Here is a 121896-nt window from a genome sequence, read left to right as displayed (position 1 = left end):
TGCATCAAATAATTCTTTAATCTGCAATCACAATATAGAAAATAATTGAACTGAACTTTTTGGCCACAAGTGAAATAAAACACCAGCGCCTCTGGAGATAAAATGTATGTTTCACTTTTATTGCAGTAGGATCATTACTTACCTTGTTAAATAAATGTGTATTAGCCATAGTAATGTAGTTAAAATTTGATATTATTTATTGAGGTCTAACATTAAAACATTTTCTTTTTACATTTATTTATTGGGTTATAAACTTATGTCTTGATTGAAGATGACTGAACAAACCAAAACTCTCCAGATTTAAACACTTGTTATTATTATTATTATTATTTATTATTATTAATGTATTTATAAACAGGCTGGAAATAAATGAACAGGAATTCGGTGGAAACGTTGGGCATTTAAAATATTTATTATGGCTTACAACTGACAGAGGACATCCTGTGTTTATACACTTCTATTACTTATTGCCACATCCCATTCACTTTGAAACAAGTGGAGGGTTTAAAACCAAACTTATTCTACAAACACTTATGTACAAGGTTTAGTGTTCTTTTTTTATTTTTAAAGTTTCCTCAGTTTTTCTTTAAGGTTTCATCACTGTACAAGAGTAATACCACGTACACCAACCTATAGAGCATACTCTTATTTACAAATATATTTGGTAAAACCCTGATTAATTTCAACAGTATTTAAACCAACCTTGCAACTATCTGGAGATAAAACACTTGAATATCTCAAAATACTTAATAGCAAAAAACAAGAAAGAACAAAAAGCCTGATAGTGTGTGTGTGCGTGTGTGTGTGTGTTTTATTTATCTGCTTTGACCTTATTCCTACAGGAGAAGAAGACGATTTCACTGTAAGTACACCGGAGGGCTTAGCTGTCCCAGAAGGTTCAACACTGGATCTGAACGCCGTCCCATGATGCAATGGGAATTAAGGCAACAGAACAAAAACAACCTGCTGCTTTACTGTCTTTTTAAAAAAAAAATGTTACAGTGTTTTCACTCCTACGTGAGCGCGTCGTTCAAATACTGTAGTAGAATCCACTATGGTCCCCAAGTACACAACTGCAGTACAGTGTAGCAAGTACAGAGAAGTACAAATCCAAGGTCGTCAGGTACCTAGTCTTTACATTGAGAATGGTTGAAGGTGGTGGGGGTGTGGGTCTACTGGTTGCTATGGTGCAGGTCTCTGTGGAGGATCCAGATGTCATCTTGTGAGCGGCTGCGCTCGTTCATGCTGTTGCGGTAGAAGTTGTTGGGGGGGTTCTGCTTGGTTCTGCTGCTGCTCGCTGGAGCTTTCCTGAGGTTGGGGGGGGTCTGGGTCTGGTTGTTATTGCTGCTGCTGCTGCAGGCGCTGGACGCCCTCGTCTGTTGCCCCCTGCTGTTCGAGATGGGAAGCTGCGACTTGACACGGGGACCGGAGCGGCGGCTGCTGCTGCTGCTCTGATAGGCCGGCTGGACGGAGCTGCGGCCTGGCCCACCGGGACAAATGGCCTGCTGGGACAGATGGATCGATATCGTCACACAGGAAACGGAACCTGGGGTTTAGTCAAAGCAACAGCAAAACTATACAGGGGGTCTAATAGTTGACTACTCAGAAGGGATTTCATTCTGATGGTTTGCTCATGTGTGAAGGCTTTAGTTCAACATTATGACATGCAGCAACTGCGTTTCCATTAACCATAAAGTTGCGCAAATTGAAATTAGGTAAATAAATTCACTTAATAGAAAAATGCCAATTTCAATGTTTTAATAAGTTTTTGAGAGGATAAGTTGGTTTTTGAGCTGCATGTTACTACTGGCGAAATGCAGAAGAAGTTGTTGTGGGACGACGATGGATTGTTTTTGTTTTTTCTCACAGCATCACATGTCATAAAAAGTTGTTTCATTGAAACATGTCGAATCCATAACTCTTCTGTAAAATCACAGACTACAATTTCCCTGTAGCCACTTCCAGGTAGGCGGGGCATGTTGCTCAACGCCTGAAGAAGATACTCCTCTGATTGGCTGATTCATGATGAGTGCTAGCACAATGACTGAATTATGAATATATATCATGTCCATCACTGCCATGATTTTTTATTTACTTTTTCAGGTGTAATTTTAATTTCAGTTCTTATTTAATGGAGACACTGCAGTTGTGAAATTGTGTTTTTTCGCCATCAGCAGAATACAGAGTAAGATTTGTGGACATTTGTAATGGGGGCACAGCTGGTGCCTGGCTGGAGAATTAAAATTCTCTGAACTTTACATTTTATCAAGTCACAACCATAAACATTATATATTTTACAGAGATTTAAAGTGACAGCCCAACACAAAGTTATACATGATTCTTAAGCTTCTTTACAAATATAGATGAAACTGCCTTTTATCCTGCCATTAGCATAACTGGAGCATTTACATAAAGATGATTGACAGCGTTAAGACCCTCCTCCTGGCTCTGATTGGATGTTTCTGTTAAGCAGTGCATTTCATTACTGCAGACGGCAGTAGAACCACAGGGGGGAGCCAGAGAGGTTTGGTTATCTGTCAGGACATGATGACAGTTTGAACAAACATATTGTTTATTAAACTTATATACTGTAGATTTAAATTAGTTTTATATTCTAAAACAATTTCCTAAGCTTTGAACATATTTTCTATAAAATAGAAAAGCACAACTGACAAGCCAGGAAAGAGTTTCAGAAAACTGTCAAAAGCTCCATGGTGACTCTGGAGGAACTGCAGAGAGATGCGGCTCAGGTTGGACAATCTGACGACGATAACTCTGGCCTTTATGACATTTGCTGCAATGTGTGTCTCCAGATGCCAGCAGCATGTAGAGACACTAAATGGCTTACATCTGTAAACGCAGCAAAAAGATTCAAATGATCTGAATACCAACTGCACAGATCATTTCTGCACAGCACTCCTCAGATTTTTCTTCTTTCTGCTTAGTAATTATCTAATAGTTTGAGTTGGGATATCACCCAAAATTCCAACATTTGTGATTATCATTTTAGAGAGGATAATGAAATTTAAAAAAGTGTAAATATTTGTATATGTGAAACTTCTCATTACCTCTGACTGCTGCTGGATAGCAGCTTCCTGGTTGGACTTGTGTCCAGGCTGTTCCTTACTGGGAGTGCTGGGAAACAGGATCAAGCTGTCTTTGACCTGGGAGATCTGTGGGAAACCAAGAGGAAACGTCTGAAACAGCTGGGTAAGAATACCTGAGGCTCAGCAACTAAACCTCTGACAAACACAACAGGTCCAGAACATGACATGGACTTAATGTGGTCTGTGCAGAATTAACGTGCTCAGCTTTGATTATTTATTTTTGAATATGAAATGTAGTGTCCTCTCCCACATCATGGACCAGTTACCAGAACAGGAGCTCATTAAACATTAATGCCAGCACCAGACACACTGAATGCCTCTATATTTAGAACGACTGTCAGCTGTGAGGCAAACTATTAGCATAATGTTGAAAAGCTTCCTGTCTTAATATTAATTATTGTATATATATATAAATAAATAAATAAATAAATAAATAACATGATGATTAGCCAACCTTAAAATGTGGATCTGTACATAACTCTGTACTGTCTGTGGCAAAATCAATTCATTTTCTAACATTTTATCTAGGTACTATATAATTATATAATGCTAAAAAACACACATTATAGCTGCAGTAAAGGGTGAATGTTTCTTGTTCTAAATAGTTTATTTAAAAATTAGCAACAGGAAGAAAAATAAGTTATTTTAATTAAGAAAATTTAATTCTGGGAACTACAATCTTTGGAGTCGACTAATTATCCACTACTCTGGTTTTAAAGAGTCATGGAGTCATGCTGGCTAGCTACCTCGCTTTAAAAACATAAAAAAATGTTTTTAGCAATTTTAATTCAATAATATAATTTTCGGTTTAAAAAGAAGTTGGGTTTTTAAAATCTAGAGCAGTATCTGTGTTTAGCACATTACATGCTAATCATGCTAGCTTTAGTAAAATGCCTTGAGACAACATTTGTTGTGAATTAGCGCTGTCTGAATAAACCAAATTAAATTGAATTGAATATTCTGGCAACTAAATAGCTTGAAAATATTAGTTTTCAGAGTTAGTCAAATAAAGACCAAAGCTACAAGAATTAATAATATGACATGCAAAATATAAAACAACCTACTGCTTAAGATTAGCTTGCATTTTATCTCAATCATACTGTGTAACAAGTATGATAAACTTGTATCTCATACTGGCCTACAGACAGTATAGCGGGTCTGACTGGAAACACTGAGATAATAAAGGTTGTGTTTCCTGCACTTCAAACTAAATTTAAGTGCCTTTAAGACCTTGGAAACATCATACAAGAATTCCAACATTTTTAAGGATTTCCACCTGTATCAGTCATGCTTATTATAAATGTAGCAACACCAAAACAAACAGTGTTTGCAATGGTAGACGGTCATCGCCAAGTAACATTTGTTAAAACAAAACAAAACAAAACAAAACAAAACAAAACAAAACAAAACAAAACAAAACAAAACAAAACAAAACAAAACAAAACAAAACAAAACAAAACAAAACAAAACAAAACAAAACAAAACAAAACAAAACAAAACAAGTCACCCAAACTCAAATTTTCTTACTTTTTGAGCATATTTTTAAATTGCTGAAGAATTTTGTGGAAACTGATAACTTTAAATTGAGAACATATATAATCAGGGTTAGGAAATGCCAGACTTGATTTTTTTTTCATTTATGTTAAAACTAGTCTGACATGAGGTAACGACTAAGACCCTAAAGACAGACTGACTTCCTCAATTCCTCTGCTGGCTCAGAGTGAAGCTAAAGACTGAACAGTTTACCAGAGACATGCTGGCGTGTGACTACCTGACTGATGTCCGGCTCCGACCTGCTGGAGCACAAGGTCTGCAGCTCTCTGATCAGATCCGTCTCATCATCGAAGAACACCGGCAGGCCAGCCGGCTGCCTGCAAACCCAGACAATAATGTCACTATAAACTGAATTATGAAACACACACGCACGCACGCACTTTCTGACTCCACAGCCCTGCAGCAGTGGTTACAGTCCATGTACTGAGTGTCAGTAACAGCCACCAACCTGTGGCCATTGGACATAAACCGGACATCAGAGCTGGACACTGAGCCTGAAATCACACACATTCAGGAGAAGTTCTATTAAACAACAACATTAAGCTCCTGCTGAACTCAAGATTCTTTGTCATTTTGATTTCCTTTCTGAGATTTTGCATCATTATCATTACAACTGAAGGTAGATAGAATGTACCGAATCATTAAAATACATTTCTGTTAAATAAATAAGGGGTTCTCTGTCCACACAGGGAACCTCTGGGTCCTTTGATTGAATTACTTTGGAATCTACCTATTAAGCCTATCAAACAGCGCCCCCTTGTGGACACTCTCAATTCAAATTCCAAAAATACTTTATTAAATCCCAAAGGGAAAATAAATGTTGTAACTCATATTATTTGAAAATTCTTCAGAGTTTTTGTAGACAGTGATGGCTGTGGGCAGGAAGAATCTCCTGCAACAGTCTGTGTTACAGCATATTTTAAGAAGCCTCTGAGACACTAGTTTTCTATGAATGGGACGGTACTAACATCACATGCAACTATGAACACAAAACCTTTCCATCAACGTCTGAGCTTCAAAGATGATTAATGATCAAATGTAGCTGTGATTCCATTACAAATGTGCTTTGTCAATATATATATTGTCAAAAAAAAAATACAATTTTGCAATTGTGGTATTGCAATTAAACAAGAAATGCAATTAAAATCACATGTGAATAAGCTTGTTCACACAGGAAGTAATGAAACATGCCACGGCATCATCCTTCTACACTTCCTGTTGTCTTCTGTGTGGTTTCATCCTGTAGTAACACCTGGCTTCACACAATGTGAAAAAAGTATTTCTATCAACGTTTTCTGAAATACTTTGATACAGTTGAAAAACCACGTCATCCTAGCACAAAAACTTTATCAAAAAATGCGAGATGTTTCAAAATTCCCATTAAGCAAATTCATTTTCATAATTACAATTTGCATAACTATATGGTCAGTGGACACCTAGCTAGTGTTTGATGTGAGTGCTGGGTCCAGATGCTGCTTCCTGTACTGACCCTCTCTGAAGGAGCCTCCAGAGCTCCAGGTTACCGATGGGCTCCCCTTCTTCCTGGGGCTGGTGTTGGATCGCCTCAGCTTGGTGCCGTCTCGGCCCCATCTCCCCGCCCCGGACCTCTCCCTGCACGAGCTGAGGGCTGGAAGAGGAGACGAGCCTCCCTGAAACTCCAGCAGGTACCGGTCCATTTCTGAAGGATTGAGCAAAAATTCTTTCTTTTCCTCAAACCTGATGTTTTGTGATCTGCATTGTTGGGGACGACGCCCACTCACCGTGGCGAGACAGGGGGCAACCCGGCATCACGGCTTTGTTGACCAGGATGCTGAGGGCGGCTTTCACCACAGCCTGCTGTCCGGCGCTCAGCCCGCAGTTGCTAGGAGACGGTCGTTGTGAGGGAAAGGTGGTGGAGCGCTTGGTTGTCACGCGGGAGATGACGGCCCCCTCCACCCGCGGCACCACCACGGCATTCCAGAGGCGGGCCAGCCACCTGTTGGAACACAATCCCGTCACATCCGCTCCACAGTCTGACTCCGCCTTCTTAGGGGATTGATGGGTCATTTATGGGTAAGATGCTGTTATCCAGCAGACGGCCACCTGACGATGGGCTGAGCATTGTTGGGGACGACAGGGCAGGACAGGAAGAGCTGAGGGCCCAGCAGCGCCTCATGGGTCCCCAGACGGGACAGACAGGCATTGAGCTGCTGCCACACCTGACTCATCCACTGCACAGAGCGCTCCATGAGGCCGTCTGCTGACCAGGCCGCACTCCCCACCTGCAACAGGAGCAGCTGCTTTTATTCTACACAGACCTAAACACTGTAGAGTTTCAACAGGTTACAGGTGAATTACCGGCAGAAGAAAAAGGGAACATGTTTTCCAGGCCACTTTATAGAACAATCAAGTATCTATCTATGTTACCTTTAGTTGTTAAAAAATGCTATATACATTTCAAATATGACTTTAAAAAAAAATTTGATTTTGTAATTGTGAAAGTGGGCCTCTGTCTCTTTCTGAAAGAAAGAAGTGATTTCACTGTCTACTATCAGGAGGAAGTAAAGCAGGAAAGTAAATCTAAGTGAGCGGCTGCAGCCAGACCTTTGACCTACCTTGTGGAGCAGCTTCCTGCGCAGGTGCCTTCCCAGCAGGCCGTACAGCGGCTCCTGGTCCCAGCGCAGCATCACCCAACGGAAATGCTGCTGAAGGCGGAGCTCTGATCCCTGGAGGTGGGACTTGGACAATGTGCCAATCAGGAAGCTGTTCTCCCTGACGTGGTGTAAACCTGCGTGGGGACAGTGAGTGACGTGTGACCAGTCCTGGAGGTCAGTGGTTTTCAAGCCTGGTTCTCCAGGTACACTGTACGATGTGTTTTAGATGTCTTCCTCCTGCAGCACACCTGGTTACAGCTGACACTTGATTAATGAGATTTTGCTGAAGTGCAATGATCCAAACAGGTGTGTTAACCAGGGCGACATCTAGAAAATGCAAGGTGGTGCCTTAACCAGTTGATAGACCATGACGGCTCCTGAGACTGAGATTCGTCATGAGTGCCACAACACTAGAACCTTAACTTTTACATTCATCCATTTACTATCTATTCCTGCTTGTCCTTGCAGAGGTCACTGGGTCTGGGGAACACCAATACATCACAGGGTACACCTAGCTGCATTTCCATTACTAATGTGCACAAATCTTTCTCTACATACTGTTAATGTAAAAAAATCGATTTTGCAATTGCAGTGTTCCAATTAAATAAGAAAGCAGAATTCACCAAGCGTTGGATTGTTCAGCCACTAGTAGGGAACCTGAGCTTGGTTTAGACCGTCGTGAGACAGGTTAGTTTTCCCTGCTGATGATGTGTTGCTGCAATAGTAAAATCCCATGTGAATAAGCAGAAAATGAGAATATCCTATTATTTTATTATTATTTTCCAAAAGTTCTGTGAGTTTTGCAGAGACTTCATAGTACATTTTATTTATTGCTTCTCTTGTTTTGTGTATTTTGGAAATTTAAAATGTTTTTGGAAATTAAAGTTTATTGATCTTTTAGAGACTGCAGTCACATGATTATGCCTACATTGTTCTATTATGGTAAATGGACTGAACTTTTATAGCACTTTTTCCAATCATTTTGACCACTCAAAGCGCTTTACACTAGAGTCACATTCACCCATTTGCACTCACAAATTCATACACCAATACACAGATCGGTAGGTAAGTTGGGGTTAAGTGCCTTGCCCAAGGACACATTGACATGAAGCAGGAGGATGCTGGAATTTAACCTACAACCTTCCGATCACAGAACAATTACTTTTCCCACACAGCCACAGTTCTTAGTTGAAAAAGATCTCAAAATGACAATATTGCCATTTATTGCAATCATTTCTGGGACAATTTATGATCCAGGAAAACTTGCTATCCTGACAGGCCTTGAGCTGAACATGGATCTAAGTCGCTGCTCAGAGTCTGGTGTTGGTTGTACCTGTGCTCAGAATCAGAGGGGAGGCGGAGCCTCTGTTGTCCAGACTGAGGCAGAGGTCTCCAAGCAGGCCTGTTAGTGACGAAGCCTTCTCCACTCCCTCCAGCAGAACCACCACACACTGATCAGAGTATCCAGACACCTCTCCGAACCCCGAGCCCGCTGCTGGCACCAGGAAGCCTGGAAGAAAACCAGGACCGGGGAAAAGTGTGCCATATTAATGGACACAGCTAATGTTCTACACATCCCACAGATCCTCAGTCAGGCTAACAATAAAGAGTACAATAAAGAGCACTTGATTTATTAATCAATCAATCAATCAATCAATATTGATTGTGCTATTGATTGTGGAAGTTTGGAAACTGCAGCTCAGAGGAGGAGCTGTGCCTCGAAGGCAGAGCTAGTTTCCACCCGGTGTTTCACAAAGCTGAATGGTTACCATAGAGATTAAAGGATTTATCAATCATGCATGAAAGAATCCAGGCAACACTCCAGGTATGTTTTTAATGAAGGAATAACATTATAACATGATATAAAGCTAAAAAAAACAACGTGATTTTGCATGATTACCGCCTCTTTAACAATGGGTTTATTTGTTATAGGTGTGGACATGTACTATATAAGATTATGTAAGTGTATGAGGAGTTTGAATATTCAATCAAGCTAATTTGTACAAAGAATAAATAGAACGTAGATATAAAATTTAGATTTTATTTTTTGGTGAGGTAAAAATAGGTTCTGTAAATAATTAACCCCTCAGACAGAACAGAGAGGTCTGAGGAGTCCCGTCTGGTTTCAGCACATGCCTGTTAACGCAGCAGACACCGTCCCTCCCTCCAGGTGTGTCAGTGTGAGCATTTCTCACCACAGGTGATGAAGGTCTCCAGCAGCTGCTCCTTGGTCAGGCTCTCCTCCACCTCCACCCTCACCACATCACAGCCCGTCCCCTCCGCCTCCTGTTTCGACTACAAACACACACAGTGGAGGCGGGGCTGAGCGAGGAGCCACAATGAGACAAGAGGTGCGTTGCCATGGAAACATAAGAAATGTACTACTACGTGCAGCGAGAAACGGAGCAGCGGGGCAGGAGAGAAGGATGTGAATGAACACAAAGGGATTTTCTTGGCACATCACTACCATCAGAGAGAGAATGTTTGTTTCACAATGATACGCACCACTACAGAACATCCGCTACTGCAGCTTGGTGGCTAAGGAGGGTGAGCACTTCAGATAAGATATGCCTACAAAGTCTTTCAGGTGATTACATTTACAGATTAGTGTCTTTAAAGATGTTTTTAGTCTTTTAATGATTCCGACAGCCGCCACAGGTACTGACAGACTAGCTAAATCTTTTCATTGTTCTCTCACCGCCCCATCGACTGACTGTGGTAGTTCTCGACTCCAGCAGTGTCATCACATCGCATTGCTGTTTGCACACAATTTCTGTTTCATTGCATCATCCCAAAGCAACAAAGAAAGATTTCCTTTCCTTTGTGAAACCAGCGGCCGGCTGGCCCGTACCTTGACGCAGTGAGCCACCAGGTTCGCGATGTACTCCTGGCAGCTGCCCTCCAGGCCGTGAAAGAACAGGTTCCCATACTGCTCCACCTGGACACCAAACAGGAAAACAGATCGCATTTGAACCCAGAGTAGCCATTCTGAAGAGGTTTATTTGATGGATTAAAAGTAACTTTTTAAGACTGGCAACCTTAAAGCAGGGATTAAACATACTTTTTCTGCTTCTGATAGCACTTTTTTTTAGATGCAGTGATTTATCACTGGTGGAACAAAATATAATTTTGGAGTTTAAATGAATAAAATCATGCAAATCTCTAAGAATTTGCAGTAAAACCAACATTATCAGAGATCGACTCACATACATCAGTGGTGTTCCTGGATTTCTGACCTTTTGGTGGCACTGTGATTTGAGATTTAATTTCCAGTTACCGGCCTGTTGTCAGTGTTTTATTCTATCTATTCATTCTTAAGCTATCAAACCATGATAAAGACAGAAAATTAATAGGTACTTATATAAATATTTTTCTGTTGGTCTGATGTAATATTTTCATTTTAAATGTCATGTTTTCATTAAGTGTAAACAGAAAATCATCATAATTAACAGAAATAAAGGCTTTGAAACATCCATCTGTGTGTAATGCATCCATCTGTATAATGTGCTTCACTCTGTGATAAAGTTCCTGAAATAAATAAACTTTTCAGTAATATTCTAATTTCTTGAACAGGTCTGTCTGTACAGCTTGGTTTCACTTCAGGAATTACACAATAAACCAGATCAACAGGATTTAAACTGTCTAACATAAATTATTAATTTGACACTAATTTTGATTTCTGACTGATAAAATATGAACATATTTGGTCTTTAATAACATCTTTGTGGTTTATCAGTTTTGGAGGTTGCATTATTTTCCCTTCAGCAGAGCCAGCAGAGGGCGCTGCAGTGACTAGGAAAGGTTCAGCACACTTCAAACCCTTCTCCTCTTTCTCTTTTTTGACTTCTTCCCATCCGTCTCTTCATAACAACAATTTCCAATCTCATTTTCTGAGCATTTCCACCCCTCGTCTCCTTGTGTTTTATCTAAAGAGTGTGTGTGTCGCAGTGTGTTTCCTCACCAGGCGAACGCAGTTGTGCAGCAGCGGCAGAGGGAAGAGGGATTCCAGGGCTAACTCATCCAGACCCGACTCAGACAGACCTGTCAGAACCAAGCAAAGAGATGCATCCTTACATCTGCTCTGGCTCCTGGACTCAACCAATCAAACAACACAGAAAAACATGGAAAACTGTCTGTAGTGTGTATTTATGTACAGCCGAGGGAAATGACAACCATTGTATATTCAGATAACCACATTTCAGTCATGGTTATGTGCATGAAAATTAAAAAAACTATATTGCTGATAATTGTATGCATAATATTGAACAATGTTAGGCAATCTGAATGTGACTTTGATGTCAAGACATTAAAATCAGAATTTTGAGATGAAAGTCAAAAGTGAGAAAAAAAGTTTTAATTTTGAGCTTAAAGTCAAAATTCTCACAAAAAAGTGAGAATTCTGAGATTAAAGCTAAAATTCTGAGAAATAAGCCAGAAATTTGAACCTTAAAGTCAGAACATCAACATTTATTTCATTTTTTTCCCAGGGGCCCTAATCCTCTTCTGTGGAGAATTAGAGAAAATGAATTTACTACTTAAACTTGTGGAGCCAGTTCTGGTTTTTAATCATATTATGTTGTACGAACTGGGTACCCTCAAAAAGAACAGTTCAAAGAAATCCTTCATACAACCAATATAAACATCCGACCACTAAATTTCATAAATCAATTTTCCATTTGTCTAACTGTACACCAATCGCAAAATGTTTACTAACATGTTGGCTCTGTGCTGACGACCTGTAATGCAATAACAGTAATATAAAGAGGGAATGTTAATTAAATAGCTCTTCATTAGCTGCAATGAGTGAAACATGGGAGGTTTTGACACATCTATCACATTGATAGTTTATGGACATGTGCATGGGTTTAAAAAGATCTGCCGTCCTATAATGTCCTGGTGGATTGTTGATTTTATGTTAAAAAAATAAGAAGCAGCATTTTCAACTTTCTCACATGACTGATTTAATTTGAACTTTGATTCAATAAAAACTGGGCATCAACCAGTCAGTGTTTCTTTGGCCAACATGTCCCAGGCTCAGTTGTCTTTTATGTGCTGTTGCTTAGGGAGACGAGTCTGCTACATCAGTTCAAATGCATCCAAGAAACAAAAAACAAAAAGAAAAACAAAAAAGCACCCAGATCCTTTAATCCACCAAATGGTTTCAGTGTGCAGTGATCACAGCTCTGATGTCATGCTGTTGTTGGCTGAGTGATGCTGGATGGGGCAGGCTGAGGCTGCCAGGTTTGTACCTTTGAGGCGGATGGTGATGCATTGGCTGAGAGGTTTTCTGACCAGATCCCAGGGAGACTGAGGCAGTTCCTGATCGGGTAACCACTCAGTGTCTCCTGGAAGACACAAAGAGGACATGGGGATGGAAGGAAGGATGCAGGAAGTACATGACTTCAAGGATTGCTCACAAACACTGTCATAAAAGATAGTAGTGGTTGGGTAAAGCAACCGATGGGGAAAAATAATGGCAAACATGCAGCCAAATAAGCCCCGGTATATTCAGTAAATTACATTATGCATTTTGGTGCTGAATAAAAGCATCTTTTGAGAATAACAACCTCTAAAGCTGCAGAAGGTCATTTTTATTATTATTATTTATTAAAGCTATCCACTCAGGGTGGTAGCACATTGAAGGAGCTCTGTTCTTTCATTATTTCATTTCCCTTTGGGATCAATAAAGCATTTTTTAAATTAGATTTTTATTTTAAAAAATTAGCTTTTGTTTTTACATATTTGGTAAAACTGCCACCATGTCCCAGTGAGAGTAAAATGTGAGTCAGACAATCTCTGAAAAAATCAAGCTACTCTACTGAACATCTGCAGAACTGCAACCAGTTCCGGTCAGAAACAACCAATCAGAGCCAGGACGAGGGTTTTAGTGCTGCCAATCAAGCTTGTGTATGAACTGCTCACAACCTCCCCCTCGAAGACAGCGCTAGGTCCAACCAGGCTGAATGGTTGTCGTGGAGACTAAAGGATTTATCGAACATTCATGAAAGAGTCAAGGCAGCACTCATTGATTAGGGAATGACATTATAAAAAGACCTAAAGCTCCAAAAAGTATTTTTTACGTAATAATGCTCCTTTAATACATTTACTCCAATGATAATGATTTAAATCCATCTGTCTCTAGCTACAGTATTTCATATGGAGCCACATCTCAGCAGCATGTTGTGTTAAGGATGTGTTGCATTCAGGTGTAAAGAGCAGTTCATTAACATTTGGTCTCTGAGGACGCTGCTATGGGGAAATAAAAAGGCCAGTAATGTACAGACGTGTTGGCAGGTCTGCCAGAGACCAATTACTCTGACCAGCTCTTCGCTTTGTCCTGAGGTTGTAAATCCTGCTCAGGGTGTTGGAAGGCTGATGTTCAGGCTCTGGATTAGTCTCATTTTCAGCTGAAAGCTTATTAAACTAACGCTGCACTTTTCTAACACCCACAGCAGAAACAGCCTTTACTTTTCTTCTTTTTTTTTGGAAAGTGCAGCTTGAGTGGGCTGCCACAAGAACTGCTGCCAGATCGGTCTGGTAGCAAACTGGGCGGCTGCTTCTTCATCTTCCATTCAACCTAACCTGGTGATCAAGTGTGACTTTATTCAGGACAAAATGATCACAAACTGGAATAAACCAGCAAATCACAGCAGCTTTCTGGAGTCTATAACGAGATGTTTCTTTTTTCCAAAACCTAAAATCAGCAATGATTTTAATTTTACATGTATATTAAAGGATGAAGAACAAAGTTGTGAGAAAGAAAAGAAATGTTTGTAAAGCGGGTACCGATCAGGATGGAGGAGATGCTGGCAGGAGTGAGGCCCAGCAGGGAGCGCTGTGCGTCCTCTCCACAGAGGATCTGGAGGTGAGAAATGAACATGCTGCTGAGGGCGGCACTCAGCTGGGCCCAACGCGTGCCTCGGTTCACCGTCACTCTGCCCAGCGCCGTCTGGCTGGAGGAGTGAACCTTGGCCTCCTCCTCGTCCTCCACGGACCCCATAGGACATATGGGGCCGGTTCCTCCGGCCGAACACTGCAGCAGCACCAGGACCCGGTATGAATCTTTGGAGGGGTGGAAGAGAGAGCAGTGAGCTGTAGCATAAAGGGATCATAAGCTGAATATCTGCTAAACTTTTTCACATGTTGTCAAGTTAAATACAATGCAACAATTGCACCTCTGCGTGCAATTGTTGCACGCAGAGGTGCAACAATTGCAGTTTCCCAGCTGATCACTGAACTTAATAACCGCCAGTTCCAATTTTTTTTCCAACCTCACAGTAGCCACGTTTCCATTACAAACCTGTGCAAAACTTAATCTATATTCCGCTAATGTGGGGGGGAAGAAACACATTTTCGTAATTGTGGTGTTTCCATTAAATAAGAAATGCAATAAAAATCACATGTAAATAAATTTGTTCATGCGATAAGTCATTAAAAAGCATCCTGTGCCATCATCCTCTTCCCACTTCCAAGTTGATGTGGTTTCTGGCAGTAGCAACATCTGGTTGTTGGTCACGCGACTCATGTCATGTGAAAAAGGTGTTCCCATTGCATTTTGGCAAAATAAACTAATTTCAAAAAGACGAGAAAAACGGCCTCATCCTAGAGCCAAAACTTTTTACCAAAAAACCAGAACTTTTTCAAAATAGTGGTGTTGGAAACGCAGCTCATGTCAGATGTTATCAGGTTACAATGCACCTTCAATGTTCCAATTTTAGGTCAGTGGATAAATTCAGTTTCTCACTTAAGCATCGGCTGATCACCCAAAATGAAGGAAATCAGGGCTGATTGATCGGCCGGCAGACTGATCGGTGCACTCCTAGTTCAATGCATTTTATTGGGATTGTATGTGATACACCAACACATGGTAAAGGACAATAGTGAAGTGGAAGGCAAGGAAATAGTCTTGACAAATGTGCAGTGAAGTTTCTTGATCCATTTGTCACGCAAAAAAAAAAAAAGAAGTCAACAGCAAGACACATCCACCAAAGAACCTGAGCGGCCATGACAACGCTTTGCCGAAAATATGGAGATTCACAGCTCAGGCGGGACAATCTGTTGACAAGATAATTACTTGTTTTCTTGTCAACACATATCCCTGATTTGTGGGGTATTATTTGTGAATACCCTACAAACTGGGTATTTATTGAATAGTGGTCCACAGGGGGCAACCTGAACAACAACCTGAACATTCAGCCAGACCTCCAACTCAATAGTAAGATCAGACAAGTGACCCAGTCTAACACCACACTGCTCACTGGGAGGACTCTCATTTAAAGGTCTGAAAAATCTCAAAGACTTAGCAGTTGATGTTCAACTAAATCGACAAGCATAGATTATTTTTCTTAACATTAGTATCAGGTTTTTAGAATTGTGACAACCCCAGGAGGAAGATCAAGCATTGCATCTGGAAGTGCTTCATGGTTTCCCTTGTTACAAGCCATTAAATGGAGTATTTTTTTTTTATTCAGAAAGTTTAGAAACACCTCAAAGACAAATCACCAACACAACAACCCCACAGTCCACTCTACCTTTTTCCACTGCAGCCAATAACGTCGTGGTGTGTATGTTTCCTGTACAGGGAGAGACTTTTGTAGACGTTACAGCACGATTGGCTATGCAAATGATAAACCTCTCATGGATGAGCTGCTGATCACAGCATGTCTGATAGTTTACTTATTTTTGTTGCCTTATTGTAATCAAATATCCATACTGCAATATGACCGTTTCCCTCTGGTTGGTAAAAAAGCCTCATGGTTGTACTGATAGTCGATCGAGTGAAAATAAGAGAAAATCTCAGCAGTGAAGAAATTAAATGCATAAAAAAGTTGTGTGCATGTATGCAGACTGAGGCTATGTTCACAGAGCAGCTCTCAACTAGGCCTATCACGATAACAAATTTTTCTGGACGATTAATTGTCTAAAAAATTATTGCGATAAACGATAATATTGTTTCAAGACCTTTTGATACTGATTTAATGGAAATGACTAATAATGCATGCGATTTCCTGCCATGGATGGATACACTTTATTTTCAGAGGAACACATAACACTGGAACTGATAAACTAAATCAGTTCCAGTGTTAATGGATTCTCAGTCTCCATTAACAAAAAACGTACTTGAATAAAAACTAAACAACATAAAGCCAAAGTGGAAATAAATACTGCATTCAACCAAAACAGTGCAGATTATAAAGTCTGTTTACTATATTGCCCTTCAGTAATCACTAGATTTAAATAGCAAAGATGGGCACATCCGACTATCTAATACAATAGTTAATACTACACGATTTTTTGCCCCTATTTTCTGCCCCTATTTTCCCCTTATGACAATCTTAGATTGTTGACCGATCTAAGATTGTCGCTGGTGATTTCGTAACCGATCATTCTGTAGTGTGATTTAGATCGTTGTGGCCGCTCCAATCTAAATCAGGGGTTTTCAGTTAACGCTGAATGTGACAGGTAGCCAATCAGAAAGTGTGGATTCTCCTCCGTGCTTTCTGAACGGAAATTACGGAGAGTAATCCCAAACAGCTGACACGGCGCAACCCGAAGTCCAGCTGACATTGGAGATGATATGTGGAAACAACATTAATATTTATTTAACATTTTGTGCAAAGAATATAGAAATGACAAGGGGAGGAACTGGAGCCAAATTGCTACCGCAGTTGTAAGTTTTCAGCTGTTCTTCGTTAACGTGACATAAATAGGTTATAATGATTTTCATTCAGTCAGGACTTTATGCTGACTCTAGCCACATGCATCACAGGTAGATTCTAGTGAAGCATTGATTAATGCCTGGTTTTAAAATTAGTTAACTGGACTTGTAGCCATTATTTTGTGCTCATGTGGCTGGACACCACACGGCACGACGAACCCGATCAAACCATTATTCCTAGGATTTCTGTTGACTAATGTGTCTCTCAGGTTTTGAAAATGGGCCGACTGTCGGCCGACAACTCGTAGACATTACACATTACTGTAATGTCCAGACATTACACTGGACATTACACTAAGAAAATGAGGAAGGGATTTGTCAGTGGAGAGTACCGGAGTTGAGGCTTTTTTCGTTCAGTGTCATCAACAGAAAGAAAAAAGGCAGGAAGAGACGATAAAGCCGATAATTAAAATGAGGTCGATAGGTTTAATTTATCGTGCGATTAATTGATTTATTGTTTATTGCGACAGGCCTATTCTCAACTCCCATGTTTTGTTGATATCCATCTATTTTTGCGCAGTCATTTATACTACTAAATAAATCCGACCGCAATGAGATTTCTGTGTGAACGGATTAGCACCCCAAAGCAATCCGCAAGAGCAGAGGAAAAACATAGATGTCACACAGCAGCGTCCGTGTATGGAGGTTATCCACATCAACACATACTCCTGATTTTTATTCTGTCTGAATTCTGTCACATTCACCAGCTGTGTGACAACTTAGGTTTGTCAGAAAATTAGGAGTTTATTCTTTTTTACTAAGAAACGTATTGAGTGCAGCGATATCAGAAGCCTTCACATCATGGTCATGAACTCATTCTGCTTTTTACTATGCATATTTTAATTTGCTTACTTACATTTTTCAGTTTAATTCTGAATAATCCTAAACTATGGATGGGGGGCTCAATAAGCTTGTAAGTGCTCATTAAGCTGTGCAGCCTCCTCACCTCCCTCCCTGATATAAAGGCCCAATTCATTTAAAATTTAACAGTTTTCAAAGATTTCAAATGACAAAAGTAAGTTATAGTAGCTTTAGTTCTAAATAGCTGATATAGATTCATGCTCTGCACACCCTGTGGAAGAAAGAACATTTTAACTTCCTACAGTGTTCCTGCTCTCAGCAGCAGGTTTAAAATAATACACACAATAACACAACTTTAAAACATGTCCCCAAGTTTGACTATGGCATGAAGGAAAATAAGCATAAACACAATGGCTCTATTAAAGCACAAGTAAAAAAAGACGAACACTCACCAAGGTTTTCCAACAGATCTTTGCAGTCGTCTGTTGCCACATCATGAATTGTGCGATTACACTTATCCCTCCGCTCGATGTCCTGCTCACTGTGGCTGCACAACACCTCCAGACACTCCTGCATGTATATACACGCACGCGCACACACACACACACACACGCACACACACACACACACACACCCACGCGCACACATACGCGCACACACACACACACACACACACACACACACACACACGCACACACACGCACACGCACACACACACACACACACACACACACACACCAATAAATCAGATGAGCGCAAGACAAAAGCTGTCTCTCTTTCAAGTAACTGTAATTTGAATAAGATTAAGCGTGAAGACAGATTCTTAATTCGTATTGCATGCAGTCTGATGAATGTTGTCCTCTAAGGACAGAAACTCCATTAGCTGTTGGTGTGGAGATGGAGCAGGTGGATGATTCACAGAGGATTTACTCAGGTGAAGAAGAAAAGGTTTATCGATCAGATTAAAATGAAACAAGTATGGACAGATTTATCACATATAATATGAACTAAGCACACTGAACATAGTGGTATAAGCAGCATGTGAACATGTATGACCGAACATGTATGACACTGTTCCTAATCGTTCCACATGTTCTGAAGAATCTAAAAACAAGTTAACGAGAGGCTCTAAATGCACAAGAATGAAGTGAATTTTGTGAAATATTATGTCTGTTTTATCTAGAGATAATGTGTTAGGATGAAAGGTATGAAGTTTGAACTAGAGCTGCACTTTTTTCACCTCCAATACGATATCAGAGGACAGAAAAACAGCTGAATTGACTTAAAATGTGTCTTTTTTTTTTTTTTAAACACAAACTTAAATGTAATGAATCACAAATTTATTTGATAACTCTGCACTAGTACAGACACTTACATACACCAATAGTCTCACAAACTTGGTCAAACGGAAACAACACAACTTTAAGTTTTTCTATCAGCCTCTTATGAAGTAGAACAGCCAATGGAGGACGAAGACGCCTTCACAGCCACTGAAGATTAAGGGGGAGGTGGTGGAGGAGGTGGAGGACTACAAATATCTGGGAGTGGTGATCGGCAACAGACTAGACTGGACATCCAACACTGACGCTGTGTACAAGAAGGGGATGAGCGGACTCTATTTCCTGAGGAAGCTGAGATCATTTAATGTGTGCAGCAAGATGTTGGAGATATTCTACCACAGCGTTGTTGCCGGTGCCATTTTCTTTGCTGTTGTGTGTTGGGGAAGCAGCATCAGAGCCAGTGACTCTAACAGACTGAACAGGGTCATCAGGAAAGCTGGCTCTGTACTTGGACTGAAACTGGAGACCCTGGAAAATGTGGTGGAGAGGAGGACAATGAAGAAGCTGTTGTCTATCCTGGTTAACAAGCTGCACCCTCTCCACCACACAGTGGACAGACAGCGGAGCACTTTCTCGCACAGACTGCTTCAGCTCCGTTGTCGTAGGGACAGATACAGGAAATCTTTCCTGCCACAGGCTATCACTTTGTATAATAAACGTTAAGTCACCATTGTACAGATTTGTCTTGTACAGATTGTTCACAAAGCACTATTGTACGGATTATTAATATTCACTGTTCATATTGTACAGAATTTTACATTCTACATTTCAAAGCATTTTTATATTTTATTTTATTTTGTTTTTTATTTTTATTGGTAACTTGATCTGTGTGTATATGTATGCTGCAACTGCACAGTAATTTCCTGTCTGGGATGAATAAAGTATTTCTATTCTATTCTACGAAAAGTATAAATAATAAAGAAAGTGAAAGTGACAAAAACAAAAGGTTGACTACTTTGGTCAAACATGCAAAAATAAACTGCAACAAACCTCTAAATGGTTCAGAAAGTGCGATTAGTAATTATAAATATAATAGAAAATAAATAATAAAGCATGACGTCGCTTGGAGCAGAAAGCTCCCACATTTGTCCCAAATTTTGGAATAAATCTAGTAAAATATCAAACGTATGATATGTTTCTGTGTTGAACGATGACACAAGTCTAAAGTGCTGCTGTAACGCAAGCAGACACACAGCAGCAGTGGTGGGAAAGTGTGTTTCCTTCACAGGAATCTGACTGCATTTTAACACACAGTAAAGGCAGAGCCGTCCAAACCTCTTCTCTCTGTGGGTTTAGCCACAGTTTTTAACTGCAGCTCTGCTCTACTGAAATTAACAGGAGAAAATGTTTTAGCTCACTCTAATCATCTGCTCTCTTTCTCCATCCACAGACATTCGGTTTAACAAAAACCTGCTCTTTTGTAGAGGGAAACTTTCCCTAAATACAGTTAAAAGGTGTTAAATTAAGTTCATTGTAGGTTCTTTTAAACCTATGATGAGTCAATTACTGCCACAACTGATAAAAAATACTAAATCCTCCAGTAGATTAGAAAGCAGCATGTTCATTCAGCCCCGATTTCCTTAATTTTGGGAGACACTTGAATGTGAGCAAAGTTCTAAAAATCAACCAACTCAGTGACTTTCTTGTTATATTAAGCAACATTTCAGACAAAAAAAATTAGTATTGGACAAATTAGGAATCGAATTTGTCGGCAGGCTTTTTAAGGACCGGTGATCAGCCAGAAAACTGAACTTTTTCTGAAATCGGTGCAGCCGATGCTCGGTGTGGGTCCGTTCGTTTTACCTTGAGGCCCAAGGCAGCGGCCATGTGTGCTGGGGTCCAGCCGTCACTGTTGGCCTGGTTCAGGAGGGCGGCGGACAGGGCTGGTCCGTCCAGTGCGTCGGAGGGATCGACGTGGTGCAGCAGGAGACGGAGTATGTCTACGTGTCCCGAGCAGACAGCAGCATGCAGCGTTGTGCAGCCGTCCTGTACAGAGGTTATGTTTGAATTAAATGAAATGTAGCATATTCACATAATGACCATTATGTCATTATGTGAATGACATAATGACATAATGTCCAATCTACCATTGTCTCCAATGGTAGATTGGAGACAAATCTACCATGTTGATTTGTCTCTTCTGTCATCACTTTTGATCAAATAATCTATGTGCTCATTAACGTGGAGTGAATTCTTTCCTTATGTACTAATCTATTTTTCAGCTCTGAAGTTATTTTCAAATACAGATAAGAATCCTTTATCAGATACAACAGACAAAATCCCAATGAGTTACCAATTGTTCTACATTTATTATCAATAAGACGAATATGTGAAATGTGAAGAATATATAAAACTGATTAAATAAAATACTTCTATTGAGAATCCTCAGCATTGATTAAACTCACATGGTCAAAAAACTGGGGGGAAAAATCTCTTTTGAAACTATCTCTACTTTACTCTCATATCTAAACTGGTTCCTATCCAAAAATTAAAAAAGCAGAGTACGGTAGAATTATCTTCATGGAAACATTATATATTTTAATGAAATGTGGTGTGGACTGGATATTCTGAGAATGTTCAGAGTGTAATATTTACAATTCACCACATCTGTCCCGCTTTGCCCTGACTTGGCTTCATTCTAACTTCTCACTTGCGCTGAAGTAGTTAAGTTTCTGCAGGTTTTTTTTAGAGCTTTGGATCAGCTTGTTTTTAGCGCCCCCTTTGTCTGTTTTCTTGGCACTGGCGTTCCAGCTCCCTAACCTGCTAACTGGTTTACATTTCCTCTAAAACATTTACATGTGGAGTAATAAACACACTGAGTCCACAGCGCCTTGCAAAAGTCTTTACAACCCATTATCCAATTAAATGTGAGTAGATTCATTATTTTCCATGTTTTTGCATAATTGTGCTTTTGTACAACAAAAACAAAGCATTCTGATCCTGATTCTGCAAGAAGTGTCAGTCTATCATTTAAAAATCCCAATAAATACATTGACGTTTGTGGATGAACAGCTTTAAAATACGGAAGCAGTCAACAGGGTAGAAATAATTTAGCCAGTAGAATTTGGATGACGTGTTGATTAAAACAGTGAGGTGGAGTCATGGTTTCCATTTGGAACTTTGTTTAGGACACATAATCTTGATGTTTCAGGAAAAAAACAAGGGGATAAACATTAAAACACACACAGCTTTCCACACTTAGCCTCTTGTCTCAGCATCTGCAGCACGCTGTCAGAACAACTGCCTTAAAACCATTCTGAGAATCACCGACTATGCAGTTTCCAGCATTTTAAAACATTCCAGGCTAATTTCAGACTGTACTGATTACTATTTGAATGTTAAATTATTGTTTTTAACAAAAAAATTAAATAAAAATTTGGCCAACATATTTGTTTAGGCCTAAAATATGTTAGTGCTTCGGAGGTCGGATATGTTACAGAGCACAGCAGAAACAGCGGGTTAAATATAGAACAAAGAAAGTAACTAAATATAGGGGCTCATCGCATGCTGCCACAGCAACTCACTGAGCTCTTATGGTTACCATGGAGACACAGAAAGCCAGTACATCAATGGGCTCGCACGATTCAGACGACCAAACCTCGGAGACTACTTAAAATCCTTTGTGTGGAGCGAGTGAGTGTGAAACAAAGAGTGTTACTATGTAGTAACGAGCAGTCAGGAGACAGGATGGGTAATCCCAACCCAAAAAAATAGAGAAACCAAACAAAAAAACAAACAAACAAAAAAAAACAATAAAATATACTAATAATATCAAATTTTGTTATTCAGAGGAAAGTTTTTTCATTTGTACCAGAAACCACATAATAAACCACGTGAGTCACAACAGAATGGCAGGATGGCAGAGGAAGCCTTACTGTGTTGGTGAGTGAGCGATTGGCTCCTGCGGTCAGTAGAGCCTGAGCGCAGTCCAGGCTTCCTGCCTCGCAGGCCAGGAACAGGGGAGTCTGGCCCTGGGCTGCTACCGGGTCCACAGCGGCTCTGGACGCCAGCAGAACCTCCACGCAGCTGCAGGGACAACCGCCACGTTAGCAACTCTCCTCACGTCACATTTTAAGATATTATAATTAATAACATGCATCAAGTTTCTGGAGAATATCGTTGACCGGCTCAGTCACAGTTCTATAGATTTAAACCTGATCTTTAGTGCTCATTTATTTCAACAGGTTTCCACTTTTTAAGAAGATTTAAGTCAACATGCAAAAAATAATCAACTGCTGTGAATTATTTTTGAAAATGCATGAGCTATCATTAAGATATAACTGTGTATTTATGTTTTTTAAAAACTTGGCTATTACCTCTGGCAACATAGCATGGTTTTGTGATGTAAAAAAAATAAAAACATGGTGAATCTTTTCTGAGATTTTCCCAACTTTGATGTTACCTATCACCTGTACGACTTCATTCAAAAACTAGCTGAAATTATTTTGGGGGAAAATAAAAAAAAATACACACCTCTGGAAAAAATGAGAAGACCACTTAAAATGTTCAGTTTCTCTGATTTTACTTTTTATAGGTATATGTTTGAGTAAAATGAACGTTGCTCTAGTCTCGCCAGAAAAAAACCTTCACAGAATTTACGAGATTAAGTAGACCCACCGTGACAAAATGTAAAACTGGTGATTGACGTTTTTAAAGTCAACCTACATTTTTTTTTAAATTAATTTAAGACTTTTTAAGACATGGAAACCCTGTTAAAATACATTCAGGTCACTATGATGCTTCAACAACCATAACCATGATGCTTTGAATCATTAATAATCATAATGTTGATTTGTCAAACCCGCTCTTTGACAGGAGAATAAACTAATCTCAGGCATGTGGTGTGACTTTTGCTTGGTAGTGGCACTAAATAAAAAGAACGGAACATGGACAGTTCTTTCACCGACAATAAACACTGTTACCATGAGAACCAGACATTTGTACAGAGGGTGCAACATTAATAATTTACTTCTACGTTCTCCTCATACAGGCTTACTGTCATCCCTCATTGCATGACATAAAAACTGTTCATGAGACTCCTGGACTATGAGTTTAAATCAAATGTCGAGTCTTTGTATTTCTGGCTAACGTGTGACCTAAATCCAAGTTGCAGACTTGAGTCCCTCACTCCACTGACACACAAGTCCTTGCCGAAAGAAAATTTAGATGACGACACCATTTCTGGTAATCATTTGCGTTATCTGTTTTAGTTTATTTTCAGTATTTAAACTTAATCAAACAGAGAAGAGTTCAGCCTTTTAGTGGTAGTAGAGGAAAATGCCTGGGAAAAACGAGCCGCTCCGTTCACAGTACCACTGAGTCATGACTACAGAATAACTAGTGAACATTACTGAGTAAGCTGTTTGAAAGTGTGTGTGTGTGCATGTGTGTGTGACTAGGACTTGAGAAGGGGAGGTGGAGTTGAACATCCCCCTCTATATATACCATGGTGATCGGATATTACAGCGCTGAACACACCCGAGCCGCGCCGACCTCGTGTCTTTCGGCTGACAGAGCTTGGTTGAAACTTGAAAGACGTTTTTAACAAACCTTTAAACACCACTGCATCAGTCACACAATGTGTGTGTTATGTGGACAACCAGAAGCAACAATCTTTGAACCGTAATTACATTCATTTCACCAGAAACACAAACGTTTAGGTTGGCACCGAGCATCGGACACTATTTCCACGTCTAATAACAACTGATGACATCAGGTCTTTATTTACCTAAATAAACGACTGAGGCACCATTGAAATATGGGTCAAATTAAAAATGGAAAACCTCCTCCTGCATGTAGAGCTTTCCATTTCTATAAACAGGGTTCCTAAACTCAGACTATGAATGAACCTTTTATAGAAGAGATCCATGTCATAAGAGATTTCTGGGTGCATTGAAAAGGAGGGTTGGTCATAATTCAAAGGGCAGAACAGAACAAAAGAAAGCAGAAGCAGGAAAAGAACAAATAAAGAAGCAAACAGAGAAAGACATTGGAAAGCAAGACGGGGAGAAACCTTTGAAAGAGTTTTGAGGGAGTCACAACCAGATAAAGGGGCACAAGACAGGAGAAGAAACCTTACGTTTGTGTAACATTATTTTCACCATTTTTGTTGCTGTTGGCAACACCTTAATTTTTTCAAGAGCCATACTTAGTGAACAGTAACTGATTGATAATCTTGATATTTGAGAGACTTTTCGTCCTTTTTAAGCAATAGACTTTTTGGTTTTGACCTTTATGAGACATGATAAATTCACATCAACTTTGTCAGATTCCATGTGGCAGATCCATCTAATGCCAGGTGGTGATAGCACTTTATATCAAGACTCTAAGCCATCTAATTTCTTCAACCTATCCAGTCTTCAACATCATAGTTAGGGATGAACTGATCCATTTTTCCATTTCCGAGACCAATTATTATATCGATATCAGAGGTTTAGTATCGATCGATACTGATCGCAAGCTGAATTGACTTAAAATGTTTGGTTTTTTAAACAGACATAAATATACTGAATTGAAAATTCATTTGATAACTCTGCACAAATACATCACAATTAGATATGAAAATAGCTTCACAAGCTTGGTCAAACATGTAAAAACTAATTGAATTTGTTCAGTCTCTGCAGTTAGTTGTAGAACAGCCAATGTAAAAGAACCTTGGTCAAAAACGCAAAAATACACCCTTCAAATAGTTCAGAAAGCTAAAATACCAATTCTGAATATAATGTAATAAAGCATGATGTTGCGCAGAGCACAAAGCATAGAGTTAGACAGAATAGATCTGCCCTTATGGATCGGGCACATTGTTATACCAGATCTAGAATTTATTTTAATATTGGGACAGATACAGATATCAGCATCTCATCATAGACAACTATTTTAAAGATATCAGCTACTAATTAAATCAGTCATTTTGATTTGGATTAACTAATTGTTGTCAAAAGATTCATAATAAGTACAAAGAATGACAGATACAGGTCTGTCCTTTGCAGAAGCGTTTAAATGAGTCCCACCTGGCGTCGCCGTGGGCGGCAGCAAAGTGTAAGGGTGTGAATCCATTTTCATCCAAAATGTCAGCAGGCAGCCCTGCAGACAGCAGCAGCTTCACACACTCTGAACGGGAGAAGAGCAGAGGAGGAGGGGTGATGTAGCAACCGGCTCGAAATCAGTAGAGGCACCCACACTTACATTAAAAAAAACCACAAGCCAGAAGACACAAAGTACAGTCATTACATGTATAAATACTTCATGCAATTCATTCTGCACATAAAAGTCAAAATGTGAAATGAACTTTGCTTAGTAAACAGACTTACACACTGTTGTCACAAAAGTTAATATGAAATATCAAAGATGTATCGATGGATTTCAGTTTGATGGGTTTGTTAAAAATTTGGTTGTGAATTCCAAAGAGAGAATTGGCAGAACAGCCTGGGAGTCTCAGAGGAAACTCCTCTGGGGGCCACAATGCCTGGTGGCCATGGCTCAGATCAGGACAAACCAGAGCTAAGAGCTGCTGGGACCTGGAGCCAAAGCTGTGCTGGTTCCATGAAAGTAAGGAAGATCTGACCCAACAGGGGGTGTCCATCGTCCTGTCCCATGATTAGGATGTTTCCTGGCATCAGAACAGGCTTGACCACAGAAAAGGTTCCTTTTTGAATACTTGTTCTGAATTCTTCTCGAGTTTTAAAATACATTACAAATTTATTTGATAACTCTGCATCAGCACAGCATACTTAAATACACCAATAGCTTCACAAGTTTGGTCAAAAATGGAAAAACAACTTTAATTTGTTCAGTCAGAGCAGGTAGGTGTAGAACAGTCAATGTAAAATAAATAATAAAGAAATTGAAACTGATAAAAAACAATGGGTTGACTATCTTGGTCAAATATAAAAAAATAAACTGCAACAAACCTTTCTTCAAATGGTTCAGAAAGTGCAGTTAGGAATTCTAAATATAATGTAAAATAAATATTAAAGCATGATATTGCTCAGAGCACATAGCATAGAATTACACTGAATAGATCTGGTCTTATAGAAGGGGCATATTGTCTCTGATACCCAATCTAGAATAGTTTTCCATATTGGGGTGCGATATCAGTATCGGATTGAGGCATCTATAAGCACAAACATCTAAGAATATTAATGCAAGACAGAATGAGGTTTGTTTGATTTTTTTGTCCCTCAGGCTCTAGTCTGAGGGACAACATCCATCATGGATTGATGATGACCAAACATGTCAGCCTAGAAACCAGCAGCAGAGAGAGAGGCACGCAAAGATCTTCAAAGGAGTTCATCGCTCAGTTCTTGTAGTTTGTGTTTGTCAGATGAATGAGCGTGTAATGTTTGCTGACGTTACATCTCCCCACAAGACAGCTCCGCATTCTCCTTCACAATCTAACAGCAGCAGACATAATGGGATCAGCCACAGCTCACGCAGTTACCACTTCAGTCCACCTCTGTCTGATCTCTGCATGTAAACGTAGTGGCTGTGCAGCTCAACCTGCGGCCACACCGTTCTTCTCTTCAACTGGTAAGTTCTATAATATCAGCCCATCAATTTGAATCACCAATACGTAAATAAAAATGCTACATTTTATATGCCCAAAAGGGGCATATAAACTGTATATGTATGTCTATTTTACGCAGACATACAGTTGTCACAGTTTTTGCTTAATGTAGAGCAAGTATTGACTATGTTCTTGCTTTGTTTTCCAATCAAGATGAAGAAATCTATGGTGTAATTATTATGTGTATATTAGGTGTATTATTATTTTTCCTTCTCCTCTTTTTGGTGTGCTCTACATTAACTCTAAGCTGCTCTTCAGACTTAAACCACATTAAAGGCAAAAATAGAAGCAAAAATAAACCCCTGATTTCTATGATAGTTTCACTTGAAGCAGACAATCAATGACGTGTTTTATTCCCTATAAGCAGACCAGGTCATTAGACATCTACCTGCTGCCAGTCAACAGGTTTATACACAAGTGAGAAGTTATAAATGAGCAAACTGCCAAAATCATCAGCTTTCAACAAAAGATTACGACTAGTGAAGTTTTACTTACCAGTTTGTCCATTCTGAGCAGCAGCAAACAAGGCAGAAGTTTGGTTGTGACCGAGGTGGAAGTTTGGGTCAAGAAGATGGGGCGAAGTTTCCAAAGTAGTGGTAGAGGCGATGTCAGTGGGTGAGGTGGTAGGAGTGATACATGTTATGGTGGTTCCGTTCGAGTCTGGTTGGTTAAGCAGCATTGACAATAAAGTGACATTTCCCTGGGAAGCAGCTTGGAGGAGCAGGAGGTGCCTACTGTCCAGGGCAGCAGGCCCACCGCTACTTAGAGAGGAGACTATGGAGGGACACCAGCCTGCAGGGTGGAGGGAGGAGGAGGGGGAGTACAGGTTAAACTAGGACGAGGAAGACCAGGAGTGAGACTAGAAGTGCTGAGCAAGGGAGAGCAAGGGCACGAGAAGGTGGAAGGGAAGGAGAAAACGTTCAGTTTTCACACACATTTTACAGAGCAAGCTCCTATGTAAACATTTCAGGCCAAAAACTGAAGCATCAAATTCATCAGTCTAACATGTGGGCAGAAAAACATTGTTCAAACCAACCACTGAACAGTCAAACAAGTTCAAGAACAAGAAGGCAACTTGGAAAAATGCAAAGCATAATGACGAAAACATAAAATTAACAATATTTCATGCGCATGCAACTGCATGTCCTAGTGACGAAGGATCAGACAAAACTTCATAATCCTAAACTTGATCCTAGATATGATTGGAATTTTATCAAGCTAATCACTTTTAATGTTAGAAACAGATATGCTTCAACCTTTGCAGGTAAAGTTCAAGGTTCCCCTGGTCATACAAAACTCTAAATATAAATAAAATACACTGTGGAGATTTTGTCTTTGTCTTTTGGGGACAGTAAAAGTATAAAAAGTGTTCTTTATGGTACTTTCTGTAGAAATATTAAGTTTTGTGTGAGGTCACCAGGAGGGCTAATAACTCTGACCAATAGAGGAACTTTAAAGACTTAGAATCTCCTATTTTTGTTGTTCAGTCAAAAGGAAGAAGCAGCAAGTGCTTGAAAATCTATATTTAAACGCAAAAGATTTATTCATTAAAAATCTTTGCATTGTAAAAAATTATATAACTTCTTTCTGATTACACATATAGTCAAATATATGCAAACCATTTTTTAGAGCTAGCAGATGACAATGGTCTGTACATGGCTGTAGTACATCTAATAAAAGACAGCAAAATACAAAGACAAAGACAAAATACAAACAGCTACATATTCCAGGAATATGTTAATCACTTAGCAACATTGATAAAAATCACAAAATTCCTGAAAAACATAATCGGAACTTGTTAGGGGAAAATGACACATTTTATGTAAAATTATTTCAGCAAGACAGACAGAAAAATGTTAGAAAATACTTTTGCTGTTTAGCGAATAGCCACTTTTACAATAGTGTTAAAAACAACAACTAATACTGCTACTTTTTTCAAAACTGAATCAGAAACATATCAACTAGATCTATTATGATTAAGTCCGCTAACTGCAAAGATTTTGAAACTGTTTGATTAAACCAATTAATGTATATATTATCAGTGAGCTCGTCGGGTTGGCCAGCTTAAGAAGAAGCTACCTGTTTTATTGTCACACAACTTCAGATCTGTTGCGCAAATCCAATTAATGCTTAGGCCTGTCACGATAACAAATTTTGCCAAGCGATTAATTGTCTAAAAAATTATTGCAATAAACGATAATATTGTTTTGAGACCTTTTGACACTGATTTAATGGAAATGACTGATAATGCATGCGGTTTTCTGCCATAGATACACTTTATTTTCAAAAGAACACATAACACTGGAACTATAACTAAATAAACAAAACAACCAAAAACAAAAATAAAATGGATTCTCAGTCCCCATTAACAAAAAACCTACTTGAATAAAAGCTAAACAACAAAAAGCCAAAATGGAAATAAATACTGCATTCAACCAAAAGAGTGCAGATATGAAATCTGTATACTATATTGCCCTTCAGTAATCACAAGATTTAAATAGAGAAGATGGGCACATCCGACTACCTGATGCAGTAGTTCATACTACACGATTTCTTTTGCCCCTATTTTCCCCTTATGACAATCTTAGATTGTTGGCCGATCTAAGATTGTCGCTGGTGATTTCGTAACCGATCATCCTGTAGTGTGTAGCGGGTTACGGTGGATCGTTTTGGCCGCTCCGATCTAAATCAGGGATTTCACCCGACTGGAAGCGTCAATGCAGCCCGTTGAATGTGACAGGTAGCCAATCAGAAAGCGCGGATTCTCCTCCGTGCTTTCTGAGGGGAAATTACGGAGGGGAATCCCAAACAGCTGACACGGCGCAACCCAAAGTCCAGCTGACATTGGAGGTGATATGTGGAAACAACATTAATATTTATTCAACATTTCGTGCAAAGAATATAGAAATGACAAGGGGAGGAACTGGAGCCAAATTGCTACCGCAGTTGATAAACCCGGTAGGTTTTCAGCTATTCTTCGTTAACGTGACATAAATAGATTATTTGATTTTCATTCAGTCAGGACTTTATGCTGACTCTAGCCACATGCATCACAGGTAGATTCTAATAAAGCATTGATTGATGCCTGGTTTTAAAATTAGTTAACTGGACTTGTAGCCATTATTTTGTGCCCATGTGGCTGGACACCACACGGCACGACAACCAGATCGAACCATTATACCTAGGATTTTTGTCAGGTTTTGAAAATGGGCTGCCAGTCCGCCAACCACTCTTGTAGTGTGCTCTGGACATTACACTAAGGAAGATCACCGGAGTTGAGCCTTTTTTCATTCAGTGTCATCAACAGACAGAAAAAAAGACAGGAAGAGACGATAAAGTCGATAATTAAAATGAGGTCGATAGGTTTAATTTATCGTGCGATTAATTGATTTATCATTTATCGTGACAGGCCTATAATGCTGATTCAGAACTTATTTGAAGATTTAATTTTACATTTTGCTCAAAGCATGTGGTCTAGGTGCTGGCTCTTCTAGAAACAACCAAATCTGGCAAAGTCAAAGTAAATAAAGTGTCTCGCAAAAGCAATCATACATCTTGAACTTTTTCACATTTCTTTCTGCTACAAACTCATTTTTGTGAATATATTTACAAATTTATGTCACAAATCAACAAAAAGTAGCAGATAGATGCCAAGTGGAAGGAACATTTCACGTGTTTTTCACAAGTTTTTGTTACAAATAAAAACCTGAAAATATTTTAGATTTTGCTCCTAAGTGAATTCTTGGACTGGATGGAGAGCATTTACAAAAAGTTACATTCAAGTCTAGAAAAAACTGAACTGGATTAAGGTCTGAACTTTGATTGGATCATTCAAACACTTTTATATTCTCTAAGTTGTATTTAGTTCCACCCACTTCCTCATCAACCCTGACGAGCTTCGTTATCCCTGCTGGAGAAAGGTATCCACCAGCATAATGCTACCATTATCATGCTTCAACATGGACATGGTGTATTCAAGATAATGTGCAAAGCATTTGAATAGTTTCTTGTTGTTAGTGTGGGCTCGCTAACATAAAAACTGCTCCTTAAAATGCTCAAAACCTGGGATACTCCTTTACAACACAACCCTGCTTTAAACAGAGTTTAAACCACAACTTTATGCCTAGCCTGGTTTGGGATAAAGCCAGGACAAATATTACTAATATTTGCTTGGGACAAATTGATTGACTTTATTCAGAGGCATCAGTGTAAAAAGGGCTGGATGGTACACCCTTCAACAGATTTGTATTTGTAAAAAAAATTGAAAACTGTATATTATTCTTGTTTCCGTTCACAATTAAAAATTACTTGTTTCTATTCTATTAAAATCTTAATAAAACACATTAACGCTTGTCTTTGTATTGTGAGGAATTTTGTGAAAGTTCAAGGTCTATAATTAATTTAGCAAGGCACTGTAGATAAGTTATATTATTATACAACAGTCCGTCACCCACAGTAATACATACATCATCTAATTGAATATTGACAAAATTATGAATTGTTTTAACCAAATGAAAAAGACAATGATAATAGTGTCTTGCAAACACGATTAAAGAGATTATATAAGAGTAATAAAGTCGGAGTGGGGGAGCATGCTGCGTGTGATGTTGAAAAGCAACAAGGGGATAAATAAGAATGAAAATTGTGATTAATATTAATTTTGAATCAACAATACTATTAATAATGTATATATGTGTGTGTGTGTGTGTGTGTGTGTGTGTGTGTGTGTGTGTGTGTGTGTGTGTGTGTGTGTGTGTGTGTGTGTGTGTGTGTGTGCATGTGTACTTTAAAACAGGGCATGAATGTACATTAATTAATTCAAAATACACACTTTGTAACATTCCACAGGAAAGTTTTAGAATATATTTAGTAACGACTGCTGTTAGAGCTTTTATTATCATTTCTTTCAGATTTAAAGCAAAGCGAAAAAGTTAACAAGACAATATGAATACCACTTGATTAGGGTTTGTAGTAAAATGAGTAAAACCTTTGAACAAATGAACAAAAAATTATTATTTTTAATCATAGCAAGTGAAAACATACAACAGCAAAAATGAAATTGCTGAAATGTTTAACAACAATTTGTTAGTAGCTCACATTCATGAAAGATGAGACAGAAAAAACAGTGTTCAAAGTTAACTGATGATGGCATGCCATAAGAACTGGAGGAAGGGAAGGGAAGGGAAGGAGAAAGCAGCCTCTGGCATCAGCTTCAGAGAGGACAGGGGTTACTTATAGAAAGGCCAAACCAATCAGAATACACAGGAGAACCAAGGACCTCTGGCTGCCTCGGCTCAACATTATATTCAGTTTGCCCCAAAGTTGTCAGCGTGCGATGCTGACATGGCTGAGGTGACATGTGATAAGAGAGCTGCCCAGACACCAGGACTTATTAGAGGAAGAGAGATGAGTGAAGGGAAAGTGCAGTGAGCAACATCAGACTTGGCCTATGAGGTATTCAAGTGTGACTTGATCACTATGCTTTGCTATCCTGGACAAGTACAAAGGTCAGTTTGAAAGACTGTTAAGGAAAATAAAAAGGCAGCAGTAGGAGCTGGAGGGAGACAGAGCTTGTAGGAGCCCCCGTTACCTGATGCTGTTGCCAGGGGGCTGCCTGCTGAGGCACGGGAACTACAGGAAGATGGAGCACTAATGGAGGAGGATGTGGAGGGAGGGTGTATGGAGGAGGGACTACTGACAGTAGTGGCAGAACTGATGTCTTGGGGGGACTCTGCGCATGCTGTTGCTGCCTGCCGCTGAGGCCCCCGACCGGGCACTGGCGAGCGGGGGCAGGCACCCACCTGAGAGGCAGTCAGGGCTGGGACCAGGTCCAGGGTAGGTTTTGGTGGCAGCTGGGGTGTGGCAGGCTTCAGGCCGGCCCCTGGGGAGCGACTGCTGTCCCCCACTACCTTGATGGACGGATGAGGAGGTGAGGGGGTCTGGGAAAGCCCTGGTTTTTTAGGAGGTATGGGAGGAGGGTTCCCCCGGTCGATCCTGGTCACTGTGGGCGACTTGAGGCCGATGGGATGGCTCAGGCGGCCGGGGAAGGGTCCGCCCTCTGAGGCGGAGTGGGGCAGTCCCGGACGGAGGGGTCCGGCTCCTCCTGTGGGGGGGCTGGTGAAGCGCGACAAGACCTGCGTCACAGTATGACGCGCTTGCTGTTTGGCTGCAAAGTTGTCGCGGTTGGTTGGGGAAAGGTCACGGGCCGGCGGGCTCTGAGATGCCGTTCCATTTTGGTCCTGTTCCTGAAACTTGTAGCGGGCTGCCTGGACGCGGGGGCTCACCCCAGTGGGTAGGCCGTGGGGAGTTTGGCCCTCTGAGCCATTTTCTGTTTGTGCCAATCCTCCTGAGCTGCTGTGGACAATCCCCCTTCCAGTCGTCTTTGGCAAACTAAGACCCACATAGTTGGCAGGGGCTGGTTTGGCAGGTATAGAGAGGGGAGTCTTCTTAGGACCCTCAGCCTCAGTAAGGGGCACGTCTGTTTGACAAGATGCTGTTTGACAGCTTATGGACTCCGTGGCTATAGATACAGATATCATAGCTTTGGGTTTGGGTGGTGTACTGGTGGCAGCAGCAGGTTCCCCTCCGGCCGCAGCAGCAGGTGAAGCAACAGCAGCGTCATCTTTCTCATCACCCCGTTCAGTTCTGAGCTGCTCCACCTGCTGCTGCAAGCCCTGACTCTCTGCCTCCGCTCGTCCCAGCCTGGCTCGCAGCTGCTCGCATTCTGTGTCAAATTCTGACAGCTGCTTCTCCATCTTGGCCTCCATCTGCTGGCTACGTTGGCGCTCGCCGCCCAGCTCCTCCTGCAGCCGGCCAGAGGTGCGACTCTCTTCATCCAGGCGAGCTTGAATCTCGTCGAAGCGCTGCGACTCCTCCACCACCCGAGTGGCAAGCTGCTTGCACTCGCGCACCAGCATCATGACAATGTGCTTATTCTTCTCACGTTCGTCCTTTAGCTGTGCTGTTAGCTTGCGGTGCTCTTGCTCCAGACTCTGGAGCTGAAGCTTCTCCATCTCCAGCTAGAAAAAGAACAGCGCAACTTTAGTGAACAATACTATCCATTGTCACATTTGATATTCAAGCATCTGGTGGTGAGGTTTGGCTAATCTAGAGGATACCTAAATCAAGCTTTTAATGAAGACTAAGATAAAAAAAAAAAAGTCAAATCTTTGATTTCTATTGGTAATTCCACAATCTACATAATATAATGTAATGTAAAAAAAAAAAAATCCAATTAATCAAATGAGCCTTGAAATTAAATCCACCGTAGAAAGTATATTTTGTCAGTCCTCAAGTTGTCTTAAATTCAGCTTGTGCACCAAGACAGATTTAGTGAAGTCGGTGTGTAACTCCGGGTGTCCTGCATGTTTTAGATGTTCCCGGGTTCAAAAAGCCCAGATCCAACAGATTGGTTCAGTTCCCGGCCTCAACACAGCCATTATTTCAGCTGTGTTGTAGGAGGTACATCTAAAACGAACAGGGCTCTGCCTGGAAATGTGTATGGTTGACTCTTGATGCCTTGTCTTTGCCCTGCCTTCTATATCTGGACCATCTGCTATTCTTAGCCCAGCGCTGGCTTCACAGAGTTTGTCACGGTTTAACAGGAGGATCTCCACCTGATTCTAACTCCTCCAGTGCTTTAACAAGTCCCTAACAATACAGCTGATGTCCAGCATTCTCTGTCACAATGTTGACCTGTCCCACTCTTGATCAGCCCATCCATTCACCTACTATGTCCAAAACGATCACAGATTACGTCTTGCTGCTGTCTTAACAGGACAGCGAGGGGTGGGGGTGAGGGTTGGGGTGAGGGCGGGTCACTGGTGGGTGCTGAAGGAAGTTGGAGGTGCTACAACAAGCTGCTAATTGGTTGAGGATTAATACTTGTGAATGTCACCTACTGGGTGGGATAGTTGAAACTTTATAACTGATGTTTGTGCAGATTTAAAAATGATTTAGATTATCCATCTTATGTATCTCAAAACACATCACTGTACATGTTTCCTGGTTGGCAGAGGGTTCCACCCCTCCATCTGGTCTTGTTAAAGTTTCAGTCATTTGGAGGTACTTCTTAGATATGCTTTAGATTACCAGAACAGTTTTCTGAGCACCCGCCTCTTACTATTGAAAAACACATATTGCTGAATTATTTTTCTTGTTTTGTAGGAGGTAACATGTATAGTATGTAATATTAAATACTGCACGTTTTGCCTGGACTTGTGTGGAGACACAAAACAGTCTCTTATTCCATGCCATCCTACACTCTTAAAACACAGAAGACTGCTTTTATTAACTAAAACTTTTCATGACATTAAACCACTGTTTGAATGCCTGTTAAAAGCAGGGGTGCACCAATGATGGGGGGTCAGTCAGTCAGCTCTTTGCTGAGGTAGATAAGACTGGGTGACTGCTGATCTCCTAAAATTAAGAAAACTGGGGGCAATTTATTGGCCGGCCAATTTATTGGTGCACCCCTAGTTCAAAGTCTAATTAGAAAAGATTAGGTTAAAGAAAAGATTAATCAAAATGATCTTGCTTATTAATTATAAAAAATTTTTTTGAAAACTTCTTAAACAATCAATAATAAATTCCTGATTTGTCCCAACTGTAAATATTTGGATGATGAATTAAACTATTTTTTTTCTAAGTTTAATAAGTTACACGTTTCAAAATACACATGTATTCACCTAGACCAGTGTTTTTCAACCTTTTTTGAGCGAATGTACATTATTTTAATTGAAAAAATCTCGAGGCACACCACCAACCAAACATGTAAACAAAGATACTCTGTAGCCACCTATACATATATAGTCATTCTTATCAAAGTCTCAATCAAATAAACACAAAAATTTATTTTTATCACATTTTACATTTCTTATTTCAAATTGCACTTCACATGTCCACTTCAAAAATACCCCTGAACAGCCACAACACTGTGGTGTTAAATTTAAAGAAGTTGTAGAAAACGTCAAAATGTTTTACAGACTAATCCACAAGCATTCTTATAGCTGGAATACAGAAAATAATTCTTATTCTGAAAGAAGCAATAATATTTGGGAAACATTTCACTTCATATTCAGTTACAATATGAAGAGTTGCATGTATAAAATGTCAATATCTGTATATTTTACCCACCTAGTGTGAAACCTGTGCATGTTTGGATGAAAACAGCTGATTTCCTGGCAGAAATAGAAGATTTCAGTTTCTCTCTGGTTTTAGTTTTTATAGTAGCCAGGCTTAAGAAGCTCCCTTCACACAGATAAGTTGTGGGAAATGGACTCATGTTCTTTCCAACTACTGCTGAGCTTCACTGCCTTTTCCATCACTGTCGTCAGTCTTGCTAGATACAATGCTCTCACTGTTACCTGTAACATTCATGCATCACTAATTCTCGTTTTAACCCTCCCGACCCCACTGAGGGAAAAAGGGTGCAAGAAAATGGATGGATGGATGGATGGATAATTCTCGTTTTAATGTAAAATGCTCTGCACCTACTGCCATCTAGTGGTAAGAAAATTACATGATTACGCCGCTAGTCACTGCTACCGCAGACACTCGAAGATGGCATTATTTGCAGATAATTCATTTTCAAAAAATATTTTAAAACCAATTACCATATTTTTTGGACTATAGAGCATACCATACTAGCACCTTCAATTTTTTTTTAAAAATAAGACAAAAAAAACTGGAAGCTGCTCTCGGTTTTCCATAAGGACCCAGCAGAGGGCTGCGTCCTAATAAATCTGCTGGATATATTAAGGACGCAGCACTCCGTCTCCAAAGCCGAACCACGGTTTCGTTCACACCGAGCTTAAATGCAGCGGCTCTATTTCCCTCCTGTAGTGCCAGATCGACAGCCCTCAACTTAAAAGCTGCATTATATGAGTTTGAAAACATTTATCCGTCGTGCCTGCTGCTAGCATGTGGTTGTTCTAAATTAGCAGTTCTCAACGTGGGCGGTACCGCTGCCCATGGGGCGTTCAGAGGACGGCATGGGGCGCTGGTGAACATTTTTAAAAAAGGGAGTGCGCTGGGATGCCTTGGGGGGTGTTTGGTCGAAGGTAAACTTTACACCTTAAATGCACAATAATGCCAGTTTAGACTTTAAGCAACTTGGTAAAACTGTATTGTGTAACATTAACACATGCTTGGCTGCAACTGTATCGATGGCAGCTCTTCTTCTATTCAGTGTTTGTTAGCTTCTTGGCGCAGCTCCGTTCTCCTGCTACTGGTAGCTAAAATCACAATACCCTCGCTGTGTATCCCTCTGAAAAATGAACCCATTTAAATAAAGAAATAAAGAAATCCCTCCATGGGTGATACCTCGATAGAGGGCATTCATTTTATAGCATTAACACGGTGCTGTAAGTGGTCCGGTATGAAACGGGGGTGATAGAACAACATAGCACTTTTAAATTTCAATAATCAGAATGAAGAAATTGTTTCCGTTGTTTTAAAAGGTTTATGTCAGTCTGCCTTTTCCCCGGTCGGTTCCCGACCGCCCTGCATCTTAGGGGCTTAAAAAAAAGACAAGCACATTGCGCAAAACTCTGAAACAGGAGAAGTGGGACATAAAACGGAGCGAAGAACTAGATGTGAATTATGGCATAAAAACAGAATCCGACGTTGAACAGTGAAAAAATCAACACATGATGTGAAACATATGACGATTAGGCGGCGCAGCAGGTGATGAGATTACTGATGATGAGCGTCAATAAATGATAAAATAAATCTAGCAACAGGAAACTGACAAACACTGAAGAGAAGAAGAGTTATGATTAATGTAGTTACAGTTCTATCCATGTTTTAATGTTGCAGAACTCAGTCGTTATAGATCAAATAGATAAAAGTTTAAACTGGCATGTTGTTCATCTTTTATCTGGTCATTTTGTGGCATATTTAACAGCTAGAAAATGGAAAAGAATAAGAATATTTTTTCCACTCTGATTGGCTGCTGTTAGGCCTACCAATTTTAACTTGAATGTTCATTAAATTTTCTTAGACACCTGTGAAAATAATTTCTATTCCCATGACTTTTTTGTTCTCTGGGAAATGATTTTTGATGATAAATACAGAAACAAGCATAAAAATCAAAACATTTACAATAGTGATAGTAATATTAATGATAAAATAATAGTCAGTGCAAAGTAGCCTGCAAATTCTTTGATGGGGGCGGCGAGGGACCTGGATAAAGGCCAGGGGGGCGCTGGCCCAAAAAAGGTTGAGAAACACTGTTCTAAATGAAAATTGGTGCGTTCTTCTTTTGATTTACAATTTTGACTTCTAATGATTCACTTCCTGCTAGAGAGCCCTCTGGTGGTTGAAGAAAAATCCACAGAAAAGCCACATCGGGCTACAATCCGCATGGTTCAAAGCTTAGGAAAAAAGTAGCAACTTATAGTCGGAATATACGGTACCGTAGGTGAAATTGAATAATTTCCACGGCACACCTGACAACCACTCACGGCACACTAGTGTGCTGCGGAACAGTGGTTGAAAAACACTGACCTAGACAGCATTTTTCCACAGTAATGGATTGTTTATATTATGACTGTCCCTTTGTGAATTTAAAGAAAAACTAAGAATACATTTTTCTTAGTTTAACTAGAATATGACCAAATGGTCTGATTTCTGTTGTCTTTTCCTGAGTCAGAAAAGGACAGAGAAAAACAGACCCAAAAAGTTGCCCAATTTATTTAAATATGTTTCTTTTTTACTTTTACTTCAATAAATCATCCTTGACTATGTGTTATTTCAGAGAGCAATACATCTTAGTAGATGAAATTGCTCAGCGATAAATCATAGTGGAAGTGCAGGAGGGTCTCTGAAGGTGGCAGAGAGCTCTGAAGGTGTTGGAGTAGCTCTGCTGTGCTTCTTCTAAAATGGGTTTTCCTCCTGATTGATTTTTCAAGTTTTCTTCTGGATTTGAAAACTATGAAGTTGGAAGAATTTTTAGTTTCTTTTTATTACTGGACCTGTTTGTAGCCGTTATAAGACAGATTTTTTGTTTCTACATCTCAGAAGTTAAAACAAATCCCTGAACTTTGATCTGCTCAATGGAGATGAGGAATATTTTATTGTTAAAAACAAGTGTGGGAAAGGATTTGAGGAAAATATCCCATCTAAATTCTGACGTGGAACATGTTAACCAAGAAAAAAATCAATAAGAAGCTCACAGTTTGGCAAAATTGTAGCTGTGATTTTTTTGTTTAAGAGGCTCTTCCTCTGACTTCATTCATGGAAAACGTGCTGCACATGACGGCCTACTTTCTGCTGCCTGTGACCTTTTGGATAATTCAACAGCGTTCTCACAGGCAGACAGCAAGAATAAAAAGGGATGGGGGATTTAAAGATAGAATGGGCAATGCTGCAGAAATTTGTTCTACCCAGCAACCAGAGAATCCCTCTGAGAAAGACAATACTGGCTCTTTTCGCAGCTTTGGCTGGGTGCTGGTATGACTGGTCAGTTCAAAAGTCTCAGGAAGGAATATACATCCCAGTTTAGTGACACTCAGATCGGCTTGAAGATTTTTTTTTTTCTGATTGTTTCTACATTTACACACTTTGACAAAAAAAAATAAAATCTGCCTTATTGCTATGTAGACATTATTTCTAGTGTTTTTATAAGGGTGTAAGGACATTTTGTGGTTTTTAATTATAAAAAGCTTCAATGTTTCTTGTCCAAAGGGAAGTCCATGTCATGTTGCAGTCAGTAAGTTTTACTTCACTGTGTGAAGAACATCAGCTATGATGACCCCCAGATACAAAGGTCAGTGCTAAAATTTGAATTATTTACAAACTGAATTGTTTAATTCTTGCCTTAAATCCTAGACATGACAGGTTATCAAATTGCTGAACTGTCCAGGCACATTTCTTCAGCTCCCTGCACATAAGCTACCTAGAATCATGCAAGTCATCAACTGTTTTATTGCAGTGCTGTTTTATGGGTTTTATGGGACTTTTCAAGGCTTTGGAACCTTGAAAAGTCCCACATTAGGATATTTATTCTCTATTACCTCTCACATTATTACGCTAAGATGCATAAGCAACAGCATAGAGTAAATTGCTTAAGTGAGTTCACAGAAAAGGAGCTTTGATGAATGTTAGCGTTACTTATGTTCAAATAATAATGTAGTTCAAGTTCGTCTGGGTTTGTCAGAAGCATCAGCAGACCAGTTGGTTGATCACATGACAGCTTTTACTTTTAATACATACTGTAGTTTGTGTTTTGAAAAAATATTGACTTGTTCTTGTGAAGCAAATATCATGTATTGACTAGACGCAGGATTCATTACACCTCTGATTTTTGCTGGACAGTTTCTAGTATTTTACTATGTTGAAGTTTAAAAAGGTTATCATTCCAAAATTGATACATTTTCCATCACATTTTTCTGAAAGCTTAAAAAGAATCCATCTGAGTGACCCAGAGAACAGCAAGAGTGAGAGACAAAACAACAGAGGGAGCTGAGGGAAATATGGCAGAGCCTCTCCTGACATCTGGCTGCTCAGTTAATCAGGACTGCATTCTGTAATCCAGCACAGGCCCATGACAAACACACTCTGGCTTATGTGGACACGGCCGGCAAAATCAGAACTGAAATGAAGCTTGTAGGAAAATCTACAACAATATTCCAGCATTTGCCAAATATATACAAGCAGACAGGTATTTATACAGTTGTCCTCTTCTGGAAGACACATTTAAATCATGAAAATAGAAATGTAAGTTGTTGCCAAAGATAACTCAACTGTCTTCCACTTGTGTCAGTGTTAAATCTTACATTTATTTACCTTTATTTAAAATGGCAGCAGATTCACTCCGGTTAAATGAAAGGCATACAAACAGCTCATAAATAATACACTTTGTGAAATGCGTTCACTCTTTTTTTCCTACGGTTGCAGCAGAGAAATGGTTTGTTGTGGTGGTCAAACACAAAGAGAAGAAATTAAGGTTATCACTTACAATCAAATGACTGCCAGCCAGTTGAGGCGGCTGGATTTGTTTTCTGGCACTATCGCTCAGACTAAAGGCTACTTGGAGTGAGGAAGTATCCATTTGTTCCAGCCTCAGCACCATTAAGGATCAAAAACTGAAAAGCATGAATAGTGGTGCACCTGGTAGCTAAAATCACGATACCCTCACTGTGTATCCCTCTGAAAACTGAACCCATTTAAATAAAGAAATCCCTACATGGGTGATACCACAATAGAGGATGTTCATTTTATAGCGTTAACTGTTAACTGTTACTGCTGTAACTGGTCCGGTATGAAACGGTGGTGATAGAACAATACTTTTAAATTTCAATAATCAGAATACCGGAATTGTTTCCATTGTTTTAAAAGGTTTATGTCAGTCTGCCTTTTCCCCATCGATACGCTTCCCGACCGCCCTGCACCTTAGGGGGTTAAAAAAAGAAAAAGACGCGTACATTGCGCAAAACTCTGAAACAGCAGAAGCGGGACATAAAACGGAGCGACGAACTAGATGTGAATTATGGCATAAAAACAGAGAATCCGACGCTGAACAGTGAAAAAATCAACACATGATGTGAAACACATCATGGCAATTATGTGATGATGAGTGAAAATTACTGACAGTGAGCGTCAATAAATGATCAAATAAATCTACCAACAGGAAAGAAACTAAAGTGGACATAGCAATAAACCAAGAGAGGATAAAACTAATCGAATGAAACTAAATGGAAATGAATGAAGAACAAAATGCAAGAATAAACCAAGAAAGTAAAGTAAATACAGAGGAATAAACTGGTATGGCAAGATCTTTCTAGACTTTAAAAAACCAAATATTTTAAGTCAATTCAGCTTGGGATCAGTATCGATCGATACTAAACCTCTGATATCGATATAATAATTGGTCTCGGAAATGGAAAAATGGATCAGTTCATCTCTAACTATGATGTTGAAGACTGGATAGGTTGAAGAAATTAGATGGCTTAGAAGGGTTTACAGATGAGATGATAACAGTTCCTTTCATCTTGCTTTGCTGTTTTCTAGACATTAGATCAGAGTTAGCTGGACTGATCAAGTGAGGGAGGGCCAACAATGAATGAGAGATGATTACAGCATGCAGGTTGGGCACCAACTCAGTTTGGAACCGATGCTGAATGAACTGAAATGTTACCCACTGATCAACAGATTTCTTACCCTCTTCTGGCGGCTCTCAGCAGCAGCCAGCTGGGCTGACATGCGCTCCTGCATTTTCCTGCAGTGGGCCATGACAGCCTCCAGGACGGAGATGGGGCTGGACCCCAGTGGCCGCCGTTCTTTGTCCCCCCCAGGGACTCTGCAGTCAAAGTCTCTCTGAAGCGCCAGAAAGGGGTCAGTCAGGGTATAGTGGCCGTATCGGTCTTGGAGGAACACCTCCTTCCTCTGAGCCTGAGAAAGACAAAAAGCAAAAGGGCTGTTTTATATTCTCATGTTGTGAATGATAAAGTCACATGGATTCTGTTCTCACCCTAGTTATAGAATTACATTTCACACCTTTTTAACTTTGAAAACAAAAGAGGAAAAACAGCACTGCATTGAATTAAAACATTTCTTAAAAAAAAAAAACAGGCATAAATGTACTGAATTACATGCATATTTGATAACACTTGTTGTAAAAACAACTATTTTAATTTGTTCAGTCAGTGCAATTAGGAGTAGAACAGCCAATGTAAAATATAAATAATAAAAAAACTGAAAGTGACAAAAACAATGGATTAGCCATCTTGATCAAACATGAAAAAATAAACAAACCTTCTTTCAAATGGTTCAGAAAGTGGTTAGGAATTTTAAATATATTATAAAAATAAATAATAAAACATGATGTCTTGATCTCAAAGCATAGAAATAAACTGAATAGATTCGCCTTATGGATCAGGCAAAATTTTCACCGATGCCCAATGTGTAAAATTTTTTCAATATCAGAACTGATACTGATTTTAATATCGGATTGGTGCATCTCTACTAGCGATTGACTGCTTTGGGAACTTCAAAATTAAAGATTGACCAGTAAAAATGTCCAACCTTGTTCTGGCATCATTCATGGACTAGATGTAGAACTCTACTCACCAACCATTTCATATGTATACAAATTTTACGGTGGATATTTAAGGTTACACTCCAAATTGTTTTTGCACTTACAGTAAAATATTCCACATTGTATACAGAGTTAGACAATATGTCAATCAGGAATTAAATATAGTGTGTTTTTCCACATGCAATGACTAAAATGACCCTTTTGTTACCACTGAGCATAATTTCCATCCCCACTTGCATGTAATTACCCAGAAGCTCAGTTTCTCTTAGTGCTCCTGAACTCATCACCCACATCTTGCCCCAGCACTGTGGAAAATTTGAGTAACACGGTGAGAACCATAAAGAGGACAAAAAAGGTACAAAGGTTGAAGTGTTAACTGTTGAATTATTTGACAAATTTTGTTAGGAGTGTTGGTGTTGGGTCAGAACCAACTATTTTAATTTCCAAAGTTTTTCATGGGGAAGGATGTACAGACCAATACTGCACACAATGCAGTGGAAACATTAGTAAAACCCGGTCAAGGTGAAAGTTGTTAAAGCTTTCTGCATCAGCAAAGGAAACCATTTGTTTAAAAACGTTCAGTTTTAAGTCAGTTTTTCTATTTGCTAAATGCCAAAATAGTGAGAAAGGCAATTTTTAATACTCTCTTCAAAGTCAAAACATTAAATACATTAAGATTAATATACTATTTAATCAATTTGGGACATTTTATATAGTGTATTTAAACTTCTGGTTTGAACTGTCGGTTGTTAGTCTTTTTTTGTGTAAAAGACAAAAGACACAATATTGCCTTAAACTGTTATTGCAAAGGTCATTGCTGCACAAAATTAAAGACCAATATTTAATTGGTGTATCTCTAATAAAATCTTCATTATTTGTTTCAGGACGTTGTTCAGAATCCAAAATAAACAATAAAGGCAGAGTGACGGTACAAATTGTCTGGCATACTTCTACTTAACCACTTTAGGTCCTAATTCCATCATCCCCATCAGAACCAGCCCAGACTTCTTGTCAGCCCCATTTCTGAGCCCGTTCGGTCACAAACGTGGTGCTGTGGCGTCAGAACCACCCAGAACTGCTGGGAGCCCGTTTGCCCTCCTCATCCCAGAAGCAACACAGAACACATGCGCTCTCAGGTTACAGAAACACACAGAGGCCGGCTGGGGAAAAAACAAGCAGGGTTCTGAGCTAACCAGCTACATTCAACAAGGATCTGGTGAAATTACAAAGTAAGATTGGTCAAAGTTTCTGAGCACGTGTTCATGAAAGTTACGGCTCAAAATGTTTAACAGAAACTGTTTATTAGATGGAAAACCATAAACATTACTGTGCTTTGGTTGTTATTGCAGTTTTTCTATGTGCTGTGTGAAGCACTATTAAGGATTAACAAAACAATAAGTTGAGTCTAAATATTAACCCTTTCATGCATAGTGGTCACTACAGTGGACAGCTATCTAAAAGCCATTTTCTTGTGCTGCTTGTGGATTTTTATGTTATAAATGCACACAGACCACTGAAGTGGACACAAATGCATCATAAAATACACTATCAACTACTGGACGTCAGCTGCAAATGCAAGAAATTATTTTTGTAAAATTCAATATGGTCGACAAACAAAAAAGCATGCCAACCAACCCGGTCCCTCCTACTGTAGACGACTCTTGCAGGTAAAAAACAAATATTGTGACATCAGATAACCCCTAAAGAACAACACTACTGATGTATTTTTCAAATAACAACTTTGTATTTGGAGAAAATTACAATTGATCACCTAAAAAAAAATAATAATAATAATTAAAAAAAAGTTTTGCAAACTTTTTTTTCCTACCTTTTCTTATGCCTTAAGAAAATGAAAAAAAAGAAAAAAATCCTGATACATTCATGCATGAAAAGGGTTAAACTGATGTAAGTCGGGCTGCAACTAGTGACTATCTTAGTTATCAATTAATAGGACATAAAATTGGCACGTTCTGAAGATTTTTCACTTAAGCCTTTTTTTATATATAGAAAATTAGAAGCACATTTAAAGGTGCAAGTAAACAAATTAATTCAATTATTACAATAAAATTAATTACATTTTTTAAAGAAAATAAAATTATATTGCTTAAGATTTAATAACAGCATTCCTGTGAGGAAGGAAAGGACAGGTCTGCAGCTAGAAAACATACACCTAACTAACCCATTAACATATTCAGTCATCTGACTTGACATCAACACAGTATACGGCTGATCGGTTGATTATTTTTCATATTAACCCATTAATAAATGGACAGCAAAAGGTGCCTAATATGAGCTCTTTTTATTATATTTTTTAAGAATTTGAATTGGGTAAAGTTAAACTATTTACATTCTATTTCACATTATTTATAGCTTCTAATTTCAGCTTCTGCTGGCCTCAAGTCAACCTTTTTGAGAATATTGGCCTTATAACGACTCCAACTATTCCCTGTAATTTGGCGGTCAAATAATACGTGAACATAAGAGAAACTCTTTGTGGCTGGAGTGGAGCAGCTGCACAGAGACCAAACCCATTACCTTAAATGGTCTCAAGGGGTTTAATGACTCGAAAAACACACAGCAGCCATTTAAGCTGGGTGAAGAAAATACCTCCATCAACAAAATTACTGTTCAATTTCCTTTTATTTTGTAGTTCAACGCAGTTGTGAATAAAACTGTTTTCACCCCAAAGTTTGTATTCCTGTATTTGCAGCCTTTGACGGGTGAGGAAAGAAAGATTTTCCAACTGGATGAATATGAGATGGGATGTTAATGAGAGAAAGACAAAGAGCCAGACGTTTCTAAGCCAGGTTGAGATGCCTGGCCAAACAAGGAGATCTAGGTTGGAGAGCTGAATACTAACCCATAAATGAGCACATGAACACAGAGTAAAGTGTGAAGATTAATGGTGAAAGCTAAAACAGTTGTTGACACTGAGGGCCGAGTGTGGGTCAGACAATGTAAACACAACCACGGAGGATTTGTTAGGAGGCTGGGAGCATGGAGGACAGGACAGGGAGGAAAAACACAGAGACTTGTTGGAATCTTTGAGGGAGGGATGTAAGACTTAAACTAAAATTTGTTGTAATTAAAAAAAAAAAGCCAAACAACCACCTGGAACAACGTATCAACACTTCAGTGAAAAATTCACATCTTCAAGTTTCATCATCAACCGTTTTTCGAGCAATTTCACTCTAATAAATAAGGACTAAGACAGTACTAGTACACATTTTGTCATGTAACAACTACAAACTTTAAGGTATTCTATTGAAAACAAGACTAAAGGTTGACTACCTTGGTGAAACATGTCAAAATAAACTGCAACAAACCTTTCAAATATTTCAGAAAGTGTAGTTAGGAATTATATATTTAATGTGAAATAAACAAACCACGACGTCGCTTTGAGCACAAAGCATAGAGTTAGACTGAATAGATCTACTTTTATGGATCGGACACTGAAAAATTCTGATACCCAATCTATAATTTTTTCAATATCAGGACCAATACAGACAGATCGTTGCATCTCTAATTACAGCGATTACCATGGAGGGGCAGAAGAACCCCTTCACGGTAAACGCAAAAGGGTTTACCATGAATAAAGAAACACTTTTCTTTATTCAAAGAGAAAAATGCCAATATTGTAAAATTTATAGATATTATGTTAGGTGACAACAGATTCTAGAGATTCATTTACAGCTAAATTAGCTTGAAATTTCAGTGAAACACTAAATTCTTATACTAGTCTCTGATTTTCATTCTCAACAAAAATATTTACCTACCAGGTTTGAGGGAGTGCTGGGGTGATTACATGCTTGTAACTTTAGAGTATTTACAAGTGCAGCAGCAGAGTCTGAGTGAGACGTCATTATTATTAGCATCAACCTTTACAAGCATGCTGAACCTGGAAGGTGAGAGGGTTCACCGGACCCAAACGGACAGGAGACACTATCAGGAAATGGACTGGCCAATGAGACTCACTGGAGGGAAGCGCCGTAGCAACACATGATGAGAGAAAGAAATGGAGAATGAAGCAGTGCAGACAAAAAACCCAAACAACTTGGGCCAAACAAAGAAAAAAAAAGAGGAAGGTCAAATCAGGGGAGCTGTTACTTTACCAATAAGCTGATCAATATCAGATAGCAGGAACCTCAATGAACTTAAAGGAGAATGGGCCAGAATTCCTTCACAGTCGGACTGAGAACAAGCACTTCAGCTTCCTGCTGTAAAAGGTTTTCTATTAGATTAGAAATCATGGATTCATGGTTATGAGAAATATTGTGCTGTTTTATTATGGTTTGATTCTGTGCCACAGGATCTCGTTATGTCCCTTTCGATGGCTTGCAGTCACCGCATTTCCCTCCGCTAGAGCAATCAATGTGTGCAAAGGGATTTGATTAGACAGCCCGAACGAGACAATTTAAAGGACAGCAGAGGCTTCGGACAGCTGAGCTATGGGGATGGAATGGCATAAATTAAGTTAGGGGGAAAAAGGAAGGAACGGATGCGGAGAGGGTGAAAGGGGTAAAACTATGCTTTGACACATAGAAAGTGAAGATGGGCAGAGCCAAAAATATATAGAAAAGAAGGATGAAGCAGAGATGAAAATGACTGAGAGGTAACAAATGGTGTTCACACAGAGACACACGCTCCCACAGTTATGCAACATGTTGATGGTTCATATTGCTACGGAGGCTGAAAAGCATCAAGAAGTTCTCCAGAAACTGTGCAGTCATTCATGTCTCATACAAAAAAAAAATCAATCATGTTATATTAAATGTAAAATGGTTCCATATCCCTAAGCCTGTCACAATAGGCTACTAATCAATTGAATGCATAATAAACAATTAACAATTAAAAAATAATTATTTTTTGAAGGTCACTTTTGCTTACAGAGACTTCATAGTCTCATTTTTAATCACATTCATGTCAACCATCAGTTGTGTATGGTTTTATTTCCTTTTTTATTTGTTGTTTTTGGTTGTTGAGTTTTATTTAAGATATTTAAAGGGGCAGTATGTGTAAAATTGATTGTTTTGAGCTTTGCACCATGTTATAATTTTACTCCCTCATCAAAAACACACCTGGAGTCGCTACTTCTCAGTGCAACGCTGGTAAAAACGTTGTTAAAGGGTTAATAGAGGAGCCATGTTGTGATCACATCCTGAAGGCAGAGTTTCACAATGAGTAGTTATTAAAGAGACAGAGGCCCAATTTCAAGGAGTTAAATTACAAAATAAAATGTCTTTTAAGCCATGTTTAATATATTCAACATATATATTTGGTATATTCTTTACCTTTATATTAGTGGAAAATTGTATGAAAACAACAATTTTATCATTTATCGCAGTAATTTCTGGAACAATTAATCATCCTGCAAAATTTGTTATCATGACAGACCTATGTATCATATTAACACTGCTCGTCTTTGTAATCCAGTTGGAAAGCAATATGCGTTGATGTCTCCAGACTATTTATACTTTACACAGTGGCATCAAGTCTGAATCTGCTTTCTCCGTTCATCCGGAGATGCTTCAGAGTGGGAGGAGGGGGCGGTGGGTCATGAAGGCTCGCCGCCCCCAGGCGTCAGGCTGACAGCAGTGAGAAACCAGGCCAAAGTTATATAAGCAGCCCAGCAGAAGAGGCTGACAATGATTGGCTCTGGGGTTTTCATCACTCTAGTTGAAGTGAGATTGAGCTTCATAGGTCAGCTGAACATTTGGCTCATGAAGGTTGTGCATTTGAACAATCAGATTTAGCAGAATCAGACATTCCTTTATGTTTGTCCTGCATTACTAGGCAGACCCATGATGGAACCCTAATCCGTGACTTCTTCCATGGAGAGGCAGCTTTTCCACAAATGTTTTATGAGCTCATCTGACAAACCTCTATGAAAGTTTCATTAGGCTTCTGATGCTCTCTCAGACATCTACAGAAACACCCCCCACACACGCTTACACTCACACATACACATATAAATATGCAAACAATTTAAAGCAATAGAAACGCTGGTTCATATTTTATTAATGCAACTTGTCTATTCTGATTTACTAAAGACCCTGATTGAATAAAATCAATCAAACAATTAAGATTCCATCTCCAGATATCCTTTTTGCAGTGTAACACTGCCCTGGCACATGTAGGTAACCAGTTTCTCCATATGATATGCCTGAACAGCTTTGATAGAAAAATAAAATGTAGAAAATCTTAATATTGATTAATCCAGTGTTAAATTTCCTGTTACTATAAGGGTGTTCCGGTAGACTCAGTTTGATAGGAAACTTACAACATTTGTTTCATTTTCAGCTGCTGCGATTCTCTAACATGCTGCACAGTGTCAAACGTACCAAACTCTTTGAGCAACCTGTTCCCCTCCTCACCTGTGGTGGCGCTGAACCAAGAACCAGTGAAGGAAACAACACAAAAATCTCTGAGGAAGATATTGAGCACAACTTCCTTCCTCATAAATTGTAAATAAAAAGTGGGGTGGCATCAGATTTTATGGTTTGTAGGATTTCTCCTTTTCTTTTGGCAAAAGACCACAAGCCATTTCTCCCACTAGCGCTAGACTCACATTTGTTTTACCAAGAATGCCTTGTACTATAGTCTGCTTCCTGTTTTTTATAGTGGTCTCTGGTCCACTTGAGGTTAACATGTTCATTCAAGTTCACTTCAACCGAACCGAGACCTAGGTTTTAGGTGGGCCAGAATGTGCTATTTTGGTCCGCATCAGAGTTTGATTACATGTTCACACCTCCCCAAACAAACCAGACTTTCAGGCAAAGGAACTACAGTTCAAGTTCAATTAAAGTTTATTAAACATGGCTGGTGTGAATACACCCTTATTTTCTTGCGTGTTGAAAAAAAAATCTTTGTTCTTTGTAATTTTCTTTGTCATTGTCTCTTTTCAACAGAAAAAGGCCTTAAAATAGAATTGTCAAGAATTGGGAAATAATTTCTATGTTCCTTTGTCCAAGGACAGCTGAGTTTTTGTTTTTGTTTGTTTTTTTCTCCAAAATAAATAAACAATCAAGGATAAGCAGTCCATCACCCTGTTACGATGGAAAGATTAATTTGTTGACTGCAGAATATTTCATAGTAGTTAGATGTCCCGCCGAACATGTCATGACACTATAACTCCCTGGGTGGCCATCCCACTCTTTCAGAATCCCTACTCCACTGGCCATCCCTTCCCCATTCCCGTCCCCATCCCATCCCACACAGGAAATCAAGTTGGTGAGTAGATGGAAGTAGATTCCCTGCATAAGTTACAAACTGAAACCCGGTTGGTTGGGAACGGAACAACAAAAGGCATAAATCACAGAAACCAAAAACACTCCCTGTGTACAGCAAGGAGCTGTAGTAGTTGGAATCTCCTCTTGGAGTATATAGCTCCAGCTTTACAACTAAAAACAGTTTAGTTTAGGCGTTGACATTTTGTTTTGTCTGCCTGGCTCTCTGGCTTGCAGCACCCTGTGCCTTCTCTAGGGGAAACTAAATGTTTTAAAGTTGGACGCGGTTCTGCTCTGGTGTTTGCAGGTATCGTTTGCTCTGTTTGTTCAGTTGTTCAAACTTGGTGAGTTCTGTGATTTTTAAGTGAAGTGTGTGATATCAGAGGAGCTCTTGGACACGAGCCCTGGGCCTTTACTGGGCCTTTTCCCTTTCATCTCTGTTGATAAAAGCTGATGGCAACACACACAGAGAATTCAGTGTGTTTTGAGTGCTTACAAGGGCTGATGATAGGTGTGTGTTGTTTTTCTTTGTAATTATTTGAGCACTGTGTTATTCATACATGGCAGAAGCTTGAAATTGTTCTCTATAGAATTATAGGTTCTCCAGCCTTGGGTTAAGTTGGATATAAACAGCTGACATCAGAGACGTTGACATGTAAGGACATGAGTGCTCTGTAAATTGTCACACACATTGTAACTAATGAGCACTATCATGTCTGTCAAAGGGTCATTTTGTGCTTTTGCCCACAGAGACTGTGGGGGTTTAATTGTCCAGCAAGCCTGTGTTGGTCTACTGCGGTATTAGGGACATAAATAGTAACCGAGGAGCTGAATACCCGGAGCAGACTCTTTTACTCCAGCTAGAAGACATTCTATAGTCCCCAGATTTTTTTCCACTGTTTTATTTAGACAACAAGGACAGTCTTCTTTGTGGTTTGTAATTTATTTTGTTTGGACAATGTCCAGTTGGCTCAACCAGAGCTCTCACAGCATCACAGAATTCATAAAAAGTTGTTTCATTATAACGTGTTGAATCCATAGCTCTTCTGTTAAATCGCAGACTATAATTTTCTCAAAACCCTGCACAAGTAGCCTCTCCCGAGTAGGTGGGTCTTGTTCCAACACCTGAATAAAACGCTGACGTCTCTTCTGATAGCTGATAGACGATAAGCGCTAGTGCCATGGCTGAATTATGAAAATATCTCATGAATCTGTTTACATTCTTTGCTGCCATTATTTCTAATGACTTATCGGGTGAACACGCTTATTTGTGTGAGATTTTGATTTCATTCTTATTTACCAGAAACACTGCAATTGCGGAATATTTATTTTTTGATATTAGCAAATATTATAGACAAATATTTATATTTATTTATAATTATAGACAAATATTTTCATATACATGTAATGGAAACGCAGCTAATGATGCCAATATCTGACCCAATCTTCCCCTTCCGACAATCTTAAGGACGCCTTTAAGATCTTTAGCAAGATGACACTAAAGGTAATTTTCTGAGATGTTCCTGCTGTGTGGTAAGTTTAAGAGTGATCTGGTCTGCTGATAAGGAAAACTGAGGATATTCAACATGTTTATTGTCTTGGCCCGATATTGCACTACTTCTTCAGGGGTGTCCTGAGTATGTCAGTATCCTTGTTTTACAATTTTTAAATAGAGCTGAGGAGCAGGTGTAGCAGGGTAGAAATCATAGAGTTCTATCAATATTCTCTTTTGTTACGATTAAAGAGTTTCTGGTCAAATCAGGTTAGTTGGATTCATTGGTGGATATTTTTTAGCTGACCTATGAATAAAGCAATCCTAAAGATTCAGTTGACCTACAAATATGACATTTGACAGAGCATGACAGTTGTTCTAGTTTTACTCAATCAGTGGCCTGTAGGAAACAGCAAGGCTTCTTCATATGTAGTAGAGTCACATGACAGCATTAAGTAGGTCTCTGTGCTCATCATCCCCAAGAGGATTCCTTATCTTTAAGCTGTAGGCCTTTTACTTAGTAGATAACACCACTATCAAAGTGTGTAGAGTGTGCATGTATTGGAGTTTTCTACTGCTCCATTTGTACTTTGGTATAATATCATGTGTGTTTGAGTAATTGTATCTGTCTGTTATGTGTGTGTGTTTACGGCAGGCACCCCCACAGAGTAGCCATACGCACGACACAGGCAGGTCGGCAGGGAAGTGTCAGAGCAGCAGCCTCCATGCCAGAGGGGCACATGCAGGACAAACGCAGGACACCAAACCCCCGAACTCATCACCGGTGCGCCATCCCTAGTGTCAAACCCCCAAGCCACTCACTTTGCTGGCAAGGTGCCCAGGCAAGCCCCAGTGCAGTCATTGGCAAACCAAAGAAATTATGACTCCGGGTGGAAAGGCATAGTGGCATTTCACCCGGTTGGAGACCCCCACCAAGGTCAAGGAAGACATCCCCAACAAGGACCCAGTTTAGACCTCACCAGACAAAGTGTGATAAAATTATTAGACAAAGAAACTAGCAGTGTGTTCCTTTGATTAAAAACTGAATAAGAGTGGAAAGGATTCAGAGTTGTGTAAAACTCTGCAGAAGACAGAAAAGGAGGAATTAATTGAATGTGAATTGCCTTTACACTGGTGAGGAATCATGTGCCAAATCCCACTTATAGAGCACCTCAAACAGACACCAACTCCACACACTTAGTGATCATGGCATTCTGCCCACTTTCACAAGGACTGATAGGATTATGAACCAGCATTTTACATTTCAGCCAGGTCTCTTATCCAAGTGATAAGAGTTTGAACAGGAGCATCCAAGAACGCTGCAGGACTTAATTCTGTGCATCGGCTCTGAGTCGCTCCTTGCTGAGGTAATAAGCTTTCATCTTTTTGATACTAGTTAGAAGAAATTGTCTCACTGAGCCTGTACGCCTTTGTAGACTTCCAAGAGAAATCATATACTTATGCACACACAACTTGGATCATAAGTAGGGGAGAAGCCGACTCTTCTCTCATAACTTTATGTCTTAAAAATAGTCAGAAGGAAAACTGAAGGAGAACACGAGAAAAAGAAAAATGTAATCTGTAAATAAACAGACAAAGGAGAAAACAGGAAGGGAGAAAATGTAGAAAATATTGCAAGAGAAAATAAATCAATGTATGATGTAAAAAAAAAAAAGTGCCAGTAACTAAAAAAAATAGCATAAATACAAAGCATGAAAAAAAAAATGAAATAAAATGTGGAAGTAAATGACACAGTCACATTAAATAAATACAGAATACAAAAAAATTTGAAAAAAGGGAAAACTAATTAATGAAACGAAACAGTAAGATTGTAAAGTAAAAATGAAATAATAATGATTATATTAAATATTATATTACTGGTGAAAATGAAATATTAATTTAGCAGATAAACTGGGAATATTCTTTTTTTTATTTCTGGATGCAATTTTGGTACACGAGTTACTTTATCAAGCCATTTATTTAATTCTATATTACTAATTTTGGCAGGAACAGCCGCCATACACTTAACTATGAATAAGAAAAAACAAACAAACATGAACATAAAGAAAAATCCAAAGTCCATCTCGCTTCCCAGAAAATATTCTGTGGGTATTTAATCACAGTATTAGTCTACTATAAGGCACATAAACTAACAAAATCCCAGCATATCTATTACGGCTGTGTAATAATAATGATTTTGCGATATATATTGATATTTTCTTTCCTAGAAAAAAATATTCATCCGCAAGTATCGTTATATCCAACTGTCACCTTGCTCACTCACTGCTTGCTCTGCCGGAAGAGTGATTAGGTCAGGGGTGCCCAATAAGTTGATCGCGAAGGTTTTGAGTCAATCTCGGCAGGTGACACACTGATCGCCGCCAGGACACTGAGACCAGCACTTCCTCTTCTAATAGGCTTATCAAAAATATTCACTAAGATCCTAAACGTTTGTAGATTCATTAAAAAAAGAATAATTATTTTGAGTTGATCGTCTGTTCGGATTGTTTTACCTTTGTTTACCTTTGCTGTGGCTCATCACACCTGCTGTAGTTTCTGAACGTTCAATAAACGACAAACTTAGACTAATTACCTCGTTCGTTCGTGACTATACGTCACAACAAACATCAAATAGGACAAATATATCTAATTAAGTTTTAACAAATTCTACCGTGATAATTATGTTAAATTAAATCATAAATTAATTAAATCATATCCCGACTTCAGAAGATTTGCCTTTACATTTACAGTGCTCTTTGGCTCCTCCTATCAGTCTGTAGTTTCTCATACTGAGGTCATCAAACCAAATTTCAGATCTATCATGACTGACTGACACCTGCTGGCGTCAGGTTTGCAACCAGCTTCTGACTGAGAAACCAGTAACCTGCTCCCAGTGTCAGAATCTCACTGAGGAAGAAACTGCATTAGGTTTTCTGTCACTTTATTTTTTCTGCTATAACTGAAGTATATTCGCATATAAAATAAGTCAATAGAGTTTAATTTGCAATTTGTGTGTCTTTGTGTCATGAGGTAGGTCTCAGGCAGCTGGTGAGAGAAAAAGTAGATCTTGCTCTCAAAAAGTTTGGGCACCCCTGGATTAGGTCATCAGGTTTAGAGTGATTCCTTCAGATGTTGAGTGTCAAGGTTAAAAAGGTATTATTTACTTTACAAATGCATGTAAGCCACAGTTTGTACTGTTTCAATTAAAAGAAACATGTTTTCTCACCACTTCTTTAATTCATTTTGTCCAGCTGTCAACTTTAAGTCTGTGTCCATGTCCAACCAGATCAAGGTATTGTGTAATTGGTGCTTTTAATCAGTTTTCAGTTAAATAAATTCAATCCATCTCTATAACAGTCACAAAATGTCACCAAAATCGCTCAGTCCCTCTAAAATCTTTCAGAAAATCGCAAAAGTGTATTGAATTATATAGTTTGCTGAACATCGCAATATATATCGTATCGTGAGCAGAATATTGTATCGTATCGTGAGATTATTGTATCACTACAGCCCTAGTATCTATGTGTCTCAAACGCTGAGAACAAATGCTTTGCAACACTACTCACTACCCTGAGTAGTGTTGCAAAACGAATGATCAGATCTAGAGATATTTTTAATGTCAGTTCAGGACATAACTCTGACAGACTACCACAGGAGGACTGAGAGGAATTTAAGGACATTTGGATGCTTTTTCTGGACCATCTTAGGTCCAGACTTTAATACTCATTGCTGACATTTGCTATTTATTTCTTTATGCTTTTGCATGTTGTTTTTGCACTTCATTGTATTGTATTATATAAAATAGTGTTTGGTAGTGTCTAATATAAAAAAGAGTGGGTAACTATTATGAGTGAATCGATAAATTTGCCAATTGATAAATCGGCTAAAATTCTTTTCATTTTGGGAAATCAGTGATCAGCCGATACGTAATTGACTTATTTCTTATTTACCTCAGCAAAGATCTAAAAATCAACCACCGTCTTCTTTTGTTCTCTGATGAAAGATGGTTAGCTGACAGACTCACCCAACAGGTCATGTCTGCACATTTTTGCTGCTAACAGTAAAAATGTGTCAATTTAAAAATTAAATTTTTTTATTGATTTTTTTTCTCCCACAGAAACTCAAGAGTAATGTTCCAACATTTTACTACTTTTTGCATGGCAGCTGCTGCTAACTCAGCAACTTTTTTACTTTATTTAGCAATATTTCAGAAAACAAAATCGATATTGACCAAAATCTGAATCGCCAGCTCAGGCTTTGTATAGATGATGATCTGTGATTGGCCAGAAAGCTGCTTAGTGAATATTACCTGTGGTAACTATTCAAATCACACAGTCTATGCATTCCAATGAGCAGCTAAAATAAATTTTATGGCTTTCATAAAGAACAGATTGTCCAGGGGTCTGTAGCACAAAGCAGGGTTAGAGGTTCATCAACGGAACTTAAGTGTCATCTCAGGATTTTCAGCATCATCAACCTGGGTCACCTTACCTGTCACCATTGTAATTTATGCCAGAGACCTAGTCTTCTTTAAAGCAGGTTGGGTTTCCATATTATAAATCAAGACCTAGAAAGCACTACCTCTCAACCAATCAGAGACCTGAGCTATCCGAGGTACACCGTTACATGTCAGGTCAGCAGAAAATCTCTGAGATCATTCAGCAGAAAAGATACGTGAACATCCAAGAGAGTGAATACTTTTTATAGGCCATGTAGCTGGATAAATAATACAGTTCTGCCAATCACATTTGGAACCACGGTTTCACAAAATTAGAATTGACAACATGCTCCTGATATTAAGGTGGGTGTCTGAAATAGAAGCAAAAACATTGGCTTGACCCATTAAGCCAGTTTACTGGTAATATTTTGCTGTTTTTTTTTTATTTTTTATTTTTTTATCTTTCTCCAGCTTTTCAGTAAATGTGAACCTAAATGTATTTAGTTTTATCACGGTAAGTTTTCCCATTATCTGCAGCAGAGTTTCACACACATGACTCCACTGCCAGGACTTGGCTGTGGCTGGGTTCAGGCCTTCCACTTAGCTGGCTGGCGAGGTGAGAGCCAGGCCTAGTGTGAAACAGAGGGTCACTTTCACACTGGCTTGTCCAAGCAGCAGGTATGCTCTCTAAACTGTCTCTGTTGCACAGAAATTAGCCGGCACTTTTGAAAAAACACTTCTATTCAAATCAGCATCACCAAGCCAAAGAAATCTGCAGTTTTCCACTCAAAAAAAAAGAAAAAACAAGGACAGGGGCTAATTCCACTGGTTAGCTAATCCTCACACTGAAGAGGAAGTTCTTTGTAGTATGACATTGAAGGGAAAACAACACATAAGCAAACCGTCAGCTCTTAGAGGTAAAAGGATAGAAAATACTGACGGACAGTTCCCAAAACCACACACACACACACACACACACACACACACACACACACACACACACACACACACACACACACACACACACACACACACACACACACACACACACACACACACACGCACACACACAAACTCAACCTCGCAATTCTTTCACTGTAAAGCAGTGAAAAAACAGCTTTACAATAAAAATAAAAAATATATTGGAGCATGTTGAAATAGTTTTTCACATGGCATAGGATGATGGCTGTACTCAGTGAAAAATCACACAGTCAATTTCAGCAGTGACATTTTTCATAATCTTCTCTATGTTGTTCTCCAGTGTTAACAATAACAGAAAAATCATTATATTTTACTGATAATTTTGCCTCATGAGACTTACTGATGATACCGACATCATTTGAATAATAAAGATGTTATATGACTAAACTTTCCCAGGTTTGCTAATAGCTGGAGAGGAGAGGACCCAAACCCACAGGAGTTCATTACCCACACAGAGTGCTTCTTTTTCTGTTGATTTAAACAGAAATTTATGTTGGCTAAGAACAGAGCTGCCAGTGTTACTCAGGAAATCAGCGTTAAGACAAAGCAGTGGCTGTGCTGAAGCACAACACAAGCCTCCACCCCTCAACTGCAGCTTCCTCTCCCACATCAATCCCAACCTGCAGCTCCCTCCCAGAAAGTGGGACACTCACTAAGCACAAAACGGCTCAAAGATCGAAACCAAGAGAAGAGAGGGCTCAGTGTTTGTAAAAGTCATTGCTGTGGAGAGCGATGGCGGGTTTTAGAGGTACCAAAGCACGCAAAGAACGCAAAGAGTGCTTTGGTACCTGCTGAATGCAAGTAAAATGTAATTGTCTTTGCAACAAAATGCATTACCACAAAGCCAACAGGGAGACAGTAAGTTGTGCTGGAGGGGAGCACAATCGATTAATGGCTGAAACGCAAAAGCAGGTTGAGACCCAGCATTGAAGCTGATGCTTTATCTTAGTCTGTGCACTTTGAGAATGGCATTACCCTAGCAACAAGGATGATTGCTCTCCTTTAGCTTCCACACCATATCTTTCCAAAAGAGCAGACCATGAACAGGAACCACATGGGACAGGCAGTGCGCCGAAAACTGTGCTTCAACAGGACGAGGTCTAGAACTGTTCTATTGAGAGGGTGACTTTAAAGCACTTCTGTTGTAATCTGGAGCTATGTAGAAAAAAATACATGAATCCTCTAGGGCTAGCACAGCACCCCCATAGTATAGCAGTAGAGAAAATACAACAATGGAAGTTTGCTGGTGTATGGACCATCTAAAAAGACCAACAGTTTGGTTCAAATTTCACTTTCAAGCATCGTCATGATGATGACAATCACTCCCTTTGTCATACTTAAGTTCTGATACTGATCTTAGTTACAAATAGAAACCAGGTTATAGTTTAATTACTCATTAAAGAGAATAAACTGAATGCAATGCTTGAAAACTCTGTAATGTTAAGTGAGAGTAAGTTAATTCAGCTCATAAGTCACTCCAGACTGAAGACGGCTCCAAATGCAAGATGTGGCCCAAGACGTGGCCCATAACGGAAGTCACTCTGGGTAAATACAACCAAAACAAATGCATGTGTCTAGCTCTAGAAATTCTTCGTAGTCTTTTGACAGCGATAAATGAGAGGCCCAACAACCGCTAAAATCTGACGCCACTCCATTTTTGTTCACATATGATGAAAAAATGTGTCTTCTTCAGAGGTTTTTATGTTGTTTCCTTCACAGGTTCTTGGTAGAGCGCCACCACAGGCAAGTTTAACCCTTTGATTAAGCTAGTTAATCAAAGGGTTTGGTTCATTTGACATAGTGCAGTGTAATGTTGGTCCCCAATCGAACCAATTCTTCAGAACTATCAAGTCTGAAAGCATCCTTAAAATCAGCTCTTTGTTTTGAACATCATGCAGTTGAATGATTGATATTCTCAGCTGCTTTTTGACTGTGGCGAAATGTTGTAAAGATGGGAGGACACTACAACCTCTCTCTTACTGCGAAAGTCTTTTCCAAAGGAAAAACTAAAATAGCTAGCAAAGCACACAAAAAGTGTCTGCAAAAACTGCAGACACATGGCTCTCTGAGGGTGGAGCTGACATAATCTCAGACAGTAAAGCAATCATCAACAGACAATAGCTGGGACCTTATCAGGACATCCCTTACTGTAAATATTGTCCCATATTTCATCCAAAGCGTAGAGCGGTTCTCATTGATGAAACTTGCATTATTTTGTTCAAAGGGAAGAGTCGTCCTCCCTTTTTCGACACAAGGCCTGTGTCAGCTCGGTGTGGGCTGCTACATGATTGCTCACAAGTTTGTGGCCGCATTTTCTGTGGAAATTAGCTCGGACAGCAGTGTTAATAATTCGCTTCAACTAGTCTGCTTCCACTAACCGGTTTTTGAATTCATGCTTTTGCAGAATTCAAAAACTGAATTCTGCAAATTCAGTTTTTGACATGGTGAGAAAATGCCAAAATTTGTACAATTCTTTGCAATATACCTAAAGATTCTAAAAAAGCAAAAATAGCTCCTTGGAAACTGCAAAGTCGTTGTCAACGGAAGAGGCTGTCTGCAGAAAAGGGTGGCGCTCTCTCCGTGACCATTTTGTTTACCTATATGCTCAGGGACATGGCATATACTGAAACATGAAAGGTGTCCCCGGGTGGTCTGCGGTGTGTGTGAAAAGTGTGTGCAGAACCACGTCACCATGACGTCTGTTCAGCTTTGGATGAAGGATGGAAGGACAGGAAGTAAGTCATGGAACAGATGGGTCCTTATTTTCCTTTCTTGCCTCGGCAAAATAAAATTTAAAAAAAGGCGTAAGATGCTCACAGCAACTACTACAGGCGCTGATTGGTTCTCTAAACCTAGTGGAGTCCTGCCACAAACAGGTTAGAAAAAAGAATTCTACTTAATTCTCAATTGAACTTTGGACAGGATCTGATAAAAACAGCATCTCAGTGCTATTAAGAACAACCAGCTGAAAAGTGCTTTGCTTGTAATTCACAAACTAGGAGATATAAAAGGATGTTTAGAAGAACTCTTTGAAATAAGCTGGCAAAGGTAGCAATGACTGCATTTAATTAGACGCCCACATTAGCAGGCATTTTTTACTTTCAGTCTATTAAGGGCTGACGTGGATGGGAAAGAAGCGCTTTCTGTACCTACATCAGCTTAACACAAAACAACACAATACAATTTCCATACTCCTTTATGACAGTAGGCTAATTGCATGTTTTTACATTTCCTCTGTTTTATTTATTTATTTTTTGCTGTGTTCTTGTTGAGTTTTTGTTCCTGTAGCTACAGCTGGAAAACTCCCACGCTCAGTCCCTGCTGCCTCTGGCTCCGTCAGCAGCAGCATCAGCAGTAAAAAAAAAAAAAAAAAAAGCAAAAAAAAAGCAGGTTAACCGGCTCGACAAAATATTGTATGCTGCTTTATATGCAGAGATGAGGAGAAAGAGGAGATAAAGCTGACAAGATAAAAGAACAAAACCCTCATATTTCTCTGTGATTCATCTCTGTGGGTCTCTCTCTGTCGGTAACCTGAAGTCGGCCTCTCACAGCTGCTGCTCTCATTCTCCTCCAACGAAACACCCACACTCATTTCAGTGCTGCACAGGAGGACACACACAAACGTGCACGCACACATAGATACACACCAGGGAAGTACAGAGTGTGTGCATAAGAGTGTGCGAGTGAGGGTGTAAATCAAAGAGAGAACGTGACAAAGCATAAGAGAGAGAATGGACATTTACTGTAGCAACAGGAATCATGTATGTGGGGTATATTCCTATGCCATGCATGTTCTGTAGCTCAGGTTACTCCATAACTGCCCCTGTTGTGAATACAGCAACAGCTGAGTGGGGCTAAACAAAATGACAGTAAACTGAAATAGCACTTGCTGCTCTGGAGTAATTTGAGAATATTTAGCATGAGATTTATCAACCGGTAGCAGCTTAACCTTACAAGTTCAACCAAAGGTTTTCTCTTTCTTTTCTGGTGATTTTCATCGTGAACCACCTGTTGCTCTCTGCTTAAACAACAGGAATCTGAGTAAATGTGCTTGGGAAGATTGTTGTGCCATATGCATACAGTTACAATTTTGGGGGGACGGTGGGAGGGAGGTTGCCATTATTCAAGACCCAGACGACAAACTCCAAGTGTTTGAGGCTTGATGATTGTTAATATTATGAAGATGCTTGTTGCTGTAGTTTCTGGGTTTGCTTTATTCTCTTTCTGCAGATGTACAAGCAGACTTCTACGGTGTTATCTTGAATTCTCTTTATCCTTCTTTTATCCATCTTTTTACTTCCCTTTTCCCTTTCTTTTCCATCTCTGTGCCTATATATATATATATATATATATATATATATATATATTAAAAAAAATTGTAAAAATTCCCTTCTCACCCTCCGCGGGTGGTCTGTTTCATCCTCTGAGCTCGGGTCCTCTACCAGAGGCCTGGGAGCTTGAGGGTTCTGCGCAGTATCTTGGCTGTGCCTAGAACTGCACATTTCTGGACTGAGATGTCTGATGTTGTTCCTGGGATCTGTTTGAGCCACTGCTCCAGTTTGGGGGTGACTGCCCCGAGGGCCCCGATGACCACAGGCACCACTGTGGTCTTCACCTTCCAGGTCTTTTCCAGTTCTCCCTGAGGCCCTGGTATTTCTCCAATTTCTCATGCTCCTTTGGAGAAATATATATATATATATATATATATATATATATATATATATATATATTCCTCCATGAGCGACGGGCAGCTCAACTGAACCAGCTGCTACAAAATGGGACTCACCCTGAATGGTGCACAATCCTGATCCCTCAAAGGGTTCAGTCCCATCCAACTATCAACCAATAACCTGTCTCTCTACAACATGGAAGCTCATGTCAGGCATCATAGCGGCTAAGATAAGCATGCACATGGATAAATACATGAGCACGGCACAGAAGGGCATCGGCATAAAGAGCAGAGGAGCCAACCACCAACTCCTGGTAGACCACACAGTCGCCTGAGACTGCAAAACCCGACACACCAACCTGTGCACCGCTTGGATTGATTACAAGAAAGCCTATGACTCAATGCCACACATTGAATGCTTAGAGATGTACAACATCAATAGGACTCTAAGAACCTTCATTGCAAACTCGATGGGGCTGTGGAAAACCACCCTTGAAGCCAACTGCAAACCACTTGCACAAGTGTCCATCAAATGTGGTATATACCAAGGAGATGCTCTGTCCCCACTGCTGTTCTGCATAGGCCTGAACCCTCTCAGCCAAATCATCAACAAAACTGGCTATGGATACCGACTCAAGAATGGGACCACAATCAGTCACCTCCTCTACATGGATGACATCAAGCTGTACGATAAGAGCGAGCGAGACATCGACTCACTAATCCACACCACCAGGATCTACAGCACTGACATTGGGATGTCATTCGGACTAGAGAAGTGTGGTCGGATGGTTACAAAGAGAGGGAAGGTCATCCACACAGAAGGGGTCTCACTCCCAGAAGGAACAATAGCAGACATAGAGCACAGTTACAAGTACCTGGGAATACCACAAGCAAATGGCAACCTCGATGAGGTCACAAGGAAAGGAGCCACAGCCAAATATCTCCAACGAATAAGGCAAGTCCTGAGAAGCCAGCTCAATGGCAAGAACAAGATCCGTTCAATGAACAACTATGCCTTACCAGTAATCAGGTACCTTGCCAGAATAATTAGCTGGCCAATGGAAGAGATAAAGGCCACGGATGTTAAGACTCGGAAGCTACTAACTAGCTAGGGTTCCACCCGAAATCCAGCACCCTGAGACTGTACACGAGCCGTAAGGAAGGAGGCAGAGGACTAGTGAGCGTGAGAGCCACTGTCCAGGATGAAACATCCAAGATCCATAAATACATCAAGGACAAAGCCTCAACAGATGATGTGCTCAGCGAATGTCTAAGGCAATGGGGAACAGAAGACAAGGTGCTGGAAGTACCATCATGGGAGGACAAGCCACTACATGGGATGTACCACCGACAAATAACTGAAGTGGCTGATATCAGGAAATCCTACCAATGGCTGGAAAAAGCTGGACTCAAGGACAGCACAGAGGCTCTCGTCCTGGCTGCACATGAACAGGCCCTAAACACCAGAGCAATAGAGGCTCAGATCTACCACACCAGACAAAACCCAAGGTGTAGGTTGTGAAAGAAGGCCCCTGAGACAGTCCAGCACATAACAGCAGGGTGCAAGATGCTGGCAGGGAAAGCGTACATAGAACAACATAACCAAGTGGCGGGCATAGTGTACAGGAACATCTGTGCAAAATATGGACTGAAAGCCCTGGGATCAAAGTGAGGAACACCCCCAAAGGTGGTGGAGAATGACCGAGCTAAGATCCTGTGGGACTTCCAGATCCAGACAGATAAAATGATAATGGTGAACCAACCGGACATTGTGGTGGTGGATAAACAACAGAGGAAAGCCGTTGAGGAGGATGTAGCAATACCAAGTGACTACAACATCAGGAAAAAGGAGCATGAGAAACTGGAGAAATACCAGGGCCTCAGAGAGGAACTGCAAAAAGGCAGGCCTGGAAGGTGAAGACCACAGTGGTGCCTGTGGTCATCGGGGCCCTCGGGGCAGTCACCCCCAAACTGGAGCAGTGGCTAAAACAGATCCCAGGAACAACATCAGACATCTCAGTCCAGAAATGTGCAGTTCTAGGCACAGCCAAGATACTGCGCAGAACCCTAAAGCTCCCAGGCCTCTGGTAGAGGACCAGAGCTCAGAGGATGAAACAGACCACACGCGGAGGGTGAGAAGGGAATTTTTTATATATATGAGAGAGAGAGGTTTAGGTTTATTGGTTTATTAATAATGCAAACATTTTAATTGTTTTATAACTTTCATATTAGTATTTTAAATAAGAAATTGTTCTTAATGTTTTTCCTGGAGAAAAAAAGATTCAACTAACTAACTAATAAATAACTAAATACAAGTATTCAAAACTGCATATATATCACAAGCCTAGATGTGATGTACATGTTTAGTACAGTAAGGTTATTTACTCTGTAATTATTAAATCCTTGTACCACGCCAAAACAATTATCTTATCTGTCTTTTTAAAGTTGAGTTATGTTTGGACACTGTTTTAATTCCATGTTCAAACTGTTGCGTAACTATACATTTAAAAAAAACAATAGAGAAAAACACCTTGTCTTCCAAAAAAACTTTCATTTTCGGATTGGATGTACTGCTATATTTATGACCTCTCTCTCTAGCTCAGACATACTTTTGAGTATTCTGGCAGCAGTTTGTTCCTTAAATTAAACATGAGTGCTGGTTTGAGTTTAACAAGTTGAAAACATTTTAATTATTTATTTTTACTAATTTGACTGTAAATTTTATTAACAAATTCACAAAAACTGACATGCACAAAACTTGTTGGCTCTTGTTTTGTTGGACTGAAGCTTTCTAAAGGTTTTCCCCAGCCCTTCACATCATTACCTAAATATAGTAACACCAAAGAACAGTACGGATTTGATTCATCAGCTGCTTAGCATTGGACAGTAATGAAATGCTATAAAGACAGTTTGTTATAAATAGGATTCTTATGAGAATTTCAGCAAATTCTCATAAGGCATTGGCATTTTACCTTATGAGAAGAAATTCTCATAGGGCATTGAGGGAGGAAAAGGAGGAAATACACTGAGGCAAATCGAAATTTCTATTAAAAATCAACATTTATTTTTAACAGCACGTCTGGTTTTCCAGAGGTGATCCGGTGTCATCTATGAGACTTACTGATCAGTCACTCCCAGCTGATGGCTCTGAAACTCCCCGGTTTGTGATTTTCTTGCCTGTTTCCATTCCTGTCCTCCTGAAGATTTCCTGGTTTTGCATGACTGTGCCAGGAAACTTTGCATAAAATAAATTTCTCCTTTTGTTGATGACCGCAGCAGACCAACTGCTGTCTTAACGAGCTGACATACTTCTACACATAGCCACGTTTTATACTGCTTTTACACTGTGTTTGTCTGAGGTGAACAACCCCGTTCCACTCTGGGACGATATAGAGTTTTCATCACAACCTCTTAGAAGGTGATGGCACCCTGGTTTACACACTATCAACTCTGAAGTGAAGAAGAAAAGAACAAACAAGAAAGAACAAAGTGATTCCTCATGAGAAAAAAGTGTAGTTTTTGTCTCCACGTGGGAAAAATAGCAGATCTCTCCTCACTATATTGCTTCTTTTTCTTTCCATCTGACAGTTGTTTTCTTCATCTTCCACCATTCAAATGCTAAAGTTATTATTTTGCATACAAGTGCACATAGATGATATGGACACAAAACAATGTGGGCTACTCTCGCACATCCACAGAAACCCCTAGCGGTCCGTAGAGGGTAAGAAAAGATGATGATTGTTACGTCACTGAGATTTTGCGCTTCAGTAGACATTAGAGAAGACCAAACAGTGATGTCCAGTCATCACTGGACATCACTGTCATCATGCCTCACAGTGCCTCACCTGTCATCATGACAAGAGAAAATACATTTTTATTTACTTGACTCTTCCGCAAATTTGTTTTCTGTATGATTTCAACATTTTTATAACAAGTTCAGCTGTGGCGAACCTTCCCGTTTATTGGGGTCACAAGCACAAAACAAAAGTTTTCTTAGATGTACGGTCCATTCTAGTTTGCATCTTGTTTATTGAATCACTGTCCACACCTGCCTTAGTGGGTCATCCATTGCTGCAGTGGTGAAGAAGATATTTTAAATATCGTTGTATATATTGTGTACTCCATTAATTCCAGGCCATGTCGCTCAGCCTTAATTTCAGCAAACAAAATCATGATGATGGTAACTGGACAATGTTTTCTGAGACACATTAAAAATATCACTTCTATTCCATTATTATGTGTTTAGAGCCCGTTTACTAGTTTTTTCAGCTCAGCAAATGCAGCATTACATGGTTATTAGAATACATTTATGCAGTGGTGGGAAGTAACGAAGTACAAGTACTTCGTTACTGTACTTAAGTACAATTTTCGTGTATCTGTACTTTACTTAAATAGATTTAATAATGGATACTTTCTACTTTTACTCCACTACATTTTTCACTAAGTATCTGTACTTTCTACTTCACTACATTTCTACAAAACTGTCGTGTTACTCGTTACATCCAAGTCGCATTGCTCTTTTTTTTCGTTAAAATGTGACGTTCAGGGACTTAAGGTCGCACGCGAGCTCCAGACATGCGAAGTGGTTTCTTCTGAACGGGAGAAGGTGTCTGCCTAATCGTCAGTAATATAAAAGCGCTGCATAAATCATAGATATGGCGACATGTAAAATCAGGAGCGCTTCGCTTTCACAGACGGTGGTCTCCTGTCATGGTGGCAGACATTGCAGCAGGAGGGAGGATGAGAACAGTCACGGTACTCTTTCTGCTTGGGTGCTTCTTGCTTGTTGCGCCATTGGACAGTGTTCATAGTTGAACGTTGTTTACCATTAATTGTTTCATGGTTTAATGGTGCAGACAGTTGTGGTTTCTGACATGGAATATATGGGCAACCGCCCAGGGCGTTATTTTTATTGGGATGGCAGGAGACCTGTGCGGATTGTAGCACAGCGATGAAAGCAAAACAGAATGAAATGAGTTTTAATTGATACTGGTCAGCTCTAAGTATTTAATATCTAGGTGTTTTTATGGGAATGTGGATCTTTCAGATCAATCTGAGAACCAATTTTGATAGGTTCACTTAATTTTATTGTCATTTAGCGCGGGGCGCTGGTCTTGGTCTCGGGTTCGGTGGTCTTGACTACAACTCTGCTACATGTCTCCTTGGTTGCATGTCCTCCCCCCCTCACCTTCTTTCCATCACCTTTCAGTTGGATTTCTTTCTAAATAAATGTCACTAATGAAGTTCATGCTATGTTAGGACAGGAGACAAGATCTTTCCATCACTGAAATTATCATTCATAGAATCACATATCTAAGTCTAAACTGCTACAGAGAATAAACACAATAAGAACATGTTTAATCTGTGGCATTGTTCATTAAAAAGGCACATTTCTGATGTATTAAAATTAAATACGATCGGCACACTTAATGATATTAGTGATTAGATCATGTATTCAGCAAATACTTTTACTTTTAATACTTAAGTATTTTTAAAAGCCAATACTTTTTTACTTTTACTTAAGTAAAATGTTAATGTGGTAGTTTTACTTTTACTTGAGTACATTTTTGACTGTGTATTTGTACTTTTACTTAAGTAAATTCTTTGAGTACTTTCTCCACCACTGCATTTATGATTATAGACAACAGGTGCACAAATAGGAAATATTAACTATTACAGAGGCAGACAAAAAATCAAAGTGAAAAGGAAAGGAAAACATTTGCTCAGCTTGATTCAAACATAAAGCACCACAGGAACTATTGAGCTAACCATTAGAGCTGCACAATATTCCATGGATATAGCATCATTAACAGTGGGAGTAATATTATTTCAACACTATTTGGAATGCAATAATTGTTGGCTTGTATGTTCCAAAAACATCAAGTAAAACACTGAGCTTCTCCAAGGATTCCTGCTCCAACCATGTTTGTTTTAAGTGAAAATATTTGCATAGCTATTAAGCAATTTATAAACAGTGTGTTCTATGTAATTATGCACCCGGTGCAGAGAAATGCATATTTCTGACATCATTGGTAATTGGAAATGTAGACCAAAGTGCAAATAAAAAAAGGAAAGGAGGAGGGGAGTTGGAGAGAGGATTAAGAGTGGAGGAGAGTTAGAATGATAGATGCTGTGACCTACTTCCTCAGCTCCCTGCCTACTGCTTTGACTCACACTGACAATTTTCACAGGACACAGAAAGGCAAAAGTACCAAGAGCTGACCAAGATCATGGGATTTCTTCTAACAACAATGTCAGACAATTACATTCTGGTCTGTCCCTCTTCTTGGTGTTCAGCAACATGTAGTTTTCTTCAAAGATAAATTACAGATGGTAGTAGACGTGGGTTTGGAAGACCTCGAATACCTGTCTGTGTTGTAGAGGATCTTCACTGAAGATGCTCTGTTGTTGCATCTTTCTTTTCGTACCATCAGCTCTGGAGGCTCCAGAACATTCAGAAGAAAAGAATCAAATCTTCTTCAGTGCCAACAATGAAAGATCTAAGATGGAAACTCTGAGTAACAGAGTACAGAGGAATAGAGCGAATACAGACCTACGTAGGGGTACACCAATAAATTGGTCCCGGTTTCCTTAGTTTTCTATGATTTTGATTGGCGAATACTTACAGGAAAAAACAATCTTATCTACCTCTGCAAAAGTAAGAAATTCAGTCCCTGTCCATTTTGTTCTGGCCGATTGAAAGACCAGCCCACCACATCACATTTGCATATAATTTCAGTCACCCCACTGCTGCCAACTTAGCTACTTTGTCACAAAGTTTCACCACTGCACCTATTTGGCTTCAGTTTCATAAACTGTCCGATTGACGGGTAATCATTTAGCCAGGCGACTACACAGGCATCCACTGTCTACAAGAACATCATCCTCATAGAGCTGCCTGCTTGGCCTACAGTAAGGTCCACCAACGTGGTGCCCATGGCGACCAGTTTGCCCCTGAAGACGACATGAGTTGCCCTTAGAGCTGTTCCAACAGTAGATAAATCCTTAAAAATAAATTTAGTGTGTGTATCAAACTGGTAGCCCTTCCTATTAGCCAGTACCCATGCAGCAGCTCTCAGTTGTTAAAAGTTTGATAAATCCTTTAATCTCCATGGCAACCAGTCAACCGTACAAAACGCCTAGGTGGACTCCAGAGCTAAGTCACACTCCTCCTCGCAGTTAGTGTTTCCAAGCTACTGAGCTTCCCCTCCCCATGACTCCCCCACTCAGCTCCTTCAGACTAGCCAGCAGCAATTAGCAAACACCTGGTGGAACTAAGCATCAGCTGAACTCTTTATACAAGCTTATCAGTGGTAAAAACATTATTAAAGGTTTACATTACAAAGTTAAATTTCAACTGGCATTTAAATAACAATTGAAGGTAACAAATTACTTGACTGTGCTATAAAATGGCACTTTATGACTGGAAAAAACATTATACTGCCTCCTTTAAAAATGAGAAAAACTGTGTTGGCAGAGAATTACATGCTATTTAAATTAAAGCATTACATTTTGGGGAAATTTATAACTTAAGTAACAGAATCAAAACCTTTATTTTTGTTTTGTTAGATAGCATTTGTTAAGCGATTCAGACAAAAAGAATACAGTAATGATTTGAATAATCCTCAGTTGCTGCCCCAGATACGTTATCCACACACTCAGACATGCTCTTTGATTTCTCTGATAACTTGGCCCCCCTCGGAACACATCCATCTTCTTAACTGCTCTCACACACGCACACACACAGGCAGTAGAAGCAGAACTGACTCAACTATTGGACCGTACCACTTTCACCATAACAGGGGCATGGTTGTGGCAAGTCTTTTCAGCCTCCTTCCTGTGCTGAATGTCGGGTGGGTGGCTAGCTGTGAAACATGAGCCTGGGAGCTTATGAGGAAGGGTCTGGGCTGTGGAGCCGAGGTGGGGGTGAAGGGATCTGGTTGCTAGGCAGCCAGCCGATCAGAGCAGGATGCTCATTGGCTCGTGGTGAGCAGGGAAGAGCGGGTAGAACAGACGGGACTCTGTCATAAGCCAACGTTAACGACTTGTTTTGTCAAACCGAACACAGAATCGCTTCCATTACAGTGACAGCAGGATGTGTTACAGATCATCATGATCATCGAGTGTTTCATTTGTGAATCCACAAACTTGGTCACAATGATGTTGGGGAAAACAAAACATTTTATTTTCTGAACATTTTTAATAAGCGTGGATATGAGGATGATTTTTTTCTTGAATTTTTGTCTGCCTTAAAAAAAAAAGAATCTCTAAACTTCAGTGCTCAGCCGATGACTGAATCTGCTGGTAATTACAAGGAAAGGGAAGGAAAGCACTGAGTGACACAAAGAGGTAGACTCTCCCAAATACAAAGACTTAAAAGACCAAACGCGAGATGAACAAGGGCATAAAAAAAGAATAAAAAAACATCACTGTCACTGTCTGAACAGAGAGAGAGACGCTGGAAAAGCCCAGCAACAAGGCATGCCTTAAATAGCTAGACGGTAGGAAATAACATGACGCTGGAGAAAGCCTAATAGCTCTGAGCATGTGTTGCGTTGCACTAAGCATGCATAGCCCCAGTGCTGACAGCAACTTTTAGTCATATGTTATAGCGCATGACCTACAGATGAAGTCTGACTGTGAGGGGCTGCATAGGCCCTCACAGTCAGTCTGGCAGACATACCAGCAGCAAGTCTTAATTTCCAAATGCTTCTGTCTTTGGAGAAAGGTAAAGGTTAAACCAAACAAAAAAAGGAAATCCTGTCTGGGTTCAGGACTTGTGTGTGTGAGATTCAGCTTAACATTAAAAATAATTGTGACGGGTAAGAAGAAGTACAAAGTCAGGTGAGTAAGGAGGAGTTCCAGTTAAGACCAAAAATATCCATACACCTGGGAGATTTAACTTTAAAATAATCTTTTATAGCTCTAAGTAATCGGGACACACTGCTATGAAAATCTGGGCCGATATCAATATCTGATATTAATTTTGCTGGTTTGGCCAATAACTGATATTGTACAGTATGTATCTATGTTACACACATATATAAATATATCCCTACATTTTCAACACCTTTAAAAAAACACTCTGACTTCACCTCAGATTCTCTGGTTCAAACTCTGCACAGTCCTGACTCACCATTACTGTCACATGACCAACTTCCTCCATTCCCCCCTCCAGAAACAAACAGTAACAAGATGGAAATAAGTATCGGTTGTAAATATCGATCCAGTTTTATTTATCAGACCGATATTGATATGTTTAGAAAATTATATTGGCCGAAATTGATGTTAGTGGCAATATATCATACAACCCAGAGTAATATTCATGCACTGAGAACCAAATTTGGTTCTGATAGAGAATTATTGGAAGAGGTTAAAATTAGCATAATGGTAAGAAGGTATTTCAATTGCAAAGAGCTGAAGTTTCCTAAAGATAAACTGTCAAAACTCTACTGGTTTAATTGCTCTAAAATGTCCCCTGTCATCACTGAGAAATATTATTAAGATACTGTACATTTTAAAAATGTAATAAAAAAAACATTTTTTCATCACCACTCCTTTATATTCTTTTAGAGTCTTGAAATATATTATTTTATGATCCAAAGAAAATAATTTAAAATATAAATCTATTAATCATTTTGAGATTATCTTTAAATCAGTACAGCACATGACATCTGTATTGTCCACCATGGCTGTTACACCATATAAGTAACAGGTTGTCATGGCGACTTGAAACTCAGCGAGTATGGTGTTAAACTGTTCTCTTTTTTTAACTGCTACCATTATGAACGGATTGATAAAACTGTGACTTGCTCATGCTAGCAACAACACTTCCAGGAAGTCTGGCTCAGCTTCAGAGAAAACTTCCCCTCAGAGTGCTACCTTAGCTGAGAGTACGTGCAGACATTCTCCCGCTGCAATAATGAGATTTGAGAAAGAAAGAACAAGTTCTTCTCCAAGCAGAAATGTTAAAAGTAAAACAACGGCATGTTTCATTGCTACATTTATGTAGCTTGTTGCCTTCATAAAGTATGCACCGCTTCAGAACTGACACATAACCGAGCTGTTAAATATAACTTACGGAATCTTCCTTGCTAATAGTGAAACTGGAAATCTTTTTATTACAGCAGCACAACCTCACACTAAAAATATTAATCCAGGTACCCACCAGAATGCTATGTAGATTGTTATACCTCCCTTACAATCCTTCTCAGTGTGAACATAAACTTTCATCCATAGTTTTTATTAACTATTTAACAGCTACAATACTGCTGTGCATGCTTGTTACGGCCGGTCATAAATGTTTGTTGCTAAGATACTTATCTTCCCGTCTTTTCATTTATCATTCTCTGTCAGCGAAATCACCCCATAAGGTCATTTTCACAAGGATCAAATAATGAAAGCTGCGTCTGTATAATTCAACTCTCCCATGGAGAAGAGGAACATAACAGTTCCAATGAGTCTGTCCCACTGCACAGGCTGTGCTGAGGTGCGGCATGCCTGATTTTTGTTTTGGGTTTTCACTATTAAATGTACTAGTTCAGTGTGACAACTGTTGAATGAGAGAAAATGCTAACATAACGGTGTTTAAGTTTGCTACGTATGCTGGCATATCTAAATATGCAAGCTGTGTGGTTTTAAACGTAAGGAAAAATGGAAGATTTTGTGAAACATCACATTCCCACCTCCTCGGACCCAGGCTCGCTGGAGGATGGGTCCGAGTGTCACTTTTGATACACTCCCATATCAGTGACTGTGTGTTGGGGAAAATTCAGTGTTCTGCTGCATCACAGTGAGGTCCATTCCTTTTGTCTTGATGTTATTTTCTTGTTTTATGTACTTTCTGTTTTTTCATATTTTAAGATTAACTAATCATCTGCCAATGAAATCTCAACTGTAGCCTCCAAGTGGTCAGACAACTATGAACCAAAATAAACAGAAAACATTTCAAAGTTTCAAGCCCACAAATGCTTGAAACATTTGTGGGCTTGAAACACCAATGTTTTTCAAGCACACAAATGTGAATGCTTTATCAGCGCACACAGCAAAGCATACTGTGAAATCAGAAAGTGTTTCTAATGGGTCATTGCTGCAATTTTTACATACAGACAAGTGCAGTGCACACGTCTGTCCAAGACAAATCCATCACAGCCAAGTTTAGCTGGTGACCAAACAGTGTGTGCTGCAGTATTAAATGTATATTAGGCAAAGGTGGAAGGTTACTTACTATTAGCATCTTGTCTTCCTATGCCAGGGGAAAAAGGAAGACAGTAGTTTGAACAAGAAACAAATGTTGATCTGTCACTGTTCTTTTGTTCTTTTCATTACAGTGATCCCTCGTTTCTCGTGGGGGTTGCGTTCCGAAAATAACCCACGATAAGTGAAATCTGCGAAGTAGTTACCTTTAGTTTTTACAATTATTATACAGCATAATTAAATACATTGAAAGCAAAGAACAAAACCTGTTTTCAGGTCAGCGGGTGTGCGTGTTCATCAATCGGACCTTAATGTGATCTGGAGTCATGTCATTAAAGCCATCTAGTCTAAGCTGCCCCGTGAGATTCACAGCTGTATCTACCGCAGAGCGATGGATCTCGTCAAGCGAGCCTGCGGTCAGGTTTTGCACTGATTCTGTCCGCAGTTTTTTACAACAGGCATTCAAAGTTTTCAGCTTCCATCTCCTTGAATGGCCAATCTGTATTACTTATATTTAAATACCGTAACGATATTGACACACAGGTAGAGAAGGAGCTCAGAGACTGTTTAGCCAATCAGGACGCAAAACACAATGAACTGTGAAAAAAACTGCACAAAAAAATCCGTGAAGCAACGAGACCACGAAAGGTGAATCGCGTTATAGCGAGAGATCACTGTATTTTATGTCTTCTCTGGCGGTGTGGCACTCAAAATTGTGGGTGAGACCCAACAGATTTACTTTCACAAGCGGAGCAATCTGGCTTTCGCTACGATGCTCTGCTTGAAATATATTTAAACTTCCATGGAAAATGCTTTGGGTTTATTTCAAATGTAATGGACACGGAGATGGAAAAGAAAGGAGAAAAGAATGAAAGATAGGTAGGGAAAAGACATAAGAGTAGAATAGAGAAAGATGTAGAGCAGGGATGTCAAAGTCAAATACACAGAGGGCCAAAAAAACAAATTTGCTACAAGCCGAGGGCCGGACTGGTTTAATGTTTATTAAAACATATTGAAATGATTGCACATAGCCTATTGAACCAAGACCTAACACAGTGTATATTATTTAACGATTAAATGAATAAAGCAATATTTTGTTATGGCTCTGTCCGTAACTTCAAGGGAAAACATTTTTCAAGAGGCAAACAGCAACAAATTTAATTGTTTTTAAAAACAAAATATGTTTCTTAATATCAAGATAAATGCATAAATCAAAGTGCATGCATTATAAACTGAAAATGCATTAGTGTGCTGCTCTATGATCCTACCGATCACTGCTTTCAAATAGTAAAGTAAAAAAATAAGTCAAATCAGTTGTATTCTTTCTCATGGCTCTTATCTGCAGTTTTACCTGAATCCATTCAACTGAAAAATAAATACAATAAAATAAAATAAAATACAAAAATATATGGCACACAGACAAAACAATACTTCATTCAAAGAAAAATCACGTTTTGTAGAAACAAATGTAAAAATTTACCTGAAACTTATAAACTGAAAATACGTTACTGCTCTGTGATGCTCACTTGTCTGAGGCTGAGCCTGATACTTGGAGGTGTCTCATCTTTTGTACAAGTTCATCAATGTTCGGGGTGAGGCTCTGAATCAGCTCATGAGCTGATGAATAATGAAGCCGTTTGGGCGCGCTGTAGTCACTTCGCGGGCTACCGTTGCATTATGGGAAATGTAGTGTTTGCAGGCAAAACACGAGCGGGCGGCTCTGGCTTGCGGGCCGGTTCTCATAGTAATTAAATATCATTCAGGGGGCCATAGATAATTGATTTGCGGGCCGGATGTGGCCCGCGGGCCTTGACTTTGACATATGTGATGTAGAGAATACGAGTCACCATTCTAGAAGTCTGCTTCTATGTCTACAGAATAAAAACTTTCTTTTTTCTACCAAAAACCCCACATAAGCATAAAAAACTTGTTGCCAGCCTGAAGTATTTATTAGTTGTCTTCACCAACACAACAATGTAAATTACTATTTCCTTTAGTGATTCAAAATTAGAGTCTTAAACATATTTACAACTACAGTATGTGTCAAGATCAAAGCATCATATTCAGAGCCCACCAGTGTAACCCCACCAGACAGTCACATGCTGACAGCGACTGAATAGTACTTCACAAGACTGATTCACTACAAATGGAAATCAAATGGAAAGATTATGGAGTTGTACTATCATAAGATCTTGTTTCATATCTACTTATCAGCCCACCATCCAGGATATAGCTGAAATGAGTTTCCTTTTGTCTCAGTTTTGTCACCTGCAGCACCCATAAAAAGAGTAAAAGTATTTATTGACACCTCATCTATCAACACTTTTACACCTGACGGTTCATTATCTCTGCTGCATTTATCTTTACTTCTTACCACAATGGAAATAAAACTGAAATGTCAAATACATTAAAAGGCTTTGAGTCAGTTTCTCAGATTCGGAGGTGAGTTTAAAATGTGTTCAAATTATTAATTTTGGCCAGCAGAAAGGCGCCACTATCCACTTGCTTTAGACCTAACCTTGGACTTTGGCTCATATGTTCGCCCTCTGTGGCGCCAAAAATAAAAAATAAAATATTTATACTAATACTAATGTCAAAGCAGCCTCATTATCTCTGGAAATACCCATTAAGCCGTTAACTTGCAATCACAAAGAAAGTTTGCTTTTCATTCTCACAGCCTTAAAATGTCTTGGCACAGAAGAATGGAGAACTTCTGTGCAGAGACAGAAGTCCTCATGGTTACCATGTGATGCCTCAGTCTTTTTTGGCTGATCTTCTTACAGCCTTCTTTCTTTCATCTCTAGGATGAAACCTGATAGGGTATCTCAGCAGCATTTGACCACATGCTAATTAATCTGCAGCGAAAGAGCTTTTTAAAAACACCCTGGCACCACGAGGAATTGTTATGAACCCGCCTTGAGTGCTACGCTATGGGAACAGGAGAAAAGGGAAATAGAACATGTAACATCACTGCCAGACTGTAGAGGTTGAGCATAGGTCACCACTTGTCAACCGCCGAAGTGTGACATGCTTTAGATATGCTGAACAATAAGGCTGTTTGGCTGCTTCTGCAGTTACATTAGCTACCCATAAAAGAATATTCAATATTCAATAGCACTGATAGCCTAGCAGCTGGTGGCCAGATGATACTTTTCTTCTGGCTATCAAGGGGCGTTGTGAGAAAGCTGAAGCATGAAGGGGATGGGTGGGAGTGGTTTTAATCCCCTCTGTCACAGTGCACTGCTTTGTCTGAGACATCAACCTTCCATTTCTACCGTCCTCCTTTTTGCCTCGGCAGCTCAACGTCGGCTAAACTGGAACTGACAGCTCAGGATTCAAACTTCTTTAAAGCACTTACATTTTAAATGAAAGATATTCTTCTGTCTTTTTTTCATGTCATTTTCAGATGGACTTGTTTGTGAGACAATAAATACATACATTGTGCCAGAGTTGCAGAGAGAGACGGATAATATCCACCCCCCCCAAAAAAAAGACGGGGAAGAACTTTAACGTCCACAGAAAGCATATGAGAACGGCTGGTGAAAGTGGAACAACTAAAACAAACATAATTAGAGTGGAAGAGATGTCAGACTGTCTGAGTGGAAGAAAACATGGCAGACCCAGAAAGACTGTCAGGGGAAAGGAAATTCAGTAAAGATTCAAAGCTGATGACGCTGTGTGTGGAGGCAAGAGCTCCAGTTCAGTATCAGCGAGGTTGTGGATGGCACAAGGAAATAAACTCAGTATGAGCAGATCATTCCTGTTTGTTCTGCTCAATCAGACCAATCAGTCCTGCAAGGGTTTGGGACCGTTCTAGAATGAATGATCCACTACCGGGTCACGATACACATTCATTTTTTACAAGTGTTGATAGTATTTTTTTTCTACAGAAATTCTTTGTGCTACACACAAAAAAACGCTTTGGAGGACAAGCCTGAAGTGGAGCACTGCCAAGCTGAGACGACCTAAATCCAGAAGAGCAGAGAGAAAAGGTTCTGCAAGGGTTTGTTCAGAAATAACTCGTTCTCAGTCTCCTGGAGAACAACAAAACCTCAAGTTCAGTATTTAGTAACCACAGATCAATACATCATCCATCAAAAGTCCTGCTGCCCTCAGCTCCCCACTGGTGAAGTCATTGAGGACAGTGAAGTTTTAGACTGTGGAACAGATTTTAGAAGCATAATGCTTTGGTGGCAACAGCTTCAGGCTATTAATCTTTATTAGCATAGACAATTAAGCATAGGAGTGATAAATTAGTCCCAATTTCCTTCATTTAAGAAGATCAGCAGGCGGCTGATACACATAAGATAAACCTTACAAACTTCCACAAATCAGCCATTGTCACTTTTTGCTCTGCATGAAAGAGGGCTGCCTGACAGACCCACACGCCAGGTTATGTTACACGTTATTGTGTTGCAAGTTAGCAAGTCACCCTACTGTTGCAACTTCATCACTATGTTGCATGTTAATTGTTTTCATCCAGAAATTGTGCACATGTGCAGAATGCTTGAGTGTAAAAACACAATTTTTACTTGCCATTTTTCCATTTTTGCCTTTTTCCTTACTGTGTTGGCTATGCTACACACAGGTCTGTTCCATAGCAACTGACTGATAACTCCAATAATGTATCAGGATTCAACAACAAAGTCAGTGTTTTCAGCAAAGTTGAGCTGACTGTCCAGGAACGACCCAATGTATTTAAAATTTGCCACAGTTTCAACAGGTTGGCTATCGAGAGAAACTGGAACCACTTTAGGGTCTTGTTTAGATCATTTAATTAGCTCTACATTCTTAAGAGACTGAAAAATTAATAATAATAAAGACTTTGCGGTATTCTGATTTAGTAATGTAATTATGTTAGTTGTGTTACCATCCCCACGCCACGAGAGGCAGTAGCAACCCCGAAAAGATGCGACTAAGGAGCAGATTTAGAAGTACACCGAAAGCGACAGAATTTGGTAAAAACTGTGAGCATTGCTGAAGTAATTAAAGAAACAAGTTCAAATCCATGCTGAGAGTGGAGCTCCTTCAATCAGTGCTCCTCAGCAGCACAAGCAATGTAACTTGATCCTCTGCAGCAAGTGATGGTAAAGCAGGGCGCGTCATCACGACTTTACACAAGTGTGTCTTTACCTCCGCGGCAGAGGCTCCGCCGAACCCCTGAGACCGACTCATCGAACCCCTGGGGTTCGATCGAACCCAGGTTAAGAACCACTGATTTAAGCAATCTCTAACTATTTTTGGCTTGTCCTCTACACACTCATCACTATCATCTTAACTACACAAAAATAGGAATCTTAAAGTGTCTCCTTACTTTTGGTCATTACAATTTAAAAAGTACTGAGGAACAGCAACAAGACATTTAATCATCTGTTCAGATCTATAATGATCAGATGTGTAGTGACAGACAGAGATGCTCTGAGAAAATGGCTGGTTACCAGATTTTAAGTGTGAAACTATAAGTCCAATCTTTTTCAATTCAGTAAATGCACCAGAGACGAGCACAACAATAACACTCTTTGGTGTAAGAGAAGACTTACCTAATGACAGTATCAGTAGGGTGTTCAAAACAACATGTATACACATGGATGTTGATTATTCAGGCTGCCACTTAAATTAGATTACAGGAAGTTTGTCTGTTTTATCTGATTAAAGCGTTCAGCAAATCACAAAAACAGGTGGTGTCATTATTTTTAGTTTATCTTTACACCCGTCTTCATCCAGAATGGGTCTGGCCCCCCGGCACTGCAAAACAGGACATTACCTGTCCGGATCACTACAAGAAAAGTTACAAAAAACAGAAATAGAAAAAGCAGTCGTCTTAATTCAAACCTCAGACTGATCCCCTGCCTAAAGGAACCTCAGACTAAAGAACTTTCAGCCTCCAAGTCACTTAAACTGGCTTTTTTAAATACCAGATCTCTCTGTGCTAAAACTCTATTAATTAATGATTTCATCACTGAGCATAATATTGATGTTTTATTCATGACAGAAACATGGCTGAATGACAATAATGAAGCAATCGCACTAATTGAATCAGTGCCTCCTACGTACAACTTTTTAAATGAGAATAGAAAACACAAAAAAGGAGGAGGCGTGGCTTCAATATTTAATTATACCATAAACTGTAGTAAAATCTCATTGGGTAATTTTATGTCTTTTGAGTGTCTTGGAATCGAGGTAAAAGGCCACAAACGAACTTTGACACTAACTCTATACAAAACCCCAACATATGTGGAAGGTTTCTTTACAGACTTGAATGAACTTCTATCTCTCATATGTATTGATTATGATCGTTTAATAATTGTCGGTGATTTCAACATTCATGTTGACAAACCCCAAAACCGAGAGGCAAAAAAGCTCTGTAATATATTAGAGAGTTTTGGTTTAACACAACGTGTCAAACAAGCAACACACACTCAGGGACACACACTGGACCTGGTTATCAGTAAGGATGTGAATATTTCCAATGTCTCTGTTATGGATGTCTCCCTGTCGGATCACTTTGCTGTTATCTTTGACAGTTCTTTATCCGTTAACCCACTTGTACAAAAAGCTACTTTCACAAAATGTACTTTCACAGAAAACACAGCAGAAACATTTAATCAAATCTACTCTTCTTCCTCGTCCTTAAGCTATAATGACGTAGATAAGTTGGTAGATGATTTTCAGTGCAAACTTTCAGATATCATTGATTACATTGCCCCCATTAAAGTGAAGGTTGTGACAGGTAGGAAGAAATCTCCATGGAGAAATGCACAAACAGTTCAATCTGCAAAACAACTCTGCCGTAGAGCTGAACGGAGATGGCGTAAAACTCAACTTCACGTTTATTATGACATCTACAAGGAAAGACTACGCAACTATCACACAACGCTAAAACATGCAAGAGAGGCTTTCTTTGCAGGTGTCATAAACAAAAACATTGACAATGCTCGAGCTTTATTTGCTACTGTTGACAGGCCCACAAACCCTCCAATGACGTTGCCACCTGAACTTCAATCTAATGCCGCCTGCAACAAGTTCTCCAGTTTCTTTTCAGAGAAAATTCAAAAGATCAGAGGACTAATCTGCACATCCACTCCAAAGCCAGTACCAATGCTGTGCCCAAACAAAACAAATGCAGGAAAAATTACCCAATTTCAACTACTAAATTATAAAACCCTAGAAGACACACATTTCTTTAAGAAAGTCCTGCCTGTCGTTGCTAATGATCTGATCCAAATAGTAAACTCATCGCTCTCTTCAGGTGTTTTCCCCCAGGCTTTGAAAACAGCAGTTATCAAACCACTGATAAAAAAGAACAATCTAGACAAATCACTACTGCAGAATTACAGGCCGATCTCCAACCTCCCATTCATCAGCAAAATTATTGAAAAAGCAGTTTTTAAACAATTAAATAACTTCCTAAGAGTAATGAATCATTTTGACTCCTTCCAGTCTGGTTTTGGTGCTCACCACAGCACGGAGACGGCCCTTGTAAAAATGTTCAATGATATCCATATAAATATGGGAGAACCACAGTGCTGGTTCTGTTGGACCTCAGTGCAGCTTTCGCACTGTTGACCAAGACATTTTATTGAATCGACTGGAGAGTCGGGTTGGACTCTCCGGTCCAGTGCTCCACTGGTTTGAATCTTACATAAAGAACAGGGATTTCTTTGTTTCAAGCGGAAACTTCTCATCAGAGAGGTCAAAGGTCACATGTGGGGTACCCCAAGGTTCAATCCTAGGACTCCTTCTTTTTAATATTTATATGTGACTCTGAACCCATCCAATCACTGAATAGATGCTTAGAACAGATAAATGTGTGGATGTGCCAAAACTTTCTCCAGCTGAACCGAAACAAAACTGAAATTATCTTTGGACCAAAAGAGGACCAGAATCAATGCACAGCTTCAGTTATTACAACTAAAAACCAGCGATCAGCCCGAAACCTGGGAGTAGTGATGGACTCTGACCTGAACCTTCAGAGCCACATTAAGACAGTCACAAAGTCGGCCTTCTATCACCTGAAGAACATCTCCAGGATTAGAGGACTGATGTCTAAGCGAGATCTAGAGAAACTCATCATGCATTTATCTTTAGCCGCATTGATTACTGCAACAGCGTCTTCACAGGTCTGACTAACAAATCAATCAAACAGCTGCAGCTGATCCAGAAGCTGCTGCTGCTGTTCTCACTAAAACCAGGAAGATAGAGCACATAACACCAGTTTTAAAGTCCCTACACTGGCTCCCTGTAGCTCAGAGAATAGACTTTAAATGTTGTTAGTTTATAAATCACTGAACAGTTTAGCACCACAATACATTAAAGATCTGCTATTGCTATACCAACCGTCTAGAGCCCTCAGATCTTCTGGTTCTGGTCTGCTCTGCATCCCCAGAACCAGAACCAAACGAGGAGAAGCAGCATTCAGCTTCTACACACTACAAATTTGGAACGGTACAAACTTCCAGAAAACTGTAAAACAGCTGAAACACTGGGTGCCTTTAAATCTCAACTTAAAACCCACCTGTTTAGATTTGCTTATGACTAAATTAGGTTTAGAGTGCGGCTTTTGATGTCTTTGATGCTTTTAATGTTTTTATCTTTACTTTTCATCTAGTAATTAACTTCTTTTTATTGCTCTTTCACACTGTCTATGTAAAGCCCCCACGTTTTCCCGTTTAACTGGGAAAACGTCCCAGTTAAACGAATCTATATCTAGGGGTGTGAGAATCCTTGTTAAATGACATCTTAACTAAAACTCTGAGGTGTGAGACGTTTAACTGAAGTCCTACAAGGGGTGCGGGTTTTAATGTTTTTATCTTTAACCTTTTATTTTTCTTTTTTTTATTCTTTGTCTTTCTAACTGTTTATTCACTGTCGCATGTTGTTTTTATTTCAATTATGTAAAGCACTTTGAAATGCCTTGCTGCTGAAATGTGCTATACAAATAAAATTTGATTGATTGATTGATTGATTGATTGATTGATTGATTGATTGATTGATTGATTGATTGATTGATTGATTGATTGATTGATTGATTCTAGGGTCATAGAAATGTGTTGTTTAATCAATCTTCACAGATATAATACTTTCAACTTTTGATCTGCTGCAGTTTCTATCATAGGGACTCACCCTCAGTGCTTCGATGACCAGGTCTCTGGCTTCCAGCTCCCCTTCCATGATACTGAGGAGTGTGAGAAGCTCTGGCTTGCTCAAGTTATCCATATTGAACTCACATTTCTGCAAGACGAGTCAGAGAAAACACACCTTTAGTAAAAGAGATTATTATAGTTAATACAGCCGAGCAAAAGAAGAGTATCAGGCAAAAAGTTAAAAAAACACACATGATGCATAAAATTGTAAAAAATAAAGGCCAAGCTGTTAAAGTGGGGTAGAGTAGCTGGTTACAATGGTAATTCACATAAAACAGCTATTGGAAAACTATTGCTTTCAGTGGAACATCATCTTGAAACACATTGAAATATGTTAAGACTCAAATTATTAAAAAAGTCATAACCAAACAGATAGTAAACCACAATCTGCTCTGTATAAAACCTTTTCAGTAACACCAATACTAGGTTTGTCAAAATAATCCATGTTTTGAGATTATTTTCCCAAGATGGAACACAAGATTGCACAGCAGAGCTACCGATGTACACAGACACACACTTAGTCCTTATCCTCCTTTGCAGAGGCGCATCAGATCAATCATGTCTGAGAATTAAGAAAATGCTTTAAAAATGCTGCCAAGCTCTAACCCACAGTAAGTCATTCTTTGCAATGCTTTAGTCGAAAGGCAAAAGTAAAAGTGTGGGTTAGAGGTATTTGGTGGTAACTGATAAAGATTTCACATTGTTCTATGACAAAGGCTCTTAAAGCCTGAAGCTCTGATATCGAGGGATTATGCCAGATGACATATGCTAACATTGGTGGTTTAAATGTAAGTCACCTTGACCAGATTTGTTTCCCATCACACTGTTGAAGAACTACAAATTATAAATTAATGCTGCAAAAAAAGAGTCTGACTACCAATGAACAGCACAATGGATCCAGGGTTCATTCTTTCTCAAAGGATAATAACACTTCTAGGTGTTGTCCAGTCTGCTGGTTTGCTATACAGTATAACAACACTGTTACTGTCTTTTCTAAATGGCTGCTGAATTGCCTAGTATTTATTGGTGTTGCTCTAAATAAGGCAAAGAAAATGTTACCTTGTAATTACCTATATATTTCTTAAGAGTGAATCCTGGGCCTTAAGAAAAGATCCCTGGAATCAAATTTGGTACTGAGCATTTTCATCACTATCAACATTAAATTAGAAATTTTGGTATAATGAAAATTGTCCAGTGTCCAGTGCATCAATTGATCCAATGCTTATCCGTTTGTCCTTACCAATCTCCAGGGGTCATCAGGCGAAAGGTGCTGTACACCGGACAGGTGGACAATCCATCACACAGGACAGACACCATGACCTCACAAAGAGGTACAGAGATGTTATTGTTTTTGGTGTTAAATGAAAGCAATTAAACCACCTAATACATTTGTTATAAGTTTATGTCTCAATACAGATAAACATTGTATTTGTGGTTAACATAACATAACATAAACTATGGTAGACCAAAACCTTAATGTCAAAGACTGTAATCCTTCAAATCAGAGTCATTTTAGGAGAATATTTGCATTATGAAAGTAATACTTTGGTAATGTCCTTACAGGAAGATTTGGGTCAATACTCAGACAAAACGCACTTATGTGACGAGTTAGTAAGTACAGACTTGGCCATTTTTATGGTAAGGTGTTAAATTCATAAGTTTATTTTTTTTCTTTCCCAAATACCACAGTGCCTGGTTACATCCTGGAACCACACATGGTCCAGTCAGGTGACATTCCTGAGCAGAGTGTCAAATTGTTTCTCGAAGAAACCCTGAAAGGTGTTGTAATCACTGAGACCAAAAGCTAAGCAAGGGAGGGACATGGGAAAAACACTTGGCTAGAGACCTATGGGTGATGAAACTCACTTAGTCCTGCATAAGGACTGGTCAGTCAACATGAAAAGTTGCTGTCCTGCATGCTGAATGCTGTGAGTTTGATTCTAGCTTCTTTACTTCGCACATGTCAAATGTGTTCATGAGCAAGACACCCTCATATTGGCCAAAGATCTGTGGATTGGTGTATGAAAGTGTTTGAATTTGTGTGTGTCTGGGTGAATGAGGCTCTGGTTTCAAAGAGTGATTGGTATGACTAGAATGGCACTCTATTAGTTTAGTCCATTTACCATTTAAAGGTTGATGAAAGCAGAATTTGTAGTTTCTGTGTGAGCAGACAGCTGAGAAAGCCACATCAAGCTGCATTCCTAATCTCTAGAAGCTTTTTTTATAACGTCAATTGTCCAATAAAGCCTCAATAAATCAGCTAAATGTAATCACACAGAGGAACGCCACAGTCTTGCACAAATGGCAGGATTGGTACCTGCTTACTCTAAAGGTAGGCTGCTCACTGAAACCAGATTTACAATCTTCCATCAAGATTTGAGCCAACAACATCTCTTACATCAGAGTGCAACAGAGGTCCATCACTCAGCATTAGCCCAGGCCAACGCTCCTTTAACCAACAGCTTTGAATGCTGGTCTAAAAATGTTTTACCATGTTTAAGCCAGGAGATGTCAGACAGTGTCTTACCTAAACATTACCTCATGTAGCCTCACAGATGCTCACAGAGCTGACTTCTAGAGAGATTTGCTTAATCAGATGCACATTAGATGCAAAGTGGCTTCTTCTTGACATTAGATTGAGCTGAACTTATTTCCATTGCACCAAAGACACAATCCTTATGAACTGCTTATTTAGATGCATGTCAAATCATGCTCTTTGAACTACGGTACTAATCTTTCTCTGCTAAGCTTGTTTAAACCTCAGCAACACGTCAGAGCATGTTGCTGAGCATGTCTGAAGACCTTCAGTAAAATCTTCATGACATTTAACCTGCACCTGACAAGTAAACTAGGTTTTGAAAATGAATTATTATTTTTTTGCTTCCTCAGGTTATGACACATTCCAGTAGACTACCCCATGACATCACGAGGTAAGCTCAAAATGGGGTTTATCCACCAAGGAGGTTGGTGGATAAACAGCTGGTGCTAGATTCAGTTCGTAATGGTTTCTGTATAGAACTGGTTTGCTTAACAAGCACCCAAGAGCCATGTCATTAAGTTGCTACAAACATCTAATTCATTAATTTATTGTTTGATTCACCCCCTGATTTATTGTGAAGGATTGTAGTGCATGGTGACAATTTAACCACACAAGTAATATTACTTTAGGGATGCAGTCTTGAAGCCTGGCAGGGCAGATGTTGTGCTGAAAGTTCCCCTGCAATGAGCTGAGAAACAGGACATTCAGAACCGCGGTACCCAGTCCATCACTGAGGCGTCACAATAAGACCTTGGCCAAGAGTAAGTTGTCATTTACTAGTTCGTCTAAGACTGTTCTCTGAGATCAGAACCTGCTGGACCTCAGATGTCCTCCTCTGTTTGTATTTTTCTCTTTCAAAAGTTTCTTTGCAGGTATAACAGGTCAGAAGAATCAAAGTTATCCCCAAAAACTTTGAGTTTGCCTTTTAGAGAGATGAAGAAAGATGATAAATTTACATCTTTAATCAGCTAATGATACTCTAAACATTATTTTTGCATAAATGTAGTAAATAAGTATTATCAGTCAGCATAGTTAGTAATCCATTATTATTCAGACAATACCAGTTCTTTACACTGTTGAAAGATGTAAGAAAGTAAGGAGCGACACCAGATAACTAAATTATCCAAAATGATATCATTATCCAATTTCTAACCCCCGCATCTTCCAGGTAGCGCTTTCACCTCTCTGGATTTTCCTGGAGTTTTCATTGATAATCAACCCTCAGCAGCATCAGTTGGTGGTTGAGCTAAGCGATAAAGTGCAAAGTGCTCCTTCTTTCTGACATTCCTGCACAATGGACAGGTGAGCAAACTACACTTTGCTCCATGAACCGTGCACCAACGGCCCTGGTAGCAGGGACAATGTTTAAAGGTTGACTGCTAGCCATGGTCCTCTTTAGTGGGCTTGAGCCATCCATACCACAAGGGACAGAACATTCTTATGGTGTGCAAAATCCTCTTATATTCTGCTGGCAAAGGAAATGCAAGTTTTCCACAAACTAATGTACAGTCCAGAAAAAGGAAAACAATGTACAATATAACAGACTGTCCAGGAAACATGAAAATAACTCATTTACTGAATAAATATGCCAACTAGGGCAGTTTTTACTTGGTAAGCTATTAATATTTATCATTTATATTCGCCATAATATTTTCATAGCTGTTGTATTGTTCCAGCTCATAGTTATACTGGACAAAAATCTCTGAACCAAGTTTTGCCTGACCAATTAAAACTGATCCCATCATGATACCCAATTGTGAGTAATGAACCAATTAGCTACTTTTCCGGTAAAAGGTGAAATCAGTGATCGACAAGACAAACAGTCCAATTTAATTTACTTTAAACATGATCACCTTTTTTTTGGTAAATTAAAGATTTAAAACTGTTGTTATGACATCAGCAAACGGACTTGGTTATGAGTTTAGTGAAAATCAGTTTAATCAGACAGTTTAAAATTAGACAGTGCAACGCCTTCATTTTCAGTTGGATTAACAGCTACTCCCTCTGTCAAAGAAAAGGCAGAACATTTTTATTCTTCTATGGTGAGCTTGTTATATTTCATTGTTGAATTAAAATTAGATCAGCAAAATTGTTCAACCCATCACTTTCGACAATTACTAGGAAAAAAAGATCAATTTTGTTAGACTTTTAAAATCCAATATTTTCAATGTCTCCTAAAGGAGTCGCAAAGTTATAATGTGAATCTCTGCAGACTGGTTTCTTATTGTTGAACTGTACACAGAAATGTCTTTGTTTTGAAATAACAGTAAAAGTCTGTTTTACAGCAACTGCTCTCCTACGCACAAAATGCTTAGCTGCTTCATACATCATAATAAACTAGATAATTAAGAAATGTTTATCGAGTATTAATAAGGACAGAAGAGAGATCAAACTGATCAGTTTCTTATCAAATTGTGAGTCATTCACTTTATCATTCCAATATAAACATCCACAACAATTAAAAGGAGCTTTAAAGTAAAGTTGTGAAGCTACCTACTACAAGGCAGTGACTTAGTCTGAAATGTTTAATTTTGCAGCTTTGGTTGAATTATACAGAAGAGATTTGGCTCACTACATGGCAAGAAACTAGTCAGATTTGTCCTGTTCTCACTCTTAAATAATGCATGATAAGCCCATTAATAATTATCAGTGTTTACAAATGAATAACCCATATATTAACTCTTTATTAAACATTTATAAGAGGAGCGTTATTGTAAAATGGTACCGCTGTTTATATATTTTTCTATAGTATAGTTCAGAAAGAAAGATTGTATCAGAAAGTCAAACCTTAAATATTGATGGTCAAAAATTGGCAACAAAACTCCGACCTGTGCATCTCTGATCAAAAATCTAAATCAGACCTTTAGATTTTTAACATTTTGTTGGTTGCAGCAAAAGGTTAAAAGAAACCCAAATCCAAGCCTCTCAGGGAGAGAAAAGGAATTCAACAATTGACTACACACATACACACTACCATGCAAAAAAAAAAAAAAAGTTTTTGCAAACGAATAGAGGTAACCTCTGACCCTTCAGCAAGGGTGCTTCAGAGTCCACAGTCAGGAAACTTCCCCCACCTTAGGCTGACAAGAGACAGTTTGACAGGGGTGAGCAAAGAGCACAGAGCTTTATTTAACTTCAGCAGGCATGGTGATCGGTGGAGGTGGAGTTGGTGTTGGGGGGCGGGGGGTGGAGTAGTCTGCTGAAGTGGTGGGGAGGTGGGAGGTGTACAGCGTTGAGGCCGAATCCCCCCTTTTGTCGGCTGAAATCTGGAGAAGGCCCAGAGGTAAACGGCCCTTCTCCCTAACTCTGAACACCTGTTTGCCTCCATGCAGCGGCTTCCAGGTTCTTGTGTGCGTGCTCAGTGGGTGTTAGAGGAGAAGCTTTGGTGGACGGCTGGGTGACACGGAACTCCTAACTATGTCCGCTGAGTCACTGAAATTATACCAATTTAGAAAGGTGTCTGGTGGACATGTCCTCCTCCACCCCTTTCTCCTGCACTGACCCCCGCAGCTCTTCTCAGCTCACCAGTCTAACCCACATAAACCCCACCCCCCTTCTCGCCCCTCCAACCGGCCTCAGGGTCCACAACCCTTCTGTTGGAGCCCATTTCCACCTGCCGAGCTCCTCTGAGGAACTTCCACAGAGTCACTAAAGTCCAACCAGCGTTAAAAGAAAGCAAGCGGCAAAAAAGTCACTGACAGCCCTGATTTAGCCGTTCATGGCTGAAGAAGCGACAGACTCTTCGGCCCTGAACAAAGATGCTCCTGGTTGGAGCGACAGTGATTACTTTGAAGAGTGGGAGCTGAGCCACTGCCAGAGCACAGCTGCAACCTGCTGTGAGAAATAACAACTAGGTGATAGCAAACATGTGAAACCGAACCCTTTAGAGCAGTGGTCCCCAAACTACGGCCCGCGGGCCGGATCCGGCCCGCCTCCACATTTGGTCCGGCCCCCTGAACAATACCAGAGAGCATTCCGATTTTTTTTTTTCATTTACGGTATTTTCCGGACTATAAGCCGTTTATATGTGAATTTTTCTTCAACCACCAGGGGGCTCTTTAGCAGGAAGTGAATCATTGGACGTCTCGGTTACTTGCGCACCAACACTGAGGCCACAAGCAGCAAAATGAGTAAGAAACAGATCAGATGTCTTTGGAAAGTTTCTTTGCAAAGTTGAAAAGGCCTAGAGAAGAGACAGGAGAATGGATTTATCCCGGACCAGTAGGTGAGTCCCACATTACAAGCCCGCTCTGCGTAACAAGTGGCGACCGGCTGCTAATGAGGCAATGAAGCTTCATGCTGCTTTGCCACATAGAGACCAAGCAGGCTGTGCTCAAGCAACACACCTCGGGTGTCATTGTCTCTCATCACTCACAGATGGGACCGTCTCCTTGCAGAGAAACAAGCTTAGGGCTCCTGTTAGTCATTATCGTGAGTTAAAATTTTCACGAAAGTAAAATATTTGTTTTTGTTTTTATTTTGAAGGGACATATAAACGTTGCCATAGCGACCAAAGTCAGAGAGCGTCTGGGCAGTGGTCGAGAGATGAGTAGAGATTGTGAGTCTTAAGTCTGGTTTAGACGGCAAGATTTAAGAGTTGTCGGCCGATTCTCCAAACCTCTGTGACCACAGAGCTGATAAAAGAACAATAGGTTAGATCGGTTCGTGTGTCACAGCAGGAGCAACACGAACCGATTCCAGTCACGATCATCCCGATTCCAGAGGATAATCCAGTAAAACCCCCAACATAGCGGGAATTTAGAATAACCAAACACGGATGACGTTGTAGAAGCAATAGTGATAGTTTGTGGAGTCATTTTAAGAGATAAAAGATGTAACAAAAAGAAAAGGCGGTGGGTAAAAGATGACGGTAGCAGCCGCTCTATTTGCTGCACTATGATTTGGAGGTGGATATGTTTTTTCATAGTTAACATTTTTAACTGAATAAACATAATAATGACCTTTAGATTTAATAATAAACATTTCCACTTATCATCTCCGATATCTACCGGACTCTCAGTTGCGCGATATGTCAGCTGTTTGGGATTCCCCTCTGCTCTTACGTCACCGCACTTTCTGATTGGCTACCTGTCACATTCAACAGGTATTCTCGTCCTCCTCTCCCCCGGGCCGCAACAAAATTTCCAAGTCTTAACCGTAATAGTCCGCGGTAATAAAAAGTTGGGGACCACCGCTTTAGCACATGCTAGTAGCAACACGAAGGATCAGCACTTTTACCGTTACAGTTACCGTTCGGAAACTACCGTAATCAGTTGTTAAATCTAATCTTGGCAATTTTTTCTTTTTCAACCCTAATAAATGTGATTTTCAATTGACCTATTATGACTCAAATTTTGGGTGTCCGTCCTCCGCTGCTGCTGTTGCATCGGTGTGAAAAACCTGGAGGGCAGGGATATCTGCGGCTTAGATGTATGTTTACTGGTTCAAAAAAAAACTTTGGGGTTGTGGCTTATAGTCCAGTGCGGCTCATAGTTCGTAAAATACGGACTATAATCCTTCCTGGATTTATTCTGTGAAGAACCCAGAGAGGGTTATTTGGTTATTATTTATTTCCTGACTTTTGTTATGTGAAGAACCCAGGGAGGGTTATTTAATTGCTTTCTGGAAAACAATATATATTTTATATTTAGGCACTCCTGCAATCGTCACACTTTTTCTGTTACAAACTGACTCCGGCCCCCCACCTGAGAAGGGAAAAGTTATGTGGCCCTCATAGAAAAAAGTTTGGGGACCACTGCTTTAGAGAGAAAACAAAGCTTTTCTTACAAATGCTATGCACACATTTTTCTTTAATTGACAAGTGTGATTAAAAAAAAAGTTACAAAAATACAGCTCCAGGTTTTCTTAAAAATGTAAAGTTTCTGAAAACTGAACTAAAAGGCAACACATTCCACTTTGTGTGTATTTTGTCTATGGTTTCACGGGAAGCGTGAGAATCATGTTGATCAGCTGGAATTCCTAAAGACGATGGCGAACAAGCAACTTTGGACAGATTTCAGGATGGACTGCGATGGGGTTGAACCTACATGCTCAAGCTAAAGTTTGTCCCCAGTCTGGACTCACACAGCTTTCAGTTTCCCAAATAACTTCTCTCTGACCTCACTCTTTTCTTGTTTCTTCATCTTAAAAATGAATCAACCAAATGTCTCTTTTATGTTGATCAGCTGTAATTTCTCCACTTATCATAAAAGACCTTTAACGATAAAATCTAGACATTCCAGTCCTATCCACAAACTGCTGCCTTACATTTAATAGAAGTCAAATTTTTCAGAAGTTACATAAACACCCTTTTTTGTGGTAATCATGCACAACACAAGTTAACACCTTTAAAGAACAGGATGACAAAAATCATACAAATAAACTGAGCGATGTACATCCAAATTAGACGTTAACTTTAAAAAGACTTTAATCAGTTGTCTTCAGGTTATTTTTTACCTGGGTCTATTTGAAATTCCGACATGGCATTGCCATTACTTTAGTTTTTATACAGAGCCACTTTCCCTGAAGCTCTTTTTAAACAGTAGACATTCCTGAAGTGAGGAAGCCTGACTGTTTTCAACAAGTGGAAGCACAAGAGCAGTCTACACAAGGCTTTTACTACAAAATTTAACCCCATATTAATGTTACTTTAGACGTTTTCACAGGTATGTGTAATGTTTTGCAGTAAATATTCCTTCGCTGGTTATATTCATTGGTGCATATGCTTGTAAAAATGATTCCCCTACCAAGGAGCTGTTCCTGTTTGGCTGCTTGAAATTCAGAAAAATGCAGATGACAGAACACACACCCTCCTTTGTCAATTCTGCAGCCAGACTCCACTTGGGAAATTAAAAATGGCAGATATAACATATAGCAAATCTTGTTTCAAAAGTGAAATATGGGAGAGATGTCAGATGAGAGTTGATGTTTAATCTGCTAATTGTTTTGGTGCTAACATACTGATTACAAACAGCATTACAAGCTGTTAATGTATTTCATGCATTTAATAAACAATGTAAAAAATAGAGCTTCTGGTTTACTGTAAAGCCGCCAGAAGGGATAATAGATCATTTAGTACCACGTTCTACATGCATAGAAATGTATGATGGTGATGCGTTCTGGTTGCACTTGGAAACTGTACTTTCTAAAACTGGGACAAACAGCAAGGACGCCACTCAGAGCTCACAGATCAACAGTGTCCAATATGACTGCACACATAGAAGTAAAAGCTGCTGTATAAACTATAGGCAAAGGATTTCTGACGGTTTATCGTTCATTAAAGCAGCGCTGTGACATACCCATTTTTGTATAAAAATATTCCTTTTTTGTCTGAACGGATACGCAAAAACTGGTATTGGTAGTAGCAATTAGCAAAGTAGCAAATCCCACCCTCTTGTGACTTAAAACCAGAGCGCTCTCAACTGGGGCGTGACGTCACTGCCAGCTCAGACGTCCGAGGCTCTAGGTGCGCTCTGAGTTTCCCAGTCGGAATTCCGACTTCTGGGGGAGGTTTGTTGTTTTTCCGACTGGTAACTCAGAAAATCAAAGAGAGAACAAAACATAACCCCCCCCCCCCCCCCCCCCCCCCGAATATTACTTACAACTATATATATATATATATATATATATATATATATATATATATATATATATGTGTGTGTGTGTGTGTGTGTGTGTGTGTGTGTGTGTGTGTGTGTGTGTGTGTGTAAAAACTAGCCAAAACGATGATAACACAGGAATCTCTAGTTAAACACTCACATAGAACACCTATTTCATTGATGTACCTAACATAAATAAACAGAACCCCTCTTGGACTTTAGATAAAAATTAATGGTCAAACCAAAATATTATGGTTTTGCACCAAATAGAGGAAACAAATCTCGTAGTAGGAATGGAGTAGCAGTGTATGCCCTGGGTACTGTGTAGCTACTACAGAATGAGTCACAACCTGTACAACCAGCGCCACTTTTCCTTTCATCGGGAGCTGGAAAACACGGGATAACATAACAACTACGAGATTAGCGCTGAGAGAGGCCGTGCTAGATGAACAAAGCAACTTACTAGTGCAACAAAAGGCAAAATATGGCATTACTGAGGTCTGCTCAGGACAAATAAGGTTAATATAGCGGCTCAAACGGGGACGAGGCTCGTGTTTTCTCCAGAGACAGCCGAGTGCCTCGCGCTGCCCACCGCTGTTGCTTCCAGAGCCTTTTAGAGAAATAGATGCGCAGCACGTTTCACTGTCTTTTCCTCAGGACAGCCACGGCTCCACACTGAAATAAATATTTAAAAAATAAGAAGCAGCGTCTATGGGTAGCTTGCCTCCATATACGCGTCTTACCGTGTCGATACCTCCCGGCGCGGCAGCGACCAGTGTTTGTACCGGAGGAGGCTGCTCTCCGCTGGCTCCCTCCGACGCCATCTTCGTGCTGTAGCGGTCTGCTGGAGTGAGGGTGCATCCGGCACACACATTAACTATTGCGCTGCTGAGTGCAAAGCACGCCCCGAACGGTCATTGAAGGGAAAGAGAGACGGAATCTGACCAATTGAATAGAAAGCGACAGTTCTCCCAACATTCAGGAGCACACGACCTGAGTGTTTGGGCTACTGCAGCTGAGAGGAGGCGGGCGAGCGAGCAGTCCTGTAGGCGGGGGCCGACAGACGCGTCAATTCCAGATGTGGGGACCTGGTGTGCTACCGACTGAAAAAAGGGGACCCCCTGGCCGGCTGGATGGCTCCTTCACAGCTGCAGCTGAAATTCTTGATCACAAAATGATAGGCAGGTCATTACAATAATCCTTTAACTGTAAAAAATTCAGAAAAGCATGTTTCCTAAGAAGCAATGTGAACAGGAAGGATTATGAAACATTAGCAAAGAAAAAAAACATACATATTTTATATAATTGTGTGCTTTGGAGTTTCTGTGCTAATTAATTTTTTGCGAAGCAATAAAAGCTGGTAGCTCTTGAATTACAAAATAAAGCTGTATTTCCCTCAGCCTACTGGCTGCAATGTTGACGCCTTGAGATTCCATGAGACCTAAATTCTGAACATCATGGCATGGAGTGCATCCCAGTTTTCCATGTCTGGCATATAACCATTCATTTTAGCTTTTAAACTTGTTATATTGTTCCTGTGTCCAGACAGGGATAATCAGTAGCCCAACATCATGACCCGTTTGTTCTGAAGATCCCCCAGCTTCCACTTCTCTTCCTAACATGGCGCCTCCTTACCCTGACTCTCATACTGACAGGAGGAACCACAGAGCTCTGTTAGGTCAAAAGTACATCTTCTGAAGTTGGGATATTTTTCCTCCAACAGGTTCCAGAGGAATCACCTCAAACCAGATTTTGGACTAGATTTTATTTCAATGTCATTTGTGAATGTTAGAGCCCCATTTTCAACAGAGGAGCTGTAAAAGTTGAAAAAGGTTATTATTTTGGAGAAAGTCTCATCAACATCAATATTTCCACTAAATAAGAGGCAAAAATCAAAATTGTTTAATAAAGGACAAGCCTCTCAGACTCTGAGCCCGACAGCACCAAACAATTTTTTTATATTAGACAATTTAATTTTACATAATTATCGCGGTAGAAGCCATTTGTTTGTTAAATACCTAATGAAACATATTTACCGTGTTTGATGTTTGTTGTAAATGACGTATATTCACAAAGAATGAGATAATTAGTCCAAGTTTGTCGTTTATTGAACGTTCAGAAACTACAGGGACTGTGATGCGCCAAGACGAAGAAAACAACCTGAACCGCTGATCAACTCTAAACCACTCGCACATTTTTACTCTCCGTCCCTCTGTCATTTAAGCACACCCGTTGCCATGGCAACCTCCTGCGCTCCACAAGCCGACCCGAGATTATGTTAAAACATAACAAACAGTCCGTTACAATATTAGGTTTGCAGGCTTGATATTTATTTTTGCGATCATTAATAAACCTCTCATGAACACAGAGGTGGTTGATTAGTTCATTTTAAACTCCTGCTCTGCTAGTTATTTATTTTGGTAATGGAACCGAAACGCGCAGAATTGCGCAACACCTTGTTGAAACAATAATTACTGAGATTGTTCGTTAGGTCATTAATTTTAACATGTTTTGTTGATTTTTTTTGTTGTTGTTCTGCTGGTCTCATCGTCCTTGCTGCGTTCAGTTTGTCACCGAGATTAACTCAAAACCTTCCACGATGGTCGTGTTGCACCCCTGCTCTAGCAAAGCACGAACAGTTCAGAAACAATATGAAATGACAATAAAGGTATTCATTAACTGATTAAGTCGTGTTTTAGATTGTTCTTGAAAAACTAATTAGTCACGGCTAATTGGTGTGTAGAGGGGTGAAAAACAAGTTAATAGTAAATAAAACGATAAGTAAGAAAATAGGCATCCCAACATAATTTTTATTTTTGTATCTTTAATTTCTCATTGTAATAAGTTCTTTAGTGTTATTTTAGTTAGTCCTATGCAATTCCGCACACAACCGCTAGAGGCGCTGCCGCGTTGGTGAAATAGAGGAGATTGAGCACACAAGAAGAATAAATCTTCCTGTTCGATGCTAAATATCGTGATACATACAGTGGGGCTACCATCAGTAACACACTACGCCGCCAGGGACTCAAACCTGCAGTGCCAGACGTGTCCCCCTGCTTAAGCCAGTACATGTCAAGGCCCGTCTCAAGTTTGCTAGAGAGCATTTGGATGATCCAGAAGATGACTGGGAGAATATCATATGGTCAGATGAAACCAAAGTAGAACTTTTTGGTCAAAACTCTACTCGTCGTGTTTGGAGGAGAATGAATGCTGAGTTGCATCCAAAGAACACCATGCCTACTGTGAAGCATGGGGGTGGAAACATCATGCTTTAGGGCTGTTTTTCTGCCAAGGGACCAGGACGACTAATCCGTGTAAAGGAAAGAATGAATGGGGCCATGTATCGTCACATTTTGAGTGAAAACCTCCTTCCATCAACAAGGGCATTGAAGGTGAAACGTGGTTGGGTCTTTCAGCAGGACGATGATCCCAAACACACCACCCGGGTAACGAAGGAGTGGCTTCGTAAGAAGCATTTCAAGGTCCTGGAGTGGCCTAGCCAGTCTCCAGATGTCAACCCCATAGAAAATCTGTGGAGGGAGTTGAAAGTCCGTGTTGTCCAGCGACAGCCCCAGAACATCACAGCTCTAGAGAAGATCTGCATGGAGGAATGGGCCAAAATACCACCAAAGGTGTATGAGAACCTTGTGAAGACTTACAGAAAACGTTTGATCTCTGTCATTGCCAACAAAGGGTATATAACAAAGTATTGAGATGAACTTTTGTTATTGACCAAATACTTATTTTCCACCATATTTTGCAAATAAATTCTTTAAAAATCAGAAAATGTGATTTTCTTGATTTTTTTTTTCTCCTTTTGTCTCTCATAGTTGAGGTACATCTATGATGAAAATTACAGGCCTCTCTCATCTTTTTAAGTGGGAGAACTTGCACAATTGGTGGCTGACTAAATACTTTTTTGCCCCACTGTATCGTATCGTGACCAGAATATCATATATTGTATCGTGAGGTTATTGTATCGCTACACCCCTAATATATATATATATATATATATATATATATATATATATATATATATATATACATACAGACACTGTAACAGACACTGTTACAGTGTCTGTTATTTTAAGATGATAAAGTGATAAACTAGTATTTATATAAATACTAGTTTATCACTTTATCATCTTAAAATAACAGACACTGTAACAGTCCCAGCCATGGATTTTTAAACAAATGAGAATACATTAAATAAATCAACTACAAATTAGTATATTTTGTATTAAATTTACGAATTTAGAAAATTTACCACAAAATTTACTCAATTAGTAAATTTACAAAATTTAAATTGGGTAAATTTAGGAAATTTTTTTAGTTGTAAAAGTATTTTTAGAACTTGGTAAAATACTTTTACTTAGTTGGCTTATATATATATTGTAGTATAAAGATCTGTGTGTTGAGAGACACTCTCCACTCAGTTGGCCTTCCACCCTCTCATTGTGAGACTGTCACCAGCTGCCTGGCCCTCTGTTAAATTAGGTGAGTCAGTTGGCAAAATGTTAAATATTTATATTTAATTGTTATTTGTAGAAATCAGTTTTTACTTTGATTTTAAGTGGGTTTTTTGCAATTTCTTTTGTCAAAGAATGACAAAAGAAATTGTTTCTGGAATGATGGATGGGCTTTTTTTTTGTCAAAAAAGCCCATCCATCCATCGATTTTCTTGCACCCTTTTTCCCTCAGTGGGGTCGGGAGGGTTGCTGGTGCCCATCTCCAGCCAACGTTTCGGGCGAGAGGCGGGGTCACCCTGGACAGGTCGCCAGTCTGTCGCAGGGCAACACAGAGACACACAGGACACACAACCATGCACACACACACACACACACTCATACCTAGGGGCAATTTGGAGAGGCCAATTAACCTGACAGTCATGTTTTTGGACTGTGGGAGGAAACCGGAGTACCCGGAGAAAACCCACACATACACAGGGAGAACATGCAAACTCCATGCAGAAAGACCCCAGGCTGGGAATCGAACCCAGAACCTTCTTGCTGCAAGGCAACAGCTCTACCAACTGCGCCACTGTGCAGCCCTCGTCAAAAAAGCCCAATTTTGTTAATTGTGATTGATTTGTTAAAACAATACAAAGGGGAAGACATCCAAGGAGGTGAATACATTTTTTTATAGCATTCAAAGATGTATTATTGTTTCCAAACAACCGCAAACAGATTTTGTGAATATGAGGAGCTCTGTGTAGACTTAACATTGTAGGCCGTTTTTCAGAATATTAAAAATCAGCTTTCTGAGCTTTTAAAGAGTGTGCCTCTTTGATCTCTCTCTCACACACACACACACACAAACACACTGAATGAGAGCAAACACTAGGCTGTCAGAGTGTGTTTTTCATAATCCACTGGGGATTTTCAGCAGGGAATCCCAGTTCCCTCTGCACAGTGACTTTTTTTATACCGTCTTGTGTGTCAGATCTTAAACTGGTGCCTGAATCTGTGGCAGGTCTGCAGAGATGGAGCTGCCATGCACAGGTAATCTATCCTCCTCTGAAAGGAAGTGTGACATTTAGTCAGCAGTCATGGAAAAAGAAAGTCGGCCGTAATTCTTAAAAATAAAAATGTTTTCTATGTATTCAGTCTGAGTGTTCCGATTATTTTCGTCTTATAAAGATAGATAGCTCTGCTATCTGTAAATGATCACCTGTGGGGTTGAACAAGCAAACAGCCTCACAGTCTTTCTGACCTACAAAACACATCCAGACAGTCCAGTGACTGGATTAGGATGTTTTTAGCTGCTAGTTGAGCTGAAATGATCACCCCAACTGGAGGATATGGTGAAAATGATGTAACTGTAAACGAATGGACAGACACTTACGGATGGGGCTAGAGCGCTCCCTCAGGAACCCTTCTTTCAGCCGGACCCCCTCCCCATCCGCTTAATCTTGTGGGAGTACTTGGCTCAAATTAGCTCCCTCGCTGTTGGAGCAAACACCCGGCACAATGACTCTCTTTCTGTGGAGAAGGATGAAGTAGTTTGAGAGGGCAGCCGGGGCCGACCAATCACTGATGCCTTGTGTGCTGGTTCTCTTTAGCTCTGCTCAACCAGCAGGCCGACAGGAAAGGAAGCATAAAGAGTGAGGCGAAGAGCCCTGGATCCTGGCTCCAGCTTCAAACCTGAGGACAAGGGACGCTTAGAGAGTGACAGAGAGAGGGGAAGTGGAACGAAAACGGAGGAGGGAAAACGGGATGAGGGCAACATCTCTGATTGGTCTTCAGGGGCTGCACAGAACAGAGCTGTGCAGATCCGAAGTCAGTGTCCTGTCTCTGTCACCTTGTCCGCCTTAGCTCTCCCTGTTCTCCTCCTCAGTTGGTCCTAAAGTTCCTGTCTCACACTGTTCCTCTGTTGAACCACTGGCCCGTGGCTCAGAGACGAGTGAAGCAGGTGCTTGAGCTAAATAGTGAAAGGTTCATCTTTCTTCTAAGGATGAAGGACTCATTCCAGAAACAATCCAAAGGAAGAGAATTAGAAGAAGTGTCATAAAGGTTTATGTAGCAGAGCCAAAAAGTCAAGATGTGCAGCTGCAACCTTAAGGTATTTTTCTAATAATTAACCTATTAGCTGAATCTTATAGTTCTGCATGAAGAAATGAACAATACGTGCATCTACTTCTTTTATTAGAAATATTGTATCTAATTGTCAACTGGAACAAGTGTGAAAGTTGTTGCATTAGACACTGGATTCAGGAGCAATACTGAGAAATAACATTAAGACCTTTTAAATCAATATAATTCTAGCAAATTATGATTATGATGAGAGAGACGCTGGGGGAACTATGTTTCTCAGCTGGCCTTGGGTTTCCCCTGGAGGAGCTGGAACAAATGGTTGGGGAGACTAAAGTCTGGGCCTCCCTTCACAGATGGACGGACGGACAGACCCTGAAGTAAATGGACTACAGCAGCCGGATGCTCATCAGATGCAACTCCTGTCTGCTAACAATGGAGACTACAGTCTCCATTGTTAGCAGACCACAGGATCAGCCGAACTGGACAATAACAGACTAGAAAAACATCTCAGTTCATATATATGATTTAGATTCACAACAAATGTACATCTTGAAAAATGTATATACATTTTTTTACTCTGTATTAATTTGAGAAAGTTTAATGACTACAGATTTATTACAGAGTGAAATATTTCAAACCTTAATATTTCTAGTCATTTTGATGATTATGGCTTATGATAAATTAACAGTGTGGGCAGGCGCCAAGTCCTTCTGTAAATGAAATCAGAATTTTCAGCATGAAGTGCTCTAAAATATCCTGTGTTGACAGAAAACACTGGCTCAGAACCAGCAGATGGCATGTCAAATGGCAAGCGGACTGAGTTTATGTCCTAGTCATACTGACCACTCAAGGCATTTTACACAGGAGCCACATTTGGCAAACGGGAAACGCCTTGTATTTGGACAGCATCTTATCAAATCCAGAGAACCCCAAAGCCCTTCACACTATATTCAATCATTCACCCACACTCACACACTGATGGTGGCATGCTACTGGATTGTTGCAACAGCTGCCCTGGGGGCAGGCTGACCGAGAGGCAGCCATTCACCAACCCTCTGACCACCAACAGGAGGTAAGGCTGGTGAAGTGTGATGAACTCCAGCACCGACTCCACCATCGTCCATATCCAGTCACACTTACACATGCCTTGCCCAGTGGCACATTGAGCGATGACAGGAGGAAGCTGGAACCAATACCTACAACTTTTTGATTTCAAGACTACTCTCCACTTCCAACTCTTTCATCCCACTTGGAATCCCAAACCATCACTGACTGAGGAAGCTTCACACCAGGCTTCAAGCAACCTTAACGTTCTACAACTCCACTGTCTGGGAGCTTCATTTCCAAATAAAAGGCAAACATTACTTTCATTTGAAAAGACTTTGGATCATTGAACAGCAGATCAGTTCCTTCTCTCTTTTGCCCAAGAGAGAAGGAACTGGTTCAAGAGTTTGTAGCCCCTGTAGGATTCTTGGGATTCCTGTCAAGTTTTGGACTTGAGAACAAGGGAAATATTTATCTGTCCGCTGCTGTTGTTAGAGCTGGAGGCAGGAGGCGATGGAGACTAGAGTGAAGGGAGCTGGAGGTGTAATGATGTGAGGGGTGGAAAGATGTGCCACATAATTACTATAATACGGAAAATTTATGGGAAAATACTAATATGGGAGCACGGCAGGAAAGAGGAGAAAAATATGATAGTTTCCTGGTCAAAACAGAAGACTTGACAGGTATGATTCTTGGTGACTCCAACCTCAGTCCACTTCTTGTGGAGATTCTGACTCCTTTTAGGCTTTTTACAACATAAACATTCAAATGGCAAAATAAAATAAGATTAACCAAATGAGAAATGATGCATTTTACATGTTTCCACTGGATGCAGAAAAACGAAAGGTTTATTATTAATGATTACTAAATTAAACCAAACCAGTTTGTTATAACGAATATTAGTTATAACTTAAATGAATTTTCATGTTGTTTAGGAAGTAATAATAGTGTGAGAATGTATCGCCTCCTAGTGTACAAAAACATTAACCGTAAATGTGTTTGCACTCAATTCCTGAATAAGGTAGGGAGTATTATCTAGTCTAAAATACAGTTCAGTTCAAGTTTTTGCTCTCAAAAGAGTAACTAGATGTGATATATATAATTATTGGCAACTTTCTTCAGACTACAGAAGTTTAAACCAGAAGTTAACGTCTACTGAATATAAAGACAGTGGATAAAACCCAAGTCATACAGTTTAAAAGACAATTATCCCTGATACTGTTCAAATGTAAACTTCTGAATTTGAAGGAAGATACAAAAAAAATTTCTAAAAAAATATGTTCTCACAAAAATTTTTTTTGGCATTTAGCATATAGAAATAATTTTGGTCATTCTAACTGACCTGAAACAGTTTGATTTAACGTCAGACAGTGATTCAGGCATGTAAATATCCGATTTGAACTGTAGGTGTGTGGTTCCAGTCTGAGGCTGCAGCAGAGGGTCAAACTGGAAATGGGAGAAAATACTCTTGCCATGTAAGATTTGCTTTTAAATCTGTTTCAGTACCAAAAAGCTTAAAAATAATAATTTGCTGACAGGAGTCCCCTTCAGGTGGGTGGGGGCTATTAAAAATGTCAGGGTTTGCAAAGAAAACCTGATGGGGAAGCATGTTATCTCGATCTTCAGAGTCTGTTTCCATGAGACATACTCACTGCTACACCAACCTTTCTTTATGGAATGGAAAAATCAAAAATGTCCTCAAATTCAGGGTTAAAATACTCTGTTAGACTTTGTCTTAATCCAGTGTCTGATCAGGGCTCTTAAACTCCAGTGAGTTCTACAGAATTCTGCTGACAATCTGGTAATTATTACCATTAATATGTGTGGACAGTGCAGCGCCTGGATGACCGCAGTTTGAAACATTTTTCTATTGTGAATAGACCTTTAATGACTAGTGTGGTAATATAAGGTATGCGGTTTTGCACTTGCCTTTTAGCTTAAACTTTGTTAAAAATTAAAAATAAAAAAAAATGTTAGGAAACCGATTATATGTGTCAGAAATATATTTAGAAATGCGCAAAAATCAGACTGGGTGCATATTAAAGTTTATTTGAGACTCTTAAGAAAATATCTTGACAAATCAAACTGATGAGACATGAAAGATGACGGATGGTTCCCAGCAGAAATCATCTGTAGGGGAAACAGGCAGACATAAAACACCGCAGCACAAAAAAATGTCAACATTAGGTAAACTGTAGCAGCTCGTATTAACAGATTTCAACAAAGTATTTTTACTGTCAACACATACAGATGACTTTGTTTTATTACATATGCTTTTTTTTTTTTTCTTACTGTCTAACAGTTGTACAGTCTGTTCAGTCTGGTGATGTCATTCTTGCTCATCTCAGTAGCCGTTCCAAAAGAAACGTTTGAATCGGGAATGGGAACCATAGTGGGCTGATTGTTTGCAGAGAACGCATACCTGGAACAAACAGAAAGGTTCATCCGAACAGAAATTAAACAGAAAATCATAAACTGTTTTACTGAATAAGGTTTGTGAAAAAGCTCGATAAACGACAGCGTGCAATAGGTTTAGGTGCTCACCACACCATTGTTTGTGTATGCTGTCAAATTCCTCGTTGTATATTAACTGGAAATTGTAATGAATATTGATAATACAGCTCTTTAAAAGGCTATCTGAAACAATGTTAGATTAGAAATATAGAAGGAAGTCTCTCCAAACCTGTGGTACTGCATGACAGAGTTGTAGTCATACGGGGTGTTTAAGTTCAGAGTGTCAAGCTTGTCAAAGGCGTACGCCAAACCTGGGAGGAACAAAAAAACATTTATAAGATGAGCTCATAAGGCTGGACACTGGTGACTGGTAGACTGTCATTTTAGCAGGATAGATTCTGTTTAAATCCTAGACTAAAAGTTATCTGCAGCTCCTACTGCAGCTACAGCTACTAGTTATTGGGACTGTATCATGGAATTGTGACATGTGGGTTAGTAGCTCAGGCTCTGACCAGACTGGATGTTCTCCCAGAGGATTTTGATGTACTGGTCCCTGTCGGAGCGGCACTGCTCATGGTTGAAGCCGAGGGCGTGGAGCAGCTCGTGCTGGACGGTGCTGTGGTAGATGCAGCCGGCCCGGTCCAGAGACAGCGTCTGGCCGTAACCAAGCCGGCCAACGTACGAGTAACAGCTGCACAAGGACAAGTTTTCAAAAGGAATGCTGGTTAACTCACAGTTTTCACTGGGAATTACACACTGCCTTGAAAAGTATTTATATTCAACAATGTTCTCACATCACTGTGTTAAAATGATACAGTGCTGCGCATTTTACTGGGATTTTAGGTGAGAAAGCAGCAAAGTCTACATCTGGACAATTATTGAAACATCTGAGAAACAACAAAACTATGACGAGACACCCACAGCATGATACTCCTGCCACCATGTTTCACAGGGGGGAAGTTTTGTGCAGTGATTTGCAATGCCAGTTTTGCCAAAAACTGCATTTGGTATGAAAGCCATGCAAAATGTCAGTTCTTTCCCATCATCACATTTACACATAACTATTCAATTTTCCTTCTACTTCATCATCAACCAAAATGAAATTCTGAAAGTGTTTCATTTTATTACTTCATAGCTGGATTGTAATAAACTCAGTGATATGTTTCTGAAAACTCATGAGGCAAAAAAAAAGCGATTCCATTGCAGTTTTCCATTGCATTTGTGCAAAATGTATCTATTTCCACACGACTGTAAAAACCCCCTCATCCAACAGTGCAAACACTTATCAAAAAAATTGATTTTTTTCCCCCATTAAGCAAATTTGTTTCTTGCAATTTCAATTAGTGCAATTTTATGGTTAATGGAAACACTGCAGATGAAAATTTCACCCCAGCAGGTTTTTTTTAAACTTTTTATTTTAAGTTTAATTGGACATTGAAAATCCCTCAGATTCATTAAATACATAAATGATGTACCTAAAATTGTGAAAACTTAAAAAACAAAAACAAAAAAAAAAACCCACAGGACAGACAAAAAATATAAGAATTTCAAGGGCCACAAATGGCCCCTTGGATGCACTCTGGACACTCATTAAGCTAAAGACTTTTTCATTATTTCTGATGTTTTTTCCAGTGCTGGTTTATTTTTTTTAAATTGATGTATTTTCTTCCACTCAGAGTGTGGAAGAAAATACACTTCCGGGATGTGTTTATTGTAAGGTTTCACTCTGGATGAAGAAGTGACAGAATGTGTAGTTTGCAGCAGCATTCAGGAGCAGAGTGTTACCCGTTGTGCGACTGGATGCTCAGATAATCTCTCTCGCTGCTCCGCCTGGTGAAACGGATACAAGAAACGTCACTGAAGGACTCCAGGCCTCGCTCAATGATGGAGAGCTCCCGGGAAGCTGCAGAAAGACGAATAACAAAATAAAATCAGTCCCACAAAAACCTTTTTCCTTCATGTCAGATTGCTGTCAGAGTGTGGAAACAGTTAATCCATTGTTTTCCTGATGTAACGGCCATTTTAAAAATGAGCATTGATCACATAATGATGCGTTGTTAAAAAAAAAAAAATCAGTTTGTCGTATCAGCACAATCACATTGAATCAAATAAAAACATGCTGTGTTTTCTCCTGGGTCGTACTGTAGTGGTTGGCGATGACATAAGGGATGTAAACTTTTCCATCTGCAGATTTGGGCCACAGGCAGCCGCGTGAGGTGCACTGATCTGCGTTCCTCTCATTCTCATTGTTGTAGGCAATATCATCTATTACCAGGGGCTCATCCTCCGTGTGCACTGGCAGAGAATACATAAGGTTAGTTCACTTACATGAATATTCATTTAATCTAGAAATATACAAATACAATGTGGAAATTTGAAAGATTTTGGTCACGATTACAAAAATCCCCTGATTTATCTATAATTACTAAGGACAGTTACTCAAATGTTTGTGTTTATGGATGACAGAAATAACACTTCAAAAAAATGTATTCAAAAACCTAAAATGAATAGATTTATGTCCATGATGAGTGTGTGTATTGCACTCTGTCCTTCATCAGCACTGTATGAAGAAATGTATAAATCAACGTTTCTGTAAACTGGAAGACTACAATGAAAAACAATAAAAAATTGATTAAAGGAAAACATCCAGATGGTAAAAATATGTTAAGGGGGAAAAGGACTCATTTATTTAAGGAACTTGGATTAAAGTTTGGCTCTTAACTTAAGTCAAGTCTGGATGTTCAAAAAGACAAAAATTTATTAATTTTCTACTGACCAATGACACAGAACATAACTTTCTACAAATGGAGAGATGCTCTAAGGCTACCTTATCTGAAGATAGATGATCACAAACATAAAAGGAGGGAAAGAAACAGAACCAGAGCTACAAAACTGCTTGTTAGTTAAAAAAAATTAAATAAAACCATGGTCAGTTAGACAGCAGTAACAGAGTAAGAGAAGAGGAGAAAAACAATCCAGACCGTCGGATCTTTTCTAACCACATGTTAGCTGAACCGGTTTTCAGATTCTCACCAACATCCTTGTTGGCTCTCCACAGGAGCTCAGACACAGACAGCTCCTGGTCAGAGAGCAGGGAGGGGAAAAAACAAAAATTAGGACAAAAGACTACAGTAAGGGCAAATTTACAGCAAAAGAAAGTAATACTGCAGAACTAGTTCTTACATAACTTCTGACTGACCAAAAAGAAGTCATGTATACATTTATGTTCAGCTGTAAAAGTTTCTAAAATTGGTATGGCATTAAAGTAGCTCAATGTTTTTTGCTTCACAACATATTTATGAGTAAATTCTATTTGTTTAGTTTTAATTCATAAAAAGTGTGACCTAAAAGCAGCTCTAACTCATTTCCACACATACAGAAATTATTACAATCAAAATTCAACTACGAACAGATTATAATAGAGTTAGATCAATTCATTTTGAATAAGTCTATGTGGGTTTTTTTAACTACTGGAAGATCATTTCAAAACATTCAAACTGGATTTTCAGGTTCGTACAAACCCATCAAAATTTTTTACAATCTACATACATTGTCTCCCTGTTTTATTCATTCTTAACTCATCACATCATTGAAGATGTACAAGACAAATCAGGACATACACACTGTAAAAATAGTGGTATTGAATTAGAAAAGCATCTTGATACCGAGTATCGTCATTTAAATGTTACCCTGACGGCTCCTCACCTTCTGCTCCTCTGCCCAGCAAAAAGTGAAACCCACCACCAGGACCACGATGACTTTCAACACCACCACCATGTTACCAACCTGTAAAATACAGCATAAACACCTGTATCCCCCTGAATCTCCTACTTATATACCATCATATATTTACACACTTGTGAATATACATTTGTGTAGTTGGTGATAAGAGAGGCATTGCCTTGAAAACAGGCTGCCTGTTCCCACGATGAGTACACTAAGAGGAAAGTGCCTGAATGAGCAAAAAACAGCACATCTAGGTGATGTTTTTTACTTTTTTGAGGGTGTTTGGGGGGAAAGTGCATTTCTTTTTAAATTGTTACTTCTAAGTGTCTTTTGGGGTCTTCTCTGCTGGTTCTCAAGACAGAGTACCTCAAAAGAACATGATGTTAGCAAGAAAAAGAATTAGTCTAACCTCTGTCTTCCGCTGATCCAGGATAGGGTAGGGAGGCCCAGACTTCCCTGTCCCCTGCCACTTGTTCCAGGTCCTGCGGTGGAATCCCAGGATGTTCCCATACTCCCTCCAGTGTGTCCTGGGTCTTCCTCTGGGTCTCATTATGGTACCCAGAACACCTCACATCTTGACACAGAAGGAACTAAACCCTTCTCTGGCTCAAAACCAGGACCTCGGATTTGGAGGCATTGATCTTCCTCCCGGCTGTGAATTGTTCCAGCAAAAACTGTAGATCATCACTGGATGAGACGTGAACCGGTTTGATTAGAGGCTACCAAACTGGTTCCCCTCAACATCTCGGCTACACCTAGAAATTCTGTTCAACACGCTCCCAGATTTGATCACTAGTTTATAGCTATGACTAATTTTTAAGGTTTTTTTCCAGCTCTAGAGGCATTTATTTGAGTGTTCCAACAGGAAAGTGGGTTGTGAAAGAGGGAAGACATGCGGCAAAAGACATCAGACCAGGACTCTAACCTGTGGGTTGCACATTTTACTTCTGCCTTATAGTTTCTTTAAAGTTATTTTCTAGTTATAGCCTGTGGTGTCCAAAAAGTCATTCCTCAAGGGCCGATATGATAACCTGCATGATTTAGTTCTGCTAAACAAGCCATTTGATCCAGGTGTTGAACCAGGAAGAGAACCAAAACATGCAGGATGCCTTTGAGGACTGACCTGAACGAAACCTTTGTGCTGACCCTCGTTTTTCTCTAAAAACTCTTACTGAAGTTTAATTTCTGTTCAGCTGAAGAAAATTATGGCACATCCAAGTTTTGATTTGTTCCAGGCATCTGTTCAGTGGTTGATTGGGTTCATAGTCAGTTTGTGACATTGTGATGTAGATCTGTGTAGTATCTGCATAGCTATGACTAATCTTACTACTCCTTATAATCCAAGCTGGTGGGAGTATGTAGATATTAAATAAGAGCTGCCCCAAGAAATAAACCTTCAAATGATTTTTATCCTTTCCAATGAAAAGTTCATTAAGACTCAAACCAGTCAAATCCTGTACCAGTGTATTGTTGTCTTCAATAATGTGTTGATGTCAGCCCTGTCCAGTCCAAGAGTACCAACACTGTTTCTTCAACAGTCCAGATTGAACACAAAGTCCAGTACTTCTACAGCTAGTTGTGTGTTTAGTGATACAGCTGACTGTACTGGGGATTTTGATGAGAGTAAAGGGAAAAGTTAAAAAATAGACTCGGCAGCACATGAGCAGAAACAACATATCGACAGTATTGACCAACATTTATTCAGAAAATAAAAGCAGCAAGGAGGAGACATTAAAGTACAATCAGTTGAAATTAATAACAGCATTTTCACAGATATTTTTATCATTTCAAACATAATCCTGTGACTTACTGAAGACATCACTGACATTGATTTGACTGAGCCCTGGCCTCAGTTGATTCAAGTTATTGACAGGAGATGTTTGGAGGATCAGAAGGACAGGTTGATGAGTGGAGCACTGTTCTCTTTTTTATCCTCTGGACTCCACTTGATAAGAGGAGAGCTCAGGTCAATTAGCTGGAAAAACAAAAAAAATCTAATATTGTTAACACAGGCCTCTAATCAAACAGTGAATCAGCTGAATTTGCAAGTACAAATAAAACAGCTTATTTAGAATTTCTTTCAAAGCCAAGTTGATGGGTAAGATACTTGATACTATTTTTACCTTTCAAAACTAAAAACAGCATTAGGCACAGAGCCTTATGCCTTGGAGGAAACTTCTGAATGTTTTCATGCCAAACATGTTGTATTAGTTACACACTAAGCGAGGCTCTGTAACTAGGTGAACCCAATACACAGAATGTTCAAAGCATACCTGATACTTGAAACCAGAACCCCTCCAATGATACAGGTTATATATAATGAAGTACTAAGGCTGCGTTCATACAGCAGGTCTTGATGTTCAATTCAATTTTTTTTTGCGTGGTCCATCATGCTACAAATGACCCACAATCAGACTTCTGTGTGAATGTTTATGACTCCAACTTGGACAACTTCCAAAAACATTTTTTGTAACCCAGTGTTGAGATAATTATTATTGAAGTAAAAATTAATATAGAAAAATTAAGGAAAATACCCTGCATATTTTCATCATTACCATTTCAGTTCATTATATTAACCAACTAAAGCACAGCTATTTGATGTAAGCTTTTTCTTGAAGGATTCAGATGATGCACAGTGAATTAACTCATGCATGACTGGTGCTGTACAAACCTAGTTGACCTCAAGGTGGACAATCAGAATCACTGAAGCTCAGTGAAGCAAACGGTCAGACTGAGCTGGATTACCTGGGTAGTGGTGCAGCTCTTGCTGCTGGTGCGAATCAGGTCGGGGGTGTTGGCCAGATCGATGAGGAGCTTCTCTTGAGGCTGAAGACTCGGAGGAGGCAGATCCAGCAGGAGAACCTGAGGCGTTAAAACTCTGATGAGGTTTATTTACAAGGAGTAGCTGGAGGACTGGAGCACCATCCAGCCATATTGGAGGATTTTCAATCTTGGATGCTTTGAAAGGATTTCCAATGTTTGGCAACTTTACTTGTCCTTTCTTTATGCAACAATCCATATGCAAGTTTTGTGGATGGTTCTGTTTTCTGTCATTTTTTTCTTTGTTTTCCTATACTTACATTCAGGGTGGCTGGAGTAAAAGTGGCACAAATGTTTGACACCAATTTCATTTGATTTGAAGAAGGTGGAGCGGAGTGGGGCACAACTTCACTCAGGTGTGGAGTTTTATTGTTCTTCTTTGACTGTATGTTCTTTTAAAGCTCATTTATTAAAAATAAGTAAAAACAACTGAGTAACTATTCTCATTTTTACAGCTGTCGCCATCATGTGCTTAAGGAAAGTCTTCAAGAGATCACATTTCAACACTTCTTACAGATCTTGTAATTTCTGGAGCTAAACTCATCGACACCATCATGACAGAGTTCCTGAAGTCTAAAGGTTGAGGGCCTCTGCTTCCCTCTGAAATATTTAACTGTATCTGAACAGTGCGTTTGATTCTGCTACAACAGCTCATCAGTTCCGTTTCGCAAATGTTTTTTAACCCAGGTTGTTTATCACCATCATTTCTGGGACAATTTATTGTCCAACAAAATTTGTCATTGTGACATGCCCAGAGAACAGTTATTTCATTTAAGACTGTATATTAGAAATCATTTTGGAACAGACTTGAATGACCTCGGGGTTTTTTTTGCTATAGATGTGAATCATAACTAGGGAAGTTTGGGAGAAACAGGAGTCTGTGACTCCGGGTTATAAACTGACCTCTTGCGCTGCGCTGTCCTCCATCTCCTCCGGTTCTACCGGATTGGGAACCGTCTCGCTGATCGTTGACTCTCCAAGATCCATGTTTTGTGTTTGCTTGGTCTCTGGACTGATGGAAGGCAGGGTGAAGGGAGACTCCTCCTCTTCCAGACAGAAGACCTGGATGTCAGGGCAATACACAGGCTCTTCCTCCTGTTTGCCTTTTGGAACCGGGCTACAGAATAATACGACACATACAGTACAGTGATGGGTTTTTTTGGAGAATGATGTAGCCGTCTCCCCTCTCACATGTTCCCAGCATCTCACCTACACCTCTGTTGTTTCTCCGCTGAACTCAGAGTGAGAGAGATGCTGGAGTCTGACCTAAATGGCGGCCTGAGAGTCCTGTTCTGATTGGAGGGGGTCTGGAAGGTGGAGGTCCTGCGCTTAACTGGGGTGGGTAGTGCGGAAGGGCGCCGTGCAGCCACCTGCTGGGGCTTACTGCTGCCAACAGAGGGCGTCAGAGAGCCAGCTGACAGCTTCTGAGGACGACTGAGAGAAAAAGGATTAAATATTAAATGAATAATGAGCAGACCAAAACCTGGAGTCATATGTACATAACAGTCAGGGCTGATGGAAAAACTGCAGCTGGTGGCAACTCTCCTATTTTTCATTCCGAAAATCTGATCACTCCATGTAAGCAGGGCAATTTATAAAGCGTCTGTCTTTTCTGAAACTTACGTTCTTAACCAAGAAAAGCAAAAAGAATTACAATCAATAACTTTTAAAGACGGATAGTATATAAAATAAACGTTTGTGAGCTTTACGTATTGTTATGTTATTTCCTCATCAAAACCATATCTGGAGCATTGCCTTGATTCTTTCATGCATGTCTGAGAAATCCTTTAGTCTCCATGGCAACCACTGAGGGTGGCTTAATACGTGGTCTCACAAAGCTCCGCCTCCCGCCTTACAGAGTCCCGTCCCTCAGACTAGCAGCAGTAATTAGCAAACACCTGGTAGAACTGTGAGTCTGCTGCACTCATCATGTGGATGTCCTGATACGACTTTTTTATTTCCACTACGACACTACCTCGCATTTACCCAATACAATATCAGCAGAAATCATACATACATATTGCTTATTTTAAGTAGTTTTGTATGCCGCTGAGTTATCTACAGCGTTTTTATAACAGGAGGTAACATAGTTACATGATTGAAACTATATTCTCAGAAAATACACAATACATATTGTATTTAGCCTACAATCGTTAATAAATATACAGAATCATTTCCAGTGTTTTCAGGCTTGTGGTTGGGTTAGAAGTTGAACATTTTTCCAAATTTGCTCACTTATTTCATAACAATCAGGCCCCCAAAAACTAAAGCAGCACACATTAATGGATGATGTCAGATTGATTTTCTTTTACAAGCCTGGTATGAAAACATCAGAGCTCCTAAGAGTCATAATGGTGATTTAAAACATGGACGTGGTGTACCTGACTGTGCTGCTCGTTGACAGCCTTTTTGGCTTCATCACCTTGGATACACCTGAGGAGGAAATTCCGGATTAATAAATGAATAATTACCTCACCATTTCCATATTCTGCCACATTTGTATATGAACAGAATATTTTAGCAGAAGATGTAAAATCTTCTGCTAGCAGCATGTGTTCTCACCTTCTGCATGGACTCCTTTGTTGGCCATGTTGGGAGTCGGATGAACCAGTCCTCCAGGTTTAGATCTGGTCTTCATTCCGCTATGCAGCCGGTCTGAGCCAGTGGCACCAACAGACCCGGTTCTCTTTGGGGGGGTTGGTTGGACTGGTGTGGACTCGGCTCTCTTTAACGGTGTGGACCTGGCAGCTTTAGCTCGCTCCGCGTCAGGAGGCTTTTTGGCCTGAGTGGGCTGGGAGCGAGAGCCGGTTCTGGAAGAAAGCAGCTCTGTCGAGGCGGAGAGAGTGGACCGGCGAGGTCTGCTCAGACCCGGCTCCCTGCTGGGGGCCTCCGCGGGACCACTGGAGTTGCTCACGCTTCGGTTTAAGGAGGAGTTCAGTTTGCCTGGGTGGACATAGAACAGATCCACAGCAAATTCAGCTTTCATTCAAAAGTTTTGATTAAACAAACAGATCTTATTGCTGCTGATGGGAGAGATGAAGCTTTTTTGTCAGCTCAATAAAACCCATTGAGGTGAAAAACCTATTTTTCAAATGGAGCTCTGGCCAAGAGGTGGAAACAAAAACACTCACCAAAAAATACACAGTTAAAATGTCAACTTTTAACTGTGTAAGCTATATATATAAAAACAGATTCAGTCTCTAGAGTCTAAAGCTTCTGTAAAGCTTTAAAATACCAAATCCAATTTATCTCTCCCAGAACTAGAAAAAAAAATTCCATTTTTTCTTCTACTTTCAGAAGAAATTTAAATTTTACCCTTCTTATAATATGTTTACTGTAAAATAAAATGGAAAAAAGATTAAAATAAAAATAGGTCTAGAAGAGTTCTAAAACCAGGAGTTCAAAAAGAGTTCTTAAATAAACTTCATTCAGAGAAATTGCTTTTATTCTTTCTATGCAGAATTCAAAAAGTAGAAGTGCATTGTATTTCAAGATATAGTTTCTGGTTATCGATCAGAGACAGGGTCAGAATGAAACCATCTGATTCCAGGCGGCAGCTACATTTCCTGGTGCCTTTCTTCAGACATCCAGTGAGAGCTTAGCATTTAGCGTACCTGTAGCCGGGGACTGAGACATGCTAGAGTTAAGGTTGGACAGCGAGGATGAGGATGAAGAGGTTTTCCTCCTGTCTGTGACCTTCCAGCCCTGAACAGGTGGAGCTTTAATGCCTGACAGCTTTCTCAGTCCAGCACTCTGTCAGAAGAGAAACAAAAAAATAGTATTTACACAAAGGGTTAATGTGGCTAAGATGAAAAAAAGACAACAAAAAAACAAAGGCATTTTAATCTTAAATGCAAAGTGTACATATCTGACTCTGCTCTGACTCTTTTTCAGCGCATGGCCTTTTTTTGAGTCAATATACTAAAGTTAACGATTAATCAATTACTAAATTAGTTGACAATTATTTCAATAACCAATTCTTCACAATTAATCGTTTGAGCCTTAATTTCATATCAGCATATGCACTGATACAGTTTGTCTGACAAACAGTGGGAACAGTGTTATGTTTGCATTATAACTACATCTTATCAAGCTGCAGCATTTTTTACTGGTTGAGATAAAAAAAAATGCATAAAACGCATTTTTTATACGTTTTATGCATAAAAAAATAGTACAAGAAATTGGAGGCTTCTTCAATATGTTGTAATACAGACTGCAACAGGAGATCCTTCCTGCCCTCTGCCATCACCGTCTGCAATACGTTTTTAATTAAATGAGTTCCAACAACATTTAATATCCCGCTGGGTTCAATAAAGTATTTTTAAATTTGAATAGACAGCTCCTTTAAGCTTCCTTAGTCTTAGCGCCACATTCAGGAAATGTCACAGCGAGGAAGTTTTTATGTCATACTGTCAGTTTCAAAAACCACACACACACACACACACACGCACACACACACACACACACACACACACACACACACACACACACACACACGAGGTCACAGTGCGACCTCACCGGATCGCGCAGAGTAAAAAACTTGTGGGATCTAAAGACAGCAGGAGCGCTGGGTCATGTTTTACCTTAGAGGGTGGGGCCAGTGAGCGTTTCCCTAGCATACTGGAGTTAAAGGAGCAGTCGCTGTTATCAGACGCCACGCTCACCGAGTCAGACAGCAGATCTTCTGATGACTCTGCCTTGTTTCTGAGACCACAGGATGGGCTCCGCTTCAAAACTCCTGCAGTCTAAAAAATAAAATTCTCACATGTCAACATTTTTCTTTTTTTTTGTCACTCTTAAACTGCTGCAAGACTAATAGAAAAGCCACTCACTCTGCTGGGTGGCTGGAGTCTGGTTTTCTCCGCTCCGCTGCTGCTGGCTGAACAGGAACCTGCCGGGGCCACTGGTTTACTTGGCAGAGCTGTAGCGGCCCGCAGCGCCGCCTTCCCTCGCAGCGCTGGTCTCGCCTGAGGTCTGGCTCCGACCATAGGGCTGGAAGTGATGAGTCTGGCGGCAGGGCAGCTGGACGAAACTCTGCTGGAGCTGCTGCCTCTCAGCAGGCGGTGCTGGACGGCAGGTGGCAGCTGCCGCAGGGGACTGTCCTGTACGCAGAACGTCTGACGTTTGATGGGGTTGAGGCTGCTGGCAGTGTGCCCCAGCAGTCCTACTTTCACTTCAGTGTCCTGGATGAATTCCTCCGTCGCCGCCACGCTGTTCGTGTCAGCATCAGAGGCTGTGTGGGTTGTGTTGGTGTTCTGGAAGAGTGGTTCTCCGCACTGCAGCTGGCTGGCGAGTTTGTGGGCTTCCTCACACACAGCTTCCAGCTGATCAGCAGTCAGTGGGGTCCAGACCGCCTGCACGCCTCCGCCACCTTCCTCAGGCTGGGAGGATAGGTCAGTGGAAACACACTGCTCTGTGTGGTCCACAAACACCTCATCATCTTCTTCTTCTTCTTCTTTGGCGCTGCGGATGACAAATATTTCACAAACACAAATACAGCTGTGATGAAGTGAAGGAGCTCAAAACAATCATGATGACAAAATTCCACATGAATGTTTTATTTTACAAATGTGTTCTTTACAAGGGATCGATAGTACAGTCTGAAGGGGGTTTAAAGTTGCAGCATAAACTTTTGCAAAATATGTTTCTTACATATTTGCTAAAACTGTCACCATGTTGTGACAGCATGTGACAGATAATCTGTAAAAAGATCCATTTCCTGCACCTCCTCCCTGAGCTGCTATTGTCGTCTGAAGAAATGCCAGACTCTTGACCAAAAACAACCAATCAGAGCCAAGAAAATAAAAAGTAGGGAGTCAAGGATTGAGGCTTGGGGAACACCAAGACTCAGTGGATGGATGGGTGTGAAAAGACTGAAAATGAATAAACTGAGTGCAGACAGAACAATTATATATGAACCAGTTTAAGGAGTACCAGTTGTAATTTTTATCAGAGCAGTTTTGGTGCTGTGATGGAGGCAGAAACCAGATTAAAACTCTTCATATAAACTAGAATTTGCTTGGTGTAAATGAGTGATTCTTTTTTTGCGGCAACATTTCGGCCTCAGGATTTTTGAAAAAAAAAAAAAAAAAAAAAAAGTATTAATGTTTTAAGTTTTAAATATTTTGTTACAACACTGACATGTTTAACAATAAGAAATTAATAATGGGCAAGCTCAGGATTGGATAAATTAATAATTACATGTATTTTTTTTCACCATTGTCTCTGAATGTGTTCCACCCTGTTATGAACATTTATATATAGACCACAAATAGTTAAACAGTAAAATTTTGAAAAATAATTACTTTTTCTTAAAGGAGTGTGTCCCTTTTACTATATAATGTTTTATTCTTGAAATTGTAACACATGAAGTTACGAATCATTTATGTCTGTATTGTAAAGAAAAAACTTTTTTTTTACTCATTATTACTGACAGCATTGAAAATATTGGTAATTTAAAAAACTTATACCAATATGCGCATTTATTGGTCTTCAACTCCCAACATGGCACAGAAAAATTCACAGTACTTAAAAGTTTCTGTAACAATATTTAATAAAAACATGTGTGGAATGGAACATCACACCCTGTTATTGTCCCATAACAAGGTGGAAAATTCAATGTCTTTGATTCTAAAATCTGACAATTTTCATTATTAGTTGCAGGATTGGCTCTTCAAGTCAAAGTATAGGTAGAGTATTTGTCCTGGCTCTATTTGGGTAAACAGGCGACATCCCTGTAGTGGATTTTCCCAGTACAGGTACTCATTGTTCCCCTCACAGGAGTCAATGGGGGTAACTAGCAAAATGAAAACAGACAAATGGTAAAGACATCTGATAATACCTCAGACTACTCTGCAACTCTATTCCATCATCTGAAATGTTTTTATTTGACTTAAAATTATTACTTTTCACTCTAATTTCTACCTTATTTGGTTCATGAACCTAACAGGGTGGAACATAACAGGGTGGAACTTTTCTAACTAATCTACCTGTAGCTCTTTATGTGGTCAACATTTAGCTAGCTAACCTTCAACAGAATAACAAAACTTTAATGACTAAATCTAGTATGTGTTTTAAATTCTACTGAATAAACATTTTTCGCAATCTATCCTAACAGGGTGGAACTTTAAGCTTTACTCATACAGGTTTAACATATTTCAGCTAAGAAAAAGTACATAGATGGGGACAGTTGAAGCTTACTTTGTTTTCCATGGTTGAATTCACCTCAAAACCAATTGATGTCACATTAAATGGTTTTTATGGAATTTTAGACTTTTTGAAGGCAAAAAGGAAACATCATAACAGGGTGGAAAGGTAGTACTGGGACTTGTATAATATGAAGAAAATATCAAATGACAAAATAGTTTCAGTAGATTCAATTGCATATTAAAATAAGGTTTAGTCCAGTCAATCAACTTATTGAAGAAAAACATATATATATATATATATATATATATATATATATATATATATAATTATAGTTTAAACTTCATGAGGAAGTCTATTACACTGCACTGGGGACAAAATGAAATTGAACATGTCGGTCACCAAAAAGGTGTGTAAAGAACAAAATAATATTTAAAAGGCATTTCATTTGTATTTGAATAATGGCAAACATCTAAATGTATAATTAAAATACTTTGTTGTAAATATTAGGCACATTTTACAAAAAATAATTGTAAGCAAAACATGGGGACATGGAATGTTGCTGCAAAAAACAATCACCCAAATGCAATTGCCTAACGAGAATTTTTTTTTAAACAGAGGTGAAAGTATTACTTTATAATAACTCCACTATGAAAAATTAACAACCGACAAGAGATATCCTAAGCCCATAATTATGATAGTCATGCCAATGTCGAGTGTATAACAATTTCTAACTTCACATTAGTCCACATCCGTTTAGCTATGCACAGCATTTCAAAAGAAATTCTGAATACTAAGAATATTTATCAAATGACAATTTCTGCAAAAATGATTACCCAGTTTATCAAACAAACCGAAACTGCTTCCTTATCTAAAGAACAGAGCTGTCATCGAAGATACAGATTAATAAAATCTATAACCACGAAAGAGAATGAGAGAATTTATTATCAAATAAAAAAAGAAATAGACTTTATACTGAGAAGCTGTTGAGAACTGATTTGTTACAAAGTCAAACTCAAACTGAGAAGTGCAACTTCTGCTAATGAAACATTTGAGGGTTTAGAAATAAAAACTCTCACCTGACAGGCGACAGGGACACGTCGAAGTCAAACTTTTCATCTTGCAAAAAGCACATATCTGCTCAGAAGGGACAGCGTGGTGAAAACAGCGAAAGAAAACGCATCAAGAGCAAAAAGCAGCAGCTGACTTACCGCTGTTAGCTCCACGGTCCATCTCTGTGTGCTGCGGATTGACCCAGTTCAGATCTGCAGTGTTACACGGAACTCTGACATTAGACTGACATGACAAAACTTAAAAAGAATACTAACGGGTAGTTTAAACACGAATGCTAACCCAGTTTATTACATTACTGACACCAAATGTTTTTCTTTTTTTTTTACCTCCAAGCTAATTGTACGTTAGCGTGCTAGCTCGTTTTTAGACATTATCAAGCAGTAACCTATATAAACAGTAACACGTAGCTTTTCACATCAATTTAATCGACCGCAACACCCCATGGAAATGACACACCACCCGTTTGTTAACAACGTAAATCATACAAACCGTAAACTCCTCTTAAATTGTTTCTGTCCTGATTTAAACTTCCACTCAACACACCGAACAAATAATTCAAATCTCCTTCGCTCTGTTCATGTGACAAAGAACGCTTCTGCTATTGGCTGAAAAGTTGTGTGACGAAGAACTGAGAGGAATTGTGGGTTTGTAGTCCTGTGTAGTCCAATAACTGGACTACCAGCCCAATTATATAATTGAGTTCGAAACAGCATAGATTTGTCTCCCTTCTGTTTAGACTGTGTTAAGTATATTAACACAACTTGACGCCGTGAATTAATTCTTAATTTTCCCTCTGTTGGATGTATAGCCGGGTTAATAAAAACGCACCACAGACGCCACCAGATGGCAGCACAGTTTTAAAATGTAGCTAAATTCTTCTCAGGTAAGGGAACCTTAAGAGGTCAAACTACTGAGAATCACAGAAACAAGCAATATTTCTGTACATAACATCATGTCTTAGTTTCCAGGATGTCGATATATACAATACCAGTAACCAGCTGTCATGTTAAACACTTCATAGTAAAAAATATTTAAACCTTCAAGAAGTATTACTAATGTTTTCAGCTTTTCCGTCTAAGTAAACGTTTATTTCTTTTGCGTATAAATAAAAATAAATGTCTTGGCACATTCTAAAAATATTTTAGAGTTCAGTGATGAATAGATTACTATTGTTATACTACTATCAATATTTTATTATAAAGACTAACTGGAGACAATGGGATTATAACTGATCAAAATAAAGCTTTTTACCTTCCAACTTATCTGCTATCTGAATTATAAACAAATAACATTGTTTATTACTTTCTTAGTATTTACTAACTGACATTTGAGTGAAATAGCAAACATTATCTCCTGCCCCCATTTCAATATTCTGAAGGAAGTAATTAGCAAATCAAAGTATTGTATTTTGATTTGCGCATGCAGCGTGTTTTACATCACTGCTTTGCTTTTGGTGATGTAACGCTTGGATGCAGCTGCCTGCTTGTGACCGTGGGAATTTCTTCCATGAAGCTATTAGCTAATTTTGGACTGATCTGAAGTTGGCTTGTAGCAACTGACTCTGCAGTGTCTCTTCAGACCATGTAAGTGGGCATCTATTGAAACGGTGTTGGGATTTTTCGTGCCATTAGTTTTCATGGCTGAGTTGCTGTTGTTCCCCTTGTCTTCAGCTTGTTATGACGCCACTCAATGTTCAGGTGACTCTGCGATATTTAGCTGGCTGTAAGTGACATGACAGGACTTAATGAAGAGGTGACATCTTGTCTCAGTGTCATGCTGGAATTCACTGAGCTAAAACAAAGGAAGCCTGTCTTTCACAAATAGAAACAATCTGAATACCTGAGCTGCTTTTATACACGTGACTGGAACATGTGGATTAAACCATTCAGAAAGGTGGCTCAAATTGGCTAAACGGGTTTGGCTAAACTTTTTTTAAAGCTTAAAAAAACAAAAAAAACAACTTTTTTTTGTTCTGGCTCATACCACTGATCCCACTGTCTGAGTGTCTGCTTAATTTTACATATGACTATGTGACCCTGGTCTCTCTTTGTTAGTGTCGGTCAAAATAAAGACATTTGCTGTGGCTGATTCTCAGAGGTGAGCAGACTGGCTGAGGATTTAGTTCTTCTCGTTGGCTTGGAAACCCTGTGTTTCTAAAACATCCCAGAAATTGATCGTTCCATTTTTTGACCCATTACTTGTTTAGTAAAGTAACCAGACTAAAACATTTTTAAAAATAATAATCTAGGAAGTCCAGCCATTTTTCAAAAACCCTCTCATCCAGCAGTTAGTTTTTGATCTTTTAATGACAATGTTCCTCCAACCTAAGACATAAAAAACACAACATTAAAAAGAAACACACGTTTACTCCAAACCTGTCTAACTACCGGATGAAACAAATAAAATACAACTGATTTTTAGTCACTTACTCTTGCAGTTACAAGTTAACACAGAAACAATCTGAACGTGTCCCTAACAGATAACTTAGCTTATCAGAAACAATCTTTTTTAAATAAACTCTGGCCACATCGACAATATTTACATATAAAACTGAATTTGAATTTACACGAATCACCTCACAAACACTCTTCTAAATTACATATGCAGAGTTCATATCTATTAATAAAAAAATGCAGTCTGTTTGAACATGGGTTCAGTCTGAACAGAACCACAAACAGACTTGTGGAGACATTACTGTCCCTTGGAAGTCCTGAATCAATCAGAGGAGTCTGTTTTGAAAATGTTCAACATGACAAACAACAGAAAGCGGCTGCTTCAGAGGGAGGTCTCCAGACTGTGCAGGGGGCTTCCTGGACAGGGTGGCAGTCCTGCCGAGTTAGGTGGGATTAGGCCGGACCGGGAGCCATCTCTGTGCAGCGGGATGATGCGCTCCAACGCGTTATTGTTCTGGTTGGGCGAGGACGGCGGAGGCTGCAGGTTGGACAGTCCGGTCAGTGTCAGTGGCGGCGGAATGATGGAGTTCCGCTTGGTGGGCGGGTCGTCCTCGTCCTCGTTCTCGTCAATCAGCGGGATCTGGGTTTCTAAGTCCTCGATGCGGAACTCGGGGTGACTCATGAAGTTGTGGATGGAGCTGCGTGACTCTGGCGTCTCCAGGCCCTCGTAAGGAGACACGCTGTCTCTGAAGGCGTTCACAACACGAATCTACCAGACAAAGAGGAGTGGAAGGTGATTAAAGGAGCATTTCAGAAACTGAAATCATTCTTCTATTAAAGCTGCTGTATGTAACTTTTATGTTAAATAAATAAATAAATTTCTTTTAGAAATAAAGAAATTTAGACTGCCACCCTGTCCAGGAAGCCCCCTGCACACATATATATATATATATATATATATATATATATATATATATATATATGTGTGTGTGTGTGTGTGTTAAATGTGTGTGTTAAACACACACATTTTTAACACAAATGTGTGTGTTTAACACATTTGTGTTAAAATTATCATTATGTCCTGTCAAACTAAAAAAGCACTACGAGATACTTTTTAAATAATTAATATTATTACATCTAGCAGCTGTTTGTCTCATATGCGGTTTGTTTACAGTATAATTATTCTCAAAGTTGGGTAGTAACTAGTTACATTAGCTCAAATATATTTACTTGAGTGACTTTTATGTTAAAAAATACTTTTAGGCCTATTTTTACTACAATGGACTTTTTTACTTTTACTTGAGCAATTCTCTACTCTTACTTGAGTAAAATTTCTGTATCCTCAACCCAGTGTGAGTTACTTCAGTGAATGAAGAACAAATATGTTAGAACCAAAAATTCACCAGACACACACCTGGAGTTTTTGCTAAAGAAACTGATTTAAAAAATATTTTGTCTGATTTTGTAATTTTTTTGTTACTTTTATGAATTGTTGTCATTTTGCTCCTTAAAATACCAAAATTTACACTTAATTTTAAATTTAGGTCTTATTATGTCATTTTTAAATATTAAATGATTGATAATTTGATCAGTTACTCAGTACTTGAGTAGACGTTTTACCAAATACTTTTTTACTTTTACTTTAGTAATTTCAATTTTCAATTTT

At 39.5% G+C, this 121896-nt stretch overlaps 4 protein-coding genes across 11 annotated transcripts in view; all 4 read right to left on the bottom strand.

Moving 5' to 3' along the window:
* Positions 1–991: 991 nt before the first annotated feature.
* On the bottom strand, positions 992–94089 carry cttnbp2 (cortactin binding protein 2). Of its 6 annotated transcripts, none has more exons than XM_081607600.1 (25): positions 93784–94089; positions 82884–82991; positions 42882–43112; positions 33310–34738; positions 28215–28511; positions 26164–26263; positions 23029–23179; positions 20957–21139; positions 19490–19621; positions 18266–18383; positions 15826–15867; positions 14081–14356; positions 12544–12639; positions 11256–11335; positions 10146–10232; positions 9490–9589; positions 8628–8804; positions 7256–7428; positions 6744–6922; positions 6422–6636; positions 6151–6339; positions 5110–5155; positions 4879–4978; positions 3069–3173; positions 992–1502 (listed from the first exon to the last, which is right to left on the bottom strand). In XM_081607600.1, the coding sequence occupies exons 1-25, from the start codon at positions 93862–93864 to the stop codon at positions 1173–1175; spliced, it is 5025 nt and encodes a 1674-aa protein (XP_081463726.1). In that variant the 5' UTR covers positions 93865–94089; the 3' UTR covers positions 992–1172. The 6 variants fall into 6 exon arrangements, with proteins under 6 accessions (XP_081463726.1, XP_081463725.1, XP_081463727.1 ...); XM_081607599.1 differs by having other exon boundaries at positions 992–1505; positions 93784–94088; XM_081607601.1 differs by lacking the exon at positions 15826–15867 and having other exon boundaries at positions 992–1505; positions 93784–94088.
* An 8556-nt stretch (positions 94090–102645) lies between these two features.
* On the bottom strand, positions 102646–108347 carry LOC103465640 (high choriolytic enzyme 1-like). The gene is made up of 8 exons (XM_008410658.3): positions 106777–108347; positions 106105–106150; positions 105214–105366; positions 104857–104974; positions 103584–103762; positions 103301–103382; positions 102910–103039; positions 102646–102747 (listed from the first exon to the last, which is right to left on the bottom strand). Exons 1-7 carry the CDS (start codon positions 106846–106848, stop codon positions 102913–102915), a joined length of 777 nt encoding a protein of 258 aa, XP_008408880.1. The 5' UTR covers positions 106849–108347; the 3' UTR covers positions 102646–102747; positions 102910–102912.
* Positions 108348–108476: 129 nt separating this feature from the next.
* gtse1 (G-2 and S-phase expressed 1) lies at positions 108477–118459 on the bottom strand. 2 transcript variants are annotated; one of them, XM_008410659.3, is made up of 12 exons: positions 118327–118459; positions 117975–118028; positions 117843–117900; positions 114450–115080; positions 114201–114362; positions 113232–113370; positions 112180–112560; positions 111999–112050; positions 110827–111051; positions 110521–110734; positions 109543–109659; positions 108477–108772 (listed from the first exon to the last, which is right to left on the bottom strand). In XM_008410659.3, the coding sequence occupies exons 2-12, from the start codon at positions 117994–117996 to the stop codon at positions 108686–108688; spliced, it is 2088 nt and encodes a 695-aa protein (XP_008408881.1). In that variant the 5' UTR covers positions 117997–118028; positions 118327–118459; the 3' UTR covers positions 108477–108685. The 2 variants fall into 2 exon arrangements, with proteins under 2 accessions (XP_008408881.1, XP_008408882.1); XM_008410660.3 differs by having other exon boundaries at positions 114282–114362.
* A 1665-nt stretch (positions 118460–120124) lies between these two features.
* The window catches only part of LOC103465674 (plasma membrane calcium-transporting ATPase 1-like), a 36061-nt gene continuing 34289 nt past the window's right edge, over positions 120125–121896 (bottom strand). For both annotated transcript variants that reach the window (XM_081607591.1, XM_081607592.1), the window contains exon 21: positions 120125–120999. In XM_081607591.1, coding sequence (XP_081463717.1) covers positions 120613–120999 — 387 coding nt within the window. In that variant the 3' untranslated portion in view covers positions 120125–120612. The remainder of the gene's footprint in view (positions 121000–121896) is intronic.

Source organism: Poecilia reticulata, chromosome 6 (assembly GCF_904066995.2).
Source record: "Poecilia reticulata chromosome 6, P_reticulata-male-v2, whole genome shotgun sequence".
In the NCBI taxonomy this organism is placed as follows: Eukaryota; Metazoa; Chordata; class Actinopteri; order Cyprinodontiformes; family Poeciliidae; genus Poecilia; species Poecilia reticulata.
Note: the sequence above shows the minus strand (reverse complement) of the source record. Positions and strands in the feature narration are given on the sequence as shown.

Bases quoted from the DNA above. Each gene is read 5' to 3' on its own strand.
- cttnbp2 (XM_081607599.1), bottom strand. From the start codon at position 93,864: ATGGCGTCGGAGGGAGCCAGCGGAGAGCAGCCTCCTCCGGTACAAACA. The intron at 34,739-42,881 runs GTAAGAAATCTG...TTCTTTTTCTAG, and splicing joins CTGAGAGCCGCCAGAAGAGG to CTGGAGATGGAGAAGCTTCA. The intron at 6,340-6,421 runs GTGAGTGGGCGT...TCAATCCTTCAG, and splicing joins TTGCCCCCTGTCTCGCCACG to AAATGGACCGGTACCTGCTG.
- LOC103465640 (XM_008410658.3), bottom strand. From the start codon at position 106,848: ATGGTGGTGGTGTTGAAAGTCATCGTGGTCCTGGTGGTGGGTTTCACT. The intron at 106,151-106,776 runs GTGAGGAGCCGT...CTCTCTGACCAG, and splicing joins GCTGGGCAGAGGAGCAGAAG to GAGCTGTCTGTGTCTGAGCT. The intron at 104,975-105,213 runs GTACGACCCAGG...GTCTTTCTGCAG, and splicing joins TGTCATCGCCAACCACTACA to CTTCCCGGGAGCTCTCCATC.
- gtse1 (XM_008410659.3), bottom strand. From the start codon at position 117,996: ATGGACCGTGGAGCTAACAGCG. The intron at 112,051-112,179 runs GTGAGAACACAT...TTTCCTCCTCAG, and splicing joins CAAAGGAGTCCATGCAGAAG to GTGTATCCAAGGTGATGAAG. The intron at 111,052-111,998 runs GTACACCACGTC...TTTTTCTCTCAG, and splicing joins TCAACGAGCAGCACAGTCAG to TCGTCCTCAGAAGCTGTCAG.